Source organism: Physcomitrium patens, chromosome 6, assembly GCF_059467195.1.
Source record: "Physcomitrium patens ecotype Gransden chromosome 6, ASM5946719v1, whole genome shotgun sequence".
Lineage (NCBI taxonomy): Eukaryota > Viridiplantae > Streptophyta > Bryopsida > Funariales > Funariaceae > Physcomitrium > Physcomitrium patens.
In genome coordinates, this window is record NC_143415.1 from 4841960 (window position 1) to 4976181 (window position 134222).

At 31.2% G+C, this 134222-nt stretch overlaps 7 protein-coding genes, 1 long non-coding RNA gene and 1 pseudogene across 23 annotated transcripts in view; 4 read left to right on the forward strand and 5 right to left on the reverse strand.

Annotated features, from left to right (window-relative positions):
• The window catches only part of LOC112283973 (uncharacterized), a 6464-nt gene extending 3072 nt beyond the window's left edge, over nucleotides 1–3392 (forward strand). For 2 of the 8 annotated variants that reach the window (XR_016503221.1, XR_016503227.1), the window contains 3 exons: nucleotides 1–1073; nucleotides 1297–1589; nucleotides 1732–3392. The exon at nucleotides 1–1073 is cut by the window's left edge. Coding sequence is in view for 1 of the 8 variants with exons in the window: in XM_090251011.1 (XP_090107137.1) it covers nucleotides 1–45 (45 nt within the window). In the remaining 7 variants the exon portion in view is untranslated. The other 6 variants (XR_016503223.1, XR_016503225.1, XR_016503226.1 and 3 more) reach the window with 6 other exon arrangements.
• Nucleotides 3393–10131: 6739 nt separating this feature from the next.
• LOC112283954 (histone deacetylase 9) lies at nucleotides 10132–15946 on the reverse strand. 3 transcript variants are annotated; one of them, XM_024523374.3, is made up of 14 exons: nucleotides 15792–15946; nucleotides 14529–14641; nucleotides 14065–14182; nucleotides 13712–13786; nucleotides 13268–13487; nucleotides 12995–13058; nucleotides 12726–12818; nucleotides 12490–12598; nucleotides 12011–12060; nucleotides 11560–11650; nucleotides 11269–11342; nucleotides 11036–11134; nucleotides 10664–10730; nucleotides 10132–10410 (listed from the first exon to the last, which is right to left on the reverse strand). In XM_024523374.3, exons 1-14 carry the CDS (start codon nucleotides 15826–15828, stop codon nucleotides 10325–10327), a joined length of 1296 nt encoding a protein of 431 aa, XP_024379142.1. In that variant the 5' UTR covers nucleotides 15829–15946; the 3' UTR covers nucleotides 10132–10324. The 3 variants fall into 3 exon arrangements, with proteins under 3 accessions (XP_024379142.1, XP_024379143.1, XP_024379144.1); XM_024523375.3 differs by lacking the exon at nucleotides 15792–15946 and adding an exon at nucleotides 14979–15781; XM_024523376.3 differs by lacking the exon at nucleotides 15792–15946 and adding an exon at nucleotides 15394–15569.
• Nucleotides 15947–25069: 9123 nt separating this feature from the next.
• LOC112283153 (azadirone synthase LFS) lies at nucleotides 25070–28559 on the forward strand. 2 transcript variants are annotated; one of them, XM_073534694.2, is made up of 11 exons: nucleotides 25070–25494; nucleotides 25752–25947; nucleotides 26097–26195; nucleotides 26351–26402; nucleotides 26578–26699; nucleotides 26907–27007; nucleotides 27263–27321; nucleotides 27427–27483; nucleotides 27649–27694; nucleotides 27924–28003; nucleotides 28239–28559. In XM_073534694.2, the coding sequence occupies exons 2-11, from the start codon at nucleotides 25866–25868 to the stop codon at nucleotides 28336–28338; spliced, it is 798 nt and encodes a 265-aa protein (XP_073390795.1). In that variant the 5' UTR covers nucleotides 25070–25494; nucleotides 25752–25865; the 3' UTR covers nucleotides 28339–28559. The 2 variants fall into 2 exon arrangements, with proteins under 2 accessions (XP_073390795.1, XP_024377282.1); XM_024521514.3 differs by having other exon boundaries at nucleotides 25070–25262.
• A 6557-nt stretch (nucleotides 28560–35116) lies between these two features.
• On the forward strand, nucleotides 35117–41995 carry LOC112283605 (uncharacterized). 4 transcript variants are annotated; one of them, XM_024522523.3, is made up of 11 exons: nucleotides 35117–35777; nucleotides 37383–37471; nucleotides 37846–37923; nucleotides 38052–38224; nucleotides 38458–38559; nucleotides 38972–39204; nucleotides 39607–40031; nucleotides 40356–40561; nucleotides 40836–40999; nucleotides 41350–41457; nucleotides 41656–41995. In XM_024522523.3, exons 1-11 carry the CDS (start codon nucleotides 35584–35586, stop codon nucleotides 41783–41785), a joined length of 1902 nt encoding a protein of 633 aa, XP_024378291.1. In that variant the 5' UTR covers nucleotides 35117–35583; the 3' UTR covers nucleotides 41786–41995. The 4 variants fall into 4 exon arrangements, with proteins under 4 accessions (XP_024378291.1, XP_024378290.1, XP_024378292.1 ...); XM_024522522.2 differs by having other exon boundaries at nucleotides 35155–35777; nucleotides 38972–39222; XM_024522524.2 differs by having other exon boundaries at nucleotides 35155–35777; nucleotides 38972–39192.
• Nucleotides 41996–42999: 1004 nt separating this feature from the next.
• On the reverse strand, nucleotides 43000–44780 carry LOC112283607 (uncharacterized). Of its 2 annotated transcripts, XM_073534506.2 has the most exons (5): nucleotides 44569–44780; nucleotides 44339–44399; nucleotides 44016–44040; nucleotides 43491–43734; nucleotides 43000–43282 (listed from the first exon to the last, which is right to left on the reverse strand). In XM_073534506.2, the coding sequence occupies exons 1-5, from the start codon at nucleotides 44629–44631 to the stop codon at nucleotides 43256–43258; spliced, it is 420 nt and encodes a 139-aa protein (XP_073390607.1). In that variant the 5' UTR covers nucleotides 44632–44780; the 3' UTR covers nucleotides 43000–43255. The 2 variants fall into 2 exon arrangements, with proteins under 2 accessions (XP_073390607.1, XP_024378295.1); XM_024522527.3 differs by having other exon boundaries at nucleotides 43081–43734.
• Nucleotides 44781–52754: 7974 nt separating this feature from the next.
• LOC112283976 (uncharacterized) lies at nucleotides 52755–61018 on the forward strand. Its single transcript, XM_024523404.3, has 12 exons — nucleotides 52755–53568; nucleotides 54675–54975; nucleotides 55207–55292; nucleotides 55674–55759; nucleotides 55894–56056; nucleotides 56185–56308; nucleotides 56634–56791; nucleotides 56910–56994; nucleotides 57273–57485; nucleotides 57720–57781; nucleotides 58144–58382; nucleotides 58687–61018. Exons 1-12 carry the CDS (start codon nucleotides 53294–53296, stop codon nucleotides 60507–60509), a joined length of 3615 nt encoding a protein of 1204 aa, XP_024379172.1. The 5' UTR covers nucleotides 52755–53293; the 3' UTR covers nucleotides 60510–61018.
• A 2330-nt stretch (nucleotides 61019–63348) lies between these two features.
• Nucleotides 63349–66132, reverse strand: LOC112283371 (mannan endo-1,4-beta-mannosidase 2). Its single transcript, XM_024521970.2, has 5 exons — nucleotides 65205–66132; nucleotides 64907–65107; nucleotides 64688–64810; nucleotides 64361–64569; nucleotides 63349–64258 (listed from the first exon to the last, which is right to left on the reverse strand). The coding sequence occupies exons 1-5, from the start codon at nucleotides 65592–65594 to the stop codon at nucleotides 63811–63813; spliced, it is 1371 nt and encodes a 456-aa protein (XP_024377738.1). The 5' UTR covers nucleotides 65595–66132; the 3' UTR covers nucleotides 63349–63810.
• Nucleotides 66133–80848: 14716 nt separating this feature from the next.
• LOC141045508 (TMV resistance protein N-like) lies at nucleotides 80849–83728 on the reverse strand (annotated as a pseudogene).
• Nucleotides 83729–85337: 1609 nt separating this feature from the next.
• Nucleotides 85338–88301, reverse strand: LOC149989111 (uncharacterized). 2 transcript variants are annotated; one of them, XR_016503228.1, is made up of 4 exons: nucleotides 88147–88301; nucleotides 87677–87820; nucleotides 86441–87533; nucleotides 85338–85747 (listed from the first exon to the last, which is right to left on the reverse strand). It is a non-coding gene; the product is annotated as an uncharacterized LOC149989111 (long non-coding RNA). The 2 variants fall into 2 exon arrangements; XR_016503229.1 differs by lacking the exon at nucleotides 85338–85747 and having other exon boundaries at nucleotides 86243–87533; nucleotides 88151–88293.
• Nucleotides 88302–134222: the final 45921 nt, after the last annotated feature.

The following is a 134222-nucleotide window of genomic DNA, read 5'->3' on the forward strand; positions in this document are numbered from 1 at the left end:
CTCCAGAGGCAGGTCTTGGTTTACGAGGTGACGAAATTATGTTAGAGTCAGATGCTGAATCAAGGCCCCAGGAACTCTCAACCCCATCGCGCACTATATTTGGTCGTTTGAAAAGAATCGACAGCTCTGATGTATCTCTCTCCCCAGAACCCTATGGTTTAGAAGGTTTTGCTCATTCACATATAAACGGGCTAAGACATCACTTTTGAAAAGACGTCTCTATCGACAGCAGACATGCTCATCATGCCATACAAAGAACTGATTTCCGAGAGCGCTCTCAATCGTATCCTATTGACCACATCGGCAAAGGTGGCAATCCAGAATTAGGAGAGGATCGAGGCGCGATTCCAGACTACGAAATTATCGTATCGAATGAGGATCTCGTTCATCCAAGTAAGAATCTTTACTTGACACCGCACCTTTCTTGACAATTGCCGGCGTCTGTACTTAAAGGGCTTCATGACGATTACTCGTCAAACCCCATCATCTCTTAAAGATTGAACGTAGAAATTTATCTGAAGGCGAAGAGGGGTTAATTCCTTGATACCAATAACCCCAATTTTTGTGTGCATGAACTAGAAAGAAGACATCATTGGTATACTACCCATACAAAGTGACAGGAATCACAAGTGTTCGATGTTAAAACTTGTAACGTTCCTCTTCACAGGTTAGAGACAGGCACTATTACCACAGATTCATAAAGATCTGTTTGCTCATTGAACATTTTTGTTGGGCAACCTGTACGTCGGTCAGGAAGATCTCGTCATGGCACTGCACATGACTGTTTAATCCAATCTAAATCTAATGCTGATAGGTTTAAAGACCGAGAAAGCACTTGCTTGGAAACTATCTCCACTCTACCAGGAGTCCGTTGCACGAGCTTCTAAGATATCTGAAAGCTCCTTCGACACAGTATGCACAAGTGAAAATGATCAAGCTTATGATGATGAAGCCTGCGAGAGGGAGGAAATTGCTGTAATACGATACCTGAGATTATTTGCAGATGATAAGAGCTGGAAAGAAGGATTTAAATCCGCCGCTTGATTACCTTGTGATGTCTGAAACCTCGAAGGGTAAGGTATTCTAAATGGCAACAGGCACAAGCTATTTAGGAACGTTGAGTCTTCGCATTTCTAAGCTTCAAACTTTGCTGTAGCCTGAATCTAAGATTTATAGCCCTGAATTGACTCCTTAATGTGGTGACTATACAGCTCCATGTTGTATGTAATTAGAGTGTATGCAGCAATCAAAATCTGTTGCATTGCACTTAGTAGCCTGTGATAATCGTTTGTTCAGGAAAACAAAACGTGTCCCAGATGTGAAGGCACCAGTGTCGCATGCTAAGACCATGAAGAGGATCAAGATGGCTGAGCACCGAGGATATGCCCCGGCAATCTGCGAGCTCATGAACTCTGATGCAGCTGCATTAGATCATGACAATAAAGGTCCTGATAAAGCCTTAAAAAAGCCAGCTGAGGATGCAATTGTATGGCCTCCTGTGCTGGTTTTGGAAAACACCCGCACAGAGAAAGGTCTGGATGGATTATGGAAGGGCGTGGATGCGATTGAACCCGCCGAGGTTTTCGTAGGTACGCATGTCACTAGAGTAAGTTGAAAGAATTCAGCGGAGTAAATGAAGTGATTCTTCCCAGACTCTGAACTTCTTGTCAACAGATTAAACTTTTTTGTGGTTGTAGTTGCATTGGCTAACATGGGGAGTCACACCTTCAGACCAATACGTGGGAAAAATGGACACAAGGGAAGAGTACTGGTTGAGTTTGCTCCGTCATGCCAGGCTTGGGCTGACGCAAACACCCTACACAAGCAATGTAAGATGAATGCTCGGGGCTACACCGAATGGCTTGGTGTGAAACCCCGGTGGCGACAAATGGGTCCGAGTAACATCAACGATGGCACTGCTTTTGTTGCTTGAATGGAGCAGGGAATCCAAAACGGGTATTATACGAGTATCTTGCTGAGCCAAGGCACATGCTGGTATTCTACCCCGCACGCAAATATGTTAAGAATTGGAAATTCATATTTAGACTGTTCAAAGATAAGATCAGAACTGGTAGTTGTTGTGTCTGACGATGAAAGTAACCGCCTAAGATAACAACGAAGGGATATATATATATATATATACATACTATTGTAGAAGTGAATTCTATACTTGTTTTCTTATCATTACTCTCTGACGATATGAAGTTATTTGTTTGGATTATTTCTTCTCACATGGTATCAAACCGACACGGCTAAGACAATGAAGGTATGTTACTTTCTTGCAAATCATGATACAGTGCTTGTTCTTCTTTTGTTTTCTGCTCATATATCAAACCTAGTTTTTGTTTGATTCTGAGTTTGAAAGAGTATTGTTCACAACAAGCTACATTGCTCTAGTATACTTAGAAATATGTCACAGGACTCTATTCTGCCCGAGAAGGTTAGATTAACGGGGTATAAAAATTTCTACCTCTAGAAATACTTGATAATTCAAATTGCTAAGCGTGAAAAGCTTTGAATCTTGCTCAACGATGCAAAACGTAGCTCCTCCAAAAGCAACGTGATTGAAGATTCAGAACTGGATGATAAAAGAAAAAGGTTACTGTACATTATGACAATGTCGATCAAATCGGGAGTCTTGAAAAACCTTACAACCTTCAAGGATCTCCAGCAACTATGGAGTACTCTTAAGTCCACCTTCGAGATTACTTTTGACAACCGTAGGTTTGAGCTCCGTAATTGACTGGCTCAAATCATGATAAATGACAGCAAATCATTTGAACAATATTTTGTTAAAATCCAGGATATTATTGCAAAACTAGCAACAACTGGAGTTATAGTTTTTGATGATGATTTAGTTCAAATTGTTATGAAAGCTGTATCAGATAGTTACAATCATTTTATGGAATACTAGAGGAAAGTTTCCAACTCTAGCTTCAAACTAATTTGATGCCTGAAGAAAGTAGAAGGTAGGTTTGCTCACCTAGAACACTTTCTAATATCTAGGCCTTGTATTTTTGAGCAAATAGGTTCAATAACCGATCCGTGAAACAACATGCTACTCAACATATTCCAAGACATAGGTTCTCTCAACTGCAAGGAGTTGGATCATGTAACAATTGTGGAGCCAAAGACCTCTAGATCCGCATGTGTCCCAAGCATCTTTCTGATATCCGCAAGTTGGAAGCTGATTAGAGAATTACGTTATAACAGACAAAGGCCTAGGCACATATAATAGAGAACAAAGAACAAGCATGGTTTTACAATGAAGATCCAGAAAATCAAGAAACTGATAATGTCAAAGATGGCACCATGTTTGAAGCCGCTCTTGCTGCACTCGGTGTAAAAAGGGAGGAATTCAAATAGTACCTTAATACATACAGGTGCCACCATACATGTTTCTAGAAAAGAAAAGGAAATATATGTATGTATGTATGTATGTATGTATGTATGTATGTATGTATGTATGTATGTATGTATGTATGTGTATGTATGTATGTATATGTATATGTATGTATGTATGTATATGTATATATGTACATATGTGTGTATATATATATGTATATGTATGTATGTATGTATATGTATATATGTACATATGTGTGTGTATATATATATATATATATATATATATGTATGTATATATATGTATATATATTAGGACCGCAAGCAGTCATATTCATTCAATTACCAAAAAAGGCACAATTAAGTTTCAGCTAACAGACAATTCAATAAAAAAAAAGTAGCAAATGTTTTGTATGTCCTCAAAATACAAAAGAACTTGCTATCTATTGATTCACTCATGGACTCTAGATATATCACATGCTTTGATAAATCCAAATGTATACTATATACAAAATATTCAGAAGCACCAATTGCCAAAGAAATCAAGAATCAAAAGAATAGTTTATGTTAACTGATTGCAAAAGAAAGCAACTACAAAACATATTTATTATTATCAATTACGAAATATTTAGCTAGAATATGGCATTCTTACAAGCCCATCTTATTCATCAGAGTTGATACACTCTTTTTGCAAGATTAGATATAAGAATTCTATATATTCCCATGCTAATTGATATATGTTCATCTTGTTAATTTGGCAAACAAGCAAATGAATCCTTCCTGGAAAAAAACTTGACTAGAGCAAATAAAATATTGGCACTATTAAACATTAATTTAGCTGGACCTATATTGATACCTTTGCTTAGAGGAATTAAGTACTTATTGATTATTATTGACAAATATAGTTACATGGTATAGGTGGAATTTCTTTGCAAGAAATCAGATGCTTCGAAACAAATCCCGAACTTTATTAAGATCATTTAGAATCAAAACAAAAAACAAAGTATATGCACTACAATCAAATTGCAAGGAAAAATTTATCAAGAAAAAAATAATTTCTTTTTGTATTAATAATAGAAATTAAATGGAGCTTATAACTACCAAATCACCCTCTTATAAAAATATTGTTAAGATGCTGAATCATACACTTATAAACAAAATTTAGTCTATTGTAATACAAGGAGGTACTTCAAAATCCTTTTGGACTAAAGCAATGAATATTATTGTATACTTAACAAATTGGTCTTTGACAATAGCAAATCCAAACTCCATGACTCCATATCAACATTTTACAAAAAGTAAATCCACCATAAGTTATGTTAGAACTTATGGATTTAAAGCATACATATTAAAAAAATCTAGTGCTATAGAAGGAATTTTAGTTGGATATAATAAGTAAAGTGAAGTATACAAGTCTTAAATGCTAAGCTAACATAAACTAATTGTCACTTGAAATATTAAATGTGATGAACCATTAATTTTAAAAAATCTATCAACCAACTATCACTCAACATCTAATTCAGATAGAGTAAACAATGCTAAAAATTCCACCTTCATTCCTTCAAAGATAATAGAATACCTAGTATCAAATCCAACATTATTAAGCAATGATCAAATATCTAATCTAGTAAATCTAGTACTTTTGCATGCTTCCAAAAGCCAACAAAAATCAACAAAGAATCAAAATTTCATTAATCAACACATCATTGTTCTTCTTTCTTGAGAATGCAAGTCTTTAAGTTGACTTTAAGATAGCTATGTAGAAATCGTAAATTGTAACTTTGAAATCAATACTCTCACATGTGATTATTTTTTATGGTCTTACTGAAGAATCAATTGCTATTGTTGATCCATTAACTTATTCTAAAGCTATAAGATCTTCTACTTGGGAAGATGTGATTTAGATTGAAAAAAACTAAATTATTTATAAAAAAAACTTGAAGCTTAGAAGATTATCCTGAAGGACTAAAACTTCTAATAGCCAAGTAGATTTCTAAAATAAAATTTGGATGTAATGATAAGCCAACAAAGTTTAAGGCTAAACTAGTAGCATGTAGTTTTTAGCAATGGGAAGGAATTGACTATTCTAAAGTGTTTGCTCATGTTGCTAAATGGAATATAATCAAAACAATTCTAACCATAACAATCAATATAAAATAGGAATTAATTCACCTTGATATAAAGACTACCTTTCATAATGGTAATATTCATAATTTAGTCTACATGGTTTAGCTAGAAGGTTTTATTGAGCCTAATATTACACACAAATTATGTCTACTACAAAAATCTATATATGGATTAAAACAAGCTCCTCGTCATTGGTTTGAAAAAATTAAAAAATTTCTACTTAACTACAAAATATATTGTACAAAAGCTGATTATTGTTTGTATTATCAGAAAGATAAAGATGGGGTTATAATTTTATTCTATATGTAGATGACTTACTCCTAACAAGCAAAAATTATAATAGAATCAAGTGGCTAAAGATGTAATTAATAAAAAAATTCAATATGACAAATCTAAGCAAGATGTAATTCTATCTAGGTGTTCAATTCATACATACCAATAAGGGTCTTTTCTTAACTTAGCAAGCTTATGCAAAAAGTATACTTGTTGATTTCATATGGTCAATAGTAATCAAATTTTTGTACTAATGCTTGAAGCATTGAAGTTAGAGAAAGAGAAAGAATCACCAATCATCAATGCAACATACTATCAAAAGTTGGTTGGAAAATCGATCTATATATTAAATTCAAGATCAAATCTAATATATGCCACATGACTCCTAAGTCGATTTATACATTCACCAAGATAAGCACATCTTGAACTTGCAAAATATGTATTCAAATGTATGATAGAGACACTAGACTTTGGGATTTTTTATCAATCAAATGAGAGCACTAAAATTCAAGGATACATAGATGATGATTAGATAAATGATCCAAATGATTGAAAATCATGTATAGTATATGAATTCAAGTCAATGAAAGGTCTATTTCTTGAGCATCCAAAAATAAAATAACAATAGTAATATTATCTATAAATGCAAAGATAAAAGCAATTACAAAAGGCATCAAAGAAGCTAACTTGTTAAAAAGACTTATGCAAAGGATTAAAATAAAATAAATAAATAAATAAACCAATTTCTATTTTTTGTGATAACTAGAGTATAATTAAATCAATTGTAAATCTAATATGTCATGCTAGATTAAAATACATTGAAGTGTAGCATCACTGCATTTGTGAAAATGTTCTTATATGAGTAATAAAAGTATTTTATGTCTCTACATAAAAAACAAGTTGTTCACATCATGACCAAGCCATTGGATAAAAAAAAATTCACAAATTCAGACAAGAACTTTGTATTTGCAACCTTAAAATTACATAAGGACACTAAAATTTTGTGCATTGATTCTTATTAATAGACTCAATAAACTTTGAATTTGATAATCTACATAAAAATTGCTTAAGAATAATAATAGTAGAAAATTTAATTGAATCTTTATATAAAATAAAAGAGAGATAAAAAAAAATTATTGTTCAATTTGTAAATTAAACTTGTTCTATTATCAATAATAGTTATTAAAAATCTTAGATGGTCGACCTTTACAAATTCTATTGTGTGCCACTCAAGAATGAAAGCAAAAAATCCTTGTCAAATCTTATTAACAAGCTGCAATCTCCACAATAATGATAGAGATAAGAATTGTTTAATTTTGGCCACAAAATATACTTCACAATAGAATTTGGAATTAGAAGAAGTAATATAGAACTAAGGTTAGAACTAGATGGTATAATCTTTAAACATAGATAAGTTGTAGCAGACTTCTTAGTAAAAGAATTGATGAAGCCATTTCCAATGAATATAGTGATGTGGTTGAATATTTGACAAAGAAATAAGAAGAAAGAGTATAATAGTAAGAAAAATGATTCCATTGCAAAGCACCTTCACACGTAAGTTTATTTCAAAACAACCTTTCTAAGTAAGACAATGAAGATTCATTGAAGTCAATAAAGAATCCACCATAGATATGTATTGAAAAATTTGCCATTCAAAATTCTAATACAATCCTTTATTGTTCTTTTGACTAAAGGATTAGGTTGCCATTGTCTTGAATGTTATAAAATTCAAAGATACCTAACATATTAGCTTAAAATTGTTGTTTGGATATATTACCTTCATTGATCATCAAGATGAGAGAGAGTATTAGTATAAATTTAGAAGTTACTAATGATAGAATGTTATCTTTAGATTGTTTGAAGATAAGATGAGAATTGATAGTTGCCATTATACTTGACAATAAAAGTAACCACCTACGATAACAATGAAGGGATATATATATATATATATTCTACTCTAGAAGTAAACTATGTACTTGTTTTCTTAACATTATTCTTTGACAATATGAAGTTATTTATTTGGAGTATTTCTTTTCACACCCAATTCCGAGAAGTTGATTTCAAGACGAATTCAAGCACAAACAAACATGAGGTCTTTGGTTGGACATGCAGTTCATCAAAGCACTTTTTTCTATATATAAATAAGATTAGGACATCTAACCAAATTCTAAACTACTTGTTCTTTGATTTCTAGAAATATAATTAGGATCAACTATGTCAGGAGATGAAAAGATACTGCTATTGAAAAAAGCAAACCAGATAATGTTTAGTCCAACCTATCCATATTTTGATAGAGAGGACGATACTTCAGATACATACAGTCTACTAAACGAGAGCCCATCCAACACATCATGCACCCTAGCTGGTGTAATTAAGTTGAATTTTTGTTAACCAAATAAATCACTACAGGGAGCCTTGGTTACATAAAAATTTAAGACATTCAGACACAAATTGTCATCAAGGCTTGAGGGAAAGAAACATAACGCAAGGATGCGTACAACGAAGAGTTAAGCTGTTCTGGAAGAATGTCAAGAGTTTGTCGTTAACGTGCAGAAGCAGTTAAAAATTCGTATTCCAATTCATGTGGAGAAATAGACCAGGACACCCAACCAGCACCCTTGAGAATTGGTATAAACAATGAACAGACATCGGACAGCCACTCCCATTGGCACTGAGAAATTTGAAGCATACTGTAGCAAAATATCCAACCGACTAATCGTGTTACCATGCCTGAGTAGTCAAAATTTGTGTGATGTGTAACACGGGATCAATCAACTACACATTTGGTGGCAAAGGTGCTTCACAAACTCTAAAAGATTGTGCACTCGATATTTGAAAAAAAACGTTGTAGGCTTGGATGAAAGCACGAATATTTAAAAGACTTATTCACTAAGAGACTCAATCCTCATGAGACCATTGAGCTAGCTCACCATGAAAGCAACACCACTGTTGACCAAAAGAATCCTTCTGGAGACGCATATTCCATTTTCTGTGCATGAAAAGTACCACTATTCTCATCTAAATATTTTAGGATTCAGGATGTCCACATATGAATATCACATCGAAAGTTCATGATCGTCATCAGATCATTTATATCACTTCTAAGGTCTGTCATTTGCACCGTCACGTTGGAAAGCAAAACACTCCCACAAGCTGACGAGAATGTTTTCAGATTCGGTGTCTTGGTCGGTGAAGTAGTGATAATTGAAGAAAAAGAAAATAAAATATTCAAGTCTATGCTGCCACCCTTGTCACCAGAACACAAGTCTTGTCACGTTGCATGTATTTAATAGCATCACAGACATCATAGATTAACTGCAGTGGACCTTGACGTAGACTTCCCAAGAGTAGTGAAAGCGTGCATCCTATAGCATTAGCGACTTGCTTGTTGAATGCTACATCTTTCCACGTGTCAGTTCCAATGAATCATTTGAATAATCAAAGAGGAGTATATTATTAATGTCGAAATTTGCTGATCGCACTCTCATTTATCGATTAGCTAATTCCAAATCCTGAAGTTGAATTTCCATATGTACATATGATGCGATCCTTTCGCAAAGTTGCCGTCCCTAAGAGAGAGTTGTCCATAATTAGCCTGCAACACCGGCAATTTATCTGCTCCTGTTCCTTAACATCGACAGCTCCGAGTTTTCTGATATAATAACGTTTAGATCTAAGCGTGGCAACCGATCACTTGAAACACTTCGGATGTCATGAACAGTCCACGACCCTTCCTTTCTTAGTTTTACAGATTAAAATGCCTCTTATGGTTTTCATGCGCTGTTCTTTGAGTAAGCTTCTCAGAGAATAGCTTATCCTGCTCGGGCACGGGGTTGGCAAAGAGATTTCATGCGTTTCTGGTAAGAACACGATATCTAGGTGTAATTAAAACTTCACTCCGGTGAAGAATGGGATTGATTTCTTAGAAGTTTTGTGCGTGTGATAGTCGACGAGATTGATTGTGATGTAGTGAATAAAGACCGACAGAGGGAGGAAAGCTATTCCTGGCAATTTGCTGAACTGTTTGATAACATCAAGAGGTGATAAGGACAACATTCAAACACAGCTACGAAAACTAAAGCTGGGGAAGAACACTGCACAAAACCCGTTTGTCGAAAAGTATCGAGGAGATTGAGATCCGCATACCAGATCTGGACATCGTGAAGCACAGAGTGGTCATTTCCAAGCCATCTCTGATACTGCTAGAAAATTGGAGATGCACCTTCGATAAAACGAGAAACAATAAGGTTAGCAGCTGCATCGACCAACTCCGGTCCCCAAATCATAGAGCTGGATTACAACTGCTTACAAGACGCACCAAAGTAGTGAAAAGATAACGGACATGTCACATCTTTCTCAAATTCAAGCCATCTCCAACACCGGTACTTCATAACAAGCCAGATGCTTCCTGTAGCAGTAAAACAAAACCACAACTCATCCAAGAGTTTCACATAATATCATAAAACAGAATGACTAAAAAACTAACCAACTCTTTCATTCAATGTGTTAGTAGGGGTAAAATCTAGTGTACAAATGAGGACATGTTTTCAGTTATCTTCTAAAAACATCTAATAAACAGTCATGAGTCATCCATGTCATGGTCGTTGTCGTTGTCATCTTCATAATACTCCTCCTCCCTTTGGATGTGCTTGTCCTGTGTGTGTTCTGTATTCATGTAAACACAAAAGCCACTCAGACATTACCATGACCATGCTTCAAAAAACGATTGGCAAGTATAGCTTCACAACGAACAAATAATTCGGTATTAAGTGATTAATTGTTTATAGAAGCGACGTTAATGACATCAATGACCGAAACTTCCAAACAGGAAGACTAAGTCAAATTTGCAGTTCTAATTCAAGCAACATTCCCAACTCGGAGCCGCAGATGAGATGCCATGGAAAATAAAATTACTTACGGTCCATGCGCTCGTCAGGATTCAATTCATCCTCATCAAACTCTGGTATATAAGTGTCCGGAGGTACCTGCTCAAAAATGGTAACGACTTCAGAGGGATTTCGAAGCACACAAGAAACGCAACTGACGGAGTAGACAATTACTGTTTCTCACTACGCATTTTGCAAGCTTGTAAGAACCTTGGACTAATGTATAAGGGACTTAGTCTAACATAGGAGAAGACCGAAAGGTAAAACCGCAGCTGTCGCTGCAAATCACTTGCTAAAACAAATTTGCTAAAATCAAGTGACAAGTCCACACAAATACTAGCTCATCATCAGAATACAGGATAATACAGAATTAGAATACAGGATCGAATGACGTTGACATATACCTCGTGCATTTGAACACTAGGTGCATGAGCAATTCTCCGTAAGTTCTCCATAACCTGCTGCTTGATAGTGCTCAGGTAGGTCTTACCGTTCAAGTTTTCCTGTTACAAAAAGTACACAAGCAATGTAACACAACTGCTTAAATAAAATCTCTACAAAAGATAATAGCACATAGTGCCAGATTATTTATTGATAACAACCCTCAGGCAAACTGATGAACACAACTGAGTATTACCATGTGATTTCCTGATGTGGTCTTCAAAGTGCAATCTGGTTTGAAATACTTCAGGTAGTCATTGTCAGGAATTTCTGCGAATCGGAACTTCCAGTAGTCAGCATGGAACAAATGAAATGTGCAAAGGGGATTTCATCTATACGGTCTGCACATTAAGAGCATAAACGAAAAGGTGCAACAACATCGATCACTGATTCAAAACAAGGCAGGTGTGCAGAAGAAAAAGTGATGACTACGGCACAGATCACAAGGATCTTAATAGAGCTACAAGGTAACACAAGAAATAAATACCATTCGGCAGCTCAGTATCCACAAGAACACCAGTCTCCACTGTCCAACAGCGTGCGACATTCTCCTTGGTGTATCCTCCCCCACCTGTCACCTAAAAATGAAGAGAGAAATTGACACATATAGTAAATTAATGAAGAGTACTATCCAATTAGCATTAAACTAATTACGAGTATTAACAAATTGCTAAAATATGCCGCAAGGTGCTTATACCAGTAGCCGATAAAGTAACAACAGATACAGAAGTAGTGTATGTGAAGCAAACAGGAGCTGCTCACAGCTAGTAGAAGCTGATACAGATCACTAATACACATGTGAAAACGGATTTTGGCAATATTGAGCATGACAACCAATGACCCTCTTTTCCTTCTTTTTCCTAATATATCTTATATCAAGCTTAGACATTCTTTATCACCTAAAATAGAAGTAATGGAATCAGTGAAGAAGAACTTACCAGAAGGGGTATGTTGAACTTCTTCACAAACTTCACACATTCCGAGTGTCCTGTGAAATATTATGGCACATTAGCACGATAATAAAGTAATAAAAGCACATTTCCTCTACCCAACAGAATATTATTGAGCAAATATCATTTGTTGGGTGTTGAACGCAATAATGGATGCAATTCAATTGATTCATAATCTCAAAGTTGGAACCCCTATCCATCAACTACATCTAACATAAAATAAAGGGTTATGAATTTTTTCCAGACAATATGGTTCTCTGTCACAACATAAATGACTCTCTATTTCCAATATGTAGCATATGTTACACAACACAGATTCAAACCTAGAAGAGCCTGAGTAAACAGGACATTCAAGGATAAGAGTTCACTATGAAGTTAATAACACTAAAACCCAACTTAATGACGTATTCATAAGCACTTTAGTGATGCCTCACTCAAAAACAGTTGAAAAGAGCGTTCATCCATACCATCAATGGAAAGATTGAAGCAGCCTAAACGATCCCCTGCAAGTGAGTCAGCTCCACATTGCAGAACAATGGCACCAGGTTGATAAACTTCCACAACCTTTTGGATTACCTGCAATTATTACGATAGAAATATCAATCGAGAGGCTTGGGCACAAGATATTAACTACCGAAGTCCTAACCAGAACCTCAACAGATAAACACACGAACAATCGGAATTAGAGCACACAGGTACCCACCACGCGAAACATCCGTATGAAATTTGCGTCATCAATGCCATCTTTTAGCGGCACGTTGATTGCATAATATTTTCCTTCTCTCTCTCCAACGTCCTGCAAAATCTCGAAATTAATTACGTGATAATGCTTAAATACCCCTGTTTCTTTCTAAAGAGCACAAGCTAGCATAAGCCACCTCAAATCCCGCCATTGATTTGAAAGTATAAAATGTAATTAGTTTCGAATAAAATCTTTGTGCCAACCCTAAAAAGATCGTCGCAGGATTTTACCTTTACATCCCCAGTGCCTGGGAAGAAGTAGTCTCCAAATTTATGAAAACTAACGGTCATTACTCTGCATAATATCACACAGCAAGGTTCGCAATAAGTTTTAATGTCCAGCAAATGTGACAGCGTTTCACATGAGAATGATGACTACACGAAGATTAAAAGGGCAATAAGCTTGACATCTGTTCATGAAGCAGGTAATAGCATCATTTTCCTAGGAGATGAAAAACGGAAGTGGAATGAATATATACAGTACCATCCAGATAAACGCTGTACCTGTCAGTAAGATAAAACGCTTCTTCTACTCCGTCTCCATGGTGAATATCTATGTCAATATATAGCACGCGAGCGTGATACTTCAAAAGTTCTAAAATGCCCAAAACTAGGTCATTCACGTAACAAAATCCAGAGGCTTCACACTTCTTTGCATGATGTAAACCTCCAGCCCAGTTGATGGCTATGTCACATAAGCCATGGTTCAGACGATGCGCGGCATCTGCATCAATCATGCGAAAGTGAAAAACTCATCAAAGAAATTCCGTATCATAATAAACTCATCCATCAAGAATGTTCAATAGTTGTTGAATTGAAACATAATTTGATGTAGTCAACAAATAAATAAATAAATAGTGGCCGTTTCTTCGTAATGCTAAATACGGTACAACCAAGCATGAGAGGATTTGCACAAGCATCAGTGTCTAGATAGGGTCTAAGACTCACCAATAGTACCCCCAGCATAAATTTGACAAAATTCAAAAAGGTTGTCAAAAACAGGGCAATCCTCCCCCATGTTATCTGCAATTAATCAAGGTAATCTACCATCAGGTAAAGACAAAATATCGCATCAACGGCAACAGAATTCTCTAACAAATAGATAACACTTCAACAATACATCTTCGAATGACGAAATAGGTTTAAAGAAGATAATTCTAGCATTCACTACACCCCTACAATACATCATGAATGATGGGAAAAATCAAAAATTGCAGATATATCTACGTTGCTTGGGAAGCAGGTAAACGACAAAGACATCAAAATATATTGGAGAGTCATCCAGGGCCCTGATAACGTACATCTTATCAACTCCGCTGCATACTTTTCCTGAGATTCAGGAGTAATTCGGCCGAGAAACTCAACATAGTCAACAGAGTGAAACTGCGCGAGTTCCACTGGGTAGGCTTTGTGGGGTCGCTGAAAATGAGAAAAAAGCAAGACAAAACAAAAAAAAACAAAAAACGTTATCGTTGAAAAAGAATTGGCTTCAGTACGAAGCATCTCATCCTACAGCTTCAGTAAAGCAAGACTGCGGTTGACGTCAATCTCAAGTATTGTCGTGTTTAATACAGAAAGTAAGATGGCTCCACATAGACACCCTTCACAGACGTTTGTGCACACAGACTCTAAATGATCCTTTACACTTATATATTGAAGTTCTCGGTTGTAATGAGAACTCCATTAAATACGCAACCATCGGTTGATATCGAAGTAATCATATGACTAGACAAAAGAATACTTAGGAGAAGCAAAAAGCTCTTACATAAATCTCCATCTTGTTGTGAAGTCCATAAGCAAGGACGAGACTGTTTGTCATACACAACCGATGGGGCTTCATTGGATGGTTCGGCCCATAGTACACACTACCCACGTCCCCTGTACACAAGAAGTTCCTCGCCTCAGTCACATGAACTTCCTGAAACTTCCAGAAAAGGCCGAGGGAGTGACAACATAATGCTGAAAATGGCTTACAAATCCGCAAGTAAAGAGTTCCTCACAAAAATCACTTCAAAAGATAATAACCAGAAAAGCGTCACGACATGCAACAACGAAATGCACAAAACTAGAAAATTCACACTTTTGAACAAAACAATTAGAGCGGTTTTGTGGATATCCAACATGTAGACAACATACTCCTCCAGGAGCCAAACAATGCAAAGGCAGGTATGCTGACTCCTTCAGCAGGAACTGACGTTAGGGAGAAATGTTAAACCTTCATCAAGGGTTGGCAGTATAACATCAATCAGACGTGGCTCTAACAAAGTTGATGTATGAGCAGTTAGAAATTTATGACCCGTAATTCGAGGATCCTACCGCGCTTTTCTAGTGTTCTGCGTCACGTAGGTCATACTCAGAGAAGCGGGCTCCGCAAACAATATGCGAAAGAGGATCACAACGATTATCCTTAAGGAGTTTGGTGATTGTACTTTCAATTGGAGGCCACGGCCTTCACACTGCTTGCAAGGGTTCATTTTAACACTATTCCTTGATTCCTTAACCTTCTGATGTACTTGACGCTTTTGCGTTTGGTACAGCACAAGTGCAGAAAACCTTGAGAGCATTCGGATGTTGCCGAAACCCTACAAAGCCAAAATTATCTACCAAAAGATACGTACTCAACCACCTACCTTTTCCCTTCAACTAGCGTCCCAGTTCGAAGAGCAACCTAACCAAATCCTTCTAGGTCTCAACCTCAAGAAACAAAAGCCGCTTTAAAGTGCCTCAATGTTTATCACTCAACCCAAAAAAGACAAACTACACACAAACCACGCTAAGCCTCCACCTCCACCTCCACCTCCACCCCCACTGAAAAACACATGATCCTCCATCTCTTCTTCGATAACGAAAACCTTTCATTCTCCCAACCCACTCACAATTCGGCAAACCGCGACAGAAAACACACCATCTCACAGAACCCCACAAGACCCAAAAAAACCCGCAACCTCGCAACCAGTTGCGAAACAACCCAACTCCTACACCGGCTGCAACGACCCCCCCAACAACAATCATCGCCCAAAAATCTCACCATCGTAAAAGTACGAAACGCGATCCTTAACAGGCATAGTGGACGACGAGGCTCAGCAAAGCGCTCCGGACGAAAGTGGGCAATGATCCTCGTTACGTATACATTCTCCAGCACTGCGAACATCCGGGTGCGACCCAGCGGGAGGATCAATTCATCTCAGGAAGTGCTACTCATGAAGCTCGTCGCTCACACCCTAATACATGGAACCCCCCCCCCCTCCCCCCCAATAAAAAAACCCCCTCCAGAGTGTTAGTTCGTTGTGTATTGTGCGTGGTTACTTAGTGGTGCCATCGCCTGCTGCTTCCACGGAAGCTGCTCCGACACTTCCTCGGTCTCCGTTCTGGCCCTCTTCGCGAACTTGCGAACGTGTGAACGTGTGTTCCCGGGTTCTTGTCGTCGATTGTTCCCGTCTCCACCTTCTTCTAATGCGATTCGTATTCGTGTCGTATATGTATGTGGTGGATGATACGGTAAACATTCGTGGTTGTGCTATTGAGCGATCCAAAGTTTCTATATTGCTAACGATAACATAATTTTTTAACTTCTTTTTCTATCTATAATTTTAAATTTTTTTGTTTATGCATATAATTATTATGATAATTTTGTAATAACAAAATTTGTGTTGCACTAATATTGTATTTGCTACAATAAATCTTACTCAAATCTTTTTATAATAGTTTGATTTCTTATTATTATTGCTTAGACTTATTGAGGTTTGAAATATACATATATATATATATATATAGATATGTAACTAAATATATTCTCATCATACATTAAATTACACATTTTATTCTGGTGTAAATAGAATAGATTCATTCTTTAAAAGAAGAGTGTTTAAAAACACCAATTCAGACCTAATAAGAGTTGAAATTTCACTTCTTTGCTTTCTTTGTAGATGATTATGAAGCTTCATTTGTCTTTACTTCAATTGCAAATTTTATAATTTTTGGCAATTTTGTGGTCGTCACCAACTTTGGAGCGTTCTTTGACAAAGTCATCTTTCTAATTGTTGGAGATTTTCTTCTTGTCACATGCTTCTTTATAGATGCTAGAATTACTACTAAGTTTGTTGCTGATACATATGGCTTTGTTTTGGTCTTTTTTGACATTGACAAAGTAATTTTTGTGGAAAAGTGGTTTTACATTGATAACTTTAGATGTCTTTGCATTTAGCTTTGACATCTTTAAAACTTACACAACCTTCACGGGCTGTGCACTTGAGACTTTGACTTTTGATGCAACTCTCTTAGCACTTTTGGTCTTCATATAACAAGCACCAAGTTTCTTAGTAACTTTTGCCTTTGCAATAGATGCCTTTGCAGCAACTTTGGTGGTGTTTGGAGCCTTTGCTATAATTTATTTTAAATTTGATAGCATTGTTTTTGAAAATTTAATCAATAAATTTTAATAAAAAATATACAAGCAATATTACTAAATATTATTATAGCTTTTGCTACATGTGTACTTTTATCCAACAATGATGCATTAAACATTGACATTCTTGTAAGATCCATGATGATGATTTTGAAGTTAAAAAAAGATTTGAGCCTTCTTTGTGCAATTTTGGCATAGTACTAGGGTATTGTAAGAATCATTTGGGATTTTCTAGAATCACAATCAAGATGTAGATATTATAATAACTCATTCCAATATAAGATCTCATTATCTTATTTTTGGATACCATAGCTTTGAAGTATGCCAATAGTTGATTCTCTATCAAGCCTTCTTCATACTTGCTAAAATTGAAATAAGCTTGCGAATGGATTTAGATACAATAACATCAATCATGGCATCCATGTTGTCAAACTCACAAGCTTGCACCATCACGTTCTATTCTTTAAGGATTGGACTATTTGTGATGCCTTTGAAAAATATTTTTGTACTTCAATGCCTCAATAAATGACCTTGGCTCCAAACAAAAGCTAGACAATTCTATTCCTACTTCTACTTAGCAATAAAGTGTCAAATTCATGTTATGAAATTCCATTGCATTGTAGAGTATGTTGCATCTAACAACAATGCATGGTGATAATTTTGTCATGGATTGAGAAATTTTTCTATAAGAATAGAAGATATTTAATTATTGTGTAATTTAACAAGGTTGTGATATAAGTAGCTCATTATCATAGATATATTATATATGAGACCAAACAAGAAGTTGAACCAAAAAGCTTCAACATGAAAGCTAATAAGAACTTCATTAAATTAGATGAGTGTAAAATCAATATCAAGAAGATAAGCTAGAGCTCTAAGAGATATATTGTTGAGATTCAAGATCTCCTCAGCCTAGATTCTTATATACATTAGGTACTAGAAAGCTTCTCAAGAAACTTTTATGTTGTTTGAAGATGAAGCAATCCTACGAAGCTATTTGGACAACTTCTTTAATTTTCTTAAATTTTTTTAGGATTTGCTAAAATATTTTAGAATCTTTTAGAACCTTCTAAGAATCTTTTAAGAATCTTTTAAAATCTTCTAAAATTTAATGGAATATTTTTAAAAATATTTTAAAAATCTTCTTATTGAATATCCGTAACACTCATCTACTATGGCATTTGAGTTGCAAATTGTGATATAAAGGTAGATCAAGCTATGTTAATCATCTTAATCTTGATAAAAAAATAAGACATTAGTTTGAATATGAGGTATGCACATGTAAAAGCATTGGGATTATACAAAGTATAACATAGAAGAAGGAAGAGAAAAAAAATGATTTCTAATGATAATAATATCAACAAACATATAAATAAATTTTTTACTACCTTCATTTCACAAAGTTCAATGTTCAATGCAACATACAATGTATGTAAAAGACAATGACATAGTTACTTTAAGTTCAACATTTTTAAAAGAACAAACAAAACAACAAAAAAATTATCATGGATATGTATGTTCACTTTAATAATTACCTAAGTATTATGAATAGATAAAAACATATAAATTTGATATTATCTGGTAAAGAAGCTTTATAAAAGCTCTAAAGATATGATTTCACTTTTATACGTGTGTATAAATGATTAATAGGTTAGAAACTTAGCCAACAAATTAATCATGTATTATACATATTAATAGCTTATGGTACAAGCTAATAATGTGGCATGTATATATAAGAAACTTGTCTTGTAAGTTAAGACACTTGTCTTGTAAATTAAATATGTCTTGAAGGTCTTATAGAACATTACTATATAGCTTCTAGTTAGATAGTATATGTGGATGCAAGAATGCAGCCTTCTTCACTTTTGTTAATGCCTTTTTAGTCTTTTAGTCTTGTTTCAAGTTTTTTTAATCTTTTTGTCTTTAGAAATAGCCATTATTGTTTAATATTATACCATCTTTGAGTGATTTTCTAGCCTTTTTGAATAATATAAGAATGTATTGATCTTTTTATTCTTTGAGATTCATGTCCTTGACAGTATGAGAAGAGTACTAGCTCAATATGCTTGTATTATTTTTAGAAGTGAGAAGACTTCTCACTTCTGTTGTTGTGTTTTGAAGGTTGTAGACTATCCATTGTCAACCTAATATTTTAGTTCTCTAACTATAATTTTTTTCATTATAGAGAATAAACTAAAATTTTTTGTAGAAATTTTTATTTGACATTAGAAGTTGCAGATTATTCTCTTTTAATTTCTTATAGATTTTTTTTGAGTTTTTTAAAGAAGAAAAATTTATGGATCCTACTTTGAACAAAAATAAAAATAGATTTGCAACTATTACAGATCTTCACAAGCTTATCAATAATCTTAGAGTAGAAATCTCACATATTTTTAATGTCAACGATGGAATTAGTATTCTAACTCCTATGGAAGAGTTCAACAATAAAGTTCAAAGTTTATACTAAAAAAATGTGCAATTGATAGAAGCAATTAGATCAAGTTTACAACTAAATCCAAAAAGTCTTGATATTACAAATATAAAGAAGACAAGATTAAGTATGTCGAAGAAGGTCAATGGAATAAGATCAAAATTTTAAAGATTTCTACAACAAATAAAATTCTATCTGAGGTTACATTCTTCACAATACCTTAATGAATTTATTCAAGTTAGTTCCATACATGCACTTTTCTTTGAGAGTGCTCTTCTTTTATTTATACTTTTGATAGAAAAAGGTTCAAGACTACTTTATGATTTAAATTCATTTTTGGAAGTCTTTATAGCCACATTTGGAGAAAGTAATGAAGAAGTAGTAGCAAAGTTCAAACTTACATCTTGAAGACAAGGATCACATTTAACTACCACATATGCTATTGAATTCCAAAATCTTATTTGCAACATGGATTAGAATGACAAGGCCCTTTTCAATCAATTTTAATATGAATTTAAAGAATATATCAAAGATTTATTCTTAATAATGTCAAAAATAGACTCATTAGAGTAATTTATTACTCAATCTATTACATGCAACAATCAATTTTTTGAAAGATACTAAGAATAAAGATTTGATTGGAGAGGTACAAATCAAGTCATGGCAACAACTTCTTAGTTCACAAAAGCTTATTTATCAAGACCAAAACGTATGCAAATTGAAATAATTTGTTTCAAACTTCTTATTGAGCAAAAAAAGATTGTGCTTATATTGTGGAGAATCTAAACACACTTCTTGACATTATCTAAAGAAACAATGTAATTATAAAATGAGAAGTATAGTTGCCAAAAAAGACAATTTATTGAAAAATAAGTTTCTTCAATTACAATGAAGACTATGTGGCTAAAATCTTATACAATATCTAGTAATGATCTTATCTTTTCATCAAATCTTTTACCTTTTTTTATAATAGAAATTTTTTTAAAACCAAAAAATTACAAAGTCTTAGCCTTAATAGATTCAAGAGCCTTAGCTTATTTTATAGACAAAGATTTTGTTAAAAAATAAGAAATATTTTTATTTAAAAAAACCAAATTTATGCACTTAGAAGTAATTGATGATTGTTTGTTATATTTTAGAGATGCTACGTATAAAATTACTATTTTAGATGTAGCAACTAGTAATCATAATAACTTAATAATATTTAATATCATTAGATTTCTTTTTAATTTAGTTATTTTAAGATTATTGTGGCTAAAAAATTATAACCTCTAAATAGATTAGATTTCTTGTAATCTTAATTTTTTCATATTTTAACTTGAGATTTTACTAGTGAAGTAGAAACTTATAAGTTTAATACATCCAAATCCATATTGGTTCATGTAAGAGTTTTTATGTATACTACCAAAGAAGGATCAACTTTTGTTATATATGCCTCATCTATTTTTTATAGAAAAAAAGATTTTAAGTTGCATTCCAAGCAAATATTGAGATTATTAGGATGTTTTTGAAAAATAGAAAATAGATATTCTTATAGAGCATCCTTCTTATAATTATTCCATCAATCTTTAAGAAAGATCTCAACCATCATTTGAACCAATTTATAACCTATTATAGAAGAAGTTGGCTATACTCAAAAAGTACATGAAAACTTGGCTAAAAACTTCAATGGCCATTCTAAATCTCCAAAAAGGGCTCTTATATTATTTATAAAAAAAAAAAAAAAAAAAAAAAAAACCAATCTTTGTAGATGTGTGTGGACTATTGAAGACTAAATAAAATTATCATCAAGAATAAGTATCATCTACCTTTGATTTTAAGACTTCTTTATTAAGTCAATCAATCAAAGATCTATATCAAAATAGATCTATGAAGGGCATACAATTTAGTATGCATTAAAAAAGAAGATGAATAGAAAATTGTATTTTAAATTAGGTATAAGCAGTTTGAATATAATATCATGCCTTTTAGACTTACAAATATACCAGCTATTTTTCAACATCTAATAAATTATAAGTTTCTTGATGGCTTTATCATCTGTTATTTGAATAATATCTTAAATTATTTTAAGAATATAAAAGAGCATAAACTTTATATTTATTATATATTATAAAAATTAAGAGATATAGAATTATATTTTAAGATAAAAAAGTGTGTATTTTATACTATTTAAGTTGACTTCTTAAGATACATCATTGCAAATGATGGCTTTATGATGGATCCTAAGAAGGTCTACACTATCATAAATTGAAAGATTTCAAAAATAATTCAAAACATGTAATATTTTTTAAAATTTTCTAATTATTATTAGATCTTTATTAAAACAAATTCTTCAAATTGTAATATTGCAATGATTTTGAGCATAATCAAACTCAATTTGTACATGATTTTGCAATAATCAAATATTTTGGATATAACAAGACTTTGAAGCTAATATTGAAAAAAAATTGGTAGCTTTAAATATAGAAGGCAGTCAAAGACTTTGTATAATCATGTGATATTTGTTCAAGATCAAAAACTTCTTCTCATCAACCTTATGGACTTCTTCAGCAATTACTTATTTTGAAATAACCATGGTCTTCTATTTCTATAGATTTTATCACAAATCATCCAGTCTCAAATTTGTATGATTCTATATTCATGATAATAGATCATTTTACCAAGATGGCATATTTTATATTACGTACAAAATGTATCACTAGTGAAGAAAAAACTAAGCTTTTTCTTAACAACATCTATTGCTATCATGGATTATTTAAGGATATTATATTGGATAAGGAGATTCAATTTGTATCAAGATTTTTAAAAATTCTTTTTAAGATTCTAATCATAGACTTAAATCTATCTTTAGCTTCTCCTCTTCAAATTAATACACAAATAAAGTGCATAAACTAAATTTTAGAATAATATTTGAGGTATATCATTAAATACCAACAAGATAATTACACATTTGTTTTTACTATTAACAAAGTTTGCTTATAATAATATGATATATTTTTCTACACAATAAATATCTTTCTTTACTAATTATAATTATCATACACAACTTCATGATTTTGACTTTTCAAAAATTAATAATTCTATAATAGAAGATTTAGCAAATTATTTATTTGAGCTACATACAACAATAAAGGCACAACTAAAAGAAGCTCAAAAACAACAAAAGATTAATGTAGATGCTTATTGCAAACAACAACCTCAATTCCATATTGATAACAAGGTATAGTTACTTTGTCATAATATCAAGACTATTCATACTGGTAACAAATTGGATCATGGTAGACTTGGACTATTTCTTATTTGTGAATAGATTAATTCAATTACTTATTGATTGTATCTACTAGAATGTATGAAGATCCATCTTATATTCTATGTGTCTCTTATTGAGCTATACAAAATAAAAGATATATCAAATAGATGTCAAATGCCACCTCCTCCTATAAAAATGGATAAGAATCAAAAGTATAAGGTGGAAAGAATCTTAGATTTAAATCAACACTAAAATAGGTTAGAATATCTTGTTCATTGGTGCAAATACAATATTAATAAACATACATAGGAGCCAGTCAAAAATCTTACAAATGTACCAAAGAAGATTAATACTTTTTACTGATGATATCCATCAAAATCAAGAAAAAAGATATCAAATCTTTATTGTAAAAGAACTGCAATTCACAAAAGGTTGCATTCAATATTTTATCCTTGTTTGTAGTTTCTATATATTTGTGGTACTAAGAAAATAGAGAATCAAGAGCCAATAGATTCAACTCAAGAATTGTAGTTTGCTAACTTATTAAATGAGACATTGCAATTACCACAATCTTCAAGATGAAGACCTTCAAGAATGATATATTCTTCCTCAATTAAATGATAAGATACAATTCATTTCATATCATGACCTTGAAAGAGATTCTTGATGTTTGGTGATTTTATTGGAGGTAGGAATGACTCTTAATTGTATTACAAATATTTTATTTGAAGGAAGTTACAAAGGCTTCAATAATGATCAAATAAGAAGGTGGTCTTTTTGCTCTAGAATGGGACATTATTGGTGGCTAAGAGGACTTATCAACTTCTTTTGAAAGAAACAAAGATCAAAATATGTAACAAATATAATTTGCCACATCTTGGCCTTCTTCAACATGTAATCACCGGTCCTTGTGGAACTTGTTTCTAATAGAAGGAATAATGTCACAGACATATATATTTACTTTAATAGTTATCTAGATATTATGAATAAATAAAAATATGTTAATTTGATAACATCTTGTAGGAAAGTTTTTTAGAAGCTTTACAGATGCGATTTCACCTTTGTACATTTTTATAGGTTATTGATAGGTTAGAAACTTGGCTAATAAATTAGCCAAGTGTCACACGTGTTGATAACTTGTGATACAAGCTAACAATATAGTGTACATATAAAAAACTTACCTTGCAAGTTAAGACATGTGTCTTGCAAATTAGACACGTGTTGGAAGTCCTGTAAAATGTGACTATGTAGCTTCTAATTAGATAGTATATATAGAGGCAAGAATGAAGCCTTCTTTACTCTTATCAATCCCTTTCTAATCCTTTAGTCTTGTTTCAAGATTTTTTAGTCTTTTTGTCTTTGACAATAGCCATTCTTGTTTAATATCATACCAACTTTGAGTGATTTTTTAGTCTTTTCAAGTAATATAAGAATGTATTGATCTTTTAATTCTTTAAGATTCATATCCTTGACACAAATCATAATTGTCTTGCTGAATCAATGAAGCAAAACAACAATAATTTATGAATTGCCAATCCAACCAACACCTAATGAGATCTTTTTATACTAGCCACAAAAGAAAAATGTGAAAATAAAAATAAAAATAAATTTTGATAGAAATCCTTCCATCCTGCTAGTTTAGACCACTAGCTTAGATAAAAAATCCACTTGGTTTAGAAGGTATTATAAAATTTAAAATAGATTAAAAATATTCAACACAACATTGATAAGATTGTATATTTTGTTGGGCAGTACCTACCTAAGATAGAGATAATTAGATAGGGAGCAGTCCACCAGATAGGGAGCAGTCCACCTTAGCTGCCCACTTAGATAACTTATGTTTCATTCCGATTTATCCAATTGAGTAAACCTGCCCAATCTTGAGGATTATTTCCAAAACCTAAGGCGTTTATTTTATAACGTACTTATTTAAGTTTTTTTTTTGTAATTAATAAAAATTGTGTTTACAAAGTAACAAAACATTAATGGTTCCATTGTTGAATATATATATATATATATATATTTATATAAATTTTATGTATCTATTTATTTTTTAGTAAAGATTTCTCTAGGAGTGGTCAAATGTGCACCATGATAATATATATATATATATATATATATATTAGGAGTTTTATGTCGCACAATCGGCGTCTGTTCAACCCGAAGTTTGCTCATCGCCTTAACCTAGGCGATCTCATGAAATGCATTGATTCTTAGACTGCGTTGGTTTGCATTGCAGCGATCGCGTGCACTCACGGGAGAAGTTTATGAATTGCCGCACTGAGGGAATTGGGTATTTTGTGGCGTAGCCTCGTAGGCGATGGGTGTCCATGGAGCTAATGGGACACAACCCTTGGAGTGTATCGACATGGCCTCTCCGGATAAGCACTCCAATGCAGCTCGAGTCCGGAAGGTTGTTGCGTTTTCTCGGTCGTCGATTCTGTTTGGGAGTTGTGTGAGGGGGTTTGCGAGGTGGATCGTTTAGGGTTTTTTGGGCCACCGTGCAGCATCATCACAGGGGAGCCAGTTTCTTAGATTGTGAATGTAGCCGTGGATGTCGATGATGTGTTGTTGCGAGTCCTTTTTCTATTGATTTCAGCTGGGTTTTCTGAAACGCGAGACTGGGCTATATTGATTTGGAATAAGTAAGTGTTTTGTAATTTCATGTTGTTCTGGTGAGGGATTGTTCGTGTACAAGCTAAATGAAATTTCAAGCTCCATCTGTAGAAGTTTGTTCTCTGTTTGCAAGCTCCCGCAACCGTCGATAAAATTACGTTAATACTGTCGAATTGGAGTGGATGATTGATTACCATGTCATAATAAGAAGTCTGAATTCTTAGAGGGTGGATTAAAGGAGGATTTAGGTTTTACTCTCACGTACCTGGGATCTTGAGATGTGCAGGCGTGTGTGACCTCCGGGTTCTTCTACATCGTGAACCATGGAGTGGACCCGGTATTGTTAGAAGAGGTTTTTACACAGAGCAAAAATTTCTTTTCTCTACCATTGGAGGAAAAGATGAAAGTGATCCATGATAAGAATCACCGAGGTTACACACCTTTTGAGGAGGAGATTCTGGACCCAGACACTCAATCGAAAGGTACTTAAATCTTTCTATTTACATTCAATGCTCTCGCCCATAAATCATCATTTATTGATAGTAAACAAATTTGCTATCTAGTCGATTGACTTCTCAAAATGTTTTTATCTGGAAAAGATAATGTTGAAGTATGATGACTGAATGAGTAGGTGATTCGAAGGAGGGTTACTACGTCGGGGTTCCAATCCCGGAAAGTGATCCACGTTCAAGGAAGCCTTTGCATGGACCCAATCAGTATCCTTCCCCGGGTGAAGTGTTGCTTTGATTTAATCTCTTTTATTCCTGATGTTTTGACTTGAAGCTTGAGCTTTCTATAGAACCAGGGCGTTATAAGTTAACCATTTTATAGCAGTTTGAATTTTCCTTGGAGCCGTGCTTAGCATTGGAGAATTTGTGGATGCAGATGTGCTACCAGGATGGCAGGAGACCATGGATCATTATCATAGCGAACTCATGTGAGTTACTTTTGTACGTTTTGTGTTGCATATAAACTTATGTCTCATCAATCAGGCTCTACAGGATGCAGGAATGCTGAAATCAGATGCGGAAACCAAGATTTTGTCACGGTTCATGGTATTAGCTGTGAATCGTGGCACCCTATGAACATACTTGTCAAACGTTTTATTGCAGAAAGCTATCGAAAAGAGTGTCTCGGTTGATTGCTTTGGCACTCAACCTTGAAGAGACTTACTTCGAGAAGCCAGGCATCACTGATGATCCTATGGCAAGTTTGCGACTTCTTCATTATTCCGGTCAGTTTGACTTTTGATGTTCTAGAATTCAGTAGTCCTACCTTGATGTTTTTGCACGTTCTAACAAGGACTAGCATCACTTATTCAGCAACGAGTTGAAATGTGTCGATTGCTAATTCGATTGGGATTCTTCAATCTCATCGAGATTTTGAATTGGTCTCATTAAACGATCAAAAACCTTCTTTCACACAACTCTGGGGTGTGCAGATGAGAAATCAAATGTTGAACTTGGAATATATGGAACTGGTGCTCATTCTGATTATGGCCTGATTACTCTTCTTGCTACGGACGACGTGCCTGGTCTCCAGGTCCTATTTTTTAACCGTCAATATTGTTTTGTATGTACGTATAAGTTGGCTGCATCTGTGTTATCGGTCCTCAATGGATGTACGTCATGACAATGTGTAGCTCTTATTACAACTATCTCTGTTAAGAATGGTCATTGTCTGCTTATCAGCTATGCTGGATGTGTCTATGAGTACAAGCGGCATATTATAATGTTCTTTTGATGATGTTGTATATAAACATCAGTTCTGATTTTGCAACGTCCTTGCTGTTAACAGATTTGCAGGGATAAAACTGCAGTACCCCAGGTTTGGGAGGATGTCCCACCAATGAAGGGGTGCGTGGCAGGAGCAGGTCCTTTATCTCTTCTGGTTTCTGCAAGTTTTCCTTGTTTATCCTGGATGCGACCCCTTCTGATCAGTGCCGTTATTTTCATCTTCAGGGCTTATATTGTGAATTTGGGAGACATGCTTGAAAGATGGAGTAACGGACTCTTCCGGTAATACACACATTCATATAGTAAAACATTAGACAATCTCCTCATATGACCTGAATAAGTTGCCTTGCTCCAAATAGAATATGTTCGGTGCACTTCTACAGATGTAGGTGCAAGAATCCTTGTATCCAACTTGCCTAAAATTGAGCCTGTATTTTCTGCCTGCAGTTCAACTCTTCACCGAGTCGTAAGCCAGGGAATTGAGCGATACTCGGTAATATTCCAAATGAATAAGTTGCTTTGTTGTGATTGGCGCTCTGCTGAATATTTGATTTTAGAGAAAGAAAAAAGGATGTTGCAAACAGGAGCAATTTGACGACATTCCAATGACTTCAATATGGACCATTCTTCTGCTTTCTGTACAAATGATGGACCCTCCTCATCTAGACAATTTTACTAGATCTTAATCCTCCTCTAACTTTGGACGTGTGAATGAACTACAGATACCCTTCTTCTTTGAGCCCAATTATGACTGTTTAGTGGAGTGCCTTCCAACTTGTTGTTCAGAGAACAACCCTCCCAAGTGAGCCTTAAAAACTCTGGTCTGGCTTAGGTCTTGATTATTATATAAATTTCTCTTTGAATCAATTCATGTTTGTACTTGTTGGAGATCCCTATGCTAATCTCAAAGAGTAGAGTAAAAGAAGAATGAAACCTTTCTCCTTTGTTTTTCTGAACTGCTTGTTCTTGTCACATTATCTTTTGCTTGCAATTTCAATCAGATGAAAGATGCCTCACACCACCTCCATTTTCTGCAGGTATCCACCCATGACAAGTGGAAACCACCTTTTGAGCAAGTACAAACAGACTCACAAAGGGTTTGTTTCTGACCAGAAACTTGGATCCTCAGATAGTTGAAGGTCGATAGTGTAAAACTACAGTTTCATGTCCGATGAGCTCTAGCTCATGTAATGAAGATCTGGTTAGTTGCCTACTTTTTTTTAGTTGAGTAAATATTCCTATGTCCACATACTATACTCATTATTCTCTACCACTTCTAAATTCATAAAATAATGCATTTGTATTGAAAATTCCTTATGATTGAATATAATTAAACAAAGAATGACCATTTGCAAGATTTTGTTGTTTTCTTCAAGTGGAGCGGGATATTATTTTACATGAGTTTTTAGGATTTAGGATATATATATATATATATATATATATATATTGAATATATTATTTAATTTATTTCTAAATTTAAAATCTTTAATTAATATTTTAAGGATCTTGTTTATAATATTTATGGAAGTATATTGTTTTTTAAAATTTTACAAAAAAGTTGCATCTAAACAATTATTATTAAAAATATATTTGATATTTTTATTTAGGCATTAAATTATGCCAAATTAATCATCAAAGATTAAAACTTGAAGAATGTAATCAAACATATGAGATGTGTTTTAAAGAAAAATGTCATAAAAAGAAAGAGAATGTATGTGTATTCAAGAAGAAATTAAACTGTTCATTGTCAAAGATAGGAAAGCTATAGATTCTTGAATGTCACGGCCATAATCATGTAAGCTAATAATTACATATAGAAATAGGTAGAAGTAAGTAAAAGTAGATAAATGTAAGTTAATTCTATATTAAATATTATAGAATTAACTTACTTTTATCTACTTTTACTTACTTCTACCTATTTCTATATGTAATTATTAGCTTACATGATTATGGCCGTGACATTGAAACTAGATTAGAAGCAAGAAAGTAATTGATAAGCAAAAAATAAGCCTCACTCTTGCTTCTAGATATAATATCTAACTAAAAATATACATGTCAATATTTTATAATCATTTTGTACATATCTAATTTAAAGGACATGTATTTAATTTATAAGACAAGTTTCCAATATATGTCTCACATAGCTATCTTGTAAAGCAAGTGGTCAACATGTACAACACATGACAAGTTTGTTGACTAAGTTTTTAATATAAGAATCACCTACAAATACTTCAAAACTTAAATTTATATCTATAAAACTTTAAAAAGCTTGTCTATAAGCTATTATTAAATTCATCTACTTCTATCTAATTCTTTTTATTTAAGTAAATATTGGTATTAATATGTATGTCTGTGACACTATCCTTCCTTTCAAGAACAAGTTTCAATTGTAGTAGTAATTAAATATTGATGAAGTTCAAGTTGTGACAAATTATATTTGCTACATATTTTAATCTTTATTTTAAAAAAAATTATTTGATAGGTCCACTCAACTATCAATAGTGTCATATAATAAAATGAAAATACTACCATATTACTTGATCATTTTTGGGGCCTACATAACCTTCTTCTAATTAAACATTTGTAATACCATTAGATGTGGTTCTTACATCTAATAATATCACCAAATATTAAAAATTTCTTCTAAAACTGTGCTACTTGACACTATGTATATTGACATTTATTTGAAGAAGAACATGTCTACTATTTGAAGATCTTCATGTCTACTATATAGTCTTAAAAGTTGTCACAATTTCAATAGCTTATTTATTTGATATAATATTTTTAGATAATTTATGATAGTAATATAAAAATATAGTTATTTCTTGACTTGTAATAGTTTTTGTATATGGTACAAAATGTGCCATCTTAGTAAAACAATCTACTGTCATAAATATAGAGATATAAGAGCTTAAGATTGAAAGATCAATGATAAAATCCATAGAAACAAAAGACTATGGTTGTTCTTATATAAGTAGTGATTAGAAAAGTTGATAAGGTTGATGACAAGGATTTTTTAATATTGAACAAATATCATGTGATTGTACAAATTCCTTGATTATCTTTTATATTTGAGATGACTAAAAATATTTTAAGATTAATTCCAAGATCTTATTTTATCAAAAATATCTTACAATTGAAAAGTTGTAATAAGTTTAAAGAACTTGTAATTGTGCTTCATTTTTTGGAATATATAAGCATCCTTCAAAATAGAGAAGATTATTTTTAAATTTCAGCTGAGAAATATCATGAAATTTAGAAGAATTATTTTTAATATCATACACAATAGGATCTAATGATACACTTCATTGAAACAATCAAGAGATATTGAATTAACAATTAATGTTGATTTTATTACTTAAAGATGGAATTACTTTGGCTTCAAAAGAATTATTTGTTATTGATTAAAGGCTATTTTTTTATTCAAAATAAATACTTAAAATGGATATTTAATAAATATAATTGGTTTTATAGACAATAAGTGATATTGAATACAAATCTTAATAAAAACTTATTTCAATGGGCTCAATAATAATTTAAAATGTGTGTTAATATAAAATACTCAAGATTTTTTTGAATTATATAAAAAATCATTGGACTAAAGTGCCTTCAAGATAATTGTGCTATTTTAAAAATAAATCTACAATTAAAAAAGAAATTTTTATTATTAATTTTATAATTAATTTCAGCTACTAAAAGTTTTTTTAAATGAAAAGCTACATGATGAAGTTTGTCATTTGCTCTTATATGGTACAGTGCCACACTTATATCAAAATTTCATGCGTTTGTTTTTTAATAATGAATTGAAAAAGTTAACATGATATAAGATTGGTGCTACAATAAAAATTGCTTTTAAAGCTTCAAATGATACTTCAACTTCTTTATTCCACTTGAGTTTGTCTTTGCAAATCAAACATATAAGTAGAGCTTCAACTTGAAAAAAGTTCTTGATAAAAATCTAATTATAATTGATAATTATCAGGAAATATTAGACTTCTTTTATTGTTCTTAGAATCTTTCAATCCATAGTAGTCTAAATTTTCTTATAATCTATTATAAGACCATCATTTAAAATGATATATCTTATGAAATTCACTTGAATTATAAAAAATACACACTTCTTTATCTTGACATACAATCTTACATCTTTAAGTTTTTATATTATACTACAAACATAAAATTTAATTTTTTTTATCTTCTTAGAATAGATTTAAATTTTTTCAAAATAACAAACAATAATATTGAAAAATATTATTGATTAGATGTTAAAAAATAAATAATATATTTGTGAGTCAAAAAGACATGATATTATATTTAAAATGCCCATATTTGGTTCAAATAGCAATCTTCTATTCATCTCCTTTTTTAAATGCATATCAAGTTATATGCTCTTTATATATCTATTTTTATATAGATATTTTTTAAATTTATTTGATCAATTTTTTTAATATAAAATATAAAAGAAATATATTTTTAATAGTAAAATTAATGAGTTGTTGATAATTTATATGTTTTATCAATTATTATTGTAGTGATCTGTCTTTTTTCTTTACAAACAAGATAGAAATTCTTATTAGAAATTTTGAATGGCATATGAAGTTCTTGGCCAAGTTTTCATCTATGTATCTTTTGAGTAAAGCCAATTTATTGTGTGATAAGCTACAGATTGGTTTAAATGACAGTTAAGCTTCTTCATGAAGGATCAATTGAATAATCATAAAAATGATATTTTGGAAGAATATATGCATTCTTCTTTTCAAAGACATCTTGATAATCTTTATACTCAGTTAAAATGCCACTAGAAGTCTTTCTATTATTAAAAATAGATATAACATAAATAATAATAAATGACTTTTCTTATGTAACATATATGATAGCTCCTACACTTATAAATTAAGATTTTATTGTATCAAATTTATAAGTTTTTACTTGATTAACAAAAATCTTGATTATATTATGGAAATAATTAAGATTTTAAGAAATTTAAATTATTTAAAGATTATATTTTAAAACTAAAATAAACCTAAAATGACTAAATTAGAATAGGCTATAATAATATTAAATACCACCAAGATATTATGATCATTTATTGCTACATTTAAGAATAGTTTTATGAATAACATTCTTAGAAGACAAAAAACAACCATCTTTTATTTCTATATGTATATACTTAATTGTCTTTCTTAATGATATCATATTCTTTTTTTTTTAACAAAGTCTTCATCTAAAAATCAATTTGAGACTCTTAAATTTTAGAAAGCAAAGGCTTTGTAATTTTTAGGTTCTGAACAAATATCTATTGTAAAAGAAGGTGATGGTTTTGAGGAGAGAATATGACTTTTAATAAGTATTGTATAAGATTTCAGCCAAACGATTATTATTGTAATTAGATAAATTTATTTTTTGACATATTATCTTCTTTAATAGCCATACTCTTTATTTTTAGGTTACATTGATCTTTTGGAAAATGTTGGACAATGTGCTTAGATTCTCTACAATATAAGCACAATCATTCTTCACAACGTTAAATTGTTCTTTGCTCAATAAGAAATTTAAAATGTACTACATCAATTTGAATGTCTTTTATTTCCAAATGTCTGTGTTGAAAAAACATTGGTATTGACGCATACTTGTGCAATTCTCAAATTAAAATATAAAAAGACAATTGTCATATCTTATAGCAAAATCAATTATTTGACTCAATGTTTGTGGATTAAATAAATTTAGCATCAATTTTTTTACCTCATATTATAATAAATAGAAAAATTAGCTTACGAGTGTGATATCATCTCACTTGATATCAATTATAAGTTGACAGAATTGTAAAACATATAGCAATACTAAATAATTTTCTAGACACAAGATGCAAATATTGTTGGTTGCAACACAAATTGTACCATGTTCTCCATACATGAATCAAAATTTTGCCAAAAAATCCTCCAAATTACTAAATATTAGATTGTATTGTTTAAAAAAAGATGAAAATCATGATTAAGCTGAACATAAAAGTAATATTTTAATAAAATTTATTTGTGATCATCCTATAAAAAAAATATATTTATTATTATATTTATTGAAATAATTATTCAATTATATATACTTTAATTTATAAGTTACTTCATAAAATGTATCATATTATATATATATAGAGAGATTATTTAAGATTTATTAGTATTTAAATTTATTAAAATATGATGGTACATATGCTACAAATAAGAATTATAAAATACTAAAGAAAGTTTTGAAATCACTTTTTTGTATATTTGCTTTTTGGAGACAAGTATTAAAAAAAAAAAAATCTTAAGCAATTTCCAACATACATATATAATGCAATAACTTGCATAATTCTATCCATGACTTTTTGTTTTTTTATTTAATACATCTTCCATGTTTGTTGAGTGTAAATTTTGATTTTATAATTTGGATTAAAATCCAAGAAATATCTATATTTATAAAAAATATTCTATGATTAATTTATATTTTGGAAAGTAACTATTAACTATTTCATAAATTCTTAAAATTTCTATTTATTTTTATAAAGTTGATTGGTCTTTTAGACATCTTTGTTTTTATTTTAAAAATAAAAATATATATTGTAGTTATTTTATATAAATATTATATTATTATTTTTATTATTTTAGTATCATATAAAATAGCTAAATTATTTTTTTGTTATTATATTGATATTTTATATTAATATGTATTTAAAATTATATCAAAATTATACTATTTTATTTTTATTAAATAATTCTTTTAAAATAAAATCTTTTTAAATTAAGTAGATCATGAACAAATAAGGTGTATATTTTTAGAAACTATCAAAGTTGAGTTTTATAGTGAGATTGGAGTTATTTTAGTGTAATTTCTAAACTATTCCCAAAGTAAAAATAAAAAGATAATGCTATTAGAAGTAAGGAAAAATCTGCCCACATCCTACGTGGCAGAACCCCTTAATAGGCAACCTGGGGCGCCCTGAATGAGAGTGACGGGAGAGCAACATTCAAATCGTCAGCCACGTCATCGAATGGTCACCCATATCAGAGGAGATAATTTCGAATTTCCAAGAAATGTTTAGGTTAAAAAGCTACAATTTCTTTAAAGTCAATGGCATTACAATACGTATTCGTAGTATTTGAGCTCTACAATATACGCCCCCCCTACTGCATTGTGTGGTAGAGCGCGGTATGAATGGGGTCTCGGTGCGCTCTCAGTGCGCTCTCAGTGTAAGTTAATTGCTAACCATGCTCTCACTCTGAACTTGCTACAGTGGGATGCAGGCTTTTGCCGTCCCGGTGTAGCTGCGGCGATGGGGACGAAAGGGGAGACATAGAGGGAGAGGAATAGGAATAGACAGAGCGGACAAGGACCGAGCTAGAGCCGGAGTCGGAGAGCCTAGTCGCTTACCTTAGAGCGCGATGATTACTGCATGGCGCAATCATGCTTTCAGGCGTTTATGGATATAGTTCTATCGCGGTTGTTTCTGTTGTTTTCAGGTTTAGGGGACTGTGAGATTGAGGCGGGCCGGAATGGTCGGGAGAGAGGGAGGTGCGGAGAGGGAGCCTTCTGTGAAAGCAAAACAGTGTGGGATAGTGAATTTGTTGGTATAAATAAGTGGATCGTGATTTATGCTTTATTTGTTTCTGTCTTTGTTTTTTGATAGCTTGGCCGTATGCGTGCTGTGGAGCGGGGCTGGAATGATGTGCGTGGATATTGTCGTGCGTCGGTGAGAGCGCGGTAGGGCCCAGGCGGTGTGGCTCATTGTATTTTATTTTCTCGGTTCATGGTAGAGGAATCGAAGCTTCTTCTGGTCCTCTCCTCTTGTTCACTTTCAGCTTCGGTGTGTAAAAGAAGCTTTAGACCTTGTTGCAAGTTTTAGTAAGGGAAGGAGTGAATCGGGGATCTGAGCGGGTTGAGTACTAAGATTGTAGGTGAATACGGAGCTAGGTTGTTGTAAGGGGGCGATTCAATAGGTTGATTGATACATAGTTTTTTTTTTTTTTTTTTTTTTTTTTTTCCCAATACTGTGAGCGCGGAGGTTTGTGTTGCTTCCGGTCCTAGTGCTCTAGGCCTTGCCCCATGGTGTACGATTGTAGGCACACAGTGGAGGCTTAGAATCTAACGAAGTCAGTGAAAATTTTTCTGCGCCGGACGAGGCCGTAGTGCCATAGTCCTCGGATTAGCGTTATCCTTTGGAAACCGCACTTCACTTGCTGGAAGTGAGACCATAGCTGAAGTGGTACTGAAGGCATCGGAGGAATATCAATTTTGAAGTTGAAATGACACATGTGAAACAGTGGAATTTTTTTGGAAACTTCATCGGTTGAAATTTTGGACGGCAAGGGTGCAGAAGCTTGAGCTCATCCCCGATTTTACAATATCAGCATGGATGAAGGAGATATTGGAGCTGTAGACGACTCTCACGCCCTAGTTGTTCTTCCTTTGGAAAATAACGTCGCGGATGAAGGGCCGCGCAATGAGCTCCTTCAAATGCAAAGAATCCGTGAGCTGGACATGGAGCCATTAGAGGAGGAAGCTGATTCTGAAGCTGGTCATTCCCTCAGTTACAATGACTCAAGGTTTTTGCTTGCATCAATGCCCTTGATACCCCCTCTATTATTCCTTAGCGATTGCCGGCCTCAATGAAACATTGGTCTTAGTTGTTGACCTTGGCCATCGATTTCGTACATCCTGTGTAACGTCTAATCGAGGTCGGATTCTCGTCAACTTTGGCTAGTGCCCTCTATCGATTTATGAATATGATTAAATGGACATTATCTTTCCCGCTCCTCCCTCCACGCTTCCGATTTTTGAAGCTTTACAGCTTCTTCCTCCTCTCGCGGAACACGTCCATGCTTGTAAAGTGTTCTGGCGAATTCGTGGAATTGTTCCTTTAAATATTAAACTGGGTTTTGCGCCACTTAATTAACATTTCTAAGATCGTTTGACTCTATTTACTTCGAGGCGTGCTGTGATCAAACTAGATTCAGGGCATTTGTAATCGTAACCGAGCTCGACCTCGTGTGTTAATGTAGGTCTCAAAGTTCGATCGCAATTAATGGAATTAATTTGTAATGACCATCTCTCTCGGTCCGCGAATGCTCGTCCTTAGCGTAGTTCAATGGCTTAGGTCAAAGTCTTAGTCTTGCACATTCTGGTTCTGTTCGGAGGGGTATAAAGGACCTGAGCCTTGGAATTCTCAGCTGCAATTCTACGCTTTTGGAAGTTGCGAATAGTGATGCCTTTGAGAACTCCTGTACACCGAGATTGATCTTAACCTGTATTGTCTTGTAGGATGGTGTGTTTCAGTAGAATGTTCTTTCAACAATTCGTATCAGGTGGCGGTAGAGCATTTTAGAGATTGAAAGCATAATGAAGATGAAGGGGAGCCACTCAGGATGAGTATATATGTGAAGAAGAGTGTTGATGTTCAATTCCTTGAGTCACTCAAAAGATTCCTATTAAAAAATATCAGGACTAGTTGAAAAAGATTACCTTTCATTTATGAACCGTTGAATTTTGGAGGTTGTCGTACTTCGAATCAACGCTCCTGATTTTCTCGATGAAAGTCCTGAACATCAATTGACATTTTAGCAAAGTTTGTTAGTCTGGTATGCTAATGAACCTGAGTTTGATACCTTAATTTGATGTCAGGATCGCATCCTTGTTGGATATAGGTTGTACATACACTGTTCACGATCGTTACAGAATTTATATTGCTGCTATTCGAGCTGCTGCTACTGATGCTTTACACTGACTTCAGATAGTTACAGCTTTGCTAGCATGTGGCTGAAGAAAAATTCAATCTCGGTTAAACATGCCAAGAGTTTGATCTTCGCGATTTATGCTGAAAATTTTAATGACCAAAGCCTTAAGCCAGATTCCCAATTCGCACGAATGTTTAATGAATAGTTATTGCATCATCCTAATTCTGGAGACGTAAATCAGGTTACGATGTTTATCAATGTTTCACTCGGGCGCAAATCAGAACTAGTCTCTCTTCCTTTCATAAGAATGACATCGAGATAACCGGTCTGCTTGAGTACAGGTTCATGTCTGGCACAGATTAGTCTAATATAGATGGTGATTGCAGTCTATTAGCATAGTCAATCTGAAGATATTGAAGTGTTAGAAAGTTGATCTATATTGGTCTTACATCCGGAATTGCTTGTGGCTGGGTTCAGTTCAGGTGGACGAGGGGATGGAGGCGGTGGTCAAATGGGTGGATTTACTTTCGACACCAACTTGGCTTCCATGCACACTTATTTAGGAGGTAGACTTGTGTAATGGCTTGGATGTGCTCCGTCTATTGCATCATGGTCAATGAGACATTTGATTTTTATAGAGAAGTGTGCATTATGATAAGAACATTGTCTTGGTTCTGTCGCGCGGTCGATGTTCTGTACGAGTGATGTGAGTCTTCGGCATTCTGGTTGCGAAATCCAGAGATTTCAGAACTTGTTTCTAGGCGTATGAGCCTTTGAAATTAATGTAATATCTCGTATCTGTCCGCTGGGCAGTGTGTGCTAGCTCTGACCAGCGTATTAATGTCGCTTTTTAGGCTCAGGTTTGTTTCGTGTTATATAGCGTTTAGAGAAGCGTAATAAATAATTTCTCATGTAAGCTTTTGTTGATGTCATGATGCAGAGGTCGATGATGTACACAGTAGTCGCTCCTTTGCCGATGGTGGTGCGCTCCTTACGCTGCCAATGTTCTATCTGGAAGGTAAGTTTCTGAATTTTGTAGCTTAGAGATCATTTTATTTATGAATGAAGATTTTAATGGCACTCTGAGCAGAACAATTAGTTTGTCATGAGGAGCCTGACTTTTGGATTCGATATGGACACGTGCAGGGATAGTATTATTCCCTGAAGATACACTACCGCTCCGAGTTCTGCAACCAAGATTTAAGGCTGCAGTAGATAGAGCTATGCGAAATGACGAAGCTTTGAATACAATTGGTGTGATACATGTACGAGCAAGAGATGGGCATGTCCACGTCGCATCTATTGGGACGACTGCTGAAGTAAGTGTGATTAAGTTATGGAACATGTCTGTTACTTTGTTGCTCAACCATTCTTTTTGCATGATGCTTGCCTTCTGTTGTTGATTCTGGTAGTTTGACACGACCTTGACTTTACTAGGTGTTGAAATTCTTATTTTTATATATATTCATCGTTATTTTTGGTGCTAGTTTCACCGATGTTCAAGGTATCCCAGCTTGAAAGCTTAATTGATGTTATGGGATTCATTTTGCAGATTCGTCAACTACGCCATCTCACCGATGGCTCCATAAATGTGGTAACTAAGGGTCGCCAACGGTTCCGCGTCTGCAAAGCTTGGACTGAAGCTGATGGAGCAGTATGTGGCTCCTTCCCTGCTGTCCTTTTTAGTTCGACGATCCTAGTAGTGCATCTCACAATGTTGCTGTTCTCGGCGATTTACTCTGGATGGTCTGTGATATTTCGTTTGACATAGGGTATCTTGGTTAAGTTTTGCTGTTGGAAGTAGTCTCTTACACCTTCTTGAATCTTTAAATTTTCAAATTCAATAGTTTGATTTAGCTCTCAAGCCCATTGAGCTTCCTTCAGTTTTTATATTTCTATTTCTTTTCTCGAATCAACACAGCTCCTTTACGTAAATTGACCGGAGAATTTATCTGTTATAACTTTTGTGTGAGACACTTATGATGATCTCTGGACTGTTCAGATATATGGGTTATGGTATACTTATTGTTTTGACAACTCATGAATTTTGACTGATGCGTTCGCAGTTGTTTGCTCAAGTTCAAATTATCGAAGAGAAAATTCCTTTGCATGTTCCAAGAGATGCATTCAGCCACCTAGCCGCAGTTTCTGCCTTCCACAGCGGCAAAGTCCCTCGTGCAGCTACAACATCTTCACTTCTGCATGAGCAAAGCGATGATGAGGCAGGTCTTCAAGCTGATGTTGACGGTTCTGATGATTTCGAGTCCGATTCTGGACCTGAAGCAAGGTTGCTGCGAAGGTCGATGCTGCGAACATTGTTTGCAACTCCGCCGAACCTATTGCTAATTATGTCTTTACGTGTATACAGATTAAAATTTTAGAACATAAATTAGTGTAGGTCTCAAGCTTTCTTCTTGAACAGTTTGAAGGTCTTATTTGCCTTCAATTCGAATCGAAAATAGATGAACGTTTATGAACCTGGCTTCGTGCAGTCTGATATTAGTGCTTAAATGGTGACGCCTGTAATAAGTTTATATTAAGCATGGTTCCAGAATCCAGTATAGTTGTTGCATCTAAATTTCTGGCTCTAAGACTCCGCATATATGAAGTTGGCAGTTTATTTACCGAACTAAGTGCCATGAAAATTGTGGCTTACTGCAAAATTACCTCGTTGTTGACTGGTGTTCTTTGTTCTGTGAAGGCTGACACGATTTGCAAGTGAGAGCACTGAGCTTCTTCGGGCTCTGGAAAGAGTAGTGGGAGAAGATGAAAGCAGTGAGAGGGAGAGGTTGAGATGGTGGTTTCGAAGAAGAAGAGTTCGTCGAAGAAGCTTTGACGATTTTGAAGTAGGAAATGATAGAGGTGAAGAACCTGAATCAAGTGGAGAATTGCGTTTAGGCGATGCATTACATAGCAATGAACGACGTGTGTACCCTGGAGAGCCTTCTGGAATCTCTAATGGGCATTCGACGAGTGTGAAAAGGCCTCCTGAAGGTGGTCGTGGTGGTTGTTGGAAGGCCTGGGCTGCTGATGCAGGGAAATGGAGATGCAAAGCCCAGCGATCAGCCTGGCCTTATTGGGTCTACCGCCAATTTGATGCCTATGATTTGGCAAGGAGAGCTGCTGGTATGATTGTATCCAAATTGGATTTGCGGTCTCTTGCACCCAATTGCATACCACAGGAGCAAAGAGTTAGGGTGGTGTACTGAATAATGATTGTTACTTCGTTCCGTTAACGTCGTTTTTCAAATGATCGTTCAGGAATTTTTATCTACAGGTCATTCGTTTTTCTCTGCGAGTCAATCAGTGAAAAGGATTTTGAATTATAAGTATTAATGGGTCATTCAAATTTCCTCTTTACATAAGTTCGTTTTGTGCCCCGAATTCGTCTTAGTATTGGTTATTTTGGTTTTTCAGCTAGAGAGTGTAACGTCCTTGTGTTTTTGACAGACATGTTAAGGCAGATGGCCGAACTTCCTCGTGTGGAAGCTATGGTCCGTACACCTTCTTTGCTGTCTTATTACATAGCCAGTAACATGCCTCTTCAAGATGCTACCCGGCAGGAACTTCTTGAAGTTGATGGAACCGTGTATCGTCTGCGACGGGAAATTGAGTTGTTGGAGTCAATGGATCAGCTTCGCTGCAAACGATGCTTGGTGGGTCAATAACCTTCATGTAATGCTCTTGCAATATGAGCACGTTTCAAGAATGTTGCAGTGTTGTTGCAGATTTAGCTACACGCTTGCCTCTACAAAGTTTGCTGGTTGCAGAATTGTTGAAAATAATTTTATGGATTCTGTCACATCTAATATATGAACATTTTTTTGAGTAACTATGAATTCGGTTTGAAGTTAAGAATTTGCAATATGGAGCTTTGACGGAGGGAATGCTTCGAGGCTCAGTTCATAACTGGTAATTATGTATTTTCAGGATATAAAAGCAAGGCGTAGTGAGATGCTTGTGATGTCAGCAGAAGGGCCCATCAGTGCTTACGTCAACGCACATGGCTATGTTCACGAGACTCTCACTTTGCAACGAGCTTGTAGGCTCGTCTTGGCTGGGCAGCCTCAGACGGCCAACAGCTGGTTTCCTGGGTTAGTCATCTCTTCTTTGGGCGATGTTCTGATTCTACGTGTTTCGCATTTGGTAAATATCTGATTTCATTTTCGTATGAGAAAGGATACATTTGGTTACTTTTGATACCATGAACTGTAATGACCTAATGAATTACCTCATATTCATCACGTACTAGTTGCCGTTTGTATTTATATTGATGGTGGCGAACAGAGGTTTTCCAATAGCATAAGGTCGAGTGTGGTAAGTACGACGAATTTTGCTTTTATTGATGCCTACTGACTACCTCAATATGTAAAATCATAAAACGGATATCAACAGTTGACATCGTGCATAGCTGTTTAAACCACCTGTGTTCATTCGGTTGCAGGTACGCCTGGGCTTTAGCCGAGTGCTCTGCCTGTACTGAGCACATGGGATGGCGATTCACAGCTGTTGCCAAGGAAACCAGACCGAAGGCTTTTTGGGGCATTCGCAGGTCACAACTGGCAGATAACAGTTCTTAGAACTGTTGTAAACCTCTCATGGAATGTTAAGCAGTCTGGATAAGTTCATCTTCAATGATTTTGTAGATTAGTCACACTGAAAAAGCTTCAGGTTGGTTGCATGTAGTTTATTGCTTTGAATATGGCCATAGACCACAGCATGACTCGTGTCAATGTTATGAAATGTGCAGGTTTTTTCTTTTCTTTTTTTCTTCTTTTTCTTTTCTTTTTTCAAATCTTCCTTCCTCTTGTGGAAGTGCCACTGTTCACGAACTGAAGAACTTATTGAGGCCTCTGAAACCTGGTGCTTGGTCGCACTAGTTCTCACGAGCTATCATCTCATCGTAATAGGTTAGTTGAATTCAGCTTTTATCCCCTACTGGAGTTGTCTTCAGAAGGCAGTATTTGCCAGATAGGTTGTTCATTCTTGATATAAATTCTGTGTTCTCTGAACAAGCCTCCTTCATTGAGATCAGCTCCATTAAGGACCATGTGGTTATTTTTACAATATTAACTTCAAGTCAGTTTCGACGTCGTAAGTGTTTGGTTATCAGATACCATAATATTATTTCATTTACATTAAGAAACCGTCTATTATTGATTTCCGAACATGCTACTCAAATGGAGCAACAAGTGCGAATTTTAATATTTAATATTGAGCACTGTTTACGAGAATCGTAATTGTAACTTTCAAAATAATAAAATTTTTATCGTTTGTTAATACGACTGAGACAATTCTAGAATGCTTTTAGTCATTACTAAACTGCATATATCTTTTATTATTTTACCTTACAAACTATTATTTTCTTTTGTACTGAAAATTTTATTCAATTGTTTTAAAACTAGTTATTATTTTTAACACAAGTTTGTTAAAAACTTTTACATATTTACAAATCAATAATTGGGTTCATTACAATGAATAATATTTTTATTAAAATGTATTAAAAAATATATATTTAATTGGTAACCATAAAAGTATACATTGTCTATGTCATCATTTCATATATATATGCATATAAGAATATTAAATCAATCCACATGTTTCAAGGTCCATGGTAGAGAGATTGAACTATTTTGGTGGAGGTAGAAATTATATTTTATTGATGATATTGTTGGTTAAACTATTGACATATTGCATGAGGCATAGTCTATTTTAATAAAAACAACTAAAGGTAAAAGAAATTAAGAAGACTAAAGCAAAGCTATGGTGTAATGTAACCTCCATTAGAACAATTTGGTGTGCTCTCCATTGGATCTTCAAACATGTGGTTTAATTTAAAATTTAAGTGGATCAATTTGATATTCTCCCATATATATTCATTATAAACTTAATAAGTGTACTACTATAATTAAAATAGTCTTAATAAGTATTGATATAATAATTTTCCACAAAAAGATTCATGATATCACACTGTATTTTTCAATTGATCTCAAGTGTTTGTTTAACAAATTCGTAATCCATTTCAAGCATGTTACCAATTAATTTATGCACAACGTGAATAAGTGGGAAAAAGAGAGACAAATCTCTCCATATGTGTATATAATCTCTCTCTTTATATTTGTATATAAGATAGCATGATCGCTTTTCAAAAGAAACGTTGTATGAGTCATGACAGTTCCGTCATAGCAGGGCTTTTAAAATTGAAAAGAATCGATATGCATTCTCGTGGAATGTCGTAGTAACACTAATATTCATGTTTTCAAAACATGCAACTGCGAGTCAAGGTTACATTGGCTGAACCTAGGAAGCAAGATTACACGCCAATGAACTCTGCAACTCCAAAGCGGATTTCATTCAGATGAAATACTCACTAGGAACTGCAAAAGAAAAAAGGAAGGGTTAGTAAACCTAAGAACTGCCATGAGCTTCAGATTTCGAGACTGGGAGTTCTAGCTCGGTTTTGTGTTCCTCTTTCTGATTATACAAATCCTGCACCACTTCACCAATTCCCTCGGTGGCAACCAGCTTCTCCTGTAGTTTCTTAATTTGGGACTCTTCCATTGTCTCCTCTATTTTCTCACCGACCTCTTGGAGTATTTCTTTGGCCTTCGCCTTGTACTCTTCGCCATCAGGGTCTACATGGTCTTCATCAGGGTGTACTCCACTTGTGCCAACTGCAAATCGTTTAGCTGTGACTGTCTTGTGTGTGCCAAATTCCAGGACATGGACATTACCCTGAGGCGCCTCATCTTGACCAGCAGTTGCTTCTGCTGCGTAATTTCTGGCCCATCCTATCCAGATTGGTTGCTTGTTAGCAAGCAATGATTCTCTGCAATGTGCCGGACAAGAATTTTTAGAACCGAACACAGTGTAAGTTCGGTAATCCACCTAAACTACGTAACCAGGACAGATGGCAATCCGATCCATAGATAAGCCGAATCGACGCTTATTTGCGATGTAAAGAAAAAGAAATATAAAGAAGTAAAGCTTGGGCTAGATACTAAGTGTGACTTGGGCCATCTAAGTTTGCCTTGAACCAACCTCAACTTTCCTATCAAAGGAGTCAAGGATGGCATAGAGGTCTAAGAAAGGAAACAGTTCTACACATACCTTGACTCCGTAAGGGATAACCCATCTGCATCAAACGACGAATTCACAGTTTATAAGCACACATACTAACATTTCAATCCAAGGAAAAATAGGAAAATCAGTGCAGCCCACACAAATCAAATTCCAAATGCCTAGCAGTTGCAATTTACTCGTACCGATTGTGGGGCTACACCCATATTCCCCCCCCGTCCAGGGTGGTTTGGACCAAAACTGTAGAGGAGTCAAAACCACAACAGCAAGAAAATGGAGCCATTCAACAAATACTCCAACAATATAGCATATTTACACTGTCTCAAAAACGGCCTCAGTGGCAAAGCACACACCAGCATGAGATGTCGACGCCACAAATCCTCGCACCGGCTGCGACGACAATGCCACTCCTCTCTGTCCACGCAAAAACCAAAACCCCAATACCCATTATCTCTCATATCTTCTTACACATTTCAAACCACAGTCACCGATCACACAAGTACACCCTCCCTTGAAACAAACCCACAAAACCCAACTAAAATTCCCAAATCGCTCAATAACCCAACACTCCATCGACTCTAACCTGTGACAACACGGAGAGCCGCGCCCTCGACGCTAAGCGAGCAAGCGACCCATGCATCCCCATCTCAGTGAAAGTGGCTCCCTCAAAGCTCTCCCCCGAAGCCGATCGACACTGCCCCACGTGACGATTAACAGAATCTGGTGTTGCTTTCTACCGATCGTTCCTCTTAGCCCTTGCAAAATCCGCTGCAAATTGACACAAAAATTGGTAATCTACACAATCCACAAGAGGCAACCATGATGCATTACAGCGTTAATGGTTTCGGCTCAGCTTGCCTGCCCGCGGTCAGCACTGTACCCTACAGGGCCCTTCACCGTCCCAAGGGGATGAGCTTCGCCCTCCACCTGAGCCCCTTTCCAAGAGACGCTCTTGGTGGGTTCCACGTGGTGGCGTCCGGGAGCGCCTCAGTGGTGGGCCTCCATTGGACACCGCCATGCACGACGGTCGGAGCCAATCGTGGCACATCATCGAACTGTACGGATCGTTCCCATCCACCTGGAACCGCGTTCGCTTGGACTGTTCGTTCGTAAGGATGAAGTCATCAAACTTGCGTGTCTCCGTTTGCGGGTTCGATGGATGGGTGGATAGAATGTGGGATGAATGGCGGAACTGGATGAGAAATGGTTTCAAGTTGTTGAAAGATTAGGAATAAATGCAAAATAAATTTTTTGTGCTTCCTCCCCTTCGAACATCTTTTGTGGGCGCTCTCTATAGAACCATTGTTAAACTAGTCAAAAGAAACTAGATTGTTTTCTAATATTTATGGGTTTATGGGATTGTATTTCATCTTTTTCCATCTATCAAGGATTTGGTTGCCCCTTGGGGCTCCTTGGGATCATACTATAAAGTTGCCAAACAAATTTCAGGACTTTTGACTAGTTCTATTCTTGAGTTCCTTTTAATAAAATTGTATTTTGTTTTTGATTGATTTTGTTAAAAATTATGATTTTTTTAATATAGACATGCACACAAAAATATATACACAATTAATTTATGCTCTTGATTCTCAAAAATAAAAAAACTATTTATAAAATGTCATTTGTATAAAAATATATATATATATATATATATATATATATATATAAAAATTTAAACGTCATAAGTACCAAAAATATTAATATTAATAATCACAATTATTTTTATTTAATTTTAAATTATATTTATAATAATAAAATTAATTAATGAACTTGGTTAAATTTATTGAAATTATAAATTAAGATTTTGTAAATTTATTGCATCATAGTTTATGTTGATTTTTTTATTCACATATGTTTTTATGGACCTTATATTTTCATAAAATATGCATAACATTATATTTTTCAATAGTTCAAAGTTAATACAGTATTATGTAAAATTACATACATTTAGGATTGATTTATAGAGAATTTCCAATTGAAAATCTTTCAAATAAGTTTTTTATTATAATAGAATATGAAAAATAAATATTATAAATACTTCAGTAAATAAATGCAAAACATAATTTTTTAATTAGTGGAATTACAAATAAATCAAAGGTTTTTGTTGGTATCATAATTTTCAAATTGTATATTGTGGAATTATATTTTAATAGTATAATTTAAGAATATACCTAGTATATTTTTGTAAAATAAATAAACATATTATTATTATTATAGTACCAATAATAATTACAATGATTTAAGTATTATAAAATGTTAAGCATGTTAAGATCAAAGGCTTATAACTCTTCCTAAAGTTTATTACACTTTAAAAATATATTTATATCTTGTAATATCTCTTAAAATGTTAAAATGTTTTTGACTTAGAGGGTCCTTAAACCTTGAAACCCACTTTGAAAGGTCATGATTCAAAGACTTGTAAAGATCTTTTGCTTGATACAAAATTATTTTTCTAAAAGTCTAATTTTTGAGATGGCATAAAGTAAAAAAAACCATAATATGGACTAAATCATTCTTTTATTATGAATCTAACTATAATAGCTTATGTCTTAATTGTAAAAAATCAAAATAATAATTAAAAAAATTATACATTTTTTAAATTATATATATATATATATATATAGAGAGAGAGAGAGAGAGAGAGAGAGAGAGAGAGAGAGAGAATTTTATATGGATTCTTAAATTTTTTTAAAAACCACTTGCAAAGTTTTGTTAAATGTTTGTAAATTTTAACATTGACTCTTAATTTATAAATATAATATCTTTTTCTTTAAAAAATAATTCAATAATTTTTTATTGTACTTTATTTTAGAATTATATTCTCAAAAGACTTTATTTTAATGTTTTAAAAAAGTTTACAAGTTAATTTTTTTTACCAATAATAATTATATTTTTAAAAAAATACTTTTAAAGCATATCATAGATTAAAGTTAAACAATAACATGAGTTAAAAACCTTTAATACAATTCCATCTATTGCAATCACTTGTTTTTATTTTAAAAAAATTAATTAGAGATATATTACTGTTATTGTCAATATTATTACTTATATTTTTATGAGAGAAAACCAATTATCTTTATCAAAATAAGTAGTAGAACATTAACTAAAGTATAGAAATAATTTAAAACTTTTAAATTTTTTATATTAAAATTTGTTTTAGACGAAAAGATTAGTATTATAATATATTAAATAACTTACACCAAAGACTTAATATATCATAAAATAGACTAATATTTTTTGAAATATTTTTTATTTTATTTATAAAAACGATTATCATTTAAAAATAATAATATTTAAGAATATATTATATTTTTATAAAATAAAATTCATAAATTTCAGAAAAAATAAAATTTAAAAACTAAAATTTTATTTTGTATTTTTTCTTGAAATTTTAGTTTAATCTTGAGTAATGATAACTTTTAACAAAAATTTACTCAAAGGCTAAAAAAGTTAGAATTATTTTTAATTATATCAAAATATCTAGAATATATTATTAAAATATATAAAAAACCAGTATTTTATTTTTAATTAAGTAATATTATATTTTTATAGTCTTTTATTTACCTTTACAAAAATTATAATACTTATTGCTAGTTTCAAAAATTCAAATCCGAGAAATAATATATTAGTTTAAATGACATTTTTTTCTAACTTATTTCTTTTAATTTTAATGAATTCTAATCTAAAAATGTTGAATACATTCTACCTAATAATTTATATTTGATATGTTTTATAACTATATATATAAGAAATATAAAGGAATAATTAAAGAAATATTTATTTTTTAAATTTATTTAATAATAATATCAAGTTTAAAAATTAATATCCAATCTTAATTATAAATATTTTTGAATTCCCATTGTGATTACTTAAAAAACAAATAGAAATAAAAAATATTTTTTTTTGATATTGAATATATAAAGCATATTTTCTTATTTTAAGTATATCTCTCTAATATATATTGTTGCAAAAGAAAAAAATATATATGTTAAAAAATATTTTTTTTGCTAACTCTTAAGTCATTAGAGCTAGTTATTCAAATACCCCAAAGCTTATAATTATTTTCTCCTTTATCTCTATCCAAATCTCTTTTCATCTTAACTTGTGCAAGGTTCTTTTTTTGGATCTCAACTTTTTTGGTTTTCCCAAAAATGATCAAATAACTTTAAAACTTAGAGGCAGCTCATTACAATATCTTATAACTCATTTGCCAATCTAAATTTTTTTATTATTGTCTGTACAAAAGAAAAGATTATAAACAAATTCAAACCTCCATCTTTATCAAGTAGATCTATATTAAATTTTTAAATCTATATAGAATTGTCTTATGTCACCTTCAAATTTTTTATTGATGCAATTAATATGATATCTATACTATAATATAGAACAACTTTAAGCATAAAATTATTAATTTGATTTTTATTCTTCATAACATCTAAGACAATCATAATTATTTTATTTATTAATGATCTTTTAATAATTTTTTGATCTTCCTTAAAAATTAGTAGCTTTTGATTAAAAATTAAATTGATTCAAAATAATTTAAATTATTTAAAAAATTCAAGAAATTATTAATCATTTTGGTTCTAAATAATTTAAAGAAAGATTCTATAAATTTTGATAGCATTAATTTGTAATGCAAAAATTAATATTTTTATAATTCAAAAATATTTTTAACATTTTTTTCTTTTAAAAAATGTATTACTAAATAGATATTTCCTTGAAAGAATCTGAAAAAATTTCATTTCAAAAGGATTTGCACCTACTTTAAAAAGACACATTTTAAATTATTATGCTGTACATTTTAAAGCCTCTAAAGTTATGTATCTTAAAGTATTTTATATTTAACTATTTTTTAAAAAAATTTGGATTTCTTCTCACATTGATTTTGGACTTATTTTGTAATTATTACATATATTACTAAAATAAACATAAGTAAATAGAAGTAAGTAGAAACATGTAGAAACATGTTAGAAATATAATGCCTTTTTTAAGAAGCTTCAAAGAAGTTTTGTAGATGTGAATTAAATATTTTAACTTTTATAAATATTCCACATAGCTATTAAAACTTCTCTCATAAGTTTTATATTTTAAGAAATTTATGTTAGAAGTATCCTACAACTTAATGCTTGGGCAATATGTCTAAAAATCTCTATGAAACTTTCTTTATAGGTAGTAAATATGGGACAAGACTAAAGGCATTGTCACTCTTATCATCACATTTATTGAGTTTCTAGTCTTAATTCCAGATTTCTTAGTCTCTTTGTATTTGGCAATATCTGTTGTAGTTGTTTTCTAGCTTATAATTATATTTTCTTTTCTAACCTTCTTCTTTCTTCACTAACATATGAGTATTTTTTTCATTTGGATTTCGTCTTGATTCATGTCCTCAAAACCTTCTTACATTAATTTTGGATAAACTAAAATTGATTAATTTTGCAAAATCATCAATTATCTGGATCTTAGTAAGATCCAAAATATTTGGATTAATATATTGTTAAGCTTAAAATCTTGATGTGAAATTTTCATGTCATCTAAATAATATAGTGTCTTTATATTTTGATAAAATGCATCACTATAATAGTAATTTATTATTGATTGATTTATTTATTTTTTTATTTTTTTCAATATATTAATTAAACTTGTTTAAATCAACTCCATCACCAAATTCAATTTTTTTTTAAAGACATAAAGTTAAATACAGCTTTGAAACAACAGCATACTCTTATTTTAATAAAAGAGAGAAAGCAAAAATAAATAAAGATAGATATAAGACAAAAAGTTATTTGTTTTAGAGCTTATTATTGTTATCATTTCGAAGACTATATTATAAACAAAATTGTTTACATATATAACTATAACATTGTAATCAACCAATGAAAGTTTATATAAATATATATGTTATACATCTTTTTGAATATATGTTTCACTAATTAATATCAATATATTATGATATATGATTAGAAAATAGTAAAATGTATTATAATTTGACTAATTAATTTCTAAGCATCTTAATATTTGAAAGGCTAAATCAATTTTAGTTTCTAATATTTTAGTCTTTCAAATATTTATAGTAATTATTAAAATAAGTTTATAAATAGATATATTCTAATTATTTTAGAAAATTTACATATATCTTGTAATATATATATATATATATATATATATATATATATAGATCTAAGCTAGGTATCAATTATAAAACTTTGGCACACTTCTTCTAAAATATATGTTGTCTTTCAACTTATCTTTTTGTTTTTTCAAATTATTCTCTTTGAAGTATTATGGCTATAGTTGAAATGCATCTATATACTAGCTTAATTTATTGTTTTAAAACATATGCATTCTTATCAATAGGAATAAAAATAAATATTAATAAATATATATCTATTCTTTAATGGTATATTAAATAACGTAGGATTCTATTAAATTTTAAATTTTAAAAATAAAATCTTAAAAAAGAATTAATTCTCATAATTCTACTAATTTTAAGGTAATCTATTAAGTTTTTGTAAGAAGAATACTAGTTATCTTTTAAAAAAAACCATTTAGACTTATTTTATTTAGATATTTATTAAAAATACCTACTTATAATCTAAAATTAATCAAACTAAAAAATAAAAAATGCCATCTTAACTATGTCTTAATAATTTTTTTAAAATAAAGAAATATTTATTAATATTAGTCTTTATTTTGGATGTATTAAATATTTTAAAATTATATATATATATATATATATATGTATATATTCATAAAAAATTAAATAAATATTATAGATATTTAAAAGGTTGAAATAACCTATACAAAATCTAAATTTATTAAATATATGCTATATTAAAATTATATTTTTTCTTTTTTTCTTTTTTTAGTAATTCTTTTTTAGTTTTTGGAAACAATGTCTAAAATGCTATCTTTAATTTATATATTACTTTTTGGAAACTTATGTGTGAAATTTGGTAGATAAGTAAAGTATATAAAATAAACCATTATGTTTTAATCATTTTAAAGATATATTTAGAACTATTTAATACATTTAAGAATATATTTTTAATTTTTTATAAAAAAATCTTATCAAATTTTATATATCATTATAGTGATTTGAGAGCTTTACAAAAATTTTAAAAATTTCAATTTTCTAAGACTATTTTTTTGTACTTAAATACCATGATGCAATCAAATTAACAAAATAAAATATTTTATTAAGATAAATTATAGTAATAAACATCTAGTAAGAAATTGGGTGTAATAGTGCCACATGGATTTTGGAACCTTGGAATTAAGTAGTAGGATTAGCCCTTGTGGCCCCATAAGACACCTTATATAATAATTTAGAGCCTTGGTGATGTTTAAATATTTGACCATGTAGTTAAGATATTAAATAAGAAAAAATAAATCATAATATATATAGAAGAATTTTAAATAGATCCTTGTTTTTACTAAATAGATCCACCCTTGATGAAGAATATGGTAATCATGATAAGTGTGGTTGGTTTTTATTGGTTGTAGATCCAATAGTAGAAAAATGAATCTAAAGGTCATTACTTTTTTCATGATAGTTAGGATGGATGGGTTGATTTAGTAAAAACTTAGATCTATTTAATATTTTTCTAAATAAAGTAATATATATGTGTGTGTATATATAGATGTAAAGAATAATAGTGAAATCTTTTCAATTATGGGTTAAATTTACAAGATTTGTTTAAAAGTTCATTCAACCATAGAAATTTCTATAAGAAGCAGATTAAATTATATAAAATATTTAAAAAAAATATTTCTAATTTAGAAACTTATTTAGCAGCCTTCATAGAGCTTAAGTAACTTCTACATGTTTTTTCTTTCTTATTATTGTTGTTTAGTGTACATTTAATAAATTTAGAGCAAGCTTCAATCTAACTAATGTTTATTTTTAATCTTGATCTATTTATTTTATTTATTTTAAGTTTTTTGATAATTAAATGTAGCTATATATATATATATATATATATATACATGTATGTACTTTTAACAAACTCATATAAAGTTACGTTCTTGTGAATGTTACAATAAGAAAGATTTGTTTTTTTAAATAAAGTATGAAGTAGAAGGCAAAGAGCCATGAAGTAAATAATACCTCATAATCTCCTTCTAGCATTAATTGCTTAGACTATCATATACTTATTAAGTTATTATATTTAAATTAGTCTACATTGATTTTTTCATCTTATATTTGTAAAGGCATCTTCTCACTCTAACAACCCTGATTTTGTTGCAAAGACATTTTTCCTTTTCTTGCCATCATTAATTTTTACCAAATTAATAGTTTCAACATGTATTTGCATTATGTTTTTGTAAATGTGTAAATTAATCAATAGTACAACATAATTTTGCTGGAACAAAACATCTAACAAAGACGTCTATCAGTCAATTCTCCGTAACTTAAAAAAAAAGGTACAAAAAATATGAAATATTAGAAGATGGAACAATGAAACGAAAAAGTACTTTTTTTTTTCCGAGCAACAGATCCAAACGACTGTTATCCAACGCACCAAAAAGTCCACCAAAAGGTGCGTCTTTAAATAGAAACTCCCAACCCATCTCCTCATCCTCCAGAAATAAAATTTTGTTACACAGCTGCCCGAAACTGCCCGAAGGATCTGGGAACGTGCATGGGATCGCCGAGAACCGACCCGGAAAAAGGCCAGCAGGACCCGGGAAAGTAAAAAGTTGGGACTGCAGCCATAGTCTTTCAAATTTGGTGGAGCTCTCAATTTCGACTCTCATGGTTTTGTTTTGGAGGCACCCTCCTCGTCCCCTTCTTCGTTCGCTCAGTTGCTTCTTCGCCATCGCCACATCAATTAGGGTTACACGCAAAGTCAGTAGTTACACTTGGATTTGCGATCAATCCTCTCCGATCCTTCTCCTCGCTGGCACTGCCTATCACTCCCTCTGATGCCGCGGAAATTTCATAAGTACTCATGCATTGTACATTGGAGGCAAGTCTTGGAAGAGTTGGCCGTCGTTCTTGTTCGGTCTCGATCGTTGCGGTGGTGCATTGCGAGGGGATTGATTGGGGTGGGGTGACCATGGCCAGGGAGGACTGTGAAGAGATTCGTAGGTTTGGAATAGGTTTTGGATGGGAGTGGTTTTGTTGAGTTCGTGGACGGAGGTAGTGGAGGCATAATGGATGTTTTGGAGTGTTTTGGAGGTTTGATGGTGGTTTGAATTGATGTGTGGAAGTGGTGGCGGGATATTAATAGTGGAATTGAAGGGCTTTAGGTTGCATGCGTGTGTGTAAGGCGTGCTGGCGCGTGGAGAGTTTCCCAGGTTAGATGCATGGATGGGTGGATTTAGAGATATCCGTGGTTTTGTTTACATTGGTTGTTACTGTAGTTGTGTCTTTGGCATTTGCGCATCAAGTGACCTCGAGAACTGATCAGAGATTGAGGAGGAGTTTAAGGTTTAGGGCCGCCGCTGTAGTTAGTGCTGAGGCTGAAGCCGAATTTGAAGTAGATCAGAAGTCGATGTTGGATACAAGTATCTGTGCTGTATGCCAGAAGCCTGCCACTCGGCTCCGGTGCTCAAGATGCAAGTCGACGAAATACTGGTATTGAGATTTACTTTTTGATCTCCCATACTGTGATTTATCTCTTGAATCTATCTTTAGTGAAAGTGCAATGTTGATAACAACCGCCCCAACATTGTCGCAATTTGTAATCATTCAACCCAACTAGTGATGTTTCTCAGACTCGCTGAAAAGCTGTAGTTAACGTCACCCTCCCAGCCTTCTTCGTGGTAATCGAAGGCCGCTTTATCATCATTTTTACTAGAAGCGGATTTCATCTGTATATTGTTACGCACCTCTATGAGGATTATTTCTCAATCATGAGAAGTCCGTCCGCAGGGTGCACGCAATCACCCTTCTTGGCAACTTCTCACAGCCAGATCTTGTAATTTCTTTCATAGCCAGAGAAATTATAAACTGGAACGCGATTTATTCTGCGGTTGCCAGCCATTCGTAGTTTAGTCTTTTTTAGTCGTCTAAGCAGCTCATCTGTGCCTTGTGATAGAATCCTTCCAAGACACTAATGATACTAGTCTCAGCTGTTTAGTTTGCTTTTTTGAGCACGTGCATACACCAATAGGTCCATCGCTGTATGAGGTCCATCGCTGTATGCGGATTTTGTTCATAACCCGACAAACATATTCTCTTAAGGTCGTAGTATATTTTACAGCGGCTTAACTGGACAATATCAAATTCTTGACATAGTTTCTCACGAGTTTGGAGGTGTTTTGTTCAGGCAGTTATGATTGTTATTCCAGCATTTCTTCATTACCATCTCTTGAATACCTGCATTGAAATTTGAAGTGTAGGCGGGCGGTTTTGATTAGTTATCTAAAATTTGCCATTTGATGAATTCCAGTTCGAATCACAGCTCTTGAACTAACTTGACCACTAAGGAGTTCACTATTTTGTGGTAGTGCTTCGACATTTGTTAGGGATGTTTTGGGTTCTTGTATGTCAAGTAGGGGTCCGAGTCAAGGACGCGAAGCCTCTATGTACTTGGAATTTGAATTTTAGTGGGATGTGTCTCCTGAATTTTGTTATGATGTGCGCGTTTCTTAATCATTCCTGAAGGCGCCAGATGAGGTGTTTTTGCATAGGTAGTCGTCCTACTTACTTTTCTTCTCTTGATACTTTTAAACTCGCAGCTCATCTAAATGTCAACTGGTTCATTGGGAGGGAGGCCACAAGAAGGAATGTCGTACACCTGGAGCAAGCAGCCTTAGCTTGCTTGTGGGAAGTGAGAGTGGGGTCATGTACAATAGCAAGCATCTGGAGACGTCGAAGGGCGTGGATTCTACAACTATGTTGAGCCCTATAAGTTTGCGAATCACCAGAAATTCTAGCACCAAGGTGACTGATGCTGGTAGAAAGTCATCCTCAAGTCAGTTGACGAAGACTTCTCGTAATGCCCATGCAGAAGCTCGAAGCCTTTCAAGGCCTAAAACGGTAAGCTAGTTCGTGGATCTTAACCGTCGTTCCCGGTTCAATTTTAAGTTTATGAACGTGTGCATATAGTCAAATAAATCATTCAAAAGTAGAGATTTGTGCATTGATAACACGAATGTCTTTGTCTTTTAGACAACTCTTTCGCGATGACTCTCTGTACCTTTTCGTACATGTCTCTGGTCCGTCAATCCTGAATATTCTCTATGGTTGTGTTTTACATGTGCACCGCAGCTTTTGTTCTCTTACGACTACTTCGTGGAACTGTTTGAATGGGACGCGCTGGGTGTACCGTGTGGTTTGCTCAATTGTGGAAATAGGTAATGCCTTTTAGGCTATGGGGGTTTTGTTATTATTTCGTCTGAAAAGTATTAATATCGTTATCAGAATTCACTAGCTTTCATCGCGTGAACCATTCTAGACAGGTTTCATTTTACATTTAGTCATGCCTGTGGCAAGTTCTTGGAATTTCTAAAAGTTTGATTTCAAATCTAGGTATTAAAAAGCCGTACCTGCGATCTAGTGAAGCTGGTATAATTTTCAGCATTTGGCACTTTGTGGAATATGAGTATTTTTCTTTAAGCGTTGTGTCAACCATGCCTTAGAGAAAAAGATTAGGAAGCTGGCAGTATTAATTTTTCCGGGAGTACCCATGGATAACGATTGTTTCATTGTTGCTCCTTTTATCGAGTAATGTGCAGTTGCTTTGCGAATGTAGTACTTCAATGCCTGACATATACGCGGCCTCTTACTGCGTATCTACTGAATGGTTCTCACGAGGAAGATTGTAAGTTCCATTCCTCTGTAGATGTATCTATTACCATCTTTCAACTCTAAGTGAACTGTCTTTATTTGTTCTAAACGCTTTAAGCTATGAAGCGATTTTTTTTGCTCATGAGATCGTTTTCTTGTTGTTAACAGGTAGGAGAAATGATTGGTGTTTTATGTGTGAGCTTCAAAGTCATGTTCACAATGTCAGGCAGAATCGAAACCCATTTTCACCAATACGAATCCTCTCTCGCATTCGAAATATTGGCAACCACCTTGGTTATGGAAGACAGGAAGATGCTCACGAGTTCATGAGGTAGAATATTTTCCATGAAACCTTCTACAGTTTTTGCCATAGACCTTAGTATGCATGATCTTCTTTCAATATCATGTGATATTCCAATTCGCATAGAAACAAGGTGGCGTTGGGGCCGAATGTTGCAGATTTGCCATCGATTCCATGCAATCCATCTGCTTGGATGAATTTGGAGGAGAGAAAGATGTTGATCCTGCAACTCAAGAAACCACTCTTATTCATCATATATTTGGTGGTCATCTTCAGTCCCAGGTATTAACTTCAACTTCTGGATATTTCCCTGGTGCAGGTTAAAAACTAGAATGGTCAGGTTCTTGTTGTGGACCATATTTGGCATGTCTATCATGGTCTTGCAAAGTATTCAGCCTGACTGAAGTGCAAATGGACCACACTAATCTCATGTGCATTAAATACTACCTACATTGCTTAAGTTCTAAAGTTGTTGACGTCAGGCATCCCTTGTACGATTATGTTAAGTGTGTTGTCATGTATTGTTAGACTAAATTCAAGTTTCGCACATTCTACTTTGTACTGGGATTGAAAGCTAAAAAATCATTATCATGCTGTGCAACTACAGGTCAAATGTATGCAATGCCACCATGAGTCCAACCGCTATGAGAGTATGATGGATCTTGCCGTGGAGATACATGGTGTTGTTGACTCCTTGGAAGATGCCATTGCACAATTTACAACGATTGAGATGCTGGATGGTGACAATAAATACAAATGCGATCGGTGAGTTTTCTTCCAATGTCAACCTCCTTTGTTGTGTGTGTTGATCACGTGTTGGAGATGAAGTGATTCTTATATCTTGTACTAAATTCATTCAGTGTGATGTGATATGGTCGTGCAGTTGTAATGCTTATGTGCGAGCTCGGAAACAGCTGACTGTGTATGAGGCACCTAATGTTCTTACTATTGCACTCAAACGATTTCAGGTATGACGAAGAGCATTGTATGTGATGAGATTAAACTTCGAAATTAAATTGGGATGTGTTATTTCGTTTCTCCAATTTTTATTCTATGATTTAGCTGTGGTGGATGTGTAGAGTTCTGTTACTTGGGACGATTTCTTCTGTGACGTGGACTCTATACATTTTACCCATATGTATCCGTTAATTGTCTAACAGGACATATTTGTTCCTTGATCCATGTTTTATCTGACATGATCATAGTTGGTAGTTTAACTGTGCGTTTTCATGCTTTTCTGTTCTAGAGTGGAAAGTTTGGAAAGTTAAACAAAAGAGTTACATTCCCTGAAGTGTTGGACATGTCTCCATATATGAGTGGGGCCAACGACCATCCTCTTCTTTACAGACTGTACGCAGTGGTGGTGCATGTGGATATGTTGAACGCTTCATTTTTCGGACATTATATCTGTTTTGTGAAGGATTCAAATGGTGTGTGGTACAAGATTGATGACAGGAAGGTACAACGTCATTACCTGCGAGCAGTTTGTTGAGGTTTTTCTTGGGGGAATCCTACTAACGCCTAAAACTAATAGATATACAAAAGCAATTACTGAAAGCGTGGATAGGAGCTCATCTGGGTTCTTATCTCTTGAATGCATCTAACATTGGGGAAGCTTCCAAACAGGTTTTAATTGGAGTTCATGAGACCGCACCAGCACTTATCGGTTACGCTTCAATACTTTCTTTTGCAGGTAAAAGAAGTGGACTTGGGCAAAGTTCTTACCCAGAGAGCTTATATGCTATTTTATTGCAGGTAACCATTTTTACATGGTTGTGTAGTAAACAAAAGTATTTGAAATGTAGGTGTTGTATAATTGGTAAGTAACATTTTAGTTTCTTGTTAAGCAGTATTGCTGTTCAGATTTCAGGTACCGATGTAATTTTTATTCTTGTTTCTCCTCTGAAATTGATGTCTTGTTAAGAATTTCGAAAAGATACAATGATAATCTTCTGTTGAAATATAAAATAGAATGAGTAAGTGGAGCTTCAATAAAATAATCTTATGGACTGATGTTGTCTTCAAAATCCATCAGTTGTGTAAATATCTCTGTCTTCTATTTCAACACGTCTTCAGTTTACATTGTCTAACTTGTACCTTGTTTTCTTGTCATGCAGATCAGGTGCACGGAAGGCACCTAATATAGAGGAACACCCTTCTGCAATCCTAGCAACTTCGCATTCAGTCCCCAAGAAGACCCGCACCTCTGTCTGCATGGAAACTCAAAGAAGTTCAATTTTTCCACCCACACTTGGAGCAATACCTGTGCCTACAGATTTTTCCAGGGATTACCCAAATGATAGCGAGTTAATTCAATTGAAACAGTCTGAAGAAGAGACGGAGGTACATGATCGGAGTAAGATTACTGAACCTGCTTAGTGTTGTAATAGAGATTTCTTTAGTTTTATTTAATTGATACAAGTTGACCTTGTCATGCAGTAAGTAGCAGGTCTTGAAGGCCGATCTGCGTGTTTTCTTGTGCTCAAAGAGTACACCGTGAGTGTCGTTTATCCTGGGTTTAATCTTTAGCGTTCAATTAGATCTGTATAGACCCCCTTCATTCTTTTGCTAGTTCAGCAGCCTTTGAGAATCGCTTTCTTAGATTGTTAGAATATCATCTGCTGACCGTATCTAATTGATTTTTCTTGTTAATACTACAGAAATTCCGCAAAACTCAGAGGACATCATTGCAACAGAGGATAAAAGTGCCGGAGAAACGGTGAAGGAGATCAGCGAGATGGATTTGGGACCTGTAAGCACAAATGTGTCTGAAGAGGAAGAACCTGCAGAGGAGTCTAGATCTTCTGTTGCCTTAGGTCTGTCATTCGACCTCATAACCAGTGCTCCAAATGTCACATCTAGTTCTCAAACTTTGAATTGCAATTTGCCATCAAATAATAACCTCAAACAGAATAGACTCTCCTCGGATGCAACCAGTGATGACTTGGACAGAGGGAAGATCAAGCTCACAAATCAACAACATTCACTACTGCCTTCCTCGAAGAGTTTGGGTGTTGATCGATTGATGGTGTTTTCATGTGTGGAAAATGATGATTTATCCCCTCACTCTCAAGTGCTTAACTTTGGAGGAATGTCATCATCAATAAGTGCGTGGGTTAGCGGCACTGATGATTTATTACCATCGAATTTGCATTCTATGTGTTCAAACTATTCTGCAGTCTCTAGTCCACATGGTACTTTTGCTGGACATGAAAGACGAAGCTTAAATGAAGCAGATGCCTGGAATGACTATGTCTCTAATAGAGTCAAACGACAACATATCGAAGAATCTCCTGAGAAACTAGGATCTGCAGGCGCTTGTTTGAACGGGGATTCTCAGTACATGGATGTTGATGAAGGAAGTGCTTCAACCGTCGATGACGACTTGAATCCACATACGTCATTTGAAGTGCTATTTAATGACGGTGCAGGACGATCATCAGTATTATTGGATACTTGTCGGACAAGTGGTAATAGAGAGCTCTTCCGGTCATCAGCAGCCTTGCTTGAGTTAGAGTCTCTCCACTCCCGAAGTGCTCTACAGTTGACGTCATCCATAAAAAACCAGGGAGCTGGAATCGAACCTATGGGAAGCACTGAGCCTTCAGGAGAGTCTTCCTCGTTCTTGAAACCCCTCCGAAGTCGTGTCCTCACAGAAGAACTCCCTAGGCCTGCAGTGGACATCAGAAAAGTTACGTCTACGGTAAGAGTGACTAGGAGTGGCACAGAGATACATGAAGAATCGTTCGATGTTGGACCCATAGAGGATGATATACCTTATGTGTTTGCCAAACCACTTTTTGCTGAGCCAGCTATACCTCAATTTTGTGAAGGGCCATGCGATCAACAACCGGATAAATCAAGGCGTTTGACGAAAACACCTACAGTGGAGATGCAGGATTCCGTTCTAGGCGCTGCTGATGGAGTACCTATTCCTCCTGACACGATAAGTTATGTTGATGTCGAGGAGAACCAGTGTAAAATTGACACGCTTATTTGGGATGTGAAGCGCACAAACCAATCCTCGAAACCACTGTTCCGTCCTGGATTTTTAATCAAGCGCTCAAAATCCAATTCGTCAAATTCTATGAGTTGTACGGATGCATTTGCAAATGATAGAAGTGAGGCGATTGGTCAAGGTCATTTCATTGAAGTATGCCAGGATCCGTCAAACGGAATACCTGCATCAGCACCTGTAACCAATGGCACAGGAATCGACCCTCAAAGGTCAATCACGAATGGCAAACTGATTAGTAATAGGAACTATAGTGATGGAAAATCTGTATCAAGAAAGAAACCTAAGGATTCTCCTTTGGAAAATAGTCCCATTATAAAGGATCAATCTGAAAGTACGAAGTACAAGAATGTCAAGCAAAGGAGGAACGATAGTTGTGCCTGTGGATCCCAACAGAAATGGAAGAAATGCTGTGGAAAAGCTTCTGTTCTCAAAGGAGGACTCGTGACCAAGCAAGTTATTGTGTGATCATTTCTTGCCCTGCACCAATGCGGTGGCCATGCACGTCATTATGGGTGACTAGCCTAACGTTAGACAAGAGTTTGCTTCAACGGCTGCCACTTCGCTGACAACTCGAATTTCGTGCAACCATGGTTGTGGTTTGTTCTCAGGCTGACTACTCTCTTGCGGGCAAGCTGGATGCTGTATCTACGAAAGAACCCGGAGTTTGCTTATTCCAGGCATTTACAGACACCATGTGACATAAGCTTTCTTCACTGAATGTGAGGTTTTCTGGTGGTTAATTTTTTTAAAGACTAAACATAGTAGGTAACATTTTTCAGATGAAGAAAAGACCGTTTCCCTTCGATTTTATCCCTCCAACCCTCTTGATGGAGATTGCGGGATGGTTGTTAATATGTATATTTTTGCACTGCTAGGGGTAAAGGACTGCAAATGCACTAGTAGTGTACAAGTATTGCAATTTTGTTATTTCCAGAACTTGAAGATCTAAAAACTGTGAGTCTACCTTAACGGAATATGAGATATAAGAGTGCACCAATGAATGGTTTTAATTTTTTTAAAAAAATGATACCTGATGAGGAAACATAAGTATGATTGCAATTGTATGAATTTTGAAGCTCAGTGAAGATCAAATTGTAAGATGTATTTTGTGAAAAAAGTTTTGATTAACTTAAGTTTCAGCAAGTTCTAAAATATTCTGGATAGTTACAATTTTTTTGTATTTAGAACAGAGTTTATTTGGACCAAATACTTGTTTGTAGTGACAATTTCTTTGTGTAATATTCCTTAGTTTATTATTGTTTTCTTTTGCTGTGTCAAAACTTTATCTATAGAAGTCCAGTATTAGGGTATACTTCAGTCAAAGTAATTTCATTTTAATCCAAATAATATTTTTCTTTGATATAATCTTATTCCATTGCATTTGGAAAGTTGATTAAAAGATCTTGTTTTTGTTTTGTTTTGCCACATACAATTCTTTTAAAAACAAGATTATATTGATTCTAATACAACCCTCTCTGTAGTTGTTTTTTTTCAGTAACTTTTTTAATGTTATAAATTTTTTTTTGAAAATCAATAAGTTACAATTTTTGGGTTAATGTTGATTTTAAGGATCTAACTAATGATTACACAATACCAATGTATATATATATATTTATATATATATATACATATTTTAATATAGATTAGTTCACAATAATTCAATTTGTTTTTACAGGGTATCTTCATTTAAAAAATTTAGCTGGCTTCTTTATGATTAAAAAAAGAAAATTATACTTTTTAAAGGTTCTACAATAATATTACTTTGTCACAAGTCTAATTGCATATTGTGGTGTCTTAAATTTCTAATGCTTGACTTTAATTTCTCTTTTAATTTTCCTTAATTACAGTTTTATTTAAAAATAGCTCCCAATATGATTTTTTGAAATGAAATCTATTCAAAATCCATTTTTTACTTTGGCAAGAAACCATTGAGGCTTTTGTAAAAAATTCCTAAGATTAATTCTAGTAAATCAAGTTTAATTATTATTAATCTTGCATTGAAATCTAGCAAATACACACACACACACACACACACATACATATACTTATCTGGATTGGTTTTTTGCAATACCTTATAGAAGAATAACTTCTTTACAGTACTTTTTGCACAATTTAGTAAGACCTTTTATTTGATTGTATCGATTTTTATTTTATTAATTTTCTTATTCTTTAATTCAAAAAATATATATATATATATATATATATATCTACATGTCTGTATGTATGTAGTTATTTTAAAATTATATATATTTTATTTATTTTTAGTTTTAATATCATAATCTAATATTTTCTCATTAATTTATCTAATATAGATTGAATTTAAACCACATAAATAATAAATTATTTCTATTTGTTTTTTGCCTACTATCATCTCTATCCCCATTGATGTCTTGTCTTGTGATATTTAAATGGCCTCTTATTTGATTCAGATGAAGATTTATAAAAAAATGTATAAATTCTTGTATGAAAGTTTTGTTTATCTTTAAAATGCTTCAAATTACAAAACTTGATTAAGTTTGAGTATTTATTGATGTCATTTTCTAATGCATATTTGACCATAATTTTACATTAAAAATCCATACAAATGTAATATAGCTAAACCAAACCGAACCTTTGAATGTAAATTTCAAAGGTAGAGACCAATCTCTTATAATAGATTCAAATTTAATTGTTCAAATCATGCAACATCTATTAATGAGGCTTAAGCAAACGAATACACTCCCACCTCAATTCAGATTTGTGGAATTAATAATAGTAAAAGAATAGGATCAGAAAAATAAGATTATTAGAGTCTTTTGTGACATTCATGACGTATTTTGTGAGACACTTCTGGACGAATTCTGGTGCTTACGTGGACTGCCTTGTTGGCAGTCCAGCTAGGTTCCCGATTCACACGTGGACGTGCATGTCATGCTGACTTCTCCACGTAGGATGTTCACTGGGTGACCTCTCGACCAGCCAACCATGAGAAAGCAACAGCTTTTGCCGCGCCAGTCACTGTCACCATCAGCGTGACCAACGAACCTACCTACCAGCGAGTTGTTGGCCGCCTGGTTTTTGAAATCATATCGTCGTTTGTTTGTTTGTTTATATATAAGAAGGTAATGCCATCTGGTGTTTTTATTTACATATATGAAAATATATGTGCAACTTGTATTTTGCTTGATCTCTCCTTCATGTTTATTTGAATATTCACTTTCAAACTGGAGCGGAGATGATGAAATAGAAGTTCGGCAGTCTTATGATCTATCTGTGTGAGTGAATCTATCGCCGAGTCAATCATCCCTTCAGCGTTTGCAGACTGTTCTCATAATTTTCTTCTTTATTTTTCTTTTTTCTTTTTTTCATTTTTCAATGTGATGTAGAAGCAGTTTACAGAGCAGAAGTTGGCTATTATTCACTTCTGCCAGGATTCGGGCAGGAGTATCCTCCTAGATCAAATTGTCAGTAGAAAGTGTGTCGTGTTTGTATGTGTGTGGGAAGTTCAGTTTTTAACATGATTCTATCGCAATTCTATCATGCGGTTTCGTAGCAGGTATACGAGGTTTTACAATCGAGCGAAGAATTCATTGCTTCTGTTCGTTGAGACTCGACAAATGAGCACCCTCACCTCAACTCTATTACTCACGGGCAGCGTGGTTTACTTTTCCAAGTCGAACATGAGATCATTTCATACTTCGAGTGTCGTTGTTTAGTTGCGTAGATATGATACTGCAAGAGGATGCGGTAGATTGGTCTTCTATCGCCTGGTTTGCTCCTCGATCGCTCAAGGAGCCATCATAAGCTGATATTCAGCCAAGATGGCCTCGAAATGACGCGTTGGAATGGACTGCGGAAATTTGGACTGATCGCAGCCATGGTATTCTTCTGAGGACGAGGATAGCACCTTCAAACGGCACGACTGTCGTTTGATGAGATGTACCATGGAGTGGTCCTCGCCAGGGAAGATGGCGAATCCGTCGTTCCATAATCGTGCCATATCTTCGTCGAGAAGTTGCCAAGCGAGAGCGCCACCGCCAGCTCCACGCTGTTTTGCTGACTCGTAGATCCTATCGTACATTGATGTGTAGAGCGCAACTCGATGCTGTGAGTCGAAGAGCCCAAACTCAGAGAACAGGACTGGCATCTGCAGAATCTCGGTAGCATCTTTGATGTGAGCGTCTACCCATGCGTTGAAGAACTTTTGCTTCTCGGCATGATTCTCCCATGGCATCCTGCAAATTCAGACAACATAAATTAAAATTAAAATTCCTTCAGGTGTACATCAAGAAACGAACGAAACTTCTATACTGTGAAATTTGGAGGTCAAATAGTACCAGAGATCCGGGTAGGCATGAACTGTGGCAAAATCGATTCCGGCAACTTCATGGTTCTCAATAAAATCTGTCCCTGAACGTGGCGTGTGCTTGGGATTTGCCGCAGACGTCCCTCGGCTGTTCTTCTTGTAGAAGCCCTCAAGCCCCACTGTCAGTAGGTGCTTGCTATCCAGCGACTTCACATACGCAGCCATCTCTTCAATCCACGCCTGCATAATATTGAACTGTGAGAATGAGGTTTGGCGTGGTGCACACATGTCATTGTGAGGAAAATTATAGTTGTTGCTAGAACATCCATCTTAAATTTCCAGAGAGGTATTCACGTACCTGGAGAGCATCGCTTGAGGATTCATGTGCACAGCGGGGTTCATTGATGAGTTCCCATCCTAAAATAGCGGGGTCGTTACGGTAAACCACCTTGGTAATGCTATTCACTCTTGTCAACACCGTCTGCCATCATACAAGATTTCAGAAATCGATTCCGATCCAGGTGGCTAACACCTAACAGATTTTGTCTTTAAGTTTCGTCGAGCAACGTCAACTCACCTTAACATGCGCTTTGTAGTAGTCACGGACGATGGGATGCGTGAAGAAATGGTCATCAGAGCCATGGTCCAAATCCACACCAGCGTCCCGTGCCCACTGCACATAACGACTCTTGCCACCATATTCTGGCAGATTGTTCACCAATGTCAACAACAGCCGCACTCCATGGCGCCCCGCTTCCGCCACAACAAAGTCAAGAGCCTGCGACAACCAAAGTCAACGTACCCTTGTGAGTTAATCTCAGCCAATTCAGAGTGGAGAAACAATTTGAGAAAGAGTCATGTATCAGATTTCATACTTCAAATGTTTGCTCGGAGTAAACACCAGGAGACCCCTGCAACGCATCGTAAGTAGCATCGTTAAACGCCCAAGAACGGCACACTGTCATGCCTAAAGCAGCGCCGTGCTTGAAGATGTTGGTCACTCGCGATCTCGTGCGCTCCTTCACGGCCTGTGTCATTAGCCAGTAGGAATTCCAACCGTTGATATACAATGGTTCCCCATTGAGCACGAAATTCTTGCCTTCTCTCCCAACAAATGCGTGATGGCTGTGAATCTGGATGCTTTCTTCGCCCTTGTGATGGTCCGCCTCAAGAGCCGCCGCAAGTGCCACGAAATGTAACCCGAGCACTATGAACGAGGTACCAAGTCTGGACCTCCAAGTAATTGCACTCATTGTTACCCTCATGGCTCCAAGTCGTGCTGCTGAAGATGTTCAATGGAGCAGTACTTTGATGTATTGAGCGCAACCTGCTTTCCGTGATTGCTCTTACTGTCAACGTGCTGGCGCGGATCCAGTAATCTTGATGAGAGGATTGTGGAGGAACAAACCTGGTCCTTACAGACTCTAGCTGGTTTTCGTGATCCCTGTGTGCTTGTCTGTGTGGATCTCAACATGCAGTTCCCAAGTGTGTCCTTATTTGAAGATTTTAGTATTTTGTTGGGTCAACAACACAGGTTCAAAGCGCTCATCCGACAACGATTGTGCTGCACAAGTTGCTGGTCAAGTTTCCCCTGAAGGTTGCCTATAGCAAGCTCAACGCAAAGTTCGGACACAAAGCTGCAATCTAAGACTCAGTCCAGCATCCAACCCCACCGAGAGAGTACCGGCATTTGCGCTTCAACACAACTTCTCTGCTTCAGAGCCGGGCCCGAAACTTTAGTTTCATGGTTCCGTTAGAAGGATGCTGACATCTCACCAGTTTCTTCAGCGGCAGTTACAATTGCCGAATACTTTCGCATCGCATTCGTGGCTTTTCTTTATTTTATTTTCCTCTATAGCAGCCCGTAGACCAAAAATTAAATAAAAATCGTACCCCTCGGAAGTAGGCACAATTGTGAAGCAAAAGACTGAGTACAGATCTGTAATGTGAAGAAGGTTGCAGTTAAGCTGCAGTAATGCAAGGTACTAATTCCTTTTGAAAAGAACCTCACATCCCGAACTAAAAAATCATAAAACTCACCTGTAATTGACCCAAATCTTGAAAGTTATATTGTTTCCTTGGAATGCCACACTTTTTCTAGTGGCCGTGTTTCTGCAATGTTCTGCAACGTTCCATAACTAATACTCTCATTGACATAACCCGAGGAATCAGGCTCCTCTTGTTGAATCACATTATTGAAATTTCACTTTCTTGTGGCCATACAGACATCAAGTTGACTTCCAAGTCTCACTGCAACCTTCTTCACATTGCTGGTGGTAAAAGAAAATCAGTCGAGACGTTTCGTTCCAAGAGAACTTTCTCCAAGAATATTTTGACGAGCCTTGGAACCTCACCAACCATCGGGTCGTCAAAATCGGGTGAAAACACGAATGTACCGTCGATATGCGATGTATTTTTTTTTTTTTTATCGCTGGAATTGGTAATGATCCATGATCAATGGTTGCAAAGAATGTGGACGTCACGTCAATGGTCGACCGGGAGGGCATGTTGGGAGTTTGGTGAGGGAAGGGGGAGGGCGAGGAAAGTGTGCACGGTCACACTGGCGGAATGGGAGCAACCTTCCCTTCCTCATTGCGGCTAGACTGATGCGGAGATCCCTCCCAGCAGCTTCTGCTCCATCATTGCCCTCCGCCAGGCCCCTCCAATCCTCATGTCCGCTTTCGAATGGAATTTCGCAACCCCCTCTCCCTACCATATGTGGAATTGTTGCTCGATGTCAATCTCGACAGGAGCAGAGGAACCTAGGGAATGGAATAAAAACGCACAAAAAGAAGTAAAAAAACATTGGGCCACTCCATGTCGTCATTATGAGAAGCGATTCCTCTTTAGATCCCTCCGCAGTACGGTGACCATTTGTTTGCTTTTCTATTTAATTTACTTGTCCGTAAAGTGTATTCAATATGGTTGCGTGTAAAACCATTGCGCGAGGCGGATGCCCAAATAATTCTACGCATTCTGTTACACCGACATGAGCACTAAACCTACGGATTGTTCCAGGTTTATGAATTTTGAGAGGATGGGCGACGTCATTATTTTTCTTTTCTTTTCTTTTCGAGATTTTAACTTTTCTGCCCCGATTGATATCGTGGTTGCAGAGATAATATTACCGAAGCCATGAGGAGATTACAGAGAGAGATTAGCGCCTGTGCAGATGGCATACGCAGCAAAGGCAGGCGCAGCCGCAGTAGCAAGAGCTCCTCGAGAAGAGTGCGACTGAACAACGATCGAAGAAGGATACACATGAAGTCTCCGAAAGTGTTTTTTCTTTGAGGTTTCCAAGTTCTTTTTGTCTGGACAGCCATCGACATTTTAATTGCCAGCTGAGGTTTTTCCACAATCCCCAATCAAAGAGCGAATAAAACATACGCACCCCGAGCTGCCGACCTCACGATGTATTCACTCCCCAGCACTCATCTTACACCGTAATCTGTAAATTCCTTCCTCAATAATTGACGTCCCTTCCTCAATAATTCATCACACTTTTGAACAATTGGCTTTCAACACCAATCAGGATGACTTTTTGTCTGAAAAATATCTCATTTGTGCAATACAATATAGACTCAACAAATAGATTTTCGATTTCTTCAATTATTGGATGTTAACAGTCATTTACATTAAAATACAACAATTATCTATCTGGATTTATTTTAATATTATCAGTTTAAAATGATAAATAAAATGTGGTATTGATTAGCTAACACATGAGTATATGTAGGTTAATATTTTTTAAAAAGTCATACATATATTTCCAAGAATAAAGCATACTAGTTAAGATATGTTTGTTGTGCAAGTAAAATAAAGTTGATAGTATATTATTTAAAAATTATTCTTGATAAATTGTTGTACAACAAGATAATAACAACATATTTTAGGCAATAGAGATAGAGATATATACATCTATATATATATATATATATATATATATATATAAAAACAAGTAACATGTTGTTCACCAAAATAATTGTAATAAAATATTTAATTGTGCAAGAAAAGATATCAAATAAACTTTCAGTAGAGAATGATATATATATATATATATATATATATATATATATATTATTTTGGGTGTTAAAAATTTATTGATATTAATAGAAAATAGTAGAAATATTTATTGTAAACATATGTTCCTACTGGTTATTTTTGATAATGTACTAAATTCATTCACATATCAACTAATCTAATATATTTGTGTTAACTTTAGCATTGTTTATTTGTTTTGGAAAATACATAAACAACCATTGTAGAATAATAACAACAAACTATTACAATTTTTTTTTTATTCCTAATTAATAGTGTAGATAAAAGAAAAACAACTAAAATACTATAACTTAGTATAACATTTAGAATATGATATTGATTTTCTTTTATTTAATGAGAGTTGTTGCTTTTATATACTAAAATCATAAATACTCTAAGAAATTAATGAATTATTATATATTTTGGAAACTAAATCACCTTACATGTATAATTAAATATTGTATTGAATCATATATTTCTATTTTAAAAACTTTATGTTTTGTGTTTACACAAAAACAAGGTTTTTAGAAGACTCATTTCAATTTTTTTCTCAAATTTAAAGATTTAAATGCATATTATAAAATAATATTTGTATCATAAAATAATTAAAAAAAAACAAAACAAAACAAAACAAAAACCAAAAGATGAAGATAATTATAGAAGTTTTGTTTTTTTTTTTTGTTTTTTTTGTTTTTTGTTTGTTTTTTTTTTTTTTTTTTTAGAACCAAAGAATTTGAAAGGTTATTATCAATTAGAAAGAAAAAAAAGACACTTGAACCAAGACTAAAGTACAATAGAAGTGTTGATAATTCTAAGAAGCATCAGAAAAGGATTAGACTTACTTCTATAAGTACTAGCAAATAAAAAGGCCATGTAGAAGATTCCTAAATACAAAGAGGGTTGCAAAACAAGTATCAAACTTGTGAAGTCCTTAATAACCTTAAATTACTAAAAAATAGTTAATAGATACCAAGAGGTTGGTAAACCAAATTCTACTTGTACAATTCTTAATCTTGCTTAATAAATGCTAGGACAAGTAGAGGATCTTGCTTAATAAATGCTAGATCTAAAAAAAGTAACTTTCTAAAAGTTGGAAATAAAAATCTAAGTTATAGAATACTTGCATAGTAGTTTCTAAATTTTTCAAAAATCTAAAAGAAAAATATAAAATCATGAGTTGTACTCAAAGATACTTGTAGGTCTAATCTACATTTAGGAAGCTTTCATTACATTAAAAACACATATTATAATTTAATTTATTCTTAGATATGATATGTATAATTATATTTTTTTGAATAATATAAGATTCAATAACACATAATATAATTTTTATACATGATATCATTTTTATACATAATATCAATTTTTTAATAAGTTTTATTTAAAAATAAATAAATAAATAAATAACTTTTTTACTTTAATAAAATAATTTTTGAATTATATTTTTTATAGTGCTAGTAAGATATTTAACATGAAATAAAAAAAGAAAAAAAAATCCTTAACAGATAATTAGATTTACTTAAATCAAAATATCAATAAATCATCTAAAAATAAGAAATAAAATTAATTATTCAATTTTAATACATAACTTTTTGAATAAAATATTTTTTTTAGAATAATCAAATATTTATATGATTTTGAATAAAAAATTATATTATTTTAATAATATGTCTTTGTAATTATTTAATTTTTAAATAAGTATTTTGATTAGAAATTATTTTAAATATAAATAATATATATATATATATATATATATAATTTTTTATTTATTTTTTATTTATTTTTAAAGTACATCAGTAGCAAATGAAAAGGTATTCCATTTGCCCGAAATCACTTATAAAGACTTTGGTCCAATCACTTATAAAGACTTGTTTTTTTTTTTATTTAAGCATCTAGAAGATCTTCAAATGCATCTTCAATTGTAGCATTAATAGTTACTTATGTATAATAGGAATGTGTGGATGAGTTTTTTAGTCAACAAGTCCTAAAAGATAGATCTCATGTTTCTTGGTTGAAGATTCTATCAAAAAGAATCCAAATGCAATTAAAAAAAAAGACATCATTAATACAAACATAAAATATATTTTTTCAATTTATTATTGTGCTGTATTTAAATATAAATTTATAAATTTATAAAATATATGAAATTATATTTTTTTATAAATATCATTTCACATATGGTTCAATAGATCATTGACAATTTTTTTATTATTCTAAGTCAAAAAAAAGATTGTCTTTTTTAAGTTTGTTATATATCAATGAATATTGTATCTAGACATTGAAGAAGTCATTTTTTACCACAAAGATAATGCTAGAAAATATGGTCATATTGTACATAGTTTAATAAAATCTGAATCTATTAAAAAAAATGAAATAGATTCATGTATTTTTTAAAAATTAATTTAATAGAAAATCAAATTTAATTCTATTTTCTATACATAATATCTCAAATACTTTGAAACATCCTTCCTATCAAATTGGTCAATTTTGTTAATTATTGTTTACAGTGGCTTGATTACCAAAGCTTCTTTGTGATTATTGCATTATTGTTGTTGCATAGATAATGTAAATGCTTGAAACATATTTGCAGTGATTGGATCTATGTCCATACCTTGTTTTCTAATAGAAAAACTACTAGAAGTTCCATTTAAAATTGCCATTGAAGTTACAACTTCAACCTTATTGTTTTCTTTATCTATTAAATTCAAATATGAATAAACAAAATATAATATTTTTTACTTCAAACTTTCATATTGGATTCACTACTTATGTTGTATTACATGTTATCTTGCTTGAGAATGTACTTGACACTTGGTTGTAGAAGATAACTTAGAATTTTGTAATAAAAAATAATATAAGAATTCTAATAAAATCTTTAATAAATTCTAATTAAACCTTAATAATCCTAATAAAATATTTAATAAATTCCAATTGAACCTTAATAATCCTAATAAAATTTTAATCAAATATTAAAGAAATGTTAGTTTTTTAAAAAAAATTATAAAAGAATTCTATAAAAATCTTTAAAAAAATTGTATATTTTTCAAATTTAATTTTAAAATATCATAAAGAAATCATAATAAATATCAAATAAATAAATTATAAAAAATAAAAAAAATAAATCTAAAGAAATAATTAAAAAATAAAGAAATGCGAATTTTTTTTTGAATAAATTCTAAATAAATCTTAACCAAATTCTAATGAAACCTTTAAAAAATCTAGCCAAATTTTAATGAAATCTTAGACAAATTCTAAAAAATCTTAAAAAAATCCAAATCAAATCTTATATCAGATTCAAAACCACATCTAATAATTAAACCATTGATCTTGACTCAAAATTTGTATATCTTTTAATTTCTTAGTTGAAAACAAATACAATAAATTTACCAAATGAAAGAAACTCTTCAAAATCTGCTTGATTGTCTATCAACCTCCTTCTCCAATCTTGATGCCAATCTTCCAATATCAATATCTCTTTCATTCACTATTCAATTGCTCTCAAATATTGCAAAATTATTAAAAAATAAGTTTGGTAATAAATGTGTGAAATTTCACTTCAATCCAACTAAAAAATTGTTGCAAATCTTTAAAAACTTCACTAATTCTCCAAATTCCAATTTCTAAGATTCAAACCAACTTGGATTTTAATAAATTTTAATTTAATTGTTTGATTAAAATCAAAATTACAATATATATTTAAAAAATTTGTAATCACAAACCAATAAAAGTTTACTTCTAGATCTGCTACAAATGTCATAAAATATTCTATTATATATATATATATATATATATATAAAAATTAGAATCACTCCAAAAAAATCCTAACTTTGCAAAGCTCTTATAAGATAATTGCAAATTCAAATCATCCAAAACCTATATACAAAGGATTTTTTTTTTTTTTTTTTTTTTTTTTTTTTTTTTAATTTTTTTTTTAAAATTACTTTCTAATCATCAAAAGAGTCTTAGAATTGGTGTAGGTAGGTCATTTTGTGCCTCAAGATTTGGTTTGTACCATGATTTATAATTGGTCTTCTTTGGATATCAATTTTTTGCTTTTGAAGTTAATTTTTGATAGAAACTACTTTTAACTCTCTTCTAAAGATGCCTACATTATTTTTTTAATATAATTTAATTTTTTTTATTTAAAATCTTATAAAATAAGTAAAATATTTTTTTACAAAAAATATTAATAATTAATAAATTTTCTATCTTTCTATTTTTTATTTATCTTTCTAAACTATGATTCATATTTTTCTATTTTATCTTATAGTTATCTTACAATATAACATCCACTTTTCTAAACTACTACTATTTCTTTTAATAGGAATTTATATTAATATTTTTTCATTTTTAAGCTTCCTTTAATTATACCTTTTTTTATTGTATACAGATTTAATAAAAAAATTGTTAAATTTTCTACCACAAGATTATTATTTTTTAAAAAGTCAAAAATATCAAGTCATAGATGATAACCATAATTAGAAAAAAATAGAATTTTTTGAATAAAAAAAATACTATATTATTATAAGAAAATTATGCCAATGACAAAAAAGTTGTCTAATTACCTTTATAGTAGTTAATGGTATACCTCAAAAATTGCTCTAAAACTTGATTTATTTGTTTGATTTATCTATTAATTTGAGGATAGAAAGTCAAAATAATTTTATATCTATTTTCAATAACTTAAAAAAGATTCTCTAAAATCTTGATAGGAATTGAATCCCTCTATTCAATATAATATATCTTAGCAATCTATGATAGCAATAAATATTGTTATTTTTTTTTTTATTTCTTTATATGTGATAGATTTTTTACATTGTAAAAAACATACAAACTTTTTGAAATAATCTATTATGAAAAATATAAAATTATAAAAATTAAAATTTAAAAATCTATAGTAATTAGAATTATTTTTTATTGATCAAAAGCTGCATCTTGTTTTTTTTAGAATAAGATAAAAACATCTAAAAATGATATTTAATAAATCTTGTTAATTTTTTGATTGATAAGTGATCATAAATTCAAATCTTGATAAAGACGTGTTCCAATAAATTTGGTAAGAATTTAAAATACATGCTAATATAAAATATTTGAGGTATTTATCATATACATTTATATACAATGATTAGATTTGAAGCACCTTCTAGATAATAATGCTATTTTTGTTATAAATCCATTATTATTAGAAGGTTTTTGTTGTGAATCTCATAATTAATCTTCACTACTAAAAAAATTTCAAATAAAAAGTTATTGAATAAAATTTGTTATTTGCTCCCATTTATGATAATATTGCATCTAAAGCAAAGTCTAATACATTTTTTTCCATAAAAAATACCTTGAAGAAGTCAAGAAAATATAAAATTACTAAAAAAATAAAAATTATCTTGAAAGATTCAAATAATTCTTTTATTTATTTATTTCATTAAATTTTGTTTTAATAGGTCAAATATGTAAGTGAAGCTATAACTTGAAAAAAGTTCTTAATAAAGATTAGGTAATAATTGGATTTTTTAAAAAAACATTAGACATATTTTATTGTTATTGAAATCTTTCAATCTGCAATAATTTAGATCTTATTAGGATCCAATACAAGGCCATCATTTAAAATGATATAATTCATTTTAAGAAGTTAACTTAAATAATGTGAAATATATACTTTTCTATCTTGGCATAAAGTCTTGCATCTCTAAGTTTTTGTAAGATACAATAAATATGAATTTTATATTTTTATATATTTTTAGAATAGATTAAAATTTTATTTAAATAATAGATAATAAAAATATCAAAAAACTTCAAAAAAAATTATTCATTACATATTGAAAAGTAGTTGGTGCATTTGTGAGTCTAAAAGGCATGACATTGTATTAAAAATATCCATACTTACTTTAAAATGTAGTCTTCTATTCATATCTTTTTTTAATGGGTATTAGATTAAATGTTATTTATAGATCTATTTTTATATATTTTTATTAGATTTAATTGATCTAAGAGTCCTAGATCAATTAAATATAATAAAATGAATTAAAAAAATAATATTCGTAATGTTTTTTTTTTTTTTTTTTTTTTTTTTTTTTTTCATAAGCAAGTTGAGAGCTTTTTCTAGAGATTTAGAATGTTGTATAAAATGCTTAGCTAGATTTTCATCAATATATTCTTTGAATGTAGCCAAATGTTTTTGTAATAAATTATAAGGTGATCTATAAATGATTAAGTTCTTTTTTAAAGATCAATTGAACAATCATAAAGACAATGCTTTGAAAGAATATCAACATTCTTCTTTTCAAAGGCATTTTGATGATCTTGGTACTAGTTTAGAATGCCACTTGAAGTCTTTTCAACATCAAAAATGAATATAGTATAAATAATAAAAGATGGATCTTCTTTTGCAGCATGCATGAAAGCTCTTGCACTTATCAATATAGATTTGATTTTACTAAACTTATGATTTTTTACAAAGATCTTGATTAGGCTATAAAAAAAAATTAAGGTTATAAAAAATCTAATTTATTTAAAATTATACTTCTTTATTGATGATAAACCTAAAATAACTAAATTTGAAGGAGCTCAAAAAATATTAAATATTATTAAGCTATTATGACCATTAATTGTTACATCTAAAGGTATAATTTTATAGATAACATGTCTAGAAGACATCAAATAACCATCTATGACTTCTTTATGTATATGCTTAGTTTTCTTTATTAAAGATATTTTTTATTTTTTAACAAATTTTTTATCCATAAAATAAGCCAAGGTTCTTAAATCTAACAAGATAGAGACTTCATAATTTTTTGGTCTTAAATAAACATCTATAATAAAATAAGGTGAGAGATTTAAAAATAAAAGATCTTTACTAGGTATTGCATAAGGTTCCAATTGCACTGTCTCTATTATATCTAAACAATCTCATTTTCCAATGAATTGTCCTCTTTGGCAACCATGCCTCTTATTTTGTGATTGTGTTGCTTCTTTGAAAAATACTAAGCACTGTGCTTAGATTCTCCACAATATAAGCACAATCTTTCTCAACAATATCTTATTTTTTCTTGCTCATTAAGAGATTTGATACATATCATATTAATTTTCTTTCTTTGCAACCTTAATATATATATATTTTTTAAAATTTAGATGTTATTGCTATGACTTCACTTCTACTTTTTCAACCAAATTTTATTCTTAATATCTTTTAAAAAGTCAATTGTCACATGCAATGGCTTGAGTAATAATTTTTCTAATGAATGTGCTTTCAACATTATCAATAATAAATCTTTAACATTATTTTTTTAATCCACATTAAAGTTGGTTGATAAGGATTTTGATATTCAAATCTACGTTATAAGCATGGTTTTGGAATTTAGTAGCATATAAGATAGCTAAATGTGATCTTTTTTGTAAAGATAGAAGTTAGATCTTGGCTATTTTTTTTGTCACTTTTTTCAAATTTGGCCATAAATAATTTAAAGAATGAATTTAGATTGTGAAAGAATTAAGCATTTTTTTTAATCAAAGATATAAATCAAGAGAGAACACTTCTAGATGGAAGTGCATCTATGAATCCAACTTGAGTAAATCCATTAGGATATTAGGCAAGATATAATCTTACAAAGAACTTCACTTAATGTAAAAATCCTCAAAATTTTTATCTTATTCCATCAAATTATTTGAGCATACTTATCTTTGTTTCTTTCATATTTATAGTAACAAGATTCTTTAATTTTAATTGTGGGCTTGATCTACTTGTTTCTGTCAATTACATAATTTTTAAGTATAGACTTTGAATTTCATTATTAACTTTTTCTATAGGTGTATCATAGACATACATATTTACTTATAAAATATTAGATAGAAGATAAATATAGATAGAATTAATATTAAATTATGGCAAAGCTTCATAGATGCGTATTTGACTTTATATATGTTTATATTTTATTGATAGATTAGAAACTTGGCCAACAAATTAGCCATGTGTTGTACAAGTAGATAGTTTGTGGTACAAGCTAATAATGTAGCATATATATATAAAACTTACCTTATAAGTTAAGACATGTATCTTATAAATTCAATATGTGTTAAAAGTCTTATAAGACTTTTTTACATAGCTCTTAGTTAGATAGTACATAAAGAGATAAGAAAAAGTCTTTCTTATTCTTATCAATGTCTTTTTAGTCTTTAGTCTTGTTTTAAGATTTCCTAGTCTTTTTATCTTTGACAATAGCTATTTTAATTTAATATATTACCATCTTTGAGTGATTTTTTAGTCTTTTAGAGTAACATAAAAATGTATTGAAATATTTTTCTTTGAGATTTATGTCCTTGATAGTTTGACAAGAGTCTTAACTTATTATCCTTTTTTTGTATTAGAAGTAAGTAGATTATCCCACTTCTATTGTTGTATTTTGAAGGTTGGAGATTATACACCTTTAAACTTATCATTAATTTTTTAATATTGATTTTTTTTCTTAAAGAGAGTTGACTATTCCTATTTTTAGAAACTTTTATTTGATATTAGAGGTTTTGGATTATCTTCCTTTAATTTGAATTTCAGATTTTTTTGAGTTGTCTATAGAAATTTTTTTTATAGATGCTACTTGTAAATGTAAAATTTAGTCTTCAATCCAATTACAAGATGGCCTCAATTAAGAGTTGCTTGTAATTGGTGGTATGAAGTAGAAGTAGGAAGAACAAGAATAAAAGAATCAAAATATAAAAATAAGTGAAATAAGTATAATCAAGCAATTGTACACTATAAAACTAGTCATAGACTATTTATTAAATTTTTATCTAGTAAAAAATAAAAATAAAAATTATTTTTTTTAAAAAGATAATTTTTATATCTTTCCAATGGTATAAGAAATATATAAATCCGAGTTACTATGAGTAAATTATGAAGGTTTAAAAATAATAAGTAAATAAATGAAAAGATAAATAAATAATTTTTACCCCAACGATAACTTGCTTAAAAGACCAAGAATTTGAGCCTCACCAAGGCTCACAAATAGTGTATATGGATTTCTAAGAGAGGCCATGAGGCGTTAGTCTTATCTTCCTAACTACCTTCAAGATGCTATAACCCATACGGGACTTGTGCACCTCTCTTACTACAAGGACCACATTAGCTTTTGGTCCTCTTATTTTCTACTAGTAAAATCAATAATTTTGTATTTTTGACTTTATCATAGTTTTTGAAAACATCCAATTAGCCTAAAAACCTTGTATGGCCATCAAATCTTACTCCATTTCTTCATAATGGCTTTTGAATGCTAATTTTTCTTTTTTTTTATCAAAGTCTTAAAAATTACTCTAAAAATTCCTAAAAAATTCTAAATAAATTTTAAATAAATTCTAAAAATTCCTATAATATTTTTATAATATTTAAATAATTTTAAAACTATACTTTCTTACCTTGAAGTTTTTTTTAGTAATAAAATTAATTTAAATCCACTAAAAATCCTACTTTCTACGTAAATAACTAAAAAGATATAAGGTTCTTTTTCATGCTTCTTCTAGCTACTAACTAATATTTATATTTTTTTATAAATAATATGTATAGAAAGAAGGCCAATATAAATATTAACCTAAGAAAATATCCTCTAATACTTAATAATAAGTAAAAAATACTAAATGAACTAAGATAATTACCTCTAAGACTTATTAAGACTCTAATTCTACAACTAACATTCTAATTTTCTATTTGCCTAAAGATTTTTATACTATTTATCATATATTGTGATTTTAAGCACTTTAAATATTTTTTTTTTATTCCAAAACAACTAGTAAATTAATTTTATGATTCACAGTACTCTTAGTAGAAGTAAGAATAGATTTGTAACTATTGCAGATCTTTATGAGCTTATCAACAATTTGATGGTGAAAATCTTACATATCTCTAATATCAACTATAGAAGTAGTATTTTAATACCAATAAAAGAGATTAATAATGAAGTTTAATTTCTATACCAAAAAGTTATGCAATTAAGAAAAGGAAGTAGATCAAGCTTACAACTAAATTCAAAAAGTCTTGCTACTCTAAGTATCAAAGAGATAAGGATAAGTATACTTGAGAAGTTTGATAGAACAAGATCAAAATTTTAAGAATTTCTACAAGAAGTAAAATTCTATCTAAGGTTGCATCCTTCTCAATACTTTGATGGATTTGCTTAAGTTAGATTTATAAATATACCTCTCTCTAAGAGTGCTTTATGTTGGTTTATATCTTTGATGCAAAAAGATTTATATCTTTTCTATACTTCAAATCCATTTTTAAAAGTATTTATAGCTATTTTTAGAAAAATAATTATAAAAATATAGTAAAGATAAAATTTATATTTCTATAATAAGAATCACTTTTAATCACCATATATGTTGTAAAATTCTAAAATCTTGCTTGTAATGTAGATTAAAATGACAAGGCCCTTATCAATCAATTTTGATGTGGGTTAAACGATAATGCCAAAGATTTATTATTAACAATGCTTAAAGCATGCTCATTTAAGTAATTTATTGCTTAAGCCATTGTATGTAAGAATTGACTCTTTAAAAGATGCCAAGAACAAAGATATAGTTAGAGAGATATAAATCAAGTGATGGCAATAACTTCTAAGTTCACAGAAGCTAATTCATCAAGATTTAAACCTATGCAAATTGACACAATATATTTTAAGCCTCTTACTGAGCAAAAAAAAACTTGATGCTATCAGATAGCACCATAGGACTTTGTGCTATAGGTTGAGTTCTACGATTTTTGAAACTATAGCATTGATTGTCTTTACAATTCAAATTGCCTCTTCAAATATTCATGGATCCTTTAGTTCTATCTCTCGTTAGACCCCAAGTTTCAAACCTCATAGGAATCAATCCATCATCTCTGCTTTTGAAACATTGCCAATTTGCAGACATAAGAACTTGAATTAGGAGACATAATCTTGCATCCACCTAGTCCTATAGCACTATCTAATACTTTTTAAGCTATATAGCTACTTTACAAAGACAAATAAAAGCTTCAAGGATAAGAGAGTCGATATCTGCTAGGTTCAAATTGAATAAATCTAGTACATACTAAAGACTTCAAGATAAGAAGATATATATCAATGGCTCTTCAACATGTGACAATTCTTCCAACTAGCTGGAGAAAATACCACTAAAAGAATTGTGTATGTAACTAGCTATTTGAGAGATGTGCCACCATTTGGTGGCAACATCGAGTTCAAAGCTATAGAGATTAAGGTGGATTTTGTGATTGGAAGGAATTTGAGACCGAGTTTAAGAATCAATTTTGGCCTATTAATACGATAAAAATAATATATGATTAATTAGTAAATCTAACACTTGCTTTGATACCAATAAAATAGGACCAGTCTATTTCAAGTATCTAAGATCCTTCTAATCTATAATAACATAAAATCTTATCACAAGGTAGAACAAACTAAACTAAAACAAAATTGAATAGAACTATACAAAATGAGACACAAGAGACAAAATTAAGCAACTAAAATCAAAACAAAACAAAATAAAATATAAGATATAAAATCCAGTTATATTAAGAAAAAAGGTCCAAAGCCATATTTAACCAAATGTCTCAAAAGGCCTTAGCTAGTCTTATTTATATTTTGTTCTACCACCCTAGACTTTTTAGAATGTTCCTAAATGATGGACTCCACTTAGATAACTACCTTAAATTCCTTCTAGAAAATTCCTTAGTAGGCCTCAGCTAGGTAACAACACTGAGATTTTTTTAAAAGGTTCTATAATAGATACTATCTAGGTAACTATCCTAAGCTTATTCTAGAAGGATCTACAATGGATCTTACTTGATCCACTAATCTAATTCTAATTTTAGAAACTTCCATGGTTCTAACTATCTATTCGTATGTGTCAATAATACAAATATCTTATCTACACCATGTTATATGTTTACTCTCTACCTCTTCTTCTTCTTTCCTTTGCCACTTTGTTTTGAATATTGTAAGTTTTTTCATTTGTTTTTAGAAGTTAAGCTCCATTATTTACTCCACATATTTACACAATTATAATGTGGTGCTACTAAAGCCATATCTATGTATTGGTTTCTGATTCTTATATCTAACGTCTTCTTACTTATTTTAATTAATCCACATGTTGCCTTCTAAGTTGAATGATGTTTAGAAATGATGTATTGAATGGAGCTTCTCTATAAATCTTCCATAATTGATAGATTGGTTGTCGCTTGGATTCTTTGGTTTTATGAAATGAGTGATGTGATATAAAAGATATGATGTGATATAAAAGATGTGATGTGATATGAAAGACATGATGTGATATGAAAAACATGATGTGACATAAAAGACATGATGTGATATGAAAGGCATGATGTGATATGAAAGGCATGATGTGACATAAAAGGCGTGATGTGATATGAAAGGCATGATGTGATATGAAAGTTTTTTATTTCAATGAAGTTACAAATTCAAGTGGATTTTTTTTTGTTTGTCTTCTTTTATTTTTGTACTTATTGTTTTTTGTAGCATTTGAATACTTCTAATGTGAGATAATATTTTGAGCAATATTTCTCAAGTTTAGGCAATTACAAAAATTAAGGATTGTCAAAGAAGAAAGATTTGCAATTTCAATTGGCAAGCTTGTCTAACTTGAGCAACCACTTAAATCAAATGTTGCCAGAGAAGAAAGATCTAGAATTTCATTTGGCAAGCTTATCAAACTTAAGAAATCACTCAAATCAAGTATTATCAAAGAAGAAAGATTTGCCACTTCATTTGGCAAGCATGTCAAGCTTGACCAATCACTCAAGTCAAGAGTTGTCAAAGAAGAAAGATTTACAAATCCATTTGGCAAGCTGATCAAACATGAACAACAATTCAAATAAAATGTTGTTAAAGAAGATAGATTTTTCAATTCATTTGGAAAGCTTGTCAAGCTTAAGCATCTACTTAAATTGGTATTTTCAAAGAAGAATGATTTGCCATTTTATTTGGGAAGCTTCTCAAGTTTAGGTAATTACAAAAATTAAGGATTGTCAAAGAAGAAAGATTTGCAATTTCAATTGGCAAGTTGTCTAATTTAAACAACCACTTAAATCAAATGATGCCAAAGAAGAAAGATCTAGAATTTCATTTGGCAAGCTTATCAAACTTAAGCAACCACTCAAATCAAGTATTATCAAAGAAGAAAGATTTGTCACTTCATTTGGCAAGTATGTCAAGTTTGAGCAATCACTCAAATCAAGAGTTGTCAAAGAAGAAAGATTTACAAATCCATTTGGCAAGCTTATCAAACATGAACAACCACTCAAATGAAGTATTGTTAAAGAAGATAGATTTTTCAATTCATTTCGTAAGCTTGTCAAGCTTGAATACCTACTTAAATTAAGTATTTTCAAAGAAGAAAGATTTGCCAATTCATTTGGCAAGCTTGTCAAGCTTGAGAAACCACTCATATCAAGTGTTGTCAAAGAAGAGAGATTTACCAATTCATTTGGCAACTTTGTCAAATTTGACCATCCACTCATATCAAGTGTTTTTAGAAAAGTTAAGTTAGTCAATTCTTTTGACATTATTTTTAAAATTTTGTTATTTACTAATCTCATGTTTTTTAAATTATTAATATTCTAAATCTAATAGATCCATCTAAATCAAGTCTCATTAATGTACTAATTGTAAATAATGTTCTAGGTAGTATTTCATCAAAAATAAATCCTAATAAACTCAATATTGTTAATTCTTCAAATACTTTCCAAAATTCTTTATTGTACATTGCCAAGGATAGCTTTATTCTATTATAAGGATGAAATTTAAGATAATCATAATACTTATTTCTTAATAACAAAACTTTTAACTTCTTTGCATTTTTTACCAAAACCATAAGTATTTCAAAGACATCTTTACTTTGCTTTGGATCAATGATACATATAACTATTCGTAGAGAGCAAAAGTATAATCCTTTAATAATAAACCTTTTAAAGATATCTTTCGTATTATAATCAAGAATTATACCTTCCAACTAATTAACATGAAAAAAAGATAATTAGAAATTACAATCTATAGCTTTATCAAGTACTTAAATCATATACAAATCTTTAAGTATTTAATATTGCATCACACAAAAATATATAAAATTATTCTAAAATAAAATTAAAATATCTTATACTTTATTTTTTTAATTTTTAATTTTGTATTAATATTATTCTATCACTATTTGAAAGTATTACCTTTGTTGTTATTCCATGCATTGGCACCATATTTGCATTCCAAATTCATGTGTCTTTATATTCTTGTTTTTCAACAATCTTTCGTCCCATATCTTGTAAATGATCATGCACTTTTATTACTCCATCTTTTTCTATTTTTATCATTGATTTATCAACCAACATATCCAAAACAATACTTGCATCCTGCTCTTCATCTCCACTTTTTTTATTGGTATATATTTGTATCATAGTCTCTTTCATTGTACCACCCCAATTCACATTGTTACAAAAGAAGCAACATATGTCCAAAAATATGTTCTTTTCCTCAACTTTCATGACATCAAAACTTATCTTTAAAACAATCCATAGCTTATATTCACTATCTTCTTCATCTCCATCCAAAGGTCTTCCTCTTCTTAACTTTTGTAAAGCTCTTTCCCAACATCTCAACCTCTTTTGTCCTCCTAAAAATGACCCCACAACTTTTAAACTCAAAGGTAGTCCATTACAAGTTCTTACAATCTCTTTGCCAACCTCAATAAGTTCTTTAGGCAATTCATCACCATCCCTACAAGAATAAGCTGTAAACAACTTCAAACTTGCATCTTTGTCAAGTTCTTTAACATCAAATTTATGAATCTTTGTAGGGTAGTTTTTTACCACCTCTCAATTTCGAGTTTTCACAATTAGTATGCTACCTTTATTAGAATGTAAAACATCCATAAGTACTACATCATTGATATGACTCTTATCCTTCACATCATCTAGCACCAACATGAACTTTTTGCTCATCAATAAATCTTTCATCATAGCTTGTGCTTCTTCTAAACTCTTTGGTTTTGAGTGAAAATTCAATTGGTCCAAAACTTTGCAAATTATTGAAAATCCATCATCCTTCTTTTGAATACTTTCAACAAAGCATGATACATCATACATGTGTCTCATGCGTTCAAATGTAGTCTTTGCTAATGAAGTCTTTCAAATTCCACCCATACCAACAAAACACAATGCATTTATTCCTTTCTTGCATAGTTGTTTGATCTTAGACAACTGTTTTTTTACACCCATTATATTGACTTCATTATCATATTCCTATTCAAGTAATCAAATCATGATGTTATCAAAAATATACACTTTGTGCTATAGTTTCTAACCAAAGAATCTAATCACATTCAATTTTTACAAAACATCATTAAAGAACATATATTTAAATATATAGAACCTAAAATAAAAAAAATCAATTCTATATATATATATATATATATATATATATATATATATCATCAAAAACTCCAATATGTGATTTACTAGTGTATCATCAATATGCATATCTTTTAATTTACTCCTTTTAAGTATGATCTTCTTTCTTAAATGCTCCAAAATATGATTTTCTTTCTTAAATGCTCCAAAATAAGGTATTTTGGCTACATTAATTTCCACCAAGTATTTTTTCTTCAATATTATGAGTCTCTTGCAGATATCCACAAAACTTGGTCTTTTTGAGGGATTCAATGTCCAACATTCTTTGATCAATTTACTAAGATCATCACAATTTGAAGGTAACTTAGGTCTTTCACTATTTTCGATTCTTTTTAATAATTCTTTTAGAAAAATTGAAGCATCAAATGGATCATTTCCTGAAAGTATCTTAGAACATGTCATTGCGAAAGAATACACATCTGCTTCAAAAGCACATGTCTTTATTGATTCCTTTCCACTTTTTATTATCTCTGGAGCCATGTATATTGGTGTTCCATATATATATCTATTTTTATTAATTTTGGGATTTCTTCCCACATTGATTTTTGAACAACCAAAATCAATCAATTTAACAATAGCAAATTGAAAACCATTATTGCATTTACCATCATCTATAATATTGAGTAGCGCATTATCTGGCTTTAAATCTCGATGTACAATTTGCATGTCATGCAAATAACACATTCTTCTTGCAATTTGATAAATAACATCAATAAGAAAATAATATGGCATTGATCTTTTTGCCTCTAATATATTGATCAAACTTCTTTGCATCAATTCCATCACCAAGTATACTTCTTCTCTTGAATTTTTCATTGATGAAGACTCCCTATACTCATTTGCATTACTTTTTGCAGCATAGTAATATTTGATCAAGTTTGGATGACTTGTGCTAGCTAAGATACCCACTTCTTTCATGAACAAATCATTCAAATCAACATCCATTATTTTTGTTGCACTAGAAAGTCCAAACCACTTGGATTCACGAACTTTTCCATAAGCACCCTAATTTATAATTTTTCCAAGCTCTAAACTTTTGATATCACTTGATACTTGCAAAGAATCCATCTCTCCACCTTCTATGCGCTACAACTCCTTCAATCTTACTAATAAATAGTTTGCCAATTTATGATCTTCATATTGAACATCTTTATTCATATAAATTAATCGTCGACATAGTTCTTCACCATCATGTTTAACATCTTCAAAAGTAGGAACATCAAACATTATTGGTACAATGTCCTCTAATTTTTTTGAACACTTTTTGGCAAGTAGATCTATTGCTACTTCATAATAAATCTTCAAGTCCCATGACAACTCTCTAAACATTTCTTTGTTTTCTATTTGAAAGATACTTGCTTCACACCACTGTTCTTGTGCACACTCTTTTATCAACATGTATATCTTCAATGTTGTATATTGAAATTATCAAAATAAAACTTCATATTCACTTCTTTTATTGCTACAAGCTCTCAAGCCTTCAAATACTTTGATAACACGACCAAGTAGTTTGCAAATATTTGCACATTGATTTCTATTCAATACAACTTTAAACTTTAATAATATCTCCATTTCATGATTGTAGTTGAAGCATTGAGTAAGCACATCTCCTTTATCAACTTCTCTTATTCAATTTATAAGCTTTTTATTCTCCAATCCTTTATATTTTCTAAATCAATCATTATATAAATGACACAAATTAATAAATAAATCAATAAAAAATCCACCCTATGCAACAAATAGCTTAATCCTCAAAAAAGACTAAGAATCTTAATAGAAGAACAAGTTTGAAGATGTTCTCACCATACTCCAAGTAACAGAAGTCTTCCACCCTTTAAATCATTCAAACTAGCTCCTATCTTGCAATTTGATTAGCCAAATTACAATTGTGATATGTTGTTCAATGTGCCATCATCTTCTTGCCAATCTTCATCCATAAAGCTTGAATTTTGAAAATAACAAATAAACAAACAAGTAAAGAGTGCATATCAATGCAAGAATGCATGACAATCCAAGTTCCCTACCAAAAGAATCAAACATCTACTAGATTAACATCATAAGTTAGAATATCTACAACATTCAATCTTAAAAACCCAAAACCTGTTCAAGCGCTTGCATAGGATACACCAAACATGAGCTTACTATCCAATCTATTGTCTGGCTTTTAGGCATTACCTAAAACACCATACTCTAAACACAAAAAGCCATCGTAACAATCTCAAAAAAAAAAAAAAAAAAAAGCTCTCATGTTGTTTGTAAGCCAAAATTTGGGCACTTCGAAGCAAGGAGAGAGCACACAGCAATGAGGATTTGGCTGCGAGAGGGTAAAGGGAAGTGAACAAGGGAACGAGGATGTGTGGTGTGCTTGAAACCCTAGACAGCATGACCAAAACACTGATGGGTTGACGAGAATGAGCCTACTAACAAACAATGGTGTACCAAAGACAAACATCCAAATTAAGTGTAAATAAAGATAATTTACAATAGTTGAGTCGAATGTGAAATGTATCACGACAAGATTCTTGACTGAACTAGTTCTAAAAATAAACCAGATTCTGTGATGTAAGTTAAATGGTAAAACCAAGGGAGATAAGGGAATTTATGCAAACAAAAGAAAGTAACGCGCTTTCTCACCTTGGACTACGATACCAACTACTGGAACAATCCTTCGCTTGTTGTTAGAGTTTAACATCACCAGTATTTGTAGCAATCCAATATTTCACAGTTCATCCTTGCTTCTCTCATAAGTTGGTAGGGTAATCCAAGGTGCAAAGGGGCAGTTGACCACTTGAATTGTTGCCAAAAAGTTTCGTTCTAACTCCAATTTGACTGATTCTGGGGTCGTCCGAAAGCGAAGATGGAGAGGCTCCAACACGCGGATTTCCACCTCAAAATTCAAAATTCACCAATGAATGCAAGAGACTAGTTCAAGCGAATCCGAGGTGACCCAATAATGAACCTACTGATAAACAATGGTGTACCTTACTGTATTCAGCACTGGACACACACACGCACACAGGGCTAGCAATATCTACTCAACATTGGTATCAGAAGTAAGATAAAAAAAAAAAAAAAAAAAACAACAAAGGATTCGCCCGGCTTCGGTGACCAACTGCATGAAATAGACGATGGACAGATAGTAGCGGAAAAAAACACAAGAAGAAAGGGAAAAAAGAAAACAAAAAAACTAGTATCCAGGATTGCCTTTCCCCGTTCTTCTTTCTATCACATGCTTGCCCAGGACGACGTTATCTGACAAGTGCCATTCCAAATTGGACTTGTTGTCGAAGGTAAAAGACGTGGTCTTCCAGAACGTGTTACAAGTGAATGGAAGCTTCTACTCGTTGGTTGGTTCGAACAACCGCAGTTATGCTTCAGGTGTTCCTCTTCAAATGTGAAAGTGCTGTTTTTTGCTATCTTTCTCGGATATTCGTGACACTTAGCTCTAACGAAAGAGATTCCTGCAGTCGCTCCTGTGTCATCCTTCTTGATGTGATTGATCGGTGACACTGGAGAAATTTCTTATCTCGAGGCAGCTGGTGCGTTGACGCTGATAACAAGCCCGTTGAAGCCCGTCGGGAGGTTATCGAATCTGAGTACGATGTGCTTTTGACAGTTCAATCAAGAGCATTGCAAGTGTAATGTAATCTCTGACTAAAGTTCAGTATTACCTGCAGTGGAAGAGCTCCAGGTCAGAGCTTCTGTTGAGAAAACTGAGTCATTCAACCTATATGACACAAACAGATTGAGAACATTAAGTCTTGAACAGACATATGACACAGAGAGGTTGCAATTGTGAGTCAAAGAAAGCTCATTCCTCAAAATGGACTAAGAATCTTCGTAGATGAACAAGTTTGAAGATGACCTCACCATATTCCAAGTTATAGAAATCTTCCGTTCTTTAAATCATTCAGATCCGCTCCTGTCTCGCAATTCGATGGTACACAAGCCTAGCCAGGATACAATTGTGATGTGGTGTTCAATGCGCCGTCATCTTCTTGCCAATCCCCATCCCTGAAGCCGGAATTTCAAAAATAAAAAACAGACAAACAAATACTGAATACACATCAACGCAAGAATGCCAGACAACCCAAGTCCCCAGCAAAAGATTCGGACTTCACCTGGATTAACATCACAAGTTACAGTCTCTAGAAAATGCTATATAATGAATACCCAAAACCTTTTGATTGTTAACGAGCTTGCATAGGATACACCTAACATGGGCTTACGATCAAGCCTAGTGTCTGGCTTCCAGCCATCACCTTGAGCACCACACTCGAAACACAGAAAGCCATCATAACAATCTCGGAACCAAAAAAAAGAGAAAACCACAGGATCACCTACTATCCGCGGCTCCTCGCTCTCACGATGTTTGCATACGGCACAGAGATGTCACGGCGTCATGTATGTAAGCGCAGATTCGAGCAATTCGAAGTGATGAGAGAGCACGCTGCTGCGAGGGTTTCGCTGCGGGTGGGCGAAGGGGGTGAGGATGTGCGGTGTGCTTCAAACCCTGGACATCAAGAACGGACCAGTGATGGGTTGTATCATCCAAGGGACGAGAATGAACATACCTTAGTGTATTAAGCACTGCACACGCACACATACAACTGTAAATATGAACGTATATGTTTTCCACTTTGAAATTGCGTCGACAACACTGAGGATGTCACGTGACACTGTGATAAGTTGGAAGAAAGGAATGAACATGGACAAGGGCTCTAGGGATTCAAATTTTGTCCAGTGAATCACTTCATGTACGTGCAAAATGCAATCTCAATATAATCAGATTTACCATTTCTCTTTGAATAACAGCCACTTTTTAATTATGGGTCGAATGAGAAAAAGAGGTGCCATTATTTGCACCTTCCAAAAAACAAATTGGGTTACTGGCCACATAAGAAAAGGCCAATATGTGCATCAATGAGAATACATGTGTGACAATCAAGTGTCCAATGTTTCGCTCATCTAACAAGGAAAATTTCTCACTAAATGGAATCTTTGTTAAATGTTTTTATACTAGCTGTGTCAAAATTGAAGAATACTTTCTTTTTGTAGAAAGGTGTCATACTTGAGCATGATAAAACTTACCATCTCTTCTACATTAATAAGATTTCTCTTACAAGGGTGAAGCCTTCTTTTGATCTGAGTGCAACAATTCCTATCATTAATAGAAATGAAAATTAGCCATAGATTTGTACAAAGCTTTGCACTTTTAAGATGGTGGCATGTCTTCGTTGGATGTGGTCGATAATTTTCCAATTCTCAACTACAACCTTTTTGAGTGAATTACAGCCGCCAGACACTAAAGCCATACCAGCTGAGGTTACACATAGACAGTACATCATATGACATGATTCTATAGTTTGGCACTTTGACACCAATTGGCCTCAACCTACGTCGCTAATTTTTCCACAATGTAAAAGAATGACCTCCTTAAGAAGAAGGCAATATGTTCCCAAAGTTGCAAGGCCTGTATCTCCCAAATTTTGCACTACAAGAGGCACCATTTCAAAGGTTGCAATGCATTTCAAGATATCATAGGGATGATAATAACGTCAAATACTATTCATGTATATTCTATTGTGACAATGAAGTTGATGAAAATTTAAGAAATATTATCATGCTGTGATGTATTTAAGTCTAGTAGTAGACGTATTTGACATTGACATCAAGGCGCATGAGAAGAGGGCATCCTTGAACAATGTTGATTAATCCCACATTACCCACTCAATGGCATCCACTCACATTTAGTAGCTTTAGTTCATGACATCCTTAACCTACTGCAATTACTGCATCATTCCTTGTTCTGTTAAGTCAACATCCAACAACATAAAAGAATGAAGTAAACTAATTGAACATGAATTCTTTTGTGATGGGATGAAGCTTTACAAATAAACACATTCACCATGTAGATTATAATTATGAATGTCCAAAATAGATTGAAAGATATCTATTATAGAAACAAAGATTAAGATCTATTAGCTTCTTGCAATGGATTCCAAATACCGCTATATCTTGATCACCAATTTGGTCATTGTAAATAGGTAAAGAAGTCATACATGTGCAATGCATAAAATAATATCACACAAATTTAAAACTTGTGATTTCTAGCTATTAGAAGTAAGAATGACTATATCTACCTTGTAATAGCGTCGAATGTGTAATTGTTGTAGTTGGTGACAACCTAGAGCAATACTACAGATTGTAAAATCACCAATCAATGAACAACCAATCAAATGTAGTGCTAGTAGTTGACTGTAGCCTTTTCCAACTTCTACAAGGCCTTCATTGCCTATTTTTTGACAATACTTTAACACAAGCTCTTGAAATTTTCTGCAACAAAGTACATCAAGTTAGAAAGGAAAACCCCTTAGAAAGAAAATAACAAACCAAAGTATCTACTAAATTACAAAATATGACCAACAAGCAAAAAAGACCCTTCATCAACTACAAAACATCTCTTAGAAGTATCAATGATTAATAATCATTGCTTCATTATAAATTAATGTAAGACTGAACCTCAACATACGACATGAGGAATTGAAAAATTTTGACATTTTATTGTGCCGTAAAAGAAGTTTTTTCAACCAACAAGAATGGCCCATAGTCTAAAGCCCTACAGTTCTAATCTTATAACAATGGTTTATTTCCAGTGCTTCAAGTTGGAGATAGCCTCCAACAATAGCAACAAGGCTATGGTCACCTACATAGTACAAATCATTCAATGTGATTATTTTTTAACTTTTTGCATCCTCTCTCAATAGCCACCAAAATTTTGTAGATGGAAAATATGTGAATCAGTAAAGGATATTATGACTACATAAGTAAACCTTATTCATGAGCATAAATTGTTTTGCACCTCTTTTTAAATTTAAGTTTTCATATACAAATAGGTATGTTTACAAAATATATATATATATACAAAATAATACTTTTTATTATAGTTTATAATTTTTTAATTAAGAGATTCAATATTACAAGTGAACAAACTTCTATTCATAATATTATTGTCTAAAGAGAAACAAGTCCTAGAAAAAAGCATCAATGCACAGCTCATCAAAATAAAATTACATAAACTATCAAAAAAAGTGATTGATGCATTATGTTAACTATATAATGAAATGTGTGAATAAGAAACTTGCCGGTCTATAAAATTTTGAAAGCTATAAATAGCTAAGGTCTCTAATAAAAGAAAATTACAGCCAATAACTTGCAAAGCTTTGTTCCACACAGTCACATATTATAGTCAAAGCATTTGCATTTGTTTACAATTCTGGTCAATTGTCAACCACACCATCTATCTCAATACACCCAGAGTTCAAAGTGAATTTCTTAAGCATGTTACAGTTGGTACCTACAACTTGACAATTGGAGGCAAATTATAACGAGGTGGTCAAATGTCAAAACCAATCAACATGCTTAAGGAGCATTTGTATCATCAATATGCAATCCAAGGCTTAATACATCCGGACTTATATAGACTCTATATATCTAATGTTTTACAAGATAACTTATTAGTTATAATGAACTAGGTTGAGAAAGCAAGATATATACAAAAAATGATTTAGGTGAAGAGATGAATGACCTTCAATGCTACATTTGTTACACAAGCACAAGTTATAATTCTGAGTAATTGAAGCAATTTTGCACAACCTTTAGTATTTCTCACTATGCTAATATCGTTGATTCCTTCACAAAAATATAAATTCAGCTCTTCCAATTCTTTACAATATATGTCCACGACCTTCAAACCTTGGTCCCTAATATAGTAGTCCTATTGCAGTTCCACTCGATAAATACATCTTTACATAGCTAAGAATTAAATCAAGATTATTTATCATACAAACATGAAAGAAGATTAGCTACAAATAAGTATAAAAAATAGAAATTATAGATTACAATCTTCATTTTGTAATAGGATAATACAACAATAATACACATAGATAAAAATATTGAAGTATAATTGTAGACATGATTGTATACCTGTAAGTCCAAGATCTTAAAGCCTTTGCAAGTACTTTTTAGAATGACAAGGCTATGACTTGACATTGCATAGTACCATACAAGAAATAGACTCTTTAATCTTGGGCATCTTTCTATCAAAAATCAAAGCCCCATATTTAAAAAATTATTCAAACCAATGTCGTTGCTTTCATCTTCATAATTCATCACCATGTAGTATCTCCTTCTCCTTTTCTTCTAAGACAATATCATGCCTATATCTTTACCCTGCCACAAATATCCAATAAGCAAACACTTGCAATGATTCAGCCATTTGATTAATAGTTCATGCTCAAAATCGTCTAAAAAAAGATTATATTCAATAGAAAACGTTGAAAGTAAAGATCAAGGCATTGAAGAACATCAGCAACTTTCTTTATCAGATTCTAGTACATTGCTGAGTGTGTCATATTCAAATCTTTACATAACATTGTAATCTTGAAAGTTTCTCAATTGCCTCAATATACAAGATTAGCTACAAAAAAAACTTCAAAATTAGCTAAAATTGCATTACATTTGACCTAAAGGATCCATAACTTATCATAAAGTGAACTTCAAGACAAATTCAATGTATGGGACTTACAAGAAATAACTTCATTATATAAGAACAAAATATTTATTAATGTGAGAGTTGGTTGTTGATAAATATAGGAATAGGTAATTTCTTGTCTATGCAAACTTATCATAGGTATAAAAATCTTTGAACTATCATTGCTAAATATGCATTTAACTGCCTCGTCATATATAAAATTAGGAAATGGTGACATGTGCTGTCCAATGTCTTCCATCTTTCATAGACCAATGAATAAGCATCTTAGTTGTTGTCCCTTTCATCGACATATTTCACAATTTCTATTAGTGTCTTATCGTGTAGTAAGTTTATCAGATCTTATCCTTTCACCATGCTTGATGGTCCAATAGTTTGGTGAAAAAAAACTATAAAGATTATTCAATCGACATGGTAGTGGTTGCATTATCTTTTTAATTTATACATATGCCTTTTCTAGCTTCAGTGCTAAGTTCAAGTCAAAAAAATTTCAAAACATCGAGCCAAATTAATACTCACAAAAGCAGCCATTTCTACATTCTACAAAAAAAAACTCACCAAAATTTGCAAAACATGAATCCACTACACTGCCAACATACTTTGTTCAAATCTTTTAGCAATCAAGAGTCCAAAGTGGATGTAACACATGAATCCATTTGCTGATCCACAAAGACTTATTGTGCCTACCACCCATTATACTTCAAATCCTAACTATCGTACCTTCCGAGAAGACAATGCATTGATTTAGTCTACATTTTGGCTCTCATGTTGCTATAGCACTAGAAGCAAGCCATCTCAAACCAACAAGACGTTAGACCTCTGACCATGGTTACTTTGAAAAAGCTTTTTATTCTTTTCAACGTTTACATTATAAACCTCTGTTGGTTAATCCAACTCATGGATTTGCTCATCTTATTCATTGCCATGTCATCAAACCATTTCTAAAAGGAACTATCTACCTAAGTAGCAACAACCAATCTTCCTCGCTACATACTTTGATTCTCATGTTTCTATTCACAAGGATATGGCTTTCATATAGTGTTGCTATTGCACTTATTGTCTTGTTGTATCTAAAGTGAAAATGATGCGTTGTTGAATTGTGGCATTTTTCTATGTCCATAATTGTGGCAGTTTTCTTTGAGACCTGCTCTCAAAAAAGACACCAATCTTCCACTATCATATTGCCGTACTTTATGGCTCAATAATATCACATCAATTTCAAATTACAAATACAAGTATATGCACAAATCAACACACACATACTTTGACACTCTTTTCATTTTGATTCCTTTGATGATAAATAAATCTATGTCAACTATTAATCTATGTTGAAATTATATTATATTGTATTGATAATAGTTCAAGAGCTTCTAAAGCAAAATGGTAAAAAAATATCTAATATTGCCAATGTTAAAAAGAGTCATTCAAGATCTAATACTGTGTATGTTTGTAATTTAATTAAAGCTCAATCATTTCACAAACATTTTTTTAATAAATAAAAAAATAATGTAATAAGCTATAATTAATAAAATTATTCTATTGATTCGATAATGTTTTAAAGATCAATATTTTTTAAATAAAGTTTTGAAGCTTTATGAGGTTAAATCTTATAAAAAATATAGCCAAATTATCTACAACAAATATAGTGTAGATATGAAAAGCACAAACTTAAACATTATAAAAAAAAAATAAGAATAATATTAAGAATGTTGAAATAATGAGTATAAAAAGAAGGCCAAAGCCAATTATTTTTTTAGTGGTTTGGTATTATTAAAATGAAGAAAAAAAATACATTTTAATGATTTTGGATATCTATGACTTATTACTCAATAGGATTAAAGTCATGAAGTTTCTAATGGATATACTATTTTATTAAATAGTAGTCATAAAACAATCACAATATTAGAGTTAAATGACTATGTATATTGATCCTAATTCTTTTAGTACTTATGTCATGTATTCACTTAAAATCACATTGGAATCTTAATTCAATTAATTTCTATTGAACCATGTTACATATCAATATATAATATATACAGTAATATTTTACTCCATTTATATGAACTCTTTTTTTCTCTTTCAAAATCTTCAACCTGAACAACAATTGCAACTTTATTCAACTCACTAACTTTATTAAGAACAAATGAAATTTAAAAATGTCATCTGATTATATTTATTACCTAAAATATGTATATATATATATATATATATATATTATTTAAGGCATCAATTTGTATAAAATCTAAAGAATTTTTTTGATGGGTGTATCATTAAAAAAAAAAAAAATACATCAAATTAAGATATTATTAAGTTTATCTTAAAAACCATACATTAGTTTCATTGCATTTCTTACTTATCTTATTAATATTATTATTAGTATTTTTTCCACAAAAAAAGTCATATTTCAAAGAATATTTCAAAAAATACTTATTAAAGAATCCAATATCCCAATTCTACTCAATCTTAATTCTTTAACATATTTCTTAAACAAGAAAGAAACAAAAAATAAGTATAATCATCTAGGGAATAAGGAGCCACAAAAACAAAGCACATTTGATTCAATGGCCATTACCACTCATTATCATCAACAACGTATTTGATGCAAGAATTCAATGCTATTACTATTGTTATTGTTGCTCTACAATCCCATATGCCTTAGTGCCCACAAAAATCTCTACTTTCCACTTTCTTATATTTCACTTGACTTCACATTGTCACCTTTTTAATCAATTAGTAGGAATACATTTATATTGTGTATACAAAAGAGCATGGTGTTGTTACAATCTAAGTTGTTGCAGGTATAGTAGTTTTACAAATGAGCCAAACATGGGGTATCAAATCTCAATTATTTCTTCTTGATTCTATGACAAACTATCTTATCTTAATGTAATTGTGGTTTAGGAGGTCATCCGGCATGCTTTCATGGATCTTCTATGACATTGGCCCTTTTTCTTTGGAATTGTAGCCATTGTGTGTGTAATGAGCTTATGAGCATGAAGAAATCAGATAGGCTTGCTTCCCTAATGCAGTTTGGTGTCCCAACAATGCATGTCGAGCTTTAGATGATGAAGAGAGGATATAAAGGATGATAGATGAAGATGATACAATCTATTAAAAAGAACATATTTCAATGATTTTGGGCATATGTGACTTATTGCACTATAGAATTAAAGTCATAAAGTTTTTAATTAGAAATATTATCTTATTAAATGATAACCATAAAATTATCACCGTGTTAGAGTTAAATAGATATGGATATTAATTCTAATTTATTTAGTACTTATGTCATGTATTCATTTAAAATCACATTAAAATCTTAATACAATTAATCTCTATTGAACCATATTTGAAACATGATCGGATTCTATAAACTCTAAAACTTTATCAAATCTATAACAATAAAGATATCAATAGAATAAAAATTCAAGCACATCAAAATAAAAATTAAAAGTAATTAAACAAAATAGAATCTAAAAGTTAGGATTGAGTAGTAAAAAATAGAATCAAATAGAATAGAATAAAATAAAATAAAATAGAATCCAAAAAACCAAACTTTACTAAAAAAAGAATCTGAAGCCATACTTGATCGAATGTCCAAATAACCTGAGTTAGTCTTATTTATACTTTATTCAACTATCTTGGAACTTTTTAGAATGTTTCTAATGGTAAGTCCTATCATGATAACTGTTTAAAGCTTTTCTAGAAGATTACATGGTAGATCCTACATGAACCTCTACTTTAATTTAAATTTTAGAAATTTTCTAAAAATGACTCTACGTCCATATTTCTATATGCAAATAATAAAAATATCTTATCCATGCCTTATTAAAATATTACACACCAATATGTAATATGTGTAATAAAATTTCACTCTATTTACTTAAACTTATTTATTTTTGTTTCAATATCTTTAACCTAAATAGCAATTGCAGCTTTGTTCAAGTCACTAACTTCATTAAAAATAAATAAAATTTATGAAATACTATTTTACTATATTTTTTACATTAAAATAAAAAAATAGAAATAAATAAATATATATCATTTTATTATTCAAGCCTTCAATTTATACAAAAACTAAAGAATTTGATTGATTGATGCATCTTTAAAAGAAAAAAGAAAAATACACAAAATTAAGATATTTTTAATTTTATCTCAAAAACCATTCATTAATTTCATCACAATTCTTACTTATCTTGTTATTATTATTATTATTATTATTATTATTATTATATTTTTCTAGAAAAAAATCCATATTTTGAAGAATGTTTTAAAATAAACTACAAAATCTTATGTCTTAATTTTATTCAATTGTAATTCTTCAACATGTTCTTGGAATAAAAGGAGAATAAGAAATAAATATTATCATGAAGCAAATAAGGAGCCACAAAAGCAAAGTTGATTTGATTCAAGGACCATCACCACTCATCATCATTGTCAACGCATATGATGCAAGAATTCTGCATTCTTGCCATTGCTGCCCCACATTCCACTTTGCAGTATTTTCTTCTACTTCACATTATCACCCTCTCAATTAATTAGCGTAGAATTGATTGAAACAAAAATGATCGTAATTTGGTACTTCTATTACAAGAGAAGCAAATAGAATTGTATTAGAAGTTTAAAATTAGTAAATATAAAATCTATGGTATATTCTAAAAAAAGCTAGAATTTTACAAAAATCTTTATTTTGGAATATTTTATTCCATGAGCTTTAGTTCTTTGCAATTAAAAAATAGAATTATTAAGAATATAAATATATTTTTATTGTATGTATAGAAGGACATGATATTATGTGCAACTAAGGTCATTATAGGTGAAATAGTTGTGCAAATGAAATCAAACGTGGGATGTTAGATCTCAATTATTTCTTCTCAATTCTATGACAAACTATTTGAACTAAAGACAACTATAGTTCTACAAGTTTTTCAAAATATTTTTATGAATATTCTATGACATAGAATCTTTTTCTTTGAAGTTGCAACCATTGTGTGCAAAATGAGCTTATGAATGTGACAAAATCAAATAGGCTTGCTTACCTAATGCAATTCGGTTTCAAAATGATGCATGCTAAGCTTTAGAAGATGAGGAGAATATATGAAGGGTGATAAATGATGATGATGTAATCTAAGATAGTATTGTAAGCTTATACTTCTTCAATACTATATTGTATTTTCTATTATTAGCCAAAGTTAAATTATAAATTTTAAACATATATTTTTATATAAATATTAAATATTATTTACATAGAATTTTAATTTCAAAAAAGCTTGTCTATAAAAATACTTACTTGAAATATTGATATATCATTGGATTTGAGTCTTAATAATAGATCAAGCCTTCTAAAAGATATTACAAATGGATGAAAGATTGTGCATGTTGGATGCTTAGGACAACCGCATTTGTGTTTCAGGCATTATTCTTCAAAGATAAAATGAGCTCTTATCTAATACTTTTCTTAAGCATTTGTGGTACTAAGCTCATATGAAAAAATTTCCTATAGTGGTTTATGTGTCATCTTTCTTATTATGATTGATCAAATACATTAGAAATTTTTTTTATCTCAAGGTATATGGTAGATAGCTTCTAAATAACAAGTCCAATGATACTCAATGGGAGGTTCCCAAATGTGAAGACAATGTTCTTTTGACAATTCAATCAAGAGCATTTCAAGTGAAGTTGAACAAGGTTTGATGACATGAACTCATGTAAGCCACATAAGATTGTTGATAAGTAGATTAGATATACAATATACTCAAAATTTATCTCAAATAATTTGAGCAAATTGATATAGTATTATTGCATAGGATTGGATGTAATGTCTCTTTTTGAGGCATATAATTGTATATACTATGAATCTGAGGATATACAAAGCATTGATTTTTTATTGTAAAGATGTAAAGCATTGAATTGGTTCAATGACAATAATCAATTTGACTCAGCAACAACTTGTTTGTAAGAATTGAAGTAACAAAGTGAGAGGACTACCTTGGAGTGCCAAAAATTAGTACTTAAATAATTTAATTCACCATAGAGGGCAACAGAGTGAGCCAATGTGAATAAACTAATAAAAATAATTTAAAAAATATGACAAAAAGGATCAAGTAAAAATAAGTGAATAATGTCAAATTAAAATTGTAGAAGTGAGGTACTAAGGCAAATTAGAATTAAAGGTGAAATATAATTGAAAGACAAATAGCAAGCAAACTAAAAAATGAAACAAAGGTTATTTTTTTTTCTGCTTACGAGGCAAGAAGTTTTCTTACAATTGATTTGAATTAGAAGCATACTTGAGGCAATTCACACTTTACAAGTTTGGATTGAAAATGAAAGGATTGAATATGACAATAGCAGATTCTATAAAAGCAAAAAATAATAAAAATAATTGTGAATCAATGAGAGCAATAAAAAAAAAAATGAAGTAAGAATGCAATAAAAAAATAAAAACAAGAACAAAAGAAATCAATATACTATTGTAGAAAAATAATTATGAAGCGAGAAGAAGTTTGGCACAAAAAGAATGCAAGAAGAGTGATGATAAAAATAACAAATAAAATGCAGCAATGAAGAATCTAACAATAAGAAATTTATGTGATATTATGGAAGGCATCCAAAAGTGTGATTGAAGGGTGGCGGAATTTGCAAGAGAACTACAATTGAGCAAAAAGAAGAGGATAATATCATATTGTATATAGGATTTTAATTATTTGCAAAAAATTAGACTAGAGAGATTATCAACAAGAATAGCATCACATCAATATAAAGATCTAGTGAATGGACAATATAACATGGTGTGTATTATAATTATAGTATATTAATTTTGAAATAATAATTACAACAGATACAAACTAACAACATGATGAAAAAAAGATAATAACATTAGTTGATAAATCAAAAGACTTGTGAAATAGATTTGAACAAAAAGATATTTATTGTGCATTTATATGCAAAATTAAGTGATGTTCTATATAAGAGCTTAAAAGGTGAATAAGAATAAATATACATGATTGAAAGATGCAGCAATGTGGATGTTTTGAAATGAAATTAAGAAGCACAAAATTGATTTATAATATATTAGAATATATAGGATAATAATTTTTTTCAAAGGCATTATATTTCTTTGAAATTTTTTTAAGGTCCTCTTTTGAATAAGAGAGTGTTTTATTATTGGAAAAAATTTATATTTTTATATTTTTTTTATTTTTTTTAATTTTTTTTTGAAAATGAGAAATTTTTAGCAAATAGTTTTATATTATTCAAAAAAAATTTCTTTCACAAAATTTTTATATTTATCCTAAAACTATCACACAATCATTATTATTTGTCAAATATTTTTTAAAAACTACCATTTTTATTTAGGTTCCTAATTTTGTTATTATCTCATTGTAACCTACTATTAGACTTAAGAAATAAATTACAATTATAATTTTTTTTATATAAGTATGTAATTTTTATAAATAAAATAAAATTTCTTTATTAAATCCATTCTTTTAAACTTAAACTTAATGTTATATTACCAAAGTTTAAAAAAAATAGTCTTAAAGTCATATATCTTTTTTCAAATATTTCTTTAATTTTTTTAAAATTTATATTACTTTTGTACTTTTGATACAAATCAAGGCTTTATAATCTTTATGAATAAATATTTTTAATTTTTTTATATTCAAAATTTTAATCTTAATTTATATATATATATATATATATACATATATTAGAAAAGGCATATTATTAGATACTTTAATTTTTTTATTTATAACTTATCTTTAATCTAAACCTAATTATAAGCTTAAGATAGTACATGAATAAAATTATTAAAACTATAATCTTATCAAATTTTATTAATATATCATAAAATCTATTTTTATACTATATTAATAAATAATTTCTTTCTTTATTAAGTAACTTAAGATTATTTAAAAAATTAATAAAATAATACATAAATAAATAAAGACAAGTAATTTGAAATAATAAGTTTGAATAACTATTAGTTGAATTTTATTTTTATTAATATTTTCTAATTATTTTAACTAATCAAATAAGAATTTTGTATTAAATCATATTACTCTAAGTTAAAATATACTTGATTTTAATAAGTATTTTTGTCTATTATGCCTAAGATAATAAATTATAAAAATTATTTTATAAGCTAAGTGATTTTTATTACTAATTTTTAACTTTTATACTTTATTTCTTATTCTTTACATATTATGATTATTTTTTATATTATAATTTTTCTTAGTATAATAATTATACAAAATAAGGTAAGATGCACAAAGATATCAAATGATAAAATAAAAAAATCTTCATAATAATTACATAATTATAATAATATATTAGATAATTAATTTAACTTAATTTTTAATTTTTGAATAAATTTTTGAATTGTTTCTTCAATAATTCGAAGAGAATAACTTTTATTAAAGAATTTTATTTTTATAATTTCAATCAATTAGTACGTAATTTTATGCTTATTGAAACATACATAGGGATTACAGGTAATGAATTAAAATTAGTAAGCAAAAAATATGAAGACTAGATCATTATAGATGAATAATATAATTAGAGAGCCTTTTTGTAGTAGTAGTTAAAAAATAACATAAAATCTTATTTTTAAAATAATTGATTATTTTAATTGAATGACTTCACTTCCTTCTAATTCAACAAAAATAAATTATTGGTGCATATTGTTGCAAAATTATTTGATTTAAATACATTATAAATATTTAAATCTTGCTTTGATATGCACTATTTGTTATATTTCTTCTTTATAAAGTGACTACGACACCTTCTTATTCTTCAAACATATATTTAGATTACATTTGTAAAGAATTATAAAACATGCAATTTTTAATATTATTTTATATTTCATACTTTAATTGTTAGTCTTATTTCAATTACAAAATATAAATTTGGAATACTTCAAAGTTTTTGGAATATATTGTAATTGAATTAGATTTATTTGATTACTTCTTAGATATCTTTATTATACATCTATTGTTCAAGTAAATCTTAAGATTGTCTATCATTTATTTTTCAACTTTTAGTTTTAAACCAATAATGAATTGTTTTATGATCAAGCTCTATATATCTTTCAGACCTTTCAGATCATAATAAAGAATCTTATTTTTTTATGTATTAACATCCATTTATAATGTCAAAGAATTCAATTATTTATTACAAATCTAGATATCTACTTACTTGCTAGAAGTACTCTTAAATATTGAGAATGGCTCGTAAAAATCTTTTGAAAGATTAGTTGAAGCTAATAATTGAGTCATATGAAATAGTTATCACACTTTAATAAGATATTGGTATTGTAGTAGAATTAATTGTATGTAATTTTTAAATGCTAAAAACTTCACATAATATGAATATTGCTTTTAAAGACAAACCATATAAATCAATAAATATGATTAGAAGTCTTTTCTATGGATTTGCAAGCATATTATGACAATAAAGAGATTAGATAGTATTAAGGGATTTAATTGATAATTAGGATTTTTCAAGAAATTTCACAATAAAATCTAATTTTTACTATATAATTTATAAAATGCCATCATTTATAACATTCCAAAATTTTAATTGACTGCTTTTGAGAGCTATATAGTATTGTGAGATCTTTTGACAAAAGACAATTTAAAGGTATTCAAATATGTAGAGTTATTGAATGTAGAATACTTCAAAGATTTGAATTTATATTACATTATAAATTATTATTCTCAAATAAATTTTAACTTCAAAGATACAAAGTTGATGAAAGAATTCAACTTTTAAAAAGATAATATTATTGGATAGAAGTATGGATTGTATTAGTTTGAAGACATAGTTGAATATTGATGTAATGTAGTAGTAGTACATTATGTTATAATAGATGAGTTTTAAGGCATGAAATTTTCTTCTAGAAAAAATATTGATGAGATAATCAAAAAATATAGAAATTGTAAACAACAAAGTTTTTTGGAATAAAAATATCTCTAATAAGAGATTGAAGTAATCTATTATAAAATAGATTAAATTATTTTTGTATTATTTTTTATTGAAATTTACACATCAATTAATATTTTATAATTTTTTTTACTTTTATGCATCTGTAATAAATTTAATAGATATGACAAATTGAGGTAAAAAAAACAATCAAAGTAAAATAATAATAATAATAATAATAATAAAGTGAGTGGAAAAATTAGCTTTGTTGCTAAATTATTTCAAGGTGGTTTAGCTTCATAGTAGGACTATCTAATACTATCCACAATAATGTGCCAAAGAATTTAATTAGAATGTCTTTCAAGAGGAGCCTCATATAATTTGCTTGTTCTCCACTTCTTCTTCATCTCTCTTTTGTTGCTTTGTTTTGATTGTTGAAAGCTTCATTTTTCACTGTAATAGAATCACTAGGTACTAAAAAATGCCTTTCCAAACATGAGATACATAAAACTACCAAGGCAGTGTACCTCTTTCTACTCTAAAACTCACTACAAATTCAAATCAACTTCAATTTGAACATGTGATAGCTTTTTGGAAAGTTTACATCTAGACACACAACCTCCAAAATTTTCGACCCAAAAATTACAACACATAAAAACTGATTGATGAAAACCCGAGAGCAAATCAACATCAAACTTAATAATGAAAATTTTGACTATTTTATAAATTGAGAATTAGAAATGCTTTGCTTACACCAATAAAGAAGAGATAAAGAACACTTACCACCAATGATGAGCTACTTGAATTCCTCACTCAATAAAATCAAGCAAGATCAATCACAACAAGCAAACTTTACATTCACATACACCATTAGAAGCACCATCTCCTAGGGAACGCACCAAAATGTGAGTATAAATTTCACTCCTCAACCCTAATTACAAGATGGCCTCAATTAAGAGTTGCTTATAATTGGTGGTATGAAGGAAAGTAAGCAATTAACAAGAACAAAAGATGAACAACGACAAAACAATTGAAATGAATGATATGATGTTTTGTCCTAAAATAATTAGTGAATCAATCTGATGACTCACACCCTCTATCAAAGGTACCTACATCTTGCGAGAGTACCTCTCTTTCTATACCTTTATAATCTTGTTTTTAAAGCGGTACTCCCAAAAATTCCTTGAATTCTTCAACTATCTTTGGAATGGACTTTCTCTCAATTTGTCTTGATTCCATTCATGATTTAGAAGCATAGTCAAAAATTATATTGCCCTCCTTCCATCCTCACTACAAATTTGTGCATAAGCTAAACCATCATCAAATACCTTTATTTATATCCAAATTGCAATAATATATGGTTGCCCCAAAATAAAAAGATAAGATAATTCATCTTAAACAAAGAAATTTTGTTCTATTGCAATATCACCAATTCATCTAGGCAAGTACCATATAATTCACCTAGCATATTATTGGCTATCCATATTGTCCATCCATACTCTATATCAATTGGTTACCTTTGCTTCATGTAAAGATCCTAAGACATAAGGTTTATTTCCAAATTTTCAATCAAAGCAACAATTAGCTTATCCACATTTCTAATCTTTACTAATACCTCTGTAATTACTCTAGCCCAATGCTACTGAGTATAATGACTTGAAACCTTTCTATCTTTATTACTTTGATCACCAAAATATACTCTTTGATTATAATTCCTCTCTTTACTTACTGATTGTTTGTAATAATTATCAAATGTATCTTCTTCACCTTCATATATGCATACAAAAATAGCATGATTCAATCCAGCTTCTCTCATTAATTATCTCTTTTATTTAATACTATCAATATTGGCATCATGGAATTCTTTCTTACTAATTTCTGAAATCTCTTTCAATGCAAAGTCAACCTTAGTATTAAACACGTGTTCTTCAAGTACTCTCTTTAAATCTGATGCCGCTTCAATATCAGAGAGTAGTTTGTAAGTTGTCAATTTACCTTTATCTTTCATTTTCTTTGTTTTTTCTTCCAATATTGTTGAAATATCTTTTGTAGATAATTCTTGTGAAGCCGTTGCACAAGCCTTATCTCCTCAAGTTTGTGTCTTAGAAGAATTTCTTTCTCTTGTATCATCAAAATTTTATCTCTTCTTTTCTTCTATCAAAGCTTCATATTGGCTTTTAGCAATATATGCATGTATTGACAAAGCTTCTACACAATCTCCTCAATCCGTAGCACCACAAATTGTTGCAATAATTCTCAATAAAGCTTCTCATAGCATCTTTTCTTTTTGCATTGTAGAAATGGCACAAGACCAAAATCCACTTGGTTGAATATTTTTGATAAAATTTTGTTTGCCATCATTATCTACCCTAATTCCATAACTTACAACTTCTATTCCTGTGATCCTATATGTTGCCAAATAATCTTTAATCAACGCTTTCATATCTCCTATACCAAAGTTGATTTGGAAAAGATTACTAGTATCCTTCAATGTAATTTTTCCATCTTTTCAATAAACAATGCCTTCTTATACCATCTCACTGAATTCACCAAAATCTTTTCAAGAATAAAAATCATCATTATACCAAATATATCTTTGTATATATTCTTATTTAAAAGTAGCCTTTGAACTTGTTATAGAAGTCTTTTTCTTAAGCCTTGCAAGTTTGATTTAAAGATCCCGCATCTTACATACAATCTTTTCAAGTCTCATATCTTCTTTCTTTGATGTAGCCAATAGAATTTGGACAATAGGCACAGTCACTCATGTAGTAGGCATTAGAATCTTTGGTACTTGAACCACTCTTTGAGTACAAATTCTATTATTTTTTTTTCTTTTTTTTTTGGCAAGTAATCCAATAGTATCTTCAATAGCCCTCTACTTTGTTGTCAATCCTTCATCTTCTTCTTAGTCTTCAAGAAGAACTTCTAACTACTCTTGTAATTTTCCATCAGTAGCTTAAAGAAACAATTCAACCTTGTTTGGTCCCAGTATTAATTTTTCCATTTTTGATAATTAAAAAAATTACCTTTCAAATTTTTTTAGTAATTCTCTAGCTTGCAAATTCTTGATTGATAATTCAATCTATTCTAAGAATGATTTCTTGATAACTTGATCAATATCTCCGAAAAATGTTCATCCTTCAATGCATGTGAATATACCTCCCATGAACTTTCAAATTATCCCATAATAGACCTTATATGCTTTCTTATTTTTGGTATCGTAGTAAGTTCAAATAATTGAATCATTTCCTTTTTAGAAACATGATTCAATTCTATTTCTTATACATGACATCTTAAATATTTAAAAATATTCATTCCATCAAATTGATCAATCTTATTAACCATTGCTTAAAATGCTTTGGTTGCTAAAGATTCTTTGTAATTATTGCCATATTATTGTTGCATAAATAATATAAATACTTGAAATATTTTTGCAATATTTGGATCAAAGTACATAACTTATTCACTAGTGGAAAATCTACTTGAAGCTCCATTTGAATATCCACTTACAGCTCTAGCCAAAGCTCCATCAAAGACACCAAATTCAACCTTCTTGCCTTCTTGTGCCATTAATTTCAAATAACCACAAATACAATTCAATACCTTCTACTTCAAACTTTCATGTCGGATTCACCACTTATGTCATATTATGTATCATGCTATTTGAGAAGGCACGGAACATCTAGGTATAGAAGGTGGGATTGTATTTTATAAATATCTAAAAATCTTAATATATTTCATCTTTATAAAAAGAATACAATTTGAATTTTAATTCAAAAGTACTCAAATCTAATACAAAGTGCTAAAAAACACTCTTCTTAGTAATCTCAACCATACATAAGTTCCAATTGCCTTATTACTTCAATAATTAGGTAATTTTGAACTTTCTTTTCAAACCTTAATTCTAATCAGTAAGCTTTAGCGAACTATAGCTAATGAACTAATTATTCACTTTGAGCAAAATTTTGTATATAAGTACTACTATAAGTCTTCTATATGCTTGATAAGAATTCACTCTAATCCAACTTACAAATTGTGAGAAAATGTCCAAAAACCATACTGATGTTACTTGGTTGTCAACTTGAAAGTTGATGCAAATATTCTAGGAATAATTTCTCCTTGTCCAACAATTAACTTCAACTCAAAATTGGTATGTAACTTGATCTTCAAGTCTTTCAATACCATGATAAATTTTACCTTGATCTAATTAGTAGATCTTTAAATATCATATAAATCCTACCAAATCTCAAACTACCAATTTTTGGTATATTCTTGTATCAAAACCCAGATATCTTCTAATTGCATCATTGGATCATTACAAAATTTTACATACACTTAGCACATTTAATTAATCAAGTACTATCAAAATTTGGATTGTAGATGTGATACCAATTTTACGAACTAGCCAAGAGTGCTAGCCCTAATTGTATTGCGTAAATCCCAAGTTGCCAATATAAACCTTGAGTTTGAATAAAAATTACAAGGTTCTTACAAATCCTACCAAAACCAATCTTATGTCTTTGGAATAAGCTTCAACCTAGCTCTCAAATGCTAATCTCTAATTTTCAAATGAAACCCTATTTTATCCTATCCGGTCATTTTAGTAGCCGAAGGTTTGTTATCGATCCTTTCTCTCAAACAATCGACCCCCAAGTATCAATCTAACCTATCCTAAGGATTATTTAGTCCAAACCTACTCTCAACTTAATCTTTGTATCAACAATACTAATTATTTACATCTTTTAATCTAATTATATCAATTTGTAGTCTTTCTGAGATAACAAAAGAGTCTCTACATCTTAGAAGGTTAAATTACTAATCAACCTTCAATCTACTAACTATTAAGATAAGAAAATAAAATAAGAGGATTTTATAAAAGCCATGTTTAGATATCTTGAATTATTATTGAATAAAAATAATTGGATATTAATTAAAAATTTAATTTTGATTATAGTTTCAATATATAATTATATTATAGTATGATAGCATATTATCTTTCTTTGTGGAAATTTTCATTCAATATTAGAAATTGTAGACTATCGTCTTCTAATTTGATTTATAGATTTATTAAATTATTTGAAATAGAAGAAAAAATTATGGATGCTATACTTGATAAAAATGAGAATAGATTTATAACTTTTGTAGAACTTTACAAACTTGTCAATATTTTTAGATTGCAAATTTCATGCATCACCAATGCAAACCATGGAAATACTAATCCTATAACTATGAAAGAAGTTCAGAATCTATAACAAGAAGTTGTGCAATTGAAAGAAGCAAATAAATCAAACTCACAATTAAATAAAGAAAGTTTTGCTTCTACATGTATGATGGAGATACAGATTAATATACTAGATAAGTTTGATGGAACAAGATCAAAATTTTGAGGATTTTTGCAAGAGATGAAGCTCTATTTAAGATTGTATCTCTTCTAATATCTTAATAGATTTATTTATGTTGGATTCATAGGTGCACTTTTATCTTGAAGTGCTCTCTTTTGATTTGCATCTTTATTGGAAAAAAATTTATAATTCTTTTATGATTTAAATTTATTTTTAGAAGTATTTATGACTGTATTTTGAAAAAGTGATTGAAAAAGAATAGCAAAGATCAAGCTCTTATCTTTATGGCAAGGATCATAGTCAGCTATCATATATGCTATTGAATTCCAAAATATAAAGCCCTTATTAGTCAATTTTGATACAAATTGAAAGATAATGTCAAAGATTTACTATTGAGAATGCCAAAGGTAGAATCTTTAGAATAATTTATTACTAAAGCCATTGCATGCAATAATCAATTATTTGAAAGGCGTCAAGAATAAAGACTTAGTTGAAAAGAAACAAATCAAGTTATGATAATAGTTTCTAAGTTTTCAGAAACTTATTCATCAAAATTGGAACCAATGCAAATTGATACAATACATTTTAAAATCTTCACGGAGTAGAAAAAGATTTCATGTTGTTAAGAAGGTTTATGCTTATATTTTGAAAAAACTAAATATACTACTCAACATTATCTAAAGAAGCAACATAATCACAAAATGAAGAGCATAATTGCCAAAGAATATAATATGTCAAAAAACGAGTTTTTTCAATTACAATAAGAATCGAATAGCTGGAATCATATATAATACTTAATAAAGGTCTTATTTTCTTATGAGATCTCTCAATTTTTTTATAATAGATATTTGATTAAGACATAAAAATTACAAAATCTTTACATTATTTGATTTAAGAATCTTAGGTTGTTTAATAAATAAAGACTTTTCCAAAAAACAAGAAATATCTTTAGTCAAGAAAATTAAATTTGTATATGTAGAAGTCATAAATAATTGTTTATTTTCTTTTGGAGACATTACTCATGAGATTGTTTTTTTAGATGTAGTAATTAAAGATTATAATAGTGTAATAATATTTAATAAGATAAGAACTTTCTCTAATTCAATTATTTTAGGATTATTGTGGTTAGAAAAATATAATCCTTAGATAGATTGGATTTCTCGTAACCTTAATTTTTGTTGTAGTTTAATCCAAAATTTTGATAGTGAAGTAGAAATAGATGAGCCTAGTATATTCAAATCCTTATTAATAGGTATAAAAGCTTTCATACATGCAAAAAAAAGAAGGACTATCTTTTGCTATATATGCCACACTTATTTTTGATATTAAAAAGATAATAAGTAGTACTTCTAGGCAGTATTAAGATTTCTAGGATATTTTTTAAAAGAAAAATGTAGATATTTTTTTAGAATATTAATCCTATGATTATACAATTAATATGCAAGAAAGAATCTAATCACCATTCAAACCAATCTATAACTTATTGCAAGATGAATTGGTTGCATTAAAAGAGTATATTAATAAAAACTTGACTAAAAACTTTATATGCCACTCAAATTTTTTAGCTTGAGCTCTTATCTTATTTGTGAAGAAAAAAGATGGATCTTTGTAGATGTGCATAGACTATCAAGGATTTAAAAAAACCACTATTAAAAATAGGTATCCCTTACCTTTTATTTTAAGACTTCTTAATCAAATCAATTAAATAAAGATCTATTAAAAAATAGATCTATAAAGAGCATACAACCTAATCCACAATAAAGAAGGAGATAAGTAGAAGATTGCTTTTTAAATTAGGTATGGATATTTTGAATATAATGTCATGCCTTTTGGACTCACAAATGCACCAACTATTTTTCAACATCTCATGAATGATGTCTTTTGTGAATTTCTTGATGATTTTTTTTTTTTTTTTTTTTTTTTTTTTTTTTTTTTTTTTTTACTTAGATGATATTTTAATCTATTCTAAAAATATAAAAAAACATAAACTTCATATTTTTCATGTATTTAAAAAAACTTAAAGATGCATGATTATATACAAAGATAAAAAAGTGTATATTTTATACTACTCAAGTTGATTTTCTAAGATATATCATTTCCAACAAAAGATTAATGATGGATCCTAAAAATATTTAGACTATTATGGATTAGAAGGTTTCAAAAATAGTTAAAGATGTATAATATTTTTGGAATTTATCAATTATTATCAAATCTTTATCAATAAATTTTCTCAAGTTGTGACTTTTCTTATATGTCTGACATGTAAAGACAAACATGAATAGAACAAAGAAGTAAAACCATCTATTGAAGTCTTAAAGATGATATTTATTTCTACACCAATTTTGTAACGCTGTCGTAATGTATGAAGTCTTGCTTGAGAATGCTTCGGGCACTTGGTTATATAAGGAAGAATAGAAATTGCGATAACAAAATCTTAATTCTAATAGAATACTAAAAATGCTCTAATTAGACTATAATAATGGTAAACAAACGTAATCAAATTCAAAACAATTCAAAGAAATTTCAAACAAATAATAAAATTCTTAAAGAAATATTAGAATGAACACAAATTTTACTCAAATATATGTCAATTCAACCTTAATTTAATTCTAGTTAAAACCCTATTGAATTTCACTCAACTTTAGATCAAACCTAATTAAATCTTAAACTCTAATAATTCCTAAATCCTAAGTCAAATCCTAAAAAAATCTTAAATTAAACCCTATTCCAAACCCTAAACCCTAAACCAAACCCTAAATAAAATCTTAAATCAAATCCTAACCAAACCCTAATCCAACCCTAAATTCTAATCCAAATCCCAAATCCTAAACCAAACCTTAAATCAAATCCTAACCAAATCCTAATCCAAACCCTAATCCAAACCCTAAACCGAATCCTAGCCAAATCCTAATCCAAATCCTCGTCATTCCTATGACAGATTTAAACCTCAATATCTAATGAATAAACCATTGATCTCAATTCAAAATTTTCACACTTCTTAAAAATCAAGTTCAAAACAAGCAAATTTTTTTTGAAAAGGATCAGAATTACCAAATTGACGAAAACCTCAAAAATATGTTTGGGTGTTAGCCGGCCTCCTTCTCCAATCTTGTTGCCAACCTTTTAGAGCCAATTTCTCTTCTTTGCATCCTTCGATTGGTTTCAAATTTCTCATGGATGTAGGAAAACAAGTCTAATATTCTCTCACATAAGTTTTACTCCAATCCAACTAGTAGATTGCATGAAATCTTAAAAACCCTCACTGGACCTAAAATTCTACTTTCTGAGACCTTGACTCACTTAAACTTCAATATCTCTTAGTTCAACCATTAGATCAAGCTCAAATTCACAACATGTATTCAACACAACTATAACCATGAATCCAAAACAATTCACTCATAGATCTGCAACAAAACTCTCGATATCACTCAAAACATAAACCCTATTTTATTTCATAAAACCCAAGTCATCCGAAAAAAACTCAACTTTGCAAAGCTCTTACAAATTCATATCAACTCCAAATCACCCAAAATTAATGCCCATAAAAACCTTATCCAATCTTCTCTCAAACCCCACTCTCCAATCTGCCAAAGAGTCCTAAAGTCGTCGTCGAGACTCGGTTTTGTGCCTCAAGGTCTGATTTCGACCCTGGTTCATAACCGGCCCTCTCCGGGTATCAATATCTAGTTTTTCTAAGTAACTGTTTTCTAGAATTTACTCTTAACTCTCTTCTAAAGATTCCTATATCATTTATTTTTCCAGTCTACTTTGATTTGCCTTACTTATGATACTACAAAGTAAGTAGAAGTCACCTTTCTAAAAGGCAGCATTTGTACCTTTTAATTTTTCTACCCCTTTGGCTATTAACTATATTTTTAAGATAATTTTTTCTAATACTTTGAACTAAGATCTCTTAAATTATAATAATCTCCACACTCTTTCACCTATTAATCATGTTACATCACGACAACGCATTGATTTTTTTAAGACATTATTTATTGAAAAAAATGCATCAAACTTTGATATGAGTGTTGTTTTATCACAAATGGGAACAGATGATAAGCTCCACCTAATTACTTTTGATTCTAAGAAATTTTCAAGAATTGAGATTAATTATAAGATCTACAACAAAGAGCTTATTACAATTGTGGATTCATTTCAAGAGTTGCATTATTATCTAGAAGGTGATTTTAGTCTAATTATTATATATACAAATTATAAGAATTTTTACTACTTCATGATGGTACATTGTTGTGTGGTGAGATTTTTAATTTAGTAATATACGAGATATCTAACTATAGAAAATTTAGTTTTAATTTCTTTACTAAGTTCCAATAAGTGATTTATTCTATCTTTAACTTATATACAAAGTCTTAGCTTTTGAAACCTCTTTATTTTACATAAAAGCTCAAAACATAATAAAATTCTTTTAATATAAATATATTTATAAAAAAAAATTTCCTCAAATTTTATAATCTTATATCTCTTGATCTAATTATTTAATTTCTTTCAAATTTTTATATAATGTAGCTATTATCCTTAAGCTTTATTATAAAAAAAATTAATTTTAAATTTGCTATCAATCTATTGGCATCTTAAAAATCCTAGTAGGTATTCTAAATCCTAACTTATAAACATCCAAGTATTATTTTTTTCATATCTCAAAATTCCAAAATTCAATCGCAATAAAATTTGTGCACAAAGTTTATTAATATGATTATATATATTCTTAAAAACAAATTAACTAAAATCTTATCAAATTTCTCAAAAGATAACTCAAAATACAACCACTAGTAAATTAAATCACTTATTACACTTAGATTGCAAGCACTAACTTCAACTTCCTATAACTCTTTTATCGCAGCTTATAATTTATTAAGCAATATGTAAAAAGTGTAGTAAAAAAAATCTCTTCAATCCTATTTGTCAATCCTTCCTTTCTTTCTGAACATGTGTGTTATATCTAAAAAAAATAATAGATATAAAATCCACACCTTAACTTTAAGCATTTATATTTTTTTCATAAAAATTCCAAATCATCCAAAATTTGTACCAAAATCATAGCCAAAATCCTAAACTTATTAATCTTAGCTTCCAAAATTTGAATGGCCTCAAAAGAGTAACTCTAATTTCTAATAAAGCTTTAGACAACCTCTTTGAAGTCTATTGGGCATGATTTTTGGCCAATAGGAATGGAGATTTTCATCATCCATCTTCATTTATCCATAAAGATGTTTTAACTTTTTTTTTTTGCTAGTAGTATTCTTTTTTAATATTTTTTAATAAAATAAATATAATATATGTCCTAAATATCAAATAAAAGAAATAAAATAAGACTTTAAAGATCATCAATATCTAAGAAGGATAACTTTAAATATGTACAAGTTACTTTCAATCAAAATTAATCTTAAAAGCGACTATTAAAAGAAAATAAAGACATGTAAATTCTAATAGTAGTTTTTTTTTAATAACCTCCTTTCAAAGTATTAATCTAACTACATTCTAAAAAAATTAAAATCCACTAACTATGCTATGATCATATTATTTAATAAATTATATGTCAAACATATAAATATAATATTTTTATATGATAGCCAAATCATAACACAACAAAATATTTTAAATAATGCCAAGTTTATTGGAGTATGTTTCTATCAAGATTTGATTGTAAAATCATCTATAGATTTGAAAAACAACAAGATTTATCAAATATTCTTTTTAGACATTCTTATCTTGTACCAAAAAAAAAAATGCAACTTTTGATCAACAAAGAACAATTTTCTTGAAACTAATGTATTTTCATCTCTAAATAATAAAATCAACATTGATTATTGATTCAACTTTGTCAAGTAAATTCAATCAAGTATGTCTTTTAATCTTCTTTTTCATGATATCAAGAATAATTCTTCTAAGTCTCATGGTACTTCCAAATTTGAATTCAAAAATAATCTATTCTACTTTAAGAGATAATTATATATTTCAAAAGACAAAGTATAATTACGTATTCTTCAAGCTTGTGATGACTTACGAATAGTCAAATATTTTGGATACAATAAGATTTTGGAGCTAATATCTAGAGATTTTTGATAGCTTCAAATGTGGAAGGCAGTCAAAGACTTTGTTCAATTATGTGATATTTGTTGAAGATCCAAAATTCTTCGTTATCAACCTTATGGACTTCTTCAACTATTACCTATTCTAGAACAATTATGGTCTTTTGTTTTTATGGATTTTATTACAAATCTTCCAATCTCAAGTTCATATGATTTTATATTCATGATAGTAGATTGTTTTATCAAGATGGCATATTTTATATTATGTATAAAATCTATCACAAGTAAAAAATGTCTAAGCTTTTTCTTAACAGTATCTATTGCTATCACAAATTATTCTAAGATATTATATTAGATATGAGGATTCAATTTATATCAAGATTTTAGAGAATCTTTTTTAAGATATTAGAAGTGGATATAAAGCTCTTTTCAGATTTTCATCTTCAAATTAATAGGCATATAGAATGAATAAATCAAGTTCTAGAGCAGTATTTGAGATGTACCATTAATTATCATCAAGATCATTGTACAACTATATTATCAACTTTTAAAAAGTTATATCAACCAAATTCTATGAAGATCAATTTTGTATTTCATATATATCTTTCTGAGCCATATAAGACAATGAATATCTTGGGAAGAAGACAACTACCACTTCTGCTTATAAAAGTGCATAATAATCAAAAATTCAAGGTAGAAGAAGTCTTAGATTCAAGGTGGTACCAAAATAGGTTAGAATATCTTGTTCATTGGCATGGATATGATATTAGTGAATGCACATGAGAACTAAGAAAGAATCTTGTAAATGTAACAAAAGAAGTTGAGATTTTTTATTGATGACATCCATCAAAATCAAAATATAAAATAACAAATCTTTGTTATAAAAGAAGCAAGTTCCAAAGAAGATAGCATTCTACCTTCTACTTTTGTTTGATACTTTTGTACATTTATGATACTAAAGAAATAAAAAACCAACAATCAGAAGATTCAACTTAAGAGCTATTGCTTGCTAACTTACTGGATAAAACATTACAATTGTCATAACCTTCAATATGATGTAATTGACATGAAGATCTTCAAAAATGACACATCTTTTTTTGAATAGATGACAAGATACAATATGTTTGGTATCATAACTTTGAAAGAGACTTACAATGTTTGATAATTTTATTAGAGATTGGAACAATTCTTGATAGTATTACAAATATTTAATTTAAAAGAAGTTACAAAGGCCTCAACAACAATCAAATAATAAGGTGGTCTTCTTGCCGTAATATAAGATATTATTGATGGCTAAGAGGACCTATCAACCATCTTCAAAGAGAACAAAGATTAGAGTAATTAGCAAACATAATTTGCTGCATCTTAAATTTCTTTAACATATGATGATCACTTCTTGTAGAACTCATCTCTAGAATGGGGATAATATCACAATATAATGTTATAATACGACTATATCATAAAATTATAATCAAAAATAAGTTTCTTATTAATATCTTATCATCTTCATTCAATATTAATTCAAGATATTTAAACATGGCTTTTATAAAAGCTTCTTAGTTTATTTTCTTGTCTTAATAGCTAGTAGATTAAAGGTTGGTCAATAATTTTTTTCAGATCGTAAAAATTCTTTTACAGCCTCAAAAACCCATAAATTAATAAAATCAAGTTAAAAGAAATAAATAATTAATATGGTTATAACTAAGATTAAGTTGAAGATAGAATTAAGCTAAAAAACTTTTAAAATAGGTTAAATTTTTATTCAGGGGTCAATTGCTTGTAAGACAAGGTCTAAATCAAATCTCTAGCTATTAAAACAACCACCTAGGACAAAATATGAATTCATTTGAAGATCAAAAATTATGATTAGTAAATCAGCTTTAAGCTAATTTAAAAGATATAAGTCTTATTTTCAAAAGATTTCGAATGACTTTGTAATTATTATTCAAAATCAAGATATGTATCGATGATTTGGAATTTATGCAATACAATTAGGGCTAGCATTCTCAGCTAGTTCGTGGAATTGGTATCACATCTATAATTCAAAATTTGATAGTATTTAATTGATTGGATGTGTTAAGTATAAGTAAAATTTTGTGTTAATCTAACAATATAATTGAAAGATATTTGGATTTTATTACAAGAGGGTATTAGAAGTTGGTAGTTTGAAGTTGGATAGAATTTCTATAATATCTAAAGATCTACTATTTAGCTTAAAGTGAAATTTAACATGATAATAGAGAAATTTAATATTAAGCTATATATGAATTTTGAATTAATGCTAATAATTTGAGAAGGAAAAATTGCTATTAGAACATTTATATCAACTTTCAAGTTGGCAGCAAAATAACCTTAGTGTAGTTTTTGGATTTTTTCTTACAATCTATAAGTTGGATTGGACTGAATTTTTTAAACATGTAAAAGACTTATAGTGGCATTTATATGTAAAATTTTTTACCAAGTGAAAAATCAAATGAGGAGTTATAGCTTACTAAAACTCACTTATAAAGATTAAGACTTTGAAAGAGAAATTAAAATTGCCTATTTGTAAAGTAATAAGGCAATTGGAATTTGTGTATAATTAAAGTTACTAAGAAGAATTTTTTTGAGTACTTTGTATTGATTTTAAGCACTTTTGAATTAAAATTCGAATTATTTTGTATTTAGATAGTTGAATCCTATTTAACTTCTTAGATATTTACAAAATACAACTTTACCTTCCACAACCAAGTACCTCGTGTATTTTCAAGCAAGAATTTTCATAATATGATAATAGAAATATATATTTATTATAATACTTATTTATATTATTAAATAGAAATAAATAAAAGTAGATTTATTTCATAATATTTTTTAGAAAAGATTCTTAGAAGCTTCATAGAGGTTGTTTTCATTTTACATATGTTTGTAGTTAATTTGTAAGATAGAAACTTAGTCAGTTAATTACATATAAGTAGCTTATAAAATAAGGTAACTATGTGACGTACATATAAAAAACTTGTCTTGTAAGTTAAGATATGTGTCTTGCAAAATCAACACGTTTTAGAGGTTTTATAAGATATTACCACATTGCTTCTAATTAAAAATATATATGGATGCAAGAGTAAAACCTTCTTTACTCTTCTCAACACCTTTTTAGTCCTTAGTCTTATTTCAAGACTTTCTAGTATTCTTGTTTTTGACAATAGCCATTCTAGTTTAATATTATACCATCTTTAAGTGACTTTTTAGTTTTTTTGAGTGACACAAGTATGTATTGAGGATTTCTCTCTTCAAGCTTGATGTCCTTGACTTAAAGTTATAATGCCATGGCATTAAAATAAATAAGTAAATAATCCTTAAAATATTTTTAATAATTTTATTTATAGAAAATATAATATTTTAATTTATTTTTAAAAAACTACTAGGTAGATACTTTCTATTATTATGTAGACACTCTCAAGTCCTACTTTCTAATATTTTCAATAATTTATTATTGAAAATTTACTTTTATTAATATTTTCAAATTTTTACTATATTAAAATTTTAAAATTATTATTATTAATAATATGGTTTAAATTATTATATTGATATTTTTAATTATTTAAAAACCATGCAAAGAATAATAATTATAATAATCTTTCACGATTTAAAATAGATTACGTTTGATTTATTATACAAAAATATCAAGTCTAAAAAACGTTTTAAAATAAATATTTTAGAAAATTTTCATAAAATTATTATAATTGAAAATATTTCATATTATTTATATCTAAAAAAAATATTTTTATTAATATTTTTATCTTTTTAGTATGTATTATTATAATAAATAAATTATTATATATATTTCAATTGAATGAAAAAAATTTACTTTACTTTGTCAAATAAAATTTTCTTTTTAATATAATTGATTTTTATTATAATATTATTGTAGTAATTTTTTTAGAAATAAATATTTTCTATAAAATTATAAAATAAACATTAAAAATAATTTAAAGTTTTAAAAAAGGTTATTTTTAAAAAATTATTATAAATAGCTTTTAAATTAAATATTTTAAAAAAATAAAATCAAAATCAAAAATATTTTTTTATACTTTTTTGAAAAGTTTTTAAGATGAATAAAATTATATGGTAGTTTTTTTAAAAAACTTAAAAATTCAATCACCAGGATTATCAAGTTAGAGTATGAGTACTGATAATTTCTTTTAAAAACGAATTTCTAATTTATAAAGCTATTATATTAGGACTAAATATGAAATCAAAAAAATTCTTTATTCAAAAAAAATTTCTAAATCTAATCTACAAACTTTTTAATTTAGAAATATAAAATAACATTAAGTCCTAGAAATAAAATAAAAAAATCAACTCATTATTCAAATTTACAAAGATTAATTCAATGTCATTAAATAAATACTTTCAAAAAATATATATTTTCTAATTCATTTGATAAACTTATCAAGCTTAAGCAACTACTTAAATCACGTGCTGTCAAAGAATAAAGATTTGCCAATTATCAAGGACACAAAAATACAGACTCAAGATCTAACAAGAAATTCAAGAAGAATTGGCAAGAACTACATTAATCAGATGAATACAATAACAATACCAGAGAGGTGAGCTAGAGTTCGAAGAGATGTGTTGTCGAGACTGAAGAACTCTTCAACCTCGATTCCAATATATACTCCTATTTGGGAAGCTTCTCAAGCAACTTCTATCAATTATGAAGCTTCTAGAAGGTTCCAGAGACTTGTTTCTAGAAGGTTCTAGAAACTTATCTCTAGAAGGTTCTAAGGACTATGTCCCTAACATCTTCTATCAACTAAAAAGCTTCTAGAAGGTTCCAGAGACTTGCTTCTAGAAGGTTCTAGAAACTTGTCTCTAGAAGGTTTTAAGTACTATGTCCCTAACATCACCCTTTTCTTTAGCTTTGAGGTCTCTGAGAAGCAATGTTATTATTAATCAGTACCAACGCAAAAAAATGAAGATCTGTAGTGTAACATCTGCTATGAACTTCAACTGTTGTTCACGAGGCAAGTGGTTCATCGGCCCTTGAAGCCAACTGTAGTGGCCCACTCCTTCAACTTTTGACCAAGCATGAACTTCCGTGTCCTCATTGTGAAATTGTCCTGCAAACACGCCTTCTAGCTGACCATCATAAGCAGACTTGGACTCAAATACAATCATCAGTGATCGGTTACTCGGTATCCTCCGTCGTCGTCATGGTGTAGGCGATTCTTCATCTCGGGGTCGCCTTCGTGAGCTAATCGATTGAGATAATCTGATTGGCATAGTATCTATCTCTTCGCTATCCATATCAGAAGACCAAACTATGGCTACTGAAAAAATTCTATTTTATCTTGGAGAAAATAACTACATCAACTACGAATTTTGGTGGTGCTCTTTTCCTTTCTTATATTCTTGGATGAGCAAGCTTCAAAAAGAAGCTATCGTCAAACCGGCTTAGGTTTATGAAGATGTTGTTGATGAAACTCCTATACCTTTTGTGGCGCATTGGTGAGATTTTCATCTGGCTCCCACATTCGCTCATTAATGTCGTAGCCACACCAATAAACAAGATACTCCAACTTGCCCCACTTTCACTGTGAATCCAGCACCTTTTCAACCTCATATTCCTCGTGGTTCTCAATCTCAATACTAAGTGGTGGACATTGCACTCTTCCACGAAAAGACGACTCTCGATAAGGCTCCAACAGAGAAACATGAAAGATTGGATGTACCTTCATAGAAGCCGGTAATTCCAGACGGTATGCCACTAGATTGATTTGCTTCTGGATGATAAATGGTTCCAATCTTTGATAGTCCAATTTATCATATAGTTGCTTGGTCTTGATATTCCGTCGAAGAAGCCATGCTTTATCTTCAATTTTGAAAGTAGGTGCTTGATTTTGAAATCTATCTGCAGACGCCTTGTAGGATTTTTAAGCGGATTGTAATTGAAGCTTTAACGTATTTTGAAGCTCTGATAGTTGTTTCGCAAATCTTTCAGCTACTGTATTGTTATTTGTTGATGGACTCAATAAAACAAGCTTTGGATGATACCCATAGTTGGAAAAGAATGGTGTATATTGAGTCGACGCATCGAGGGTGTTATATGCAAACTTGGCTAGCGACAGATATGTGGTCCAATCATCTTGCTGATTGTTGATGCTGCATCGTAAGTATTGTTCCAAGACTTGGTTCACCCGTTTCGTTTGGCCATCAATTTGAGGATGAAAAGTCGAAGAAAGCTTGATATCCACCTTTAATATCTCAAAGAGAGATCTCCAAAACTTTGATACAAACTGGGTTCCTCAATCTGATACGATATCATCTGGTAGTCCATGATATCGATACACATTATCGAGAAAGAGCTTTGCTGTGACTTCACTAGATGATGTCTTCTTGCAAAGAACAAAGTGCGCTATCTTTGTAAGCCGACCTACCATGACAAAAATACTGTCAAATGAGTTCAATGATGGCAGATCCGTGATGAAGTCCATGAAAACTGAAGACTATGGTCGACATGGAATCGGCAATGGCTGTAGGAGTCCATAAGGGCGATGCCAAGGATTCTTGGATCTTGAACAAATGTCACAGGAAAGGATAAAATCTTTCACATCCTTCCACATTTGGAGCCACCAAAAATCTCGAGAAATAAGTTCCAAGGTCTTGTTGAATCCAAAATATCCCACAACTGGAAAATCGTGGCGAGATTGAAGAACTCGGAGTCGTGCTGGTCCTTTTGGGATATACAATCGCTCCTCAAAGTATAAAAGATCTCCCTCCACCTTGAACTTGTCGTCATTGGCACGCTGCTTGATATCAATGGCTACTAAATTTTTAATGGTCATAGCACATACCTGATTCAGGAAGTCAGCATCAATTGGCATAATAGTAGTGCAAAGTCAAAATTGCTCTGCCTTCAACAACGTCATACATTCTTGATCAAACGTTGCTTCTCTAGCCTTTGGTATAAGATATGATCTCCTCGATAAGGCATCAGATAGTCCTTATTGCTTTCCAAGTCGATAAGTGATAACAAAATCAAACCTAGATAGCGACATACTCCACCGAGCTTGACGTCGATTTAGAACTCGAGCCGACATGAAATACTCCAAATTCTTGTGATCTGTGTATACGGTCACTGGGTGTGCAGCTCCTTCAAGAAAGTGACGCTATCATTGGAAAGAATCTACTATAGCAAGAAGTTTCTTATCGTGGATCTCATAATTGATTTCAACAACAGAGAAATTTTAAGAATAGAATGCAACCAGATGGAGCTTCTTGTCTTCTTCCATTTGTGAAAGTACAACTTCCAAAGCAAAATCTGAAGCATCAGTTTCTAAATAAAAGGCCTTTGTAAAGTCTGGATGTACCTAAATTGGAGCCGTAATAAATGCGGTCTTCAGGTCTTGAAACACCTTCTCCGCTAGAGGTCCTTATTTCAGCTTATCCTTGCATGTCAACCGAGTGAGAGGAGCAGAAACTTGAGAGTAATTCTTGATGAAGATCCGATAGAAGTTAGCAAAATTAAGAAAGCATTTTATGTCTCTAATCGTCTTTGGAACCTCCCAGGATATGATTGCTTCCACCTTCTTGGGATCCATCTTTAAGCCTTCAGTAGTCGCAACAAATTCCAAAAACTCCATCTCTATTTAGTGAAATAAATACTTTTCTAACTTGGCATATAATCCTCACTCGCATAGTTTCTCCAAGACCAAACGAACATGCTTTTCATGCTCTTCCTCGTTTTTGGAGAATATCAAAATATCATCCAAATAAATAACAACAAAATCGTCAAGGTGCTCTCAAAAAACGTCATTCATCATATGTTGAAAGACCGCTGGAGCATTAGTAAGACCAAAGGGCATGACATTATACTCAAAATGGCCATACCTTATACAGAACGCTGTCTTCCACTCATCTCCTTCCTTGATTTGTATGAGGTTGTAAGCTTCCCTTAGATCAATTTTTGTAAAGATCTTTGCACGTCCAAGTTGTTCTAAGAGACCAAAAATCAAGGATAATGGATAACGATTCTTCTTTGTTACGTTGTTGAAGCCTCAATAGTCCATGCACATCCGCAATAAACCATCTTTCTTCTTCACAAATAAGATGGGTGCTCCAGTTGACGATTTTGAATGATGGATGAAGTTCTTGGCTAGACTCTCGTCGATGTACTTCCGAACTCTGCCAACTTCGTCTGTGATAAATTGTAGATTGGGCCAAAAGGCGGTTGTGCTCATTCCTGCAAGTCTATGGTGCAATCATATGGTTGGTGTTCTGATAGCATGTTGGCATTCTTCTTTTGAAACACGTCTTTAAAATCCTTATATTGTTCAGATATACTTGCTGTAGAGATCTTCTCCTTTGTAGTTGGAGCCACATAAATGACAAACGATGTGCCTTCCTTGGACAATCTTTTAAATTTTCTTACTCCAATGAATAAGGATTTCTCTATTCAGGGTTTTCTACTAGGTTTGCTCTTGGATGGTTTTGTGGAAAAGGTCATCTTTCGTAACCTCCAATCTATAGATGGGTTATGCTTTTCCTACTAGGAAAGACCAAGAATAACAAGATTTGGTGGAGTTTTAATAATATTAAAAATAATATGATTACTATGGCCCTTAAACGTCACTTCTATAGGTTCTGATTCATGGGTGACACTACCAGACAATAAAGGTCGCCCATCTATGACTTCAATGTGAACAAGTTTGGATTTTTGTACTAAAAGGATCTTATGACGCTTCGCAAATTCTTCGTCTAAGAAACAAGCAGATGCTCTTGAATCTAATAATGCTAAGGTTCTCAGTTTCTGGGGGCCAATAAGCAAAGGGATTGTAAAGCAAAGGGCAGATTGAGCAAAAAGAAAAGAACTTGGTTGTTGTTACGATATTTCACTGTCCAGTCGCACGGTTCCTATTGTAGCTGGGCATCCTCGTTTTCCTGAACAAACATGCCCCTAGTCCTAACAATACGTCGATTTTGCTTCTTGAGGCAGTTTCCAACTTTGTGGCCTTCTTCACCGCAATACAAGCATAGACCTTCCTCCATATGCTGTTTTCTTTCTTTTAGAGTAAGAGATTTGACACGTACCACATCAATTTGCATGTCTTCTACTTCTGAATGTGAATTCACGCTACTTGTCGACATAGTTGGGACGTGGCGAACTGTATGTTGACTTGAACGTTGGTCTTGGTGGCATTGGAATAGGCAGTTATGGCACTTCACAGCTTGGCTAATAGCTTCGTTGAGCGTTTGCAAAACAGGAAGAGTTAACAGCAAATCCTTCACATCGTCCCTTAAACCCCAATAGAATTGATTCATCAACGCTTTTTCGTCCCAATTGATGTCGCATGCTAATTGCCTGAAGTTTGATGCATAGACTGATGTAGAGTGCATCCCTTGTCATAGTGATCGGATCTTTGTTGTAGTCCATCGAACCTTGTCATATTCACCAAATCCTTCCGCAAATGCCTCCAAAAAGGTTTCAAAGTTGTTTAGTATGGACGATCATTTTTCAAACAAAGGAGCAAACCATGATAGAGCTTGTCCTGTAAGTAAGGTTCCAACAAGCCGAACACGTGACTCCTCTGTTGGATAGCGTTCGAGCTGTAAAACTGTTATCAACCTGATTTGGTTGACGAATCCTCGAAACTTGGAATACGTACCATCGAACTTGTCCGGAAGGCTAATTCAGGGCTCCTTATGTTGTAGAACCAGCGGTACTTGTCGAACTTGAGGTAAAGTTGCTTCTCCAAGTGCAGAAGTTTGACGCTGGTGCAACCTAGATTGTGTCATCCCAGATGCTCCATCATTATGAAGCCTTGCCACGACTCCTTCAATCTTTGCAATTCTTTGCGATAACATAGCGAGGGCATTCGTGATAGCATCCAACTTGGACTCCAAACTTTTTGTCATATTAATGTCTTGGCCTCCGGCCATTCTAAGAGAAGGACAAAAATGATTGTACAACAAGACAATATTGGTTTAGAAGAAGGTACTCCGCATCCTCTAAAATGCCTTAAGAGCTTCAAGAAAAGGAATAATCCACTCTCTCCAAGAAGAATAAGACTCCAATATTGTAACAAAAGAAGTATTAATTTAGAGGAGGGTAATCCGCAACCTCTAAAATGCTAGTACACTTCCAAGCATAGAGATAATCCACACTCTAATGAGGAAGAAACTAGCTCTGATATCTGAGGTAAGTGAAGTCTCAACAAACTGTCACGGACACAAAAATACAGACTCAAGATCTAACAAGAAGTTCAAGAAGAACTGGTAAGAACTACATTAATCAGATGAATACAAGAACAATACCAGAGAGGTGAGCTAGAGCTCGAAGAGATGTGTTGTCGAGAGTGAAGAACTCTTCAGTCTCGATTCCAATATATACTCCTATTTAAGAAGCTTCTCAAATAACTTCTATCAACTAGGAAGCTCTAGAAGGTTCCTGAGACTTGTTTCTAGAAGGTTCTAGAAACTTATCTCTAGAAGGTTCTAAGGACTATGGTCCTAACATCTTCTACCAACTAAGAAGCTTCTAGAAGGTTTCAGAGACTTGCTTCTAGAAGGTTCTAGAAACTTGTCTCTAGAAGGTTCTAAGGACTATGTCCCTAATACCAATTCATTTGGCAAACTTATTAAGCATGTGCAATATCTCAAATGAAGTATTATCAATAAAAAAAAGATTTATTAATTCATTTCGTAAGCTTATTAAGCTTGAGCAACCACTCAAATCAAGTCTTTTTAAAGAAGAAAGATTTGCCAATTCATTTGACAAGCTTTTAAAGCTTGAATATCTACTTATATCAAGTGTTTTTAGAAAATTTAAGTTTATTAATTCTTTTGACATTATTTTTAAAGTTTTTTTATTAGATAATTTTATATTTGATAATTTTTTAAGATTCTAATTAACATGACAAAAGAATAATTAGATTTTAAAATTTATAGCTTTATCAAGTACATAAATTATATACAAATTTCTAAATATTTTATATTTTAATATGTAAAAAAATTATAATTATTTTTAATAAAAAATAAAATATCTTACATTTTATTTATTTATTATTTTTTTATGTCAATAATTGAATTCAAGTTATTCTATCACTATTTAAAAGTATTGCCTTTGATATTATTCTATGAATTAGAAACATATTTGTATTCCAAATTCCTATATTTTTATATGTTTTTTTTCTTTCAATAATCCTTCGACCTATATCTTATAATTGATTATATACTTTTATTTTTTTTATATATTTCTATTTTAATCATTGATTGATAAATCAACATATCTAAAATAATACTTAAATATTTCTTTTTAACTCTAATTTTTTTATTAGTTCATATTTTCATTATAGTTTCTTTTATTCTACCACTTCAATCCACATTATTACAAATGAAGTAACATGTGTCCAAAAACATATTCTTTTTTTCAACTTTTAAGGTATTAAAACTTATCTTCAAAACAACCTATAGCATATAATTACTATCTTCTTTATCTCCATCTAAAGGTCTTTTCTTTCTTCACTTTTGCAAAGTTCTTTCTTGATATTTCAACTTCTTTTATTCTTGTAAAAATGTATCACAGACATACTCATGTAAGATAGTAATTACATATATAAATAGGTAGAAGTAAGTAAAAGTAGATAAAAGTAAGTTAATTCTATAGTATTTAATATGAAAGCTGCCTAGAAGCTTCATAGATGCTACTTTGATTTTATAGGTGTCTTTAATTACCTTTTTGGATTAGAAACGTGGTCAACAAGTTGGCCATGTACCACACATGTTGTTAGCTTGAAGACCAAGCTAACAATGTGGCCCACACATAGAAAAACTAGCCTTGTAAGTTAAGCCATGTGTGCTACAAAGTCAATACTTATTGGAGGTCCTATAGAATGTTGCCACGTAGCTTCTAGTTAGATAGTATATATAGAGACAAGAGTGAAGCCTTCCTCACTCTTGTCAACTCCTTTCTTGCTTCCATTCTAGTTTCAAGGGTCTCTAGTATTCTTATCTTTTGGCAATAGCCATTCTAGTTTCTCTTTCAATATACATACTTGTTTATTTATATTTTGTTACCTTTCTTTGAGTGAAGGCTTACTTGTCTGAATTGCTTTTTCATCAAATTCTTGTCTTTAACAGATTGATAAGAATACACCTATAATATCAAAATTTTGTCTAATCTTAATTAAGAGTGGATTATTTCTTTTTCTTGATAAGATATAAGCATATTAGAAGTTACGGATTACCCTCTTCTAAATTGATATTATTCTTAGTATTTTTTTTATTCTCAAGTCCTCTCTTCTATTTGTCTTGAGAGATATTACACACCTTCTCTTTTCTAAGTGTTATCATGACAAAACTTCTTGAAATGAAGAATGCAACGATACAAATGCAAGAACAATTGAAGGAGTTAATGCTTGCGATGCATCAACTCAATTTACCACTACAAGAAGTAACAAGATTGGTAGAAAGTGAAGACCTAGAAATGGTTGAAGCTGCTTCAACATCTGTACCAAATCATGTCCTTTTTCCTATGGTGGAATGTCCTTCCAATGTTAGAGAATCAAAGAATTTCTCTACCAGAGAAGTTTGATGGCACCATATCTAAGTTTTGAAGTTTTATCAATCAAGTGCAACTTGTGATTGAACTTCAATCCCAAAGCTATCCAACTCCAGAATCCCAAATTAGATTCATACGCTTCTTTCAGGTTCAGCACTATCGTGGTTTTCATCTTTTCTTGAATGACAAGATCCAATATTGATTAATCTAGAGGCTTTTCTGACAGAGTTTTGATCTATATATGGATAAATGATGCAATTTGTGTTACAACCAATAAGATCCATATTTTACGACAAGGCAATCGATCAGTAACGTTGTATGCTTACCAATTTTGACAACTTGTAACTAATATCAAGTGGAATGATGCTGCACTTATTAGCCAATTTTTCTATGGATTATAATATGAGGTAAAAAAAATTAATATTCAACTTACTTGATCCTCAAACATAGAGTCAAGCAATTGACTTTGTTGTGAAGTGCAACAATCACCTTTTTGAATTTCAATCTAAGAACTGTACAAGTGGACCTCAACGTTACTATAATTCAATGACAACACCAACACTTCTTCAATACATACATTTGGAAGTAGAGGATATGTAAATTGATACAGTACGTTTTAAACCTCTTACTGAGTAAGAAAAGACTCGTCATCGTCAAGAAGGATTATGTTTATATTATGGAGAATCAAAATACACTGCTCATTATTATCCAAAGAAATGACGCAACCACAAAATGAAGAATATGGTTATCAAAGAAGATAATATGTCAAAAAACGAGTTTGTTCAACTACAATAGGGACCGTGCGGCTGGAACCTTGCACAACATCTAGTAAAGGTCCTATTCTCTCTTGAGAGCCCTCTCCTTATTTTATATTAAATATTATTTTAGGACCTAAACATTACAAAGCCTCTACTTTGTTAGATTCAGGAGCCTCAACGTGTTTCTTAGATGAAGAATTTACTAAAAGATATAACATATCTTTAGTAAAGAAAACTAAACATGTTCATGTAGAAATCATAGATGGTCGTCTATTATCTTCTGGAGATATTACTCACGAAACCCTTCCTATAGAAGTAATAATCAATGGTCATAATAGTTTTGTAGTATTTAATATCATTAAATCTCCCTTTAATCCAGCCATTTTAGGTTTATCATGGTTAGAAAAATACAACCCTCAAATAGATTAGATTTTCCAAACTCTTACTTTCTCTAAAAGTATAATTAATAGTGTAGTTAATCAAGTACAGAGTCATAAGTCCAATTGAATTAAATCCGTATTTATATGTGCAAAAGCTTTCTAGCATGCTGCTATAAAAGAATCACCATATATTATTTATGCCCCACTCATTTCTAATGGTGCAAAAACTTCACGTGACATTCCAAGCTAATATCAAAAATTTCAAGATGTATTTGAAAAAAAGAATGTGGATACACTTCCGGAACATCGTCCCTATGATTGCTCAATTGACCTTCAAGAAGGAGCACAACCAATCTACAGTTTATCACAAAATGAATTGACTGAACTCAAGGAGTATATTGAAGAAAATCTAGCCAAGAATTTCATACGCCATTCTAAATCTCCGACAGGAGCTCTAATTCTATTTGTGAAGAAAAAAGATGGATCATTGTGGATGTGTGTTAATTATCGAGGATTCAATAAGATTACCATCAAGGACAAGTATCCACTACCTTTAATATCTGGACTTCTTGATTAGTTGAATCAAGCTAAGATCTATACAAACATAGATCTCCGAGGAGCATACAATCTAGTACGCATCAAAGAAAGAGATGAATGGAAGACTGTGTTTCGAACTAGGTATGGACATTTTGAATACAATGTCATGCCTTTTGGACTTACAAATTTACCAGCAGCTTTTTAAGATCTAATGAATGATATTTTTTGAGAGTTTTTGGATGATTTTGTAGTCTGTTATCTAGAGGACATCTTGATCTATTCTAAGAATCTAAAAGAACATGAACTTCATGTTTGTCATGTGTTACAAAAATTAAGAGATGCAAGACTCTATGCCAAGATAGAAAAGTGTGTATTTGATACTACTCAAGTCAATTTTTTAGGTTACATCATTTCAAATGATGAACTTATAATAGATCCTAAAAAAATTCAAACTATCATAGATTGGAAGATCCCAAAAATGGTAAGAGATGTCCAATGCTTTTTGGGATTTACCAACTACTATCGGATCTTCATCAAAGACTTTTCTCGAGTTGCAGCTCCACTTATATGTTTGACTTTTAAAGACAAATTCCAATGGAATCAAGAAGCGGAGGTTGCTTTTGAATCTTTGAAGACAATGTTTGTTTCTGCTTCAATCTTGTATTGTGTTGATTTTTCCAAAGCATTCTTTATGGAAACAGATGCATCAAACTTTGCTTTGGGTGCGGTTTTGTCACAAATGGGAACACATGACAAACTTCATCCAGTAGACTTTCATTCAAAAAAATTCTCAGCAGCAAAAATCAATTATGAGATCCATGACAAAGAACTTCTTGCAATTGTGGATTCTTTTCAAGAATGGAGTGATTATCTAGAAGGCACTTCTACTCCAGTGATCGTGTATACAAATCATAAGAACCTCAAATATTTCATGTCAACATGCATATTAAATCATTGTCAAGCTCATTACAGCATATCTTTATCAAGATTCGAGTTCATCATCACTTATTGGTTAAGAAAACAACAAGATTTGTCTGATGCTTTATCTAAACGTTCTTATCTTGCAGCAAAAGAAGGAGATGTAACTTTTGAGCAACAAAGAAGGGTTCTCTTGAAGTCGAAGTAATTTCATCTTCGAGCAATAAAATCAACATTGACTGTTGATTTAACTTTTCTTAAGCAAGTCCAGTTAAGTATGTCTTCAGACCCTCTTGTTCAAGATATCAAGAATAATTCTTTTAAATCTCATGATCCTTCTAAATTCGAATTCAAGAATAATCTACTCTATTTTGAAGGATGCATATGTATTCCAAAACGAGAAGCACGTTTAAGTATTCTTCAAGCTCGTCACGACTTCTCAACAGCAAGATATTTTGGATACAATAAGACTTTGGAGCTGATATCTAAGGATTTTTGGTGGCTTCAAATGTAGAAGGTAATTAAAGATTTTGTACAATCATGTGATATTTGGTCAAGATCAATAATTCCTCATCATTGACCTTTTGGACTTCTTCAACCATTACCCATTCCAGAACAACCATGGTCTTCTGTTTCTATGGACTTCATCACGGATCTTCCAATCTCAGGTTCTTATGACTCTATATTCGTGATAGTAGATTATTTTACCAAGATGGCACATTTTGTACCATGTAAAAAATCTATCACAAGTGAAGAAACAGCCAAGCTCTTTCTTGACAATATCAATCGCTATCATGGATTACCCAAGGATATTATATCAGATAGGGGAACTCAATTTGTATCAAGATTTTGGCGGACTCTATTCAAGATTCTAAAAGTGGATATAAAACTATCTTCAGCATTCTATCCTCAAACTGATGGATAAATGGAGCGTATTAATCAAGTTTTGAAACAATATTTAAGATGTACCATTAACTACCAATAAGATGATTGGACAACTCTTTTGCCATTGGCAGAGTTTGCTTATAATAATACCATATATTCTTCTACAAAACAAACACCTTTCTTTGTTAATTATGGTTATCATCCACAATTTAATACTTTTGACTTTTTAAAAGTTGATAATCCTGCTACGAAAGATTTGGCGATTCATTTATCAAAGCAATATGCAACGATGAAGGCGCAATTAAAAGAGGCTCAAGAACAACAAAAGATGAATGTGGATGTCTATCGAAAGGAATAACCACCATTCCACTTAAGTGATAAGGTATGGCTACTTTATCATAATGTCAAGATTACTTGTCTTTGTGACAAGTTGGACTATCGAAGGCTGAAACCATTTTCTATTTCTATACAAATCAATCTAGTCACATATCATTTACATCTACCAGAGTCAATAAAAATCCATCCATTATTCCATGTATCTCTTCTTGAACTATACAACATAGTGAACATACCAAAAAGATGACAAGCTCCACCTCCTCCTATAGAAGTGAATAATAATGAAGAGTTTGAAGTAGAAGAAGTCTTAAATTCAAGGCACCATTGAAATAAATTAGAACATCTTGTCCATTGACATGGATATAATATTAGTGAATGCACATGTGTCAAGGATAAGAACTCGATGAAAAAAAAATTCAGACAAGTGAGCCTTCACTCAAAGAGAGGTAACAAAATATATATAAACAAATATATATATTGAAAGAGAAACTGGAATGGCTATTGCCAAAAGACAAGAAAACTAGAGACCCTTGAAACTAGACTAGAAACAAGAAAAGAGTTGACAAGAGTGAAGAAGCCTTCACTCTTGTCTCTATATATACTCTCTAACCAGGGGCTACGTGGCGACGTTCTATAGGACCTCCAATATGTGTTGACTTTGTAGGGCACATGCCTTGACTTATAAGGCAAGTTTTTTTACAAGTGGGCCACATAGTTAGCTTGATCTTCAAGCTAACAACATGTGTGGCACATGGCCAACTTGTTGACAACGTTTCTAATCCAAAAAGTCAATTAAAGACACCTATGAAGTCAAAGCAGCATCTAGAAAGTTTCTAAGAAGCTTCCATATTAAATATTATAAAATTAACTTACTTTTATCTACTTTTACTTACTTCTACCTATTTCTATATGTAATTATTAGCTTACATGATTATAGCCGTGACAACATGGGAGCCAGTAAAGAATCTTGCAAATGCAACAAAGGCGGTGGAGGCTTTTCATTGACGACATCCATCAAAATCAAGATGAAAACCTTCTTTATAAAAAAAACATCTAGGTAAGATAACATTCTACTTTCAATTCTTGTTTGTAACTTCTTTGTAGTTGTGATGCTCGAGAGATGGAGAATCAACAACCAACAGATTTGACTCAAGAGCCTTCATTTGCTGACCTGCCGAACGAGACATTACAGTTGTCACAACCTTCAAGACGATACAATCGAGATGAAGATCTTCAAGAACGACAAGTTCTTCCTCAAATAGATGGTGAGATATAACGCATTTGGTATCACGACTTGGGAAGGGACTCTTGATGTTTAGTGATTTTACTAGAGGTTGGAACAACTCCTGATGGTGTTTTAAATATTTTATTCGAAGGAAGTTATAAAAGCCTCAATAATGATCAAATAACTGGATGGTCTTCCTGCCCTAGTATGGGATACTACCGATGGTTGAAAGGCCCTATCAATCATCTTCGAAAAGAACAAAGATCAGAATATGTGGTGAATATAATTTGTCGCATCATAGATTTTCTCAACATATGATGACCGCTCCTCGTAGAACTTGTTCTTAGGAGGGGTAATGTCATAGACATACTCATATAAGCTAATAATTATATATATAAATAGGTAGAAGTAAGTAAAAGTACATAAAAGTAAGTTAATTCTTTAATATTTGATATGAAAGCTTCGTAGAAGCTTTATAGATGTTGTTTTGACTTTATAGGTATCTTTAATTGACTTTTTGGATTAGAAACGTGGTCAACAAGTTGGCCATGTGCCACACATGTTGTTAGCTTGAAGATCAAGCTAACAATGTGGCCCACACATAGAAAAACTTGCCTTGTAAGTCAAGGTATGTGTGCTACAAAGTCAATACTTATTGGAGGTCCTATAAAACGTTGCCATATAGTTTCTAGTTAGATAATATATATAGAGACGAGAGTGAAGCCTTCTTCACTTTTTTCAACTCCTTTCTTGCTTCCAGTCTAGTTTCAAGGGTCTCTAGTTTTCTTGTCTTTTGGCAATAGCCATTCTAATTTCTCTTTCAATATATATATTTGTTTATATATATTTTGTTACCTCTCTTTGAGTGAAGGCTCACTGGTCTAAATTACTTTTTCATAAAGTTCTTGTCCTTGATAAAATGATCCTAAAACTTTCAAATTCAAGAGTAGTTCATTACAAGATCTTACAATCTCTTTGTCAATCTCAATAAGTTCTTTAGGTAATTCACCACCATCTCTATAAGAATAAGTTATAAATAACTTCAAAGTTGCATCTTTGTCAAGTTCTTCAACATTAAATTTATGAATCTTTGTAAAATATTCTTTTATCACCTTCTAATTTGAAGTTATTAAAATTAATATATTATCTTAATTAGAATATAGAACATCCATAAATACTGCATTATTAATTCTTATCTATCACATCATCCAAGATCAATTTGAATTTTTTGCTCATCAATAAATCTTTCATCATAGCTTGTATTTCTTCTAAACTCTTTAGTTTTGATTGAAAGTTTAGTTGGTGCAAAACTTTATAAATTATTAAATATCCATTATTTTTTTTTTGAAATTGATTAATTTCTACAAAGCATGATATATTGTACATGTGTTGCATTGTAATAAATGTAATCTTTGCTAATGTAGTCTTTTCAATTCCACCCATACAAATAAAATACAATGTATTTATTTGATTCTTATATATTTTTTTGATATGTGACACACATTATTCTACACCCATTAAATTATCTTCATAATCACCTTCATGTTTAAATAATCAAATTATAATAAAAAAAATATATAATTTATTCCATAGTTTCTATAAAAATAATCTAACTATATTTTCATATTTTTATAAAAACAACATCGTTAAAATATACATATTTAAATGTATAGATTTTGAAATCAAATAAACTAATGCATTATATGTATATCTAACTAAATCTCAAATACAAAATTTATCAATGTATCATCAACATGGACATCTTTTGATTTACTCCTTTTATGATCTTTTTTCTTGAATTCTCCAAAATGAGGTGTTTTGACTACATCAATTTCCACTAAGTATTTTTTTTTCTTTTTTATATTGAGTCTTTTGCATATATCTGAAAAACTTGGTCTTCTTGAATGATTCAAAGACCAACATTCTTTAATCAATTTACTCAAATCATCACAAATTAAAGATAACTTTGATTTTTCATCTTTTTCAATCTTTTTCGATAATTCTTCTCTAATATTAGTACTACCAAATGGATCTTTACCTAAACAAATCTTAAAATATGTCATTACAAAAGAAAACACATTTACTTTAAAATTATACATCTTTATTGATATTATTCTATTTTTAGATATTTTTAGAATTTTTACCTTAAATTTTAATATATATTTATTTATTTTAACTTTTAGATTCCTTCCTACATTAATTTTTGAACAACCAAAATCAATCAACTTTACAATAGCATATTAAAAACCATTATTGGATTTAACATCATCTATAACATTAAATAGCACATTATTTGGCTTTAAATCTCAATTTATAATTTGTATGTTATGCAAGTAATAAATTCCTATTGCAATTTGATAAATAACTTCAATAAAAAAGTCTCACAATAACTCTCTAAGTATTTTCTTGTTTTTTATTTCAAAAATGCTTGCTTCATACTACCATTCTTATGTACAAACTTTTATCAACATATATATTCTCCATATTATATATTAAAATTTGTAAAATAAAACTTCTTATTCACTTCTTTCATTATTCCAAGCTCTTGAGTCTTCAAATACTTTAATAACATAGCCAAGTGATTTGTAAATTTTTTACAAATTAGTTTCTATTCAATACAACTTTAGTCTTTAATAATACCTCTATTTTTTGATAGTAATTGTAGGATTGAGTAAGCTCATCTTCTATATCAACTTCTCTTACTTTAAATACAACTCCAATACCCTCCACAAACTGGTTTCATAATTCCATAACAATTAGAAATCCCAATGTACAACAAGCAAATAAAAAACCTCTATATTATTAAAACATATTTCATAAAAAATTTTACATGATAGGTCATATTAAATATTTGAATAATATACATATTTCACCTTCAATTACATGAATAAAACCTTAGTATATATTTACAATATTTCAATAAATTTTCAACATCAAAAAAATTTTAAATATTACAAAAATAT

Excerpts from the sequence above, each read along its gene's own strand:
- LOC112283954 (XM_024523374.3), bottom strand. The coding sequence starts at position 15,828 with ATGCCTGTTAAGGATCGCGTTTCGTACTTTTACGATG. Across the intron at positions 14,642-15,791 it reads CGTTTCGTACTTTTACGATG|GGGACGTGGGTAGTGTGTAC; the intron begins GTGAGATTTTTG and ends TCTTGTGTACAG. Across the intron at positions 12,061-12,489 it reads CTTCAATCTTTCCATTGATG|GACACTCGGAATGTGTGAAG; the intron begins GTATGGATGAAC and ends AATATTTCACAG.
- LOC112283153 (XM_024521514.3), top strand. The coding sequence starts at position 25,170 with ATGGGTGTCCATGGAGCTAATGGGACACAACCCTTGGAGTGTATCGAC. Across the intron at positions 27,484-27,648 it reads TGGAGTAACGGACTCTTCCG|TTCAACTCTTCACCGAGTCG; the intron begins GTAATACACACA and ends TTCTGCCTGCAG. Across the intron at positions 28,004-28,238 it reads TCAGAGAACAACCCTCCCAA|GTATCCACCCATGACAAGTG; the intron begins GTGAGCCTTAAA and ends CATTTTCTGCAG.
- LOC112283605 (XM_024522522.2), top strand. The coding sequence starts at position 35,584 with ATGGATGAAGGAGATATTGGAGCTGTAGACGACTCTCACGCCCTAGTT. Across the intron at positions 37,472-37,845 it reads CATGCACACTTATTTAGGAG|AGGTCGATGATGTACACAGT; the intron begins GTAGACTTGTGT and ends GTCATGATGCAG. Across the intron at positions 38,560-38,971 it reads GGACTGAAGCTGATGGAGCA|TTGTTTGCTCAAGTTCAAAT; the intron begins GTATGTGGCTCC and ends ATGCGTTCGCAG.
- LOC112283607 (XM_024522527.3), bottom strand. The coding sequence starts at position 44,631 with ATGGGGATGCATGGGTCGCTTGCTCGCTTAGCGTCGAGGGCGCGGCTC. Across the intron at positions 44,400-44,568 it reads GGCTCTCCGTGTTGTCACAG|AGAGGAGTGGCATTGTCGTC; the intron begins GTTAGAGTCGAT and ends TTGCGTGGACAG. Across the intron at positions 44,041-44,338 it reads GGCGTCGACATCTCATGCTG|ATGGGTTATCCCTTACGGAG; the intron begins GTGTGTGCTTTG and ends CGTTTGATGCAG.
- LOC112283976 (XM_024523404.3), top strand. The coding sequence starts at position 53,294 with ATGCATGGATGGGTGGATTTAGAGATATCCGTGGTTTTGTTTACATTG. Across the intron at positions 55,293-55,673 it reads TTGCTCAATTGTGGAAATAG|TTGCTTTGCGAATGTAGTAC; the intron begins GTAATGCCTTTT and ends AGTAATGTGCAG. Across the intron at positions 58,383-58,686 it reads GACGGAGGTACATGATCGGA|AAATTCCGCAAAACTCAGAG; the intron begins GTAAGATTACTG and ends TTAATACTACAG.
- LOC112283371 (XM_024521970.2), bottom strand. The coding sequence starts at position 65,594 with ATGAGGGTAACAATGAGTGCAATTACTTGGAGGTCCAGACTTGGTACC. Across the intron at positions 65,108-65,204 it reads ACTCCGAGCAAACATTTGAA|GCTCTTGACTTTGTTGTGGC; the intron begins GTATGAAATCTG and ends TGGTTGTCGCAG. Across the intron at positions 64,570-64,687 it reads CCTCAAGCGATGCTCTCCAG|GCGTGGATTGAAGAGATGGC; the intron begins GTACGTGAATAC and ends AATATTATGCAG.